Source organism: Bos mutus, chromosome 3, assembly GCF_027580195.1.
Source record: "Bos mutus isolate GX-2022 chromosome 3, NWIPB_WYAK_1.1, whole genome shotgun sequence".
Classification (NCBI taxonomy): Eukaryota; Metazoa; Chordata; class Mammalia; order Artiodactyla; family Bovidae; genus Bos; species Bos mutus.
Window position 1 is genome coordinate 54,375,079 of NC_091619.1, and position 111,526 is coordinate 54,486,604.

At 40.2% G+C, this 111,526-nt stretch overlaps 1 long non-coding RNA gene across 3 annotated transcripts; it reads right to left on the reverse strand.

Annotated features, from left to right (window-relative positions):
- Positions 1-3,959: 3,959 nt before the first annotated feature.
- Positions 3,960-88,034, reverse strand: LOC138985964 (uncharacterized). Of its 3 annotated transcripts, none has more exons than XR_011462893.1 (5): positions 87,856-88,034; positions 83,536-83,621; positions 73,042-73,114; positions 71,445-71,603; positions 3,960-4,272 (listed from the first exon to the last, which is right to left on the reverse strand). It is a non-coding gene; the product is annotated as an uncharacterized lncRNA (long non-coding RNA). The 3 variants fall into 3 exon arrangements; XR_011462892.1 differs by lacking the exon at positions 3,960-4,272 and adding an exon at positions 50,339-50,873; XR_011462890.1 differs by lacking the exon at positions 3,960-4,272 and adding an exon at positions 69,874-71,245.
- Between the last annotated feature and the right edge of the window lie 23,492 nt (positions 88,035-111,526).

The following is a 111,526-nucleotide window of genomic DNA, read 5'->3' on the forward strand; positions in this document are numbered from 1 at the left end:
TTGGGAATGATTTCTCGGATATTATACCAAAAACACACACAAAAAAGAAAAAATAAATAAGTGGGACTACATCAAATGAAAAAGTTTCTACACAGTAAAAGAAACATCAACAAAATGAAAAGGCAACATATAGAATAAAAGAAAATATTTTCAAACCATATATCTGATAAGGGGTTAATATCCAAAATATATAATGAACTCATATGACTCAATAGCAAAACAAGACAAAGTTTTAAAAACCCAGGTAATCTAATTTAAAAATGGGTGGAAGACTTGACATTTTTCCAAAATAGACATACAAATGGCCAACAGGTACCTGAAAAGATGTAGAACATCACTTATAATCAGGGAAATGCAAATCAAAATCACAAGGAGATATAACTCAAATGGTTAGAATCACTATTATCAAAAAGACAAAAGACAACAGGTTTTGGCAAGGATGTGGCAAAAAGGGATCCCTTATACACTGTTGGTGAGAGTGTAAGTTGATATAGCCACTGTGAAAAACAGTATGAAGGTATTCCTCAAAAGATTAAAAATAAAGCTACCATATGACCCAGCAATCTTATTTCTGGGTATATATCTGAAAGAAATGAAATTGTCATCTTGAAGAGATGTCTGTGCTATCGTGTGCATTGCAGCATTATTCACGATAGCCAGGGTATAGCAACAACCTGTCTGTTAAAGGAGGAATAGGTAAAGAAAATGTAGTATTTGCACACAAGGGAATATTATTCAACTATGAAAAGGAAGGCAATCCTGCCATTTGCAACAACACAGATGAACCTTGAGGGTATTATGCTAAACAAAATAAGTTGGGCAGAGAAAGATAAAAAACATATGATCTCACATTTGTGGAAGCTAAAAAAGGCAAACTCATAGATAGAGTAGAAAAATTGTGGTTGTCTGGTGCTGTGGGGAGAGGAAACGAGACTCTGGTCAAAGAGTACAAACTTCTAATGTTTGGAATCTAATGTGCAGCATGGCGACTATAGTTAACAATACTATATTGTACACTTGAAAGTCGCTGAGAGAATAGATCTTAAATGTTCTTACCATACACACACACACACACGTAACTATGTGAGGAGGTGGATGTGCTAAATAACTATATAGTTGTAATCATTTTGCAGTATATATTTGTATCAAATCTTCATGTTGGACACCTTAAACATACACAATATGTTATATGTCAATTATATTTCAGTAAAATTAGGATAAAAAATAAGAGAAAGGAGACTGAGATGGAAAAAGTAATCATACAATGACTCGTTCTCTAGCTTTCAAAGGCTTTAACTGAAGCATTTCTGTCAGTAATGCTGCTTTCACTACTGCATAGCAGTAAAGCATTTGAAGTAACTTTTGACACTCTCAGCATAAAAACTTACACTGAGGTGAGGAGTTTATAGAAAGCAACTCCTTCACTTGCTCTCTGCTCCAATGCTAACTGCTGTTGGAAACAACATAAAAAATGTATTCCTAAAGTTAAGTGGGCAAAGTCTCAGCTGAGAAAGGGTTAAATAAAGAGAAGCAGATTCCAGCCAGTCAGAGTCTGAACACCAATAAGCATTTCTTTAAATGATGTCATGCTTGAATCCTGATATCCTTTTGAAAAGAGCTTGTGGTTGAAGTTTCTATAAACCAGACTGAACTGGAATTTCCTCCCATTCCTCTCTCCCTCCCACACACTTTTCTTAGGTAAGCTTGTTCAAATGTAGTCATGTCCCTTCCTAATGTTTGACAAAAAGCACTTTTTGTCGTTGTGGTTTGCATTTGGAGGTTTTCAGTGATCCTAGTCCAGTGATGTCCACGGGCCCCTTTCATCCTTACTTGGCAATGACACAGGAATAAGTGCTTCATACAAAATTCAGAAAGACACCAGCTCCTCTCGTTCATCCTAAATCTTGACTCTTTCCGTTTAGGTTCTTCACACAGATCTTGGGGTGGGGAGGCCTGTGACAAATGAAAACAGAGACCACCACTTTCAGCTACATAGCAAGACAGAAAGTTGTTGTGGTCTGCGTGGCATTATCCTCTTTTCCAGTAGCCTCTTGTTGACAACCCAATAAGCGGGACATTTCCAGGTGACAGCAGGTCTGGTGAACTCAGGAAACCCGCCCAAAGAAACAGTGAAACTGTTGACTCTCTGAAAGCCTTCACAACTGATCTAGAGACAAACAGCACACGTGAAGAGACAAGGGTCATGTGCTCTGAATTTTGTTTTAGGCATTCCTCTAACTTAAACTGTAGAGCTATCAGGAGAGTTACGTTTATAAAATGACTAGAAGATTGGTAAGGATTCTTAGGGCTGGGCAAAAATTGGCATGGTTGGCTGAGAAACAATGTCCTTTATACAAACCATTTTTTAGATTCAAAGAAACCTTTTTCTGAAAGAATTAATTCATCTTTTTTTTGCTGTTTAGTTGCTAAGTTATGTCAGATTCTTTTGAGACCCCATGGACCGTAGCCCATCAGGCTCCTCTGTCCATGATATTTCTTTCCCAGGCAAGAATACTGCAGTGGGTTGCCATTTCCTTCTCCAGAGTATCTTTCCAACCCAGGGATCAAACCTATGTCTCCTGCATTGGAAGGCAGATTTTTTACCACTGAGCCACCAGGGAAATCCAATTCATCATTTATCACCCCATTAAATCAAACCTTAAAATCATGGTTAACCAATACTGTAACTTATTACATCTGGAATATACTAAAAAATAGCCATTAGAAGGAAACACATGTCAAATGTCATGCATTAAATGAGCTAATATATACATGAGATGAAGAGTCTTTGGAAACAAAAAACTATAAAAATAGAAGGCACTTTTATTTTTAAGATTATTGGCTCTTATCATCATTATTGTCTACCTGTAGTGTGGTCTCCAAGGGAATAGGAACCACATTTCTTTTCATCTTCATTGTATCCCTGTTGCTTAATACAGTGCCTGCAACATCATAAATATTTCCTACACTGAATTTAAGTTTGAATCCACAAATATTTATTAAGTACCAGGTATATAAGGTGCTGTGCAGATAGGTAATTGCAAAATTGAGTACAGAAAGAAGTTTCTAGCTTTTTCAGGAGAGGACTCAGTTTAATCCATCTCCAAGAGCTCTATCACCCCATATTGCAAGGCGATGACTGCAAACACAAATGCCTTCAGAACCAAACAGAAAACACTGCGTGGAAGCAGGCTGCTGATTTTAAGACAATAGAATATTATGAGAGTAGTGAATACTGGAGAGTACAATGCTTGCTTAAAATTATAGTTATTCGACCTCAAATATTTTGTAATCACTCTACTAACAAAAATATCAATAATTTTGTCAACTTTCTGTCAGATTATTCATCCATGGAAAGAAATTAATTTCTGAAATACATTAGAATACAGATGAAACGTGAAAATATGATGCTAAGTGAAATAAGCACAAAATAAGAACAAAAGATAGATATTGTATGATTTCACCTACATAAAATACCAGGAATAAAAGAATTCATAGACACAGGAAGCAGGATATGGAAAGTTTTTGCTTAATGGTTACACTTTCCGTTTGTGATGATGTAAAACTCTTGGAAATCAATGGTGATAGTTTTGCGCAACATTGTGAATGGAATTAATGTCACTGAATTATACATTTAAAAATAGTTAAAATGGCAAATTTTGCATTATTTATATTTTACCACAATAATTTTTGATTATGCATTTATTTATTTTTTATTGTAGTTTAATAGCTTTACAATGTTGTATTAGCTTCTGCTAAACAATAAAGTGATTCTGCTATATGTATACATATATCCCCTCCCTCTTGAGCCTCCCTCCTACCCCAACTCCCATCCCTCCCCTCTAGCTCATCATAGAGCCCTGACATGAGCTTCCTATGCTATACAGCAGCTTCTCACTAGCCATCTCTTTTATACACAATAGTGTGTGTGTATATATGTAGCTGATGGAGAAGGCAATGGCACCCCACTCCAGTACTCTTGCCTGGAAAATCCCATGGACGGAGGAGCCTGGTGGGCTGCAGTTCATCGGGTCTTTAGGAGTCGGACACGACTGAGCGACTTCACTTTCACTTTTCACTTTCATGCATTGGAGAAGGAAATGGCAAGCCACTCCAGTGTTCTTGCCTGGAGAATCCCAGGGACGGCGGAGCCTGGTGGGCTGCTGTCTCTGGGGTCGCACAGAGTCGGACACGACTGAAGCGACTTAGCAGCATGTAGCTGAAAGTGATGGTCTCTGATTTCATTTGTAACAGGCCTCCCCATCTCAAGATCTATGTGAAGAACATAAATGGAAAGAGTCAAGACTTAGAATGAACAAGAGGAGATGGTGTCCAGATGTCCATTCTCTATCTGTGTCTCTACAGTTTTTTTTTTTTTAAATTCAGGCACAATCTACTCAATCTGGCTAGCCAGTTGAGACTCTTGAATCCTGGCACAAGGCTTTGCTCAATATTTATTTGCCAAATAAAGACATAATTTCCCCATGATATTCCAGACTATGGTGGAAAGAACAGAGTATTTCAGTACAAGTGGTTATTGATCTTGCTATTTCCTAGCAGGTAAATTAATCTCCCCATACCCCAGCTTCCCTTTCCCACTAATAATTCAGAGATAATCATGGAACCCACCTCCTAGGATTTTAGTGAAGATTGTCTGGGATAATTTTTGTAAAGCTCTTCTCAAAATGTCTGACTCATTATCATTATTAGCTATTATTAACATTAGATAAACTAATAAGAATTAACCATTATAATTATTAGAAAGACTAGAGAAATAATGACTTGCATTTTTGTTCCTAATCTAATGATTTATTTATTTACCTGACTTTGATTTTCCTCTTAGGAATTACATATACATCAATATAGAGTTCATAATCTGTGTTTAAACATCTCAGTTTTATCTAATGTTACTGACTGGCTGAAAATCATTTAATGATGCCTGTGGTTTTAAGAATCCCCAAATCCTTTAGCACAGGCCTGTCTTCACCTCTTCAGCCTTGTAGTGGACTCTTCATCACCATTTGATGCTTCCCAGCAGTCCCACTTTCTGTCTTAATAATCTCTGTGCTTCCAGAGAAGCTGACTCTTAACACTGGCTCCAGAAAACAAACACCTGACCCAGGCCAAGCTAAGCAGGATTTTCCTGTCTCCTCAACCCTGTGCATGGTCCATGGCTTCCACTGCTCCAATTGGAGGGCATCTAGGCATCTTACTAGGACTTCTGTAACAACTTTTTCTCTCTTCTGGGTGGTATAGAAGGCAGATGTGAGGGCTGGAGCTGCTGCAGTCACTTCACTACCTTAGGATACTCAAGTCAACACACAGGGGAGATTAGAGCCAAGGAAACCCAAGAGGAATAAAGAACTTCAATAATGTTTTGACTGGAGTCATCTATCTCTGAATTTTTCTGTTTACTGAACCAATAAATTTCCTTTATTATTACAACCAAAATGTCTTATCTGATTAAAAAAAAAAGAGTCTCATGTTGCTCCACAGCTCCCCACCTCTTTCCAGTCAACCAGATCTGGTTTTTGTTTCAGAACATATATGAGCTTTTTTATATCAAACTGTTCTCAGCAATACAGTCTCTCCCTTGATTGTTTATTCATCATTCTCCTTCCTATCATTTCCCTACTCTGCTTGCTCTGGTTAATTCTCAGTCACCCTGAATAGTTCAGCTCAAATATTATTTCTCCAAGAAAGCCTTCACAGATCCTTCAGGTTAGATATAGTTCTCCTATCGTGGGTCACCCATAGCATTTTATACTTTTCCTTTGTAAGTCTTGCCACCATGATAATGAAATAATTGTCTAATTCATTGATTGATGCCTATCTCCAACATTTTACTATTTTGTTCACTGCTGCTATATCTCTAGTGCTTAACATAAAGCCTTGTCCATAAAAAAAAAAAAAAAAACAGTAAATAAATATTAGCTGGACAAATGACTAGCTTTTAGTTGTCAAGGCTAATTGTTAAGGCATTGATGTAGACTGCTTGATTTTAAAAAAATAATAGTTGAGAAAAGAAGGGTTAAAATATGAACAAAATTCTCATTTCTGGCTATGGATGAACAACCATATTCAACAAATATTAGTTGGGCATAAAACAGGGACTGAGGTACAGAAGACATTAGCCCTCCCTGTCACAAGCTCTTTGCTGGGTATCAATTAGCTGGACATACAGAACACTGCTGCCATGAAGGATTCCAAGTCACATCTATTACTCATTGCTTTGGTGCTTAGTTCAAACAGGGTCAAGCCTACATTTAGCCTTTTAAAAACTCTGGCTTTGCTAGTGTCCTAAATAGCAGAAAAAGCATAGCTCTTAAGCTCTCTTTTCTTACAGTTTCCTTTGACTTTACCTTTATTCTCTAAGGCTTGGTGACAAAGAGAAGCATGTTGGTTGCCTCCAAGTCTATCCTCCCCAGATATATGAAAACATTTTGGAAATCACAACCCACTGTCCACATTTAAGTTCTACTCTATCATCATCCAGCAGTCAGAGATAGCAAGAGCCTCAGAATGAGATTGGATTCTAGTGGAAAGTTGAGACAAGCCAGAAGCCAGGATCAACTTTAGTTCCAAACATTCAGGACAGTGATGGCTCTGGTGTCTAAGTAAAGCCAGGCATTGATCCTTCCAAACTCGAGTTTTGTCCCTTAACTAACTTTGTGATCTTGTGAATGTGGCTTATGATTTTCGAGCCTCAGTTTTCTCATCTATAAATCAGGGATAAAAATACCTAGCTTCATAGGATGGAATGAGACAAGAGGCATGAAATACTTTGCACAAGGCCTGGCACATAGAAAACCTCCTTTTTACCTCTCTCTCTCTCTTTTTCTTTTTTATTCCACCAGGAGAAAGGTAACAGATCAGAGTGTAAACTTTCCCCAGGCTTTTGTTTTGAGCTCAGGTTGCTTTATTCAGTGATGACCTGTATTGATTCCATAAGCAGATACTTCCTTGGAGATTTTAACTATATTTTTCCCCTGGGCCCACTTTACCCTGAAACAGCAACACGAAAGGTGAGACAGTTCAATGCCATTGCTTTACATCATGATAACAGCGTTGTTGACATGTCAGCCCCCTGTGTCAAAATATTATGACAACCATAATAAGTAAAATAAATTTAAAACATTTATTGGTTTTAAGTGTTATCATTTCCCTCTACTATCAGTGACATATGATGTCAAATGTGATCTATTTGAAGTATATTTTAAGCAAGATAATTAATGAATTGAATTTAGGAGCTGAATATTTAACATATTTTTATGATGCAGTTTGATGAAAAAACCCCATATGTAGAGACAGTTCAATAAAAACTCCTGGCCATAAGTCTAGATTACAGTCCAAAGACATCCTTCCTACTCAGGCCCCACGCCCACACACACAAGGGGAAGGAGACTATCAAAGTATGCTATGTAAATGGCTCACACCATCCTGGTAGACGTGTGTGCATGCATGCTAAGTTGCTTCAGTTGTGTCCAACTCTTTGTGACCCTATGAACTGTGGCCCATCAGGTTCCTCTGTCCAAGGGATTCTCCAGGCAGGAATACTGGAGCGGGTTCCCATGCCCTCCTCCAGGGGATCTTCCCTCCCCAGGTATCGGACCTGGGTTTCATATTTCCTGCATTGGCAGGCAGATTCTTTACCACTAGAGTCACCTGGGAAGCCCCAACCTGGTAGACATCAATAACCAATTCGGACTTGGTTAAAAAAAGAAAAACCTTAGGAGAATTGGGTTAGTGGTCTTTTACTCTTCATTTGACCCCAAGCCCATCATCATGACTTATTTTCTCTCAGCTGATGGTTTTTTGGGCAAGGATAGGGCTAAGCTGGGCCTCATCAGGGGGACATCACAATGTCAGGAGCCAAGGCTCTAACAGTGACAAAACCCAGGTGCTCCGGAGGATGAAAGGCCCAAGCCATTCAGCACCAAAGAGTGGCCTTCGGTTCAACAGTGGAGAAAAGAAGCAGGCAGGAAAAGGGGAACCAAAGTGTCAATGACAATTAGAGATTTCCCGACAGGGCCTGTACTCAACGAGTTATAGAGGCAATTATCCTAAAAATTGTGAAGCGGCCATTTCCTCAGTAACCTAGCCCGACCTGACACCCCAGCAGAGATTGCCATAAGCAGGGAATTTATGTTATTGGAATGCCAGTTTAGCATAAATTACCTCTGGGAACAGATTTAAACCACTTGTGTTTTTAAAAAGTATGCAGCAAAAAAAAACAAAATAACAACAACAAAATGAGTTTATGCAAACTCAGTACCATTTGCAGGATGGAGCCCTCTAAGTCTTTATCTCCAAAGACGAGGCCCTCCTCCTCGCCTGTTTGTTTTCCCTCGTTGGATGAAGATTCACAGCATTACTCCATAATAACTGTATCTCACTCCATTACAGGTAGTTCAAGGCCGCTCCACGTAAACGATATGCATGGCTTTGTGTCTTCATCTTTAAAACCACCAGATATCTTAGTTGCAGACATATGTTTGGTTTAATACATCCCCTGCCATAAAAGTGTTGCTTAAGACTAATGAACAAACGAATGTTTGTTTAAACCTCTTTGTGAAAATCAAACAAGCTTTCAACAGCTATTCACATATTTATTGTCAGATGTGAATCATCACTTAGGTGCTTTGCCCTGAACTATTACCAGCTAATGCTTGTAGTTTCATGGCATTAATTCACTTGCTGTGGTGTGTGTGTGTGTGTGTGTGTGTGTGTGTTTCCTCTTTCTTCTCCCTTTCTGTCAATGCCATCTCCAGAAAGGCTGTGGATGAGGAGTCCCATAAGGTCACTGACAGAAATAACACTTGTGCTTCGCATAACCATGGTGTTCCCTTCTCAAGGGCCACAGCCTCCAGGGACAGCCAGCCGGCACTATGCTTCGCCCAGCACCTGCCTGCCTTGGAAGGTGCCCTGAGACACCCCACCCCAAGCACATGAACACAAGCAGGGCCTGTGTCCTGCCTCTGCCCCCGCCCCTCCTGCCAAAGTAGCTGTTTTTTTCAGACTCAGCAGCACCTGAAAAGCTCCCACAAGATTTCCCCATTATATTAAATAACAGGTTTTAGAAGCTGGGAACTGTTATTCTAGTGTGGCTGGGTGTCATTAAGGTTGCACGTCTATGCTTGTTTAATTTTTCTTCTGCCATTAAGCAAACTAAATGCTAGGAGATTTTTTTTCTGTCTCAGTGGGGTCCACCCAGAATAGAAAAGAGAATAAGTGTTCCAGGGTTGTGTAACTGGGTTTTTTTGTTGCTTTCATTATGAGGAAGGAATTAAAAATCCCTCCTAGTCAGTACTTAAAATATCAAAGTCATTGTTTAATGCCTTTGAGTCACTGTACAACTAATTCAATTGCACAGTGCAGTGCCGTTTCACGGTGTGTGAAACACAGATAGTACATAGAAGTGATTGCAAAGTTGAATAAACACCAGATTAGTTTTAAAAAGTCTGCAACTTCCCGGTGGAGCCTTTCAAACTGAACTGCGCTATTGTCTGACAAAGTCGATGGTGGCCAAAATGCTGCATTACCTTCCACTAGTGTTCACGTGAGAGGGTATCTGACACTGGCTTGAAGAAGAGGTAGTGGTCCTCCGAGGGATGTGTGCTGACAACTCAATATCACCTGCCCACCTGTCACTTGCGGAGACATCCCAACACAGCCCTGTGTGGGAAAGTAAGGGACAAGAAGGACAGTGACAGAAAGACCATGGCCAAAGGAGAGACCTCAAGATAATTTTTAATGCAACGTGATGTCAATGCATATTATGACTTGAGAGTTAAAAAACTAGAGAGAAGGCCCCACTCTGCCGCTTCCTGGCCACGAGACCATGGTCAAGCCACCTCACATTTCCCAGCCTCAGTCTCCTTACCTGAGCCCACAGTCAATAATAGCAATTATTGACTAACTCCTGTGTGTGTTCTAATATCAAATAAAACAAGCAAGCCCACATCCTCAGTGATGCTTATTAGCTGTTATAAACAATTATAGAAATCAAAGAAAACCCAATGCTTATTGATAGGGCTGTGACAAACACTGAGCTGAGGACCAGAGATGCAACTGCACACAAACCACAGCTCTCATTTGCAATCATTCATTCATTCACCCCACAAAGATTTTTGAGGACCTAATAAGCACCAGGCACAGGGATTATAACTGATAAAAAATGAAATTTCTTGCTTTATAAAGCTTTTATTCTGATTGGAGAAGATGAGCAAAAAGCCAATAATTAGCTCACCTCTTTCAAGTCTTTGCTCATATATTCCTTTCTCAACAAAGCCTTTTTAAAATTTCAACCACCATCCAGTATCCCTTCTCTTTTCCCTGCTGTGATGGTTCATTTTATGTGCCATCTTGACTGGGCCTGAGGTGGCCAGATATTTGTTCAAACATTATTCTGGGTGTGATGGTGTTTGGGATGAGATTAACATTGAGTCAGTTGGTGAGTAAAGTAGTAATGTGGGTGGGCCTCATCCAATCAGTTGAAGGCCTGAATGGGGCTAAAAGGTTGACCTTTCCTAGAATAGAAGGGACCTCTTCTGCCTGACCACCTTCAAACTGGGATGTGAACTTTTGCCAGTCTTCAGACTTGAATGGAAACATTGGTTCTTCATGGCTCTTGAGCCTATCAGCTTTCAGAGTGGAACTTATGCCATCAGCTGTTCTGGTTCTCAGACTTCAGACTTGAACTGGAACAACACCATTCTGGGTGTCCCTGTTGCCGACTGCAGATTTCCATAATCACATGAGCCAATTTCTTACAACAAGTATTTATATATCTATTCTATTGGTTCTGTTTCTCTGAAGAAATCTGACTATTATGTCTATTCTTTGTCTTTTCTCCATTACACATCACTTTCCAACACACTTAATAATTCATCTAATATGTTTTTTAGTTTATTATTTATTTTCACCTGTAGAATGAAAATTTCACAAAGAGCTTATTCACTGATACAAGGCTGGCACCAAGTAGGCACTCAATAAATAGTTGTATAAAGATAAAATAAATAAATATATGTCAAAGGGAGATAAGTACTATGAAGAAAAATTAAACCAGGTAAAGAAAATAGAGGGAACCAATGGAAGTTCTTTTTAGAGACAGTGGTCATGTCCTGCTAGGATCATGGATCCTGTTTCTTGGATGATCATACTATTACTTATCTTTCAAGCTCACTTGTTTTCTTCTTCTTCTTTTAGTATAACTTTGTATCTTAAAATCATTGTAAATTCACATGGAGTTGTAAGTAATATGCAGAAAGATCCTGTGTACCCACTATCAAATTTTTCTCAGTCTTGGAAAAATATAGTACAATATCACAAATAAGTTATAGACATTGATGCCATCCACTAATCTTATTCAAACTTACCCAGTTTTACTTCCCTCTCTCAGGCTACAAGTGATCAGTCCTCTATTCCTATGGCTTTTCCCAGCTGGACATTTTTGAAAGCAAATGAGGACTGTTCCTTGCAAAACCTGACAGATGGCCACCTATTTATTTTATTAGTAATATATAGTAATGGGTCTTCTCAGGTGGCACTAGAGATAAAGAACCCACATGCCAATGAAGGAGATGTAAAAGACATAGGTTCAGTCCCTAGGTTGGGAAAATGCTTTGGAGGAGGGCATGGCAACACACTCCCATATTCTTATCTGGAGATTCCCATGGACAGAGGAGCCTGGCGAGCTACAGCCCAAGGGTTGCAATGAGTTGGACATGACTGAAGTGACTTAGCATGTAGCATATAGTAACAACAATAGTAATAACAACTGCTAACAGTCATGGAATGCTTACAGCATGCCAGGCACTGTAGTAAGCCCTGTTCATATTATTACTTTTAAAACTCAGAACAGCTGTATAAGGCCAATACCTTCATTTTACAGATGGGGAAACCGAGGCAGGGAAGCATTAAGACATTTTCCCAGGGTCCCAGGGCATACCACTTTCAGAACCAGAAATCATAACAAGGTCTCTCTGGTTCCAGAATGTGCATTTGAAACTCCCACACATTAAACAAATAATTACAATAACTAAGCTGTTAAATAATGACAAGTGAGCAAAATGTTTTGAAGGTGAAGTCGAAAGTGCTACTATTTATAAAATGGGAATTGGAGAAATACTTACCTCACACAGAATTATCTTAAGTATTAAAAAATACTAGTTGAAATGTTTGTATACAAAATAGAAACTTTAAAAAATGTTCAGCATTGTCAACCTGTATGCCAGAAGAAATGGTCTTAAGTAGTCATTCGTCATCTTGAATTTCCAACATTTTAAGAGCAATCTCCTTAAAAGCACAGTAGCTTCCCATATATTCTCTGAGATGCTGACATCAACACTGGGTTTTAAACTTTAAAAGATCTACAGTTTCCAACAGCAGCTTAAAGAAAGTTCCACTCAGCCTGACACCTTAACTGTGCAGCAGAGTTTACCCCCCAAAGGAATCATCTCTGAGTTTCCTCAACTCACAGGGAGAGGATCCATCACTGAGGGACTGAATCTCTGATTCAGAATCAAGTGGGATGTCCTGGAAGGAAAAAAGTAAATGATGTTCCCCGGTCACAGAGAAATGGATCCAGGAGCAATTCTGTCAAATTTTATCACGTGTTTTTCTCAAAAAGTGGAGCATTGAGGATCAGCTATCTGAGAACACACTTAAAAATACTTACTTGTAAATAAAAATCCTCGATGTCTTAACATAGCAGTGGGAAAGCACAATCAAGAGTACAGCACTAGAATGAAATAATGCCATTTGCAGCAACAGGGATGTACCTAGAGATGATCATACTAATCACAATAAGTCAGGCAAATGCCATATGATACCACTGATTTGTGGAATCTAAAAATGATACAAACAAACTTATTTACAAAGCAGAAATAGATTCACAGACATAGAAAATAAACATGATTGCCAAAGAGGATGGAGGGGAGATGAATTAGGAGTTTAGGATTAACATAGACAACACTGTACATACAATAGGTAAACAGCAAGGTTGCTGTTTATACCTGCTGTAAATACATACTTTTTCAGATTCTTTCCCATTGTAGGTTTTTACAAGATATTGCACATAGATCTCTGTGTTGTATAGTAGGTCCTTGCTGTTCACCTATTTTATGTACAGTGGAAACATGAGTTCAATCCTTGGCTTGGGAAGATCACCTGCAGAAAGGTGTGGCAACCCACTTCAGTATTCTTGTCTGGGAAATTCTAGACTCTGGGGTCACAAAGAGTCAGACACGGCTGAGCAACTAACACTTTCACTTTTCATATATATGTGTGTGTATATATATATATATATATATATTCCTGAAAGTAACACAATGTTGTGAATTAACTACACCTCAATTTTAAAAAGAAAAAGAGTACAGCATTGGGTTAAGTTAGAATACTGAAGACAGAATCTCCTTATAGAGTTGTCTCAGATGTTCCTGTTCTAAACTTCTGGATTTGCTGAGGTCTGATTATTGCAGCCATGAAATTAAAAGACACTTACTCCTTGGAAGGAAAGTTATGACCAACCTAGATAGCACATTCAAAAGCAGAGACATTACTTTGCCAACAAAGGTCCGTCTAGTCAAGGCTATGGTTTTCCCAGTGGTCATGTATGGATGTGAGAGTCGGACTGTGAAGAAGGCTGAGCGCTGAAGAATTGATGCTTTTGAACTGTGGTGTTGGAGAAGACTCTTGAGAGTCCCTTGGGCTGTAAGGAGATCCAACCAGTCCATTCTGAAGGAGATCAGCCCTGGGATTTCTTTGGAAGGAATGATGCTAAAGCTGAAACTCCAGTACTTTGCCACCTCTTGCGAAGAGTTGACTCATTGGAAAAGGCTCTGATGCTGGGAGGGATTGGGGGCAGGAGGAGAAGGGGACGACAGAGGATGAGATGGCTGGATGGCATCACCGACTCGATAGATGTGAGTCGGAGTGAACTCCAGGAGTTGGTGATGGACAGGGAGGCCTGGCGTGCTGCGATTCATGGGGTCGCAAAGAGTCGGACACGACTGAGCGACTGAACTGAACTGAACTGAACTGTTCCTGCAACCACTGATGGAAAATCAGAATGATTGAATCCTCCAGAAAGAAAGAGCATGAGCCCATACAAGTCAGCTGCTATGTGTAGGGATCAGCATGGGGTGAGGGATAGGGGTGAAAATTGGTTAAGAGGGCCATTTCAGCACTGAAACAAATATTGGCTTGGAGCCAAAAGACTGAGTTTGAGTTCCAAGCTCTAATACAACTGGGTGGTCCCAAGCAAGATCCCCAAGTCCCAGTTTCCTCATCTATAAAATAATGATGAAAGTATTTAATGGACAAAGTTGTATGGGAATTAAATGAGAAAAGTATGCTCTGTATACACTCTAAATTTTTATATAAATAAAAGCATTCTTTCTGTTGATATTTGAGAAATTGAAGTGAAGGACACACTGAATAGGAGAAATAGGAGGGAAGATAAAAGCGTGAAGGAGCCCCACAGAAATTCTTAAAGGAGGGGTTTACACAGGAGCTGAGGCCCTTTCAAGCACTCTGCTTGGAAAATTGCACCCTGACAAATCTCTGCACCCCGTTTTTTTTCCTTACCAGCAGGATTTTGATCACTTCCCAGGCTAGAAAGCTTTTTGTTATCTTTTTCTGCTTCTACTTCTGAAGACTATAGGCCGTAGACAAAAGGTGGGTCATTTTCCCTTTAGCAAGGTCTCTGTTCAAATATTACCTTACCAGATGGGCCTTGGTTCATTTTAAATGGATCACACTCTAATATAGCAGCCTCTCTGGCACACAGTTGAACTCTTACCCTGCCTTTTTTGTCTCCAAAGCTCAAATCACTCCGTGACATGATTTTGCATGTTGATTTGTTGTTTATTGCATGTTCCATCACTGGAGTGTAAGGGCCATGGGAGCAGAAAGACCTTGTCTGTTTTGGTTACTAATGCCTAAAGAGTATGTGGGACACACTAGATGTTCCGTGGATATGTTTTGAGTAAAAGAAGGAATGAATTCCATTTTTGGCTTTTTTCTATTGACATTGTCAGCTACCTTGGGCAAATCTGAAGGCTCTTTTGCTACTTTGCACAGTGTTTAATTTATTGTCTTTCTGTGTCATTTGAATCATTTCCTTACTTAATTTTTGTTGTTCAGTCGCTAAGTCATGTCCGACTCTTTGCAACCCCATGGACTGCAGCACGCCAGGCTTCCCTGTCCTTCACCATCTCCCGGAGTTTGCTCAGACTCCTACTTGGTTTAGGTTCCCCCAAAAGTAGAGCCTGAGTCAATGGCTTTGGTGCCAGCTATCAATTTTGAAAGTGATCCCAGGGGTTGGTCGGGGGGCACAGGCAGAGGAATGAGACAGCCATTTCTAGGTCACTGGTATGGGCAATGGTCACTCGGTTCTGCCTGGATTTCCTAAGGGATACACAGAACACCTTCCAAAATACAGAGGATGAAACATTGATCCACAAAAACTGAAGAATCTGAAAAAAAAAAAAATTTAGTCCTTGCCCTTGAGAAAAGTTCGCTCTGAGTGAAAATGAAAACATGAAATACTTATGACCTATTTATTGTACTGAAGGGAATTAAATTTTATTGAGTGCCAAACATGAACTAGGCACTGTGCTAGGTGATTTATATAGATTATCTTATTTCATTTCAGCAACAAGAGCTGCTGTATATTGGCTTCTACCGTTTAGTTAGGTTCTTTGCATACATGATCCCACTAGTTCTCACAATAAGGGTTTTCATCTTCATTTAAGAGAGAAGAAAAGGAAGACCTAGATAAAAGAAATCATTTGCCCTAAGCCACACCATCAATAAATGGCAGGTCTCTCTGACTCTATTGCTTGTCCTATAGAGAAACAATTGTAGAGAAAGTCCAGGGGAGCATACTCTTGAGTGAGTGACTGTGCTGTGCTTAGTGGCTCAGTCATGTCTGACTCTTTGTGACTCCATGGGCTGTAGCCCACCAGGCTCCTCGATCCATGGGGATTCTCCAGGCAAGAATACTGGAGGGGGTTGCCATGCCCTCCTCCAGCAGATCTTCCCAACCCAGGGATTGAACCCAGGTCTCCCAGATTGTAGGCAGAATCTTTACAGTCTGAGCCACCAGGGAACCCTGAGTGACTGTGACACAGACGTAAAAACTGTAAGGATGCAGGCATGGGAAAAAATGTTATGAACTAGACTTCATCTTAGCAAGATTTCATTAAGAAGGTGGATCTTGGTTAAGTTTTTTAAAAGATAATGAGAAGATAGGAGAGAAATGGAGAGGACAAAGGGTTGACTCTAGCCCAAGAAGACAGCTGGAGAGAAAGGCATGAAAACAGGGTAACAGGCTTCATGAAGCCAGAATCCTTGGTCATCAAAGAGTTCACCCTACAGTATCTTTCATAAATAAGTAGTGTGTCATGGAATTATGGAACATGAAATGTGGATTTAAAACATGATCTAGGTCAAATGAGAAAGAAGAAAAAAACTACAACAAAGAACAAAATCCACATTTCAGTGATGATTCTGGGGCCCTTGAACCTTAGGAACTCTTAATTTTCCCAAGCTTATTTGAAAAGACATATATTCTGTTTTGTAGCCTGACAACAGTGGAATGCTAATAACGTTTAATTTCCTTGACTTCTAACCTTCTTAACCTGCTGTGCTGTGGAAATGGCACGGTAAATCAAAATACACTGAATTGTATGGGGAACATGTGTATTGAGCCATTCCAAACTGCCTGGTGATTTTTAAAAACACCACTCACAATGGCATTTATGCTGTTTTTATTTTTCATACATCTTTCTTCTCACTCCTGCCACAACTGGTTAGTATAGGCATCAAAAACAACATAGAATAAAGAAGAAAGCAGAAAAGAAAATCGGAAAATGTTGAGGGAAGCCAAAATGTCCATGACATCCCTCCCCACCTCAATGGTTCTAAATATTCTTCCATTTTCAATGAAAAAAAAAAATTGGAGTATTGCCTTGGGCCTACTAAATCATTAGCAAATTAAGAACCTTTTTTAAATAACATTTAACTTGTAAATAATGCATTAATTGACTAGCCTGAATGTTAGCTTGAACATTCGAAACTCTGCTACTAAATTTGTAGTGAAAGAAATGTGCTGTAACAGTAGACTATATGGTGAATATAACAGATTAAATATGACAGTTGATATTTGTGAAAATGGGGTTATAATTAGAGGACACCTGCAGCTGTTTTCCAACCAAAACAACAGAAATTAAACATGCATAAAGTGTGTGCGTGTGTGTCACATTTTCTGTTGGTGCCTTTCTTTTGTTCTCCTAGAGTCCTGTGTTGGGTTTTTTCCCCTGTCTTTTTGTCAGGCCGTACGTCTAAGCAAGCAACAAGTGGCTGTTTGTGGACACACTTTATTGGATCTCTAAATGATACATCCTGGGGAGTAAAGAAAAACGGCATAAATCTTTTTTTCCTAAGAGTTAGGAGTTACTAAAAAACATGACTGATGACCCAGCATATTTATAATGCTCAGAATTAGAGGAAACCATATGAAAAGGAACCAGCAGCTTCCTCAGTCTAGCCTGCCTTGCCCACAGCTATCTAGTAGGATTTCTGAGATGGGAACATGGAGAAGGTGGCACCCTGCAACTTATATGTGATTAAAAACGTATGTGGCAGGGGGTGGGGTACAGAAGTTGCTGGAAGTGAGGATTAAATTGATTATTGGCAGTGACTAATAATTAATGAAGTGTTGCAATTACATCAGTTCATTCTTTCATTCACTCAACAAACATAGATAAGTACTTTCTGATGCCTACACTATGCTGTGTCCTGAGACACAATGAAGAGAAAAAGAAACCATGAAAGTCAGGGAAAGAGACGAAATATGAAGAAGCAAATCTTGGCCCATCCTGTCACGAGCAACAGGGAAGTTAAGTAAGATAAAGATAAAAAAGCTTCTATTGAATTTGCAATCAAAGGTCATTAGCAACCTTGGCAAAAATAGTTTTGTGGAGTGTTGGGGACAGAAACCAGATTACAGTGTGTTACACATGAGTAAGAGACAGAACATGAAAAAAGTGGGTGTAGACTGCTTTTTTCAGTCTGACTATGAAAGATCAGGGAGGGAGGATAAGAGGGAAAGAGAAAGACAGAGAGAAAATGTATCAATATAAAGAGCCGGTTTTCTAGTAGCACATGCCAAGTAGTGGTCATAGCCATCGCAGAGAATCTTGACGTATTAACATGAATGTGTGAAGCTCAGTTACACTTTTTTCTCCTTTTTTTTTTTTTGCTATCGTGAGTTGAAATTCTCTTCCAAATTAAAATTTTCATTTAATGCACTATTTGACCTTCATTTTAAAAAGGATTGTATTAAAACTTGGATATGCATTCAACTGGATGAATCACAAACTGGAATCAAGGTTGCTGGGAGAAATATCAACAATCTCAGATATGCAGATGATAACACTCTAATGGCAAAAAGCCAAGAGGAACTAAAGAGCCTCTTGAGGAGGGTGAAAGAGGAGAGTGACAAAGCAGGCTTAAAACTTAACAGTCGAAAATCTAAGATCATGACATCCCATCCCATTACTTCATGGCAAATAGATGGGAAAGAAGTGGGAACAGTGGGAGATTTTATTTTCTTGGGCTCCCCCCAGTGATTGCAGCCATGAAATCAAAAGACTTTTGTTCCTTGGAAGAAGAGCCATGACAAACCTAGACTGTGTATTAAAAAGCAGAGTCATCACTTTGCCAACAAAGGTCTGTGTAGTCAAAGCTATGGTTTTTCCCGTAATCATGTATGGACATGAGAAGTGGACCCTAAAGAAGGCTGAGTGTCAAAAAATTGATACTTTCAAACTGATGCTGGAGAATACTCTTGAAAGTCCCTTAGGAAGATCAAGCCAGTCAGTCCTAAAGGAAATCAACCCTGAATATTCACTGGAAGGACTGTTGCTGAAACTGAAGCTCCAATACTTTGGCCACCTGATGCAAAGAGCTGACTCATTGGAAAAGACCCTGATGCTGAGAAAGATTGAGGGCAGGAGGAGAGGAGAGTGACAGAGGATGAGATGGTTGGATGGCATCATTGACTTAATGTACATGAGTCTGGGCAAACTCCAAGAGATAGTGAAGGACAGGGAAGGCTGGAATGCTGCAATCCATGGGACCACAAAGAATCAGACACGACTTAGTGACTGAACAACAATGCATTCACCTCTACTACCTATTATCAATGAATTGCCATTAACTCGATTAATAATCTGCACTTTTTTCTGTATGAGAATTTTCATAATTTGCTATCTAATTCTAAATGATTTAGAGCAAACCATATGAAATTACCACAAATTAACCACACTTGTAGGTCAAAACTAGCTGACCCACCAGCAGTCTCATATGCTTCATCCTAATAGTAGACAGGGAACTACAGAGATCATAGCATTTCAGTATCATTTTGAATGAGACGTAAAATGAGAAAGGAAGGAACAAACGGAAAGCTGGACAAAGAGTATTGAGTGAGCAAAAAAAAAAAAAAACAATAGTAATCTTTTTGTCTGGGTTAGGTGTGTGTTCCCAAGGGAAATAATTTTTGAGCATGTAGCTTGATAGTAATAATAACACTTTTAAGGAGTATGGATGGCTCAAGGGATCAATTGGGATTTAGGGAGTGGGGTTTTTATCTGCAAGCTGTCCAATTTAGTCAGACTAACTTGCAATTTTACACAGTTAAACATCTTATGGATCTGAGACGAACAGACCAAAGAAAAACACTCTTACAATTGGATGTCTGGGTAACTCTGGGCAGATCTTTCATCCTCATGGTGATGTGATTGCCCCATCTTAAAGATGAAGGCATGAGTTACCTGCTCAGTCTCAATCCCATGTGAGAAGTCCAGAATTCTAAGTCAGAGTTAAGACAGTCCCCATACAGTCAGCAAGGAAAAGTAATTTTTCTAAACTGCCTGCACTAAAAATAAACCTAAGACGGTCTCAGGGGACAGCTACCCAGCCCCCTTCATGGACAGTACAGTCACTGTGGTGGGAGGCTGGGATGGACTAGGGAAAAAAACTAAAACCTAAAGAAAGAAAAACACCCTAATGAGGGCACCAGTGGTGAGCTGATGGGAAGTGAACTACCACTGGGAATGTATCACCTGAATGTTTTCTCCAGAGCAGGGTCACTGGACAAATCTTAGAAGAGAAACTCCCAAAGCATGCACTATTTGGGCTCTAGCTAAGTTCTTGGAATGTCCTTTGTCAGCTGTCAGAATCACATATTCATAAACAAAGAGGAAAAGACTCACTAACATAAAATCAGAGAACAAAGAGCTACAGATCCTGGTCCCTTCTGTGTTAACAAAGAAAACATGAAATTGTTTAAACCAACATACCAGGCATCCATGTCAACCTTGACACCTTCATGGATGGTCTCAAGTTTCTCATCTCTGTGAGTCCAAAGCTAGGCAATCCCTCAGAACAACTCACTGCTCTGTGCAGGACACTATACTTGGTACTGGAAGTCCTGAGTCCTAGACCTTGGTTATATAGCATCTTAAAGAGATACCCAGTTCTCATCAAGCTATAAATTCCTCCTTCTACACAAGGAAGGAATATGAAATTGTCTACCACATATGTATTTTTATTTTACTGAGTTACAGGCAGAGCTCTTTCCTTTTTTATATTCAGTTCAGTTCAGTCACTCAGTCATGTCTGACCCTTTGCAACCCCATGGACTGCAGCCCACCAGGCTTCTCTGTCCATCACCAACTCCCAGAGCCTACTCAAACTCATGTTGATTGCGTCAGTGATGCCATCCAACCATCTCATTCTCTTTCGTCCCCTTCTCCTCCTGCCTTCAACCTTTCCCAGCATCAGGGTCTTTTCCAATGAGTCGGTTCTTCGCATCAGGCAGCCAATGTATTGGAGTTTCAGTTTCAGCATCAGTCCTTCCAATGAATATACAGGACTGATTTCCTTTAGGATGTACTGGTTTGATCCCCTTGCAGTCCAAGGGACTCTCAGGAGTCTTCTCCAACACCACAGTTCAAAAGCATCAATTCTTTGGCACTCAGTTTTCTTTCTAGTCCAGCTCTCACACCCATACATGACTACTGGAAAAACCATAGCTTTGACTAGATGGACCTTTGTTGGTAATGTCTCTGCTTTTTAATATACTGTCTAGGTTGGTCACAGCCTTTCTTCCAAGGAGCAAGAGTCTTTTAATTTCACGGCTTCAATCACCATCTGCAGTGATTTTGGAGCCCAAAAAATAAAGTCTGTCACTGTTTCACTGTTTCCCCATCTATTTCCCATGGGGTGATGGGACCTGATGCCATGATCTTAGTTTTCTGAATGTTGAGTTTTAAGCCAACTTTTTCACTCTCCTCTTTCACTTGCATCATGAGGTTCTTTAGTTCCTCTTCACTTTCTGCCATAAGGGTGGTATCATCTGCAATCTGAGGTTATTGATATTTCTCTCGGCAATCTTGAATCCAGCTTGTGCTTCATCCAGCCTGGCATTTCACATGGTGTACTCTGCATAGAAGTTAAGCAGGGTGACAATATACAGCCTTAACATACTCCTTTCTTGATTTGGAACCAGTCTGTTGTTCCATGTCCAGTTCTAACTGTCGCTTCCTGATCTGCATACAGATTTCTCAGGAGGCAGGTCAGGTCGTCTGGTATTCCCATCTCTTTAAGAATTTCCCACAGTTTGTCTATTTATATTATTATAAAATTGGTCATGGAACTTAAGAAGGTCTCAAAAGATAGGTCTGGATGGGATTCTCTCCATTTAAAAAGTGTATTTTGTAACATTTAGCATATTTGCTTTTAATATTATAATATGTTAATGTATGTGATAAAATATCTAACTGACTCCCGAAAGGTATTTCCTAAATTTTAAAGTTAAATAGTATAACCCACAGGGCCAGACATGAAATTACAGCCAGAAATTCCTACCAAGTGTCTAACCACCCTGAGGTTACTCCTGGAGGCTAAATGTCAATTGTGTTTGAAAAGACGTAATGTGACCCATTGTGTTGCCTGAGAAGGCGTTCTGCCACACATGGAAAACGTTGTGGCTAATTATATGATTGTTTCAAATTATTCATTCCTCCCTAAAAGAAGCTTAACTTCCCTTTTCCCACTGACATCAAGCTTGGATATGTGACTTGCTTTGGCCAATGACATTTGAGCAAATATGACAATTACCACTTCCATGCAGAAGCTATGAGAGCCATCATGTGGTTCCACCTTGCTCTTCTTCCTCTGCCTGGAGAACAGCATGACCTAAAATATGGACTTTTTTTTCAGCTTCAATTCCAGAATAAAGATGTGATACACAGCTGTAACTGGATGCAAGTGTAACTGGCCTACAGCCAACACATAACAAGAGAGATAAATAAACCCTGATTGTCGCAAGCCACTGAGAACTGGGCATTATTTGTTACCAGAAAATAACATAGAAAAAACCAACCAATACAAAAGTGAAACAAATCCATCAGGTACAAGAAGTGGTTCTGTTCCCTGAAATCCTCATATGACAATTGTAGCTGTATCTCGATGCAAATAAGGATGGGGATCATGAGGGAGAGGAATGCAAAAGAAAGTTAGGGAAAGAAATCCCAGGGAAGTATTGATGGTGTGCTAGAAGAAGTGGTTATGTTGTCAGCTGCATCTTAGGACATTTATTTGCTTCCAGGCTTTATCTCCTCTTCTCTCAGTTAGTACTCCCTCGAATATATTACTATAAGAACATCACTTTGCCAAGGACCAGCCATATATGACTCCAGGAAACCAAAGGATTCTATATTCACCTCAAATGTGCTCTTAATATCCTCCAGTGATTATACTGTGCTGTGTTTTCATAGTCCAATAATTCTCCCTCTATAGACAACTGTTTTACACCTACTCCTCAAACCTCTAAATACTTTTGTCATCCTCTCTCTGTGCTGATGATTTTGCTTCCTGGTTCACTAAGAAAATGACAGACCTCAAGAGAATTTCACTCGGCTTCCACCATCACATCTGCTTCCCCACCTACATCTGTGTCCGTCTACTCCACCTTCCCTCCCAGCCACATTGTTCTTGTTCAGTCACCAAGTTGTGTTTGATTCTTTGTGACCCCGTGGGCTGCAGCATGCCAGGCTTCCCTGTCTCTCACCATCTCCCAGAATTTGGGCCCAAGTTCATGCCCAAAGTTAAGACCAAACCTTTACCGGATCCGATTCACTCAATAAAAGACATTGATCCAGCAATTTTCCCTTCTGTCTTCTGCATTACCAATTTTTTTCTATTTGATCACTCTCTTCAAAATTGAAACATTGGAATGACATATGTTATTTTCTCATATCTTCTATAAAAACTCTCTTTACTGCAATTCTCCTTCTGCTATTCTCCTTTTCATATTCTTTTTATCAGATCAGATCAGATCAGTCGCTCAGTCGTGTCCAACTCTTTGTGACCCCATGAATCGCAGCATGCCAGGCCTCCCTGTCTATCACCAGCTCCCGGGGTTCACCCAGACTCACATCCATCGAATCAGTGATGCCATCCAGCCATCTCATCCTCTGGCATCCCCTTCTCCTCCCGCCCCCAATCCCTCCCAGCATCAGAGTCTTTTCCAATGAGTCAACTCTTCGCATGAGGTGGCCAAGTACTGGAGTTTCAGCTTTAGCATCATTCCTTCCAAAGAAATCCCAGGGCTGATCTCCTTCAGAATGGACTGGTTGGATCTCCTTGCAGTCCAAGGGACTCTCAAGAGTCTTCTCCAACACCACAGTTCAAAAGCATCAATTCTTCGGTGCTCAGCCTTCTTCACAGTCCAACTCTCACATCCATACATGACTATAGGAAAAACCATAGCCTTGATTAGACGAACCTTTGTTGGCAAAGTAATGTCTCTGCTTTTGAATATGCTATCTGGGTTGGTCATAACTTTCCTTCCAAGGAGTAAGCGTCTTTTAATTTCATGGCTGCAGTCACCATCTGCAGTGATTTTGGAGCCCAGAAAAATAAAGTCTGACACTGTTTCCACTGTTTCCCCATCTATTTCCCATGAAGTGGTGGGACTGGATGCCATGATCTTCGTTTTCTGAATGTTGAGCTTTAAGCCAACTTTTTCACTCTCCTCTTTCACTTTCATCAAGAGGCTTTTGAGTTCCTCTTCACTTTCTGCCATAAGCGTGGTGTCATCTGTGTATCTGAGGTTATTGATATTTCTCCTGGCAATCTTGATTCCAGTTTGTGTTTCTTCCAGTCCAGTGTTTCTCATGATGTACTCTGCATGTAAGTTAAATAAACAGGGTGACAGTATACAGCCTTGAAGAACTCCTTTTCCTATTTGCAACCAGTCTGTTGTTCCATGTCCAGTTCTAACTGTTGCTTCCTGACTTGCATACAAATTTCTCAAGAAGCAGATCAGGTGTTCTGGTATTCCCATCTCTTTCAGAATTTTCCACAGTTTATTATGATCCACACAGTCAAAGGCTTCGGCATAGTCAATAAAGGCAAAACTGAAAGTTTCTGTATCCTCTGTCTCCAATTTTCCTCCTTCTATTCTCTCTTGAACCCACTTCAATCCAAGATTTTACCTACAACTCTCTGAAGACATGGCTCTTATCAAGGTGCTAAAGACTTCCGATTTGCTAAGTCAGAGATCATTTCTCAGTTCTCATCTTGCTCAACCAATGATTAACACTATACACAATCACTGTCTCCTCTTTGAGACAGTGTTTCTTCATTGGGCCTCCAAGACTCTCGGCTTGTTTGATTTTATACCTACTTCTCTGATGACTCCTCTTCATTTATCTTTTATGTTTTTCCTTATCTCTGCATTGGAGTCCCCAGGCTTGGTCCTTGGACCTTGACTGTTTTCTATCTGTGCTTACTCTGTTGAGAAACTCATCCAGTCTCAAGGATCTAAGAGCTTATACTTCCAACCTTTCTCTGTCCCCTGAAATCCACACTCATATCCATGACACATGATACAACTACTAGGCAACTAACAGTTGACATGTTTAAAATTCCTAATAGCCCCACCACCACCATCTAAACTATTGTTCTCACAATCGTTCCCATCTCATCAACAAACAACAGTTCAAACCAAAACTCTGAACTTGACTTCTATTTCCTCATACCCCACATCCTAACCATCCAGCAAGTCCTGTTCATTCTACCTTCAAGATATATCCAGAATCCCATCACTTCCCCAAACTGCTGCCATTCTAGTCTGAGCCACCATCATCTCTTGTCTGAATTAGTTCAGTAACCTTTTAACTGTTCCCAATTTCTCTGCCTTGATCTTTTTCAAATCTGTTCTCAACTTGCCAGATGGTACTTTCTGCTCAACATCTTCCCAGTCTTTCTTCTGATCTCCACTCCTACCTTGCTCATATTCATTTGCTCCATTCCAGCTATCTTACCTTCCTTGCTAATGTTTGAACACATCAGACATGCTTCCATCTCAGCACCTCTGCACTTGCTGTTCCCCCTGTCTTGAATGCTCTTTTGAGTTATTCTCATTATGTTCATGAAATAAGAAGTAAAGTCATCACAGCTCATTTCCTGACTTCCTTCAGATCTTTACTGGGTAAAGCCTCCTGGGCCACCCTCTCTGATGTTGCACACCCCACTCAGCTTGATCAATCTTCCTTCTCTACTTTATTCTTCTTCTAAGCACTTATGATTATCTAACAGACCAAATATTTTACTTACTAATTTATTTATTGCCCATATTCCCCAATAACAGATATAGGCTCCATGAGGGCAAGGATTTTTTAACTACTGTACTCAAAATACTCAGAATAGGTGCCTGGCACATAGGAGGCTCAACAGATATTTGTTGAAAAAATAAATGAAACTTTTTTAAAATTACTTCCTTGATAGCTAGACTGATATTATTTTTTAGTCTTGCCTTCCCTCCTCATCTGCTGATTTGTTTTTCAGTATTTATGGCCATTCTACTACATGTAATTTTCCAGATCAAAATTCCATATATCCTCTTTTTTCCCCTAAACCTATGTTACAGTCTACAACTTCACTTCCTTGATAGAGGAATGTATTTATTTGTATTTAGTGTTTCAGCCCCTTTATTGGAGTGATTAAAAAAATATCAAAGTTGAGGAGAATTTTAGAGTCCCCCTTATCCCACCCTATCATTTGACACAAACGGAAACGTGATCTAGAAAGGGACTAAATCCTTCAAGATTGCACACCTAGTTCCTAGTTAATAGCATAGCAGGGTCACTTCCCTCCCATAGTACCAACCACTTTATCTTCCTTCTGGCTTCTGTAAGTAAAACTAGCTTCTTTTAATTCTTCTGCCTCTTTTATTTTTTCTCCCTCCCCTTAGTTATATCATTTTGATATCTTCATAAATCTGCTTTTATCTCATTTTGCAAGAATATTTGTGCAAAATGAAAAGGGAAGATTTTCATAGAATTTAAACAAAACCCCTACAGACTCTGCTAAACTTTTCATTAGATTCTTTTAAGATGTATTATGTATAAATATGCAAAAGATGTGTTAGAATTTAAACTCCAGAACAAAAATGTTTCAGAAAACGTGATTAAAATGTTAATATAACATCTACCTCAAAAGAGTGTTGCGAAGATTCAATGGGAAAATGTACATTGCCTGGCATACAGGGGAGACAGAAAAAACACATGCCATGGCATGGAGTTAGGTGTTTAAAGTGTGAGTGTTGTGTACTACCAGAGTTCCCATGTGGCCTTACTGTACATAATACCAAGACTCAATTTTCACTCTTAGTAGAAAAATTTGGTGAATTTGTTTTGGTCCAACTAGTTATAATAATTTATTATTTTACTTCCTGAGTAATTCCTCCTTTTACACAGACACAACATATCATTGAGTTAGTGGATGCCAACAGTTATCCTCATCTCCATTTACTCTGTGCTGGAAACTGAAATCCAAAGATGATTTACCTCAGCTCAAATGTAGCTAAGTAGTAAGAGAAATGGAAGCAGAAGCTTGAACATCTAATTCCTAATCCTGAGTTTTCCCATTGAGTCAGTCAGCACTATAAGTATGAGTAAATAATTCAAAATAAATAAACTAAACATTATCTCCTGTAGCACTAAATATTTGGACATTCTTCTCATGGAGAGATTGACTCTATATTGCATGCCCTTGAATCTATGACTGTTTGGCCAATAGAATAGAGAAGTGAAGCTGGGCCAGATTCCAGGCCTAGGCTTTAAGAAACTGGCAACTCTCACTTCCTGTCTCTTAGAATATTCTCTCTGGAAACCCAGGATCAGAATGTAAGAAGTGCTATTGCCTTGGACCCACCATGTTAGAAAGGCAATGCAATCAGCATTCCAGCCAACAGTCCACCTTTCAGGTAAAACTGCCATGGTGATGCTCCTGTGAATGAAGATATCCTGAACCCTCCAGACAGGCCCATTCACCTGCTGAAGGTCACTAAACAACCTTACCTAATTCAGCACAAAGCTGAAGTATCGCTGAACTGAGCCATGCCTGAATTCCTATGCAATAAAATCCTGATATATGAGAAATGGTTGTTATGTTAACTACTGAGTCTTGGAATAATATATTATGCAGCAAGAGATAGTGAATAGAATTTTCTATCTGGAAGTAGAGTGCTATCATAACAATAAGTGAAACCATGTAGTAGTGGTTTGGGAAGCAGACAATGGGCAGAACAGAAAAGACTTTGAGGACTTTGTTAGTGAAAGCCGGGAGGACCTGAAGGAGACTGTTGGTGAATACGTAGAAGATAGTGCAGTGACTGTTATTGGAATAGTGCAGTGACTGTTATCGGAAACTGGAGAAAAGTTGATCCTGGTTATGAAGTAGCAGAAATTTTGGCAGTGTTTTTGCCTATGGTAATATACATGATATAAAATTGACATAATGAACTGGATTGAGCTGGATTTGAATTTCCAAAAGGAATGCCAAATGATTTGTTTTTAGGCACATGATATGATATAGATAAATAAAGGTGAGGTGAAAAAATAGGAACTGCTTAATTATTATAATTAAATAATTATTTATATTATTTTATTATATTCTGCATAATTCCTAGGAAGCAGGACTGAAGCTTAGTTGAAGAATGCCTATATGTGGCCAGTAAGACTTCAGAAATGCTGTAGACTAGAGACTGCTCTGTGCTTTCTAGTCTCTCCATTTTTCATAGGAACGCCTATTGCCTATGTCTTACCTCCATCTCAACATTGTATGTCAGGGGAAATAACCTGTTTCTTTAGTTCTCAGGTTTTCAGACTGAGAGGACCCATACTCCTAGAAACAGATGTCAAGTGTCTCATTCATCCCTGTACCTGATTTGAATGACAAGAACCTGGATCTTAAGTCTGTTGTTGATGATGCCTGGGTCCTGATATTGTTATGAGATGAGAACTGGGGAGTACTTCGGAGAGAGTGAAGGTGTTTTTGCATAGGGAAGGAATGTAAATAATCAATGATCAAAGAATATACTGTGACAGATTAAATGTTGCCACAAATTCTCTGCTCTTCCATGAAGAAGTGGAGTATATATTCCCTCCCCTTGGATCTGGGTGAGCTCGGTGATTTGCTTTGGTCAACAGAATATGGCAGAAGTGAGAGTGAGCCAGTTTTTGGACCCAGACTTAAGGTACTTACAACCTCACCTCACATTCTCTTGGAATGCCATTTCTGGGAGCCCTAAATCCTCGACTACATCATGCTATGTTGAAGAGATTCATATGTTGTCATATGTTGACAAGAAGTACTCCAGAAGCCAAGATCAGGCATCTAGCCTAGGAACTAAATTTGTAAATGAATCTTAGAATCTCCAGACCAGTTCATCTGCCAGCTGAGAATCCCCAGTGATCTCAATTGACTCCACATGAAACAATCATCCAGTTGAGCCCTATTCAAACCATTAACCAAAAATACATGAGATATAATAACATGGTGCTTTAAGCCCCCATGTTTGGGGGTAACTTGTTACATAGCAAGAAATAACCAGAACACTAACTATTCATATAATAAGTAAATACATGTAGGCACATTTTTCACAATAGACTATACACTCTAAAGTTGTGATGAGTTGACTTTTTGTAAAGGTAACCACATTTCAAATTGCTAAGAACGATTTGTATTTTTCTCATCCATAAGACATGCAGTCACTACTGCACTTAGCTCACAGGAACACTGAGAGAAGCAAATGTGATAATATGCATCTCATCTGCAAAGTCTTTCCCAATTTGTAAATATATGACATTACTATTACTTTTCTGGGCTCCAAAATCACTGCAGATGGTGACTGCAGCCATGAAATTAAAAGACGCTTACTCCTTGGAAGGAAAGTTATGACCAATCTAGATAGCATATTCAAAAGCAGAGACATCACTTTGCCAACAAAGGTTCCTCTAGTCAAGGCTATGGTTTTTCCTGTGGTCATGTATGGATGTGAGAGTTGGACTGTGAAGAAGGCTGAGCGCCAAAGAATTGATGCTTTTGATCTGTGGTGTTGGAGAAAACTCTTGAGAGTCCCTTGGACTGCAAGGAGATCCAATCAGTCCATTCTGAAGGAGATCAGCCCTGGGATTTCTTTGGAAGGAATGATGCTAAAGCTGAAACTCCAGTACTTTGGCCACCTCATGTGAAGAGTTGACTCATTGGAAAAGACTGATGCTGGGAGGGATTGGGGGCAGGAGGTAAAGGGGATGCCAGAGGATGAGATGGCTGGATGGCATCACTGACTTGATGGACGTGAGTCTGAATGAACTCCAGGAGTTGGTGATGGACAGGGAAGCCTGGCGTGCTGCGATTCATGGGGTCACAAAGAGTTGGACACGACTGAGCGATTGAACTGATCTGATCTGATCTGACTATTACTTTTTAAAGGCACATTTTAATAAAGTGAAGGGTTCCTTTGCCATTCAAATAATCATACAGTTTTTAATCAATTTTGTAAGTTCAGCTCATCACAGGTCTGGTTTTTCTATATACTCTTTTATAGGCACGTAAAATTTCTGTCCTATCTATGTAGACTTTATTCAGTACTACATTAAAGCCATGGTTATTAATAAAACTATATTTTAGTACAATGTTGACCTGTAGCAGACATACATTACATCAGATAAGTAAAGCCCAACTGGTATTAGCTCATTCAGTCAAGAATACAACTCTTGGTAGAGGTAGAAGAAGCAGGAAAGAAGTAGCTTGAGATAGAAAGTCTACCCCAAGCTGTGGTTCTGCCTCGTGTTGGCTGCTGCTGCTGCTAAGTCGCTTCAGTCGTGTCTGACTCTGTGCGACCCCATAGATGGCCGCCCACCAGGCTCCCCCATCCCTGGGATTCTCCAGGCAAGAACACTGGAGTGGGTTGCCATTTCCTTCTCCAATGCGTGAAAGTGACAAGTGAAAGTGAAGTTGCTCAGTCGTGTCCGACTCTTCGCGAGTCCATGGGATTTTCCAGGCAAGAGCACTGGAGTGGGGTGCCATTGCCTTCTCCAGCCTCGTGTTGGCACTTTTGCTCAATTTATGCACAGTAAGCATGAAGGAGACAGAGAACGGAGCATTCAAATACTTTCTTCCATAACAAAGAATGAAGTCTTATGAAGGCCTAGAAGTAGACCCATGAATTGCTTCTGTTAAGAGAGCTGAGACTATGAGAAATTTGTCAAACTTTGGCTTACTGAACTCAAATATAGTAAGTTATATTTCATGTTTTTAATGACAGTTTTTCCCCTTCAGAAAGATAAAATATATAAAAATGGTCTTTAAAAGGTCATTCCTCAGATTTAGTATCAAAAAAAGAGCTAAAAGCATTTAACACACAAACACACACACACACCTGCATGCACACACACACATGCACACAACTGTTCATTAGTTTAGCTAGCATTATCTGCTTTTATACCTTAAAATCTTTCTTTCAAATAAACAATATACAATGATATACAATACCTCAACAGCATACATTTCCTCAGCTTTCCCATCACATGACATTACATTACCAATGCCTTATTAGCATTGGGCTTTCTTCTGTAGAGCAATTAGGACACCAGAAAACTGAGTGCCTCTCCAAAAGCATGCTAGCCAAGCATATCACAAGAGCCTGATAAGGTACTCTTTAGACACTGGCCCATCTTCTCCTTCAACTTAGGAAATTTCAGAGATTCTGGGAGCTGGAGAACTTGAGAGAGTCTACTTCCTGTTAAAGGAAAGACCAACTTGGGCCGGAAGAACCTTGAAGGCGTAACTAACCTTTGTTTCCATTGCTCTTCACCTTTCCTGCAACAGAACCTTAGATTCAGGCAAAGTACTAAAAAAGAAAAAAACTCTTTCATATAATCTTCTACAACATGGCCAAGATAAGACCTAGCATTCACTCTAACTTGGTACGATAGACTGACTAATGTGTAAAGTGCAAAAATATTGAGGCTTACTTACCAAGTACCCTCACAACAACCCTATAGACTAGACCCTCATTTTACAAATGAGGAAACTAAGGAAAAGAGAGATTAAGGAATTCACTGACATCACATCAATTCAGTCGCTCAGTTGTGTCCAGTTCTTTGCAACCCCATGGACTACAGTACACCAGGCTTCCCTGTCCATCACCAACTCCCAGAGCTTGCTCCAACTCATGTCCATTGAGTTGGTGAGGCCATCCAACCATCTCATCCTCTGTCATCCCCTTCTCCTCTCACCTTCAATCTTTCCCAGCATCAGGGTCTTTTCAAATGAGTCAGTTCTTTGCATGAGGTAGCCAAAGTATTGGAGCTTCAGCCACAGTGTCAGGCCTTCCAATGAATATTCAGAACTGATTTCCTTTAGAATTGACTGGTTTGATCTCCTTGCTGTCCAAGGGACTCTCAAGAGTCTTCTCCAACACCACAGTTATGTAGCTGCCATTTATTGGAAAGAAAGGAATTGGAATAAAACCCGAGTCTGGTTCCTTAACCCTATGCTGAATCACTGTTTATACTGGCTTTCCAGTGAGGATGGGGCAATAATGATAGTTATCATTTATCGAAAGGTGATAGAGGCAGGAAACCTGGGGCTTTTAAGACAGGCTGAATTCCAATCTCAACCTCTTAACACCTCCATGACCCCAGAGAGGTGAGTGAACATCTTTAGTGTAGTGAAATTTGCTCAGTTGTATCCAACTCTTTGTGACCCCATGGACTGTAGCCTGCCAGGCGCCTCTGTCCATGGAATTCTCCAGGCAAGAATACTGGAGTGGGTAGCTGTTCCCTTCACCAGGGGATCTTCCCAAACCAGGGATCAAACCCTGGTCTCCTGCATTGAAGGCAGGTTCTTTATCCTCTGAGCCACCAGCAAAGCCTGAACTTCTTTAAGATAGACATAATTACAATACACTCATAAAGGTTAGTGTGTGTTTTAATGACCTGTTCAGTAGCTAGAATTTAATAAGGACTCAAAAAATGAGAAACAAATTATTAGTAGTTCCTATATGCCAAATACCATTTATATATTATGAACAACCTAATAACAGCCATGAAAGGAAAGTATTTTATCCATTTTATAGACCCAGAAACTGAAGTCTAGAATTGCCCAGAATTACATAGTTGAGTCAAGATTTGATCCTAGGCCTATATGACTACAAAAGCTTTGCTAGTTGCATACTATTCCTCTACTTCTCTCAGCATAGCAGCCTAGGCTGAGATCACCCTGGACCACAAGTAACATTTTGAATAATCAATTAATGTTTGTCAGCAACTAAGGTGGTGAAGCTGCTTTGTTCACCGAACTTGTTGCTTCTCAAATTCCACTTTTACTCTAATGCTCAAGGGAGGAAGATATTTAACTTATCTCTCCCGAGGAAAATACTAAACTTATAAACAGTAGCACTTTACACAAAATATTCAAAGTTAGCTTAATATAGAGAAAACGAGCCTGGACTGAGGATCAAGACATTTGGCTTTTGTTTTGATTTACTTTTATCAACACTCTAATGACAAACTGTGTATACTTAGACATGTAACTTCAGAACCCCTACATTCTCCCCGTGAAATGAAAGATGAGTTCAAAGTGTTCATTATAATTCTAAAGTGCTACTATTTAGTACCTCTTACATAGAAAGCTGAGTGCCGAAGAATTGAAGCTTTTGAACTGTGGTGTTGGAGAAGACTCTTGAGAGTCCCTTGGACTGCAAGGAGATCCAAACAGTCCATTCTGAAGGAGATCAGCCCTGGGATTTCTTTGGAAGGAATGATGCTAAAGCTGAAACTCCAGTACTTTGGCCACCTCATGTGAAGAGTTGACTCATTGGAAAAGACTCTGATGCTGGGAGGGATTTGGGGCAGGAGGAGAAGGGGACGACAGAGGATGAGATGGCTGGATGGCATCACTGACTTGATGGACGTGAGTCTGAGTGAACTCCGGGAGTTGGTGATGGACAGGGAGGCCTGGCGTGCTGCATTCACGGGGTCACAAAGAGTCAGACATGACTGAGCGACTGAACTGGACTGACATACATACATGTATGGGCTTCCCCAGTGGCTCAGCAGTAAATAAAATATGCCTGCAATGAAGGAGATGCAGAAGATGTGGGTTTGATCCCTGTGTCAGGAAAATCCCCTGTAGGAGGGCGTGGGAACCCACTCCAATATTCTTGCCTGGGAAATCCCATGGACAGAGGAGTCTAGCAGGCTACAGTCCATGGGATTGAAAACAGTCAGACATGACTGAAGTGACTGAGCACACATGCACACACATACATGTATGCATACACATGTAGCAGTCAAAAGCCTCTAAACCAATTCTTCTCAGTAGGAACCCAGCAACATTATTATTACTTAAAGAGCTGTTTCAAAACTCAGATATTAGGACCCTTGAGATTATGATTCCATTGATCTGATTGAAGCTTGAGATCAAATCTGTATATATTTTTTAAACACTGCTCAGCTTTTTCAGGTGAGCAATCAGGCTCCAGAAGCAATGCTTTAGAATCCTTTGATAGGTGCAAAATCACTATGCTCTGAGAACATAAGGATGACCAAATCCTGCACCAAGGCCTCAGCCCAGGGGAGCAAACTTACTGTTGAGGTAAAGTTCAGTTCAATTCAGTCTCTCAGTCATGTCCGACTCTTTGCGACCCTGTGGACTGCAGCACGCCAAGCCTCCCTTTCTATCACCAACTCCCGGAGCTTACTCAGACTCATGTCCATCGAGTTGATGATGCCATTCAACCATCTCATCCTCTGTCATCCCCTTCTCCTCTCACCTTCAATCTTTCCCAACATCAGGGTCTTTTCAAATGAGTCAGTTCTTCGCATCAGGTGGCCAAATTATTGGAGTTTCAGCTTCAGCATCAGTCCTTCCAAAGAATATTCAGGACTTGTTTCCATTAGGATTGACTGGTTTGATCTTCTTAAAGTCCAAGGGACTCTCAAGAGTCTTTTCCAACACTACAATTTAAAAGCATCAATTCTTCGGTGCTCAGCTTTCTTTATAGTCCAGCTCTCACATCCATACATGACTACTGGAAAAACCATGGCCTTGACTAGACGGACCTTTGTTGACAAAGTAATGTCTCTGCTTTTTAATATGCTGTCTAGGTTGGTCATAACTTTTCTTCCAAGGAGCAAGTGTCTTTTAATTTCATGGCTGCAGTCCCATCTGCAGTGATTTTTGGAGCCCCCCAAAAATAAAGTCTCTCACTGTTTCCATTTTTTCCCATCTATTTGCCATGAAGTGATGGGACCAGATGCCTTGATCTTAGTTTTCTGAATGTTGAGTTTTAAGCCAACTTTTTCACTCTCCTCTTTCACTTTCACCAAGAGGCTCTTTAGTTCTTCTAAATTTGATGGTATTGTCCATGTATTATCACATGGTGGATAGATGGAGGGAGAAACCTTTACAAATGATTTTCCTATTTAAAAAAATCCATATTGCCATTATAGCATCAATTTTAAATCTGAAGCAAAGATCTAGAAAGCAATAGGATTGACTCACATAGTTGTGGTGTCACATTCAACTTGAGAATCACCCAAAGTCAAGAGAAAGTGTGGTCAATAAAGCCCAAGGATACAGTCAGTACCTGAGCACAAAACCTGTTATCTAGTACCTGGGTTTGCTGAGCTAGGATTATGACATGATACCAAAACCATTAATAAAAATGAATATGACTGAGAAAAGTAGATTGAAGAGAATCCAAAGACAAACACAGTGGCACCCAATATCAAGAAATGAGTCATAGCTCTTTACTATTGTCAAGGCCAGCTGAAGTCATGCTGGAAAGGATGTCACCACCCAGAAAGAAATGGGTCATTTTTTAAAGTATAAATATTAATACTACTCAGACCATCATAGTAAATAAAAATATTTACCCAAGGACCAGTGATACTGTACATAAAAGACTGAAGGTCAGGTTGGCACATATCCACCGTCACCATTTCCAAAACTCAAGGATCATGCAAGCCAGCAGGTAAATACACATAGATCTATTGTCTATTTGGAGAGATATTTTGCATATGACCTTAAGTACTTCTTGTTTGAGTGTTATCTTCAAAATAGAGTTAATAAGACTGTCTAAGAGTATTTGACAATTATTTAATTACAACCTGCAAAGTACACTAAACTCTTTGGCAGAAAAAGATACGTGAAGAAATATGTAAAATGGATAAGAGCAAAATAGTCCTTAAAAACACCCTGACACCCTCCTCTATAAGCTACCTGCTACATCTATCTTCTAGATCTTCTAATCTCAATATTTCATCAGGTATTCATGAATGAAATCATGTATAATCAGTCAAGTAAATCCTTCATCAATAAACTGAGTCCTGTGTAGACAGCCTCTTTGCTCTGCCCAGGGGGGATATATGAAGACATTGGAATCTGAGGCACAATTTGTTATTTAGTCACTAAGTCATGTCTGACTCTTTTGTGACCCCATGGACTATAGCCCTCCAGGCTCCTCTGTCCATAGGATTTCCCAGCAAGAACATTGGAGTGAGCTGTTATTTCCTTCTTCAGGAGATCTTCCAACCCAGGGATCGAACTCAAGTCTATCAAACTCAAATCTACATGAACTCGAATCTACATTGGCAGGTGGATTCTTTACCACTAAGCCACCCAGCATAATACAAAAATATATTTGGTCTTTGCCCACAGTTCCTGGTACAGAGCTTCTAAAACCCTTGGCATTTCCTGAGTGATAGGAGTATCTTTTGTTATTCCAGAGTTTATGCTAGTCATATGACTTAGGGCAAGGGCCCCTAGATAATCTCAGGATGGGGCTGGTCACCAGAGAGACCAAATGATTAGAGTGTCAGCCCCACCCAGCAACCTCCAGGAAGGGAAGGGTGGGGCTGGACCTTGAGCTCTATAGAAAATCATGAACAGTGAAATTCAGAAAGCTCCCAGTTTGGTGAACAACTCTAGGTGCTGCAAGGGTGATGTGCCTAGGAAGGCATGGAAACTCCATTCTCTGGCCCTCCTCTACTCCCCAATACCTTAACCTATGCCTCTCTTCCATGTAGTAAGTAAAAGACTTTCCAGGGTTCTGAGAGCCATTATAGCAAATTATCAAACTTGAGGAGACTGTCATGGAAATCCCCCATTTAGAGTTAGGGAGTCAGAAGTACAGGTAGCCTAGGACTTGAGATTGGCCTCTGAAGTGGGAACAGTCTTGTGGTACTGAACCCTTTAACTCCTGGGATCTGAGGCTAGCTCCAGGTAGGCAGTGTCAGAATTGAATTGAATTGTTGGATACACAGCTGTGTCTGACAAATCTGGAAGTGGTGTTGGAAAAGACATCAGGTATTTGGTATCAGGAAAAAAAAAAAAACATATTTCTTCATATCAGAGCTTTTCTGGACTGATGTCCCAAAAGGTTACATTTCAAGACTAAAAGAAAATTGGCCAGAAACTTCATGTCAACCAACAAATTTTAAAATGAGATGTTGTTTGGTTATAGTTTCGTTAATACCTCTGTTATTTCTAAAATTTTATTCAGAGGAAATAAAGCCCTTTTTACATGTTAAATATCAATCTAAGTCCAAAATATTTTACCAGATGGATTCTTATTAAAATGCAAGAAAAGAATAAAAGGAAAATACAGCGCACAGGAGCAGCAGTTAATCCATAGGTTAAGTCCTCTCCTAATGAAATGACAGAAGCAGTTTCTATTTTTGTTTTATATTTCTTTTAAGTCATAGCAGTATATTTTCTAATCAGACACTCTTATTATCCTGCACCATTCCTTTCTCTAAACTTCAGAGCTCTCTTCCCCTACCCACTTCTTTCCAATCCTAAATAACTTCAGGCGTGTCTCAGTTGCTTATAGTAAAGCATATAATGTACAGTAAAGAGTACAAGCTGTAGATCAAGAGACCTAGTTCAGTTCAGTTCAGTCACTCAGTCGTGTCCGACTCTTTGTGACCACATGGACTGCAGCACGCCAGGCCTCTCTGTCTATCGCCAACTCCCATAGCTTACTTAAACTCATGCCCATCAAGTCAGTGATGCCATCCAGCCATCTCATCCTCTGTCGTCCCCTTCTCCTCCTGACCCGAATCCCTCCCAGCATCAGAGTCTTTTCTAATGAGTCAACTCTTTGCATGAGGTGGCCAAAGTACTGGACTTTCAGCTTTACCATCATTCCTTCCAAAGAACACCCAGGACCGATCTCCTTTAGAATGGACTGGTTGGATCTCCTTGCAGTCCAAGGCACTCTCAAGAGTCTTCTCCAACACCACAGTTCAAAAGCATCAATTCTTCAGTGCTCAGCTTTCTTCACAGTCCAACTCTCACATCCATACATGACCACTAGAAAAACCATAGCCTTGACTAGAAGGACCTTTGTTGGCAAAGTAATGTCTCTGCTTTTCAATATGCTATCTAGGTTGGTCATAACTTTCCTTCCAAGGCGTAAGCGTCTTTTAATTTCATGGCTGCAGTCACCATCTGCAGTGATTTTGGAGCCCAAAAAAATAAAGTCTGACACTGTTTCCACTGTCTCCCCATCTATTTACCATGAAGTGATGGGACTAGATGCCATGATCTTCGTTTTCTGAATGTTGAGCTTTAAGCCAACTTTTTCACTCTCCACTTTCACTTTCATCAAGAGGCTTTTGAGTTCCTCTTCACTTTCTGCCATAAGGGTGGTATCATCTGCATATCTGAGGTTATTGATATTTCTCCCAGAAATCTTGATTCCAGCTTGTGCTTCTTCCAGTCCAGCGTTTCTCATGATGTACTCTGCATATAAGTTAAATAGTCAGGGTGACAATATACAGCCTTGATGTACTCCTTTTCCTATTTGGAACCAGTCTGTTGTTCCATGCCCAGTTCTAACTGTTGCTTCCTGACCTGCATACAGATTTCTAAAGAGGCAGGTCAGGTGGTCTGGTATTCCCATCTCTTTCAGAATTTTCCACAGTTTATTGTGATCCACACAGTCAAAGGCTTTGGCATAGTCAATAAAGCAGAAATAGATGTTTTTCTGGAACTCTCTTGCTTTTTCCATGATCCAGCAGATGTTGGCAATTTGATCTCTGGTTCCTCTGCCTTTTCTAAAACCAGCTGGAATATCTGGAAGTTCACAGTTCATGTATTGCTGAAGCCTGGCATGGAGAATTTTGAGAATTACTTTACTAGCATGGCTTTCTTTATAGTCCAACTCTTACATCCATACATGACTACTGGAAAAACCATAGCTTTGACTAGATGGACCTTTGTTGGCAAAGTAATGTCTCTGCTTTTTTGTATGCTGTCTAGGTTGATCATAACTTTTCTTCCAAGGAGCAAGAGACGTAAGTCTTAGGTTTATAATTGCCTAATACTGCCATGGGCTTCCCTGATAGCTCAGTTAAACAATCTGCCTGCAATGCAGAAGACCCAGGTTCAATCCCTGGGTTGGGAAGATCCACTGGAGAAGGGATAGGCTACCCAGTCCAGTATTCATGGGCTTCTGTTTTGGCTCAGCTGGTAAAGAATCTGCCCTCAATGCAGGAGACCTGGATTTGATCCCTGGGTTGGGAAGATCCCCTGGAGAAAAGAAAAGCTACCCATTCCAGTATTCTGGCCTAGAGAATTCCATGGGGTCACAAAGAGTTGGACACGACTAGGCAACTTTCACTTCACTTTACAATACTGCCATGAACTAGTTTGGGGACTTAAGAATTAACACATAAATGCCCTGAGATTTTAGTGGTTTCATTATTATAATAATACATTTGGACCAGACAATATTGAAGATCTAAGACTCTCTAAGAAAGTTTTCTATTAACATTTTCTATAATGTTAGCAACATTGACTAGCTTTTGAAATTAAGCAAAGGTCTCAGAACTATCCCATGGTCGATACCTGAAAACAAAATTATTTTATCACAATAGGAAAACACCTAGCTTAATCACCTACAAAAAAAGAGGTCAGTACATTGTTTCGTTCTTGGCATGACTGGAGAAATATAGGATTGCACATATTACCTAAAACTTCAGGGAAACACAGGAAAACATTTCTTCTAATCTTAATAGGAAAAAAGAGCAAAGAAAACCTAGTCCAAATACCAAATGAGAGGAAAAAAGGCAGCAAAAAAAGCAGAGAGAGAGAGAAAAGCACAAAACCAAGATGAAAAAAATAAAGCAAAAATATTTTTATGAAAATAAATATAAATAAAGTTCTTTATTAAAAGATTGACTCTAAAATTGGGTTAAAAAGCACGGTCCATCAGATTTTCCAGGTAAGGGTACTGCAGTGGGTTGCTATTTCCTTCCCCAGGAGATCTTCCCAACCCAGGGATTGAACCCAGGTCTCCCGCATTGTAGGCAGACGCTTTACCATCTGAGCCACCAGGGAAGTCTGAATCCAACTATATGCTGGACTGAAAAATATACATCTAAATTAAAAAGATCAGTAAAGATTTACCGGGTTTATATAAAACAAAAGATTAATGACACAAAAAGTACACAAAAGGCACTAGATAAAAAATTTTAATTTAGAATAAAAAAGATAGACTTGACAACAGAAGTATAAGTAGGAGCCATTATATACCTAGTAACTGGTATTAAGCTATATAAAGCGCACAGCTCTTACACAAAGCGAGAGAACTAGCCAGATACACAACGGAGACCTTGAAACAGTTTTCCTTCTTTGATAAATCAGTAGACCTAATAGAAATTATATTTAACCAGTAATTTTTAAATAATATAATGTTTTAGTTTAAAGTTTATGAACCTCTCAGAGTACATAGACTCTTAAAATATGTAGAATATTTTTAGAAGTTGATCATGTACCAAAAAAAATTAAACTTTGATAAATTCTATAAAGGAAAAATATACAGTCTACATCCTGCAACTGTAATGAAATAAACTGGAAAATAGGAGTTGGTAAAAAAGGAAACTTTATTTGTAAATTAGAAAAATACATAAGTAACTCTTGGATCAGAGAAAAAATAAAAATTTTATTATAAACTACATATATATTAGAAAATTGTATATTAGAATATTTCATATTAAAACTAAATAATATATTTAAAACTAGTCAGAAGAAATAGGAGATCTCTATACTTGCTTTATTAGAGCAGAAGTAATTCAAGTAAAAGACTTAAGCTTAATTGAATTTAGGAAGTTAGAAAGTAAAAGTAATTTTTGAAAGCAGATGGAAATAAATAACAAAAATTAAAGCAGATAATAATGAAAGCAAACATAGAAAACGTAATAGTCAAGCATATTCTGGAAAGTTCAGAAAAAAATAAAAATATATAAAAGAACTTAGGACAATTACAAAAGATGAGAAATGAGGTAGAACTAGAGATATGAGAGACACTCTTAAAATTATACAATACCATATACTGTGAAATTTTCAAAATTCACTAATGTTCTGGGGAAATAGAAATGGCTAAAATTAATTCAAAAAGAGCTAGTAAATTGAATAATTCTTTGTCAGTGGAAAAAAAATTAATTCCAATAAGATTTCTAAGTCAAAGCTATTTTACCAGTCTTTGCACATCTTTAAAGAAATCATCTGTTCATCACCTACACATTTTAGCACAGAAAAAGATGGGAACATATTTCATAGTGAACATATTCACAAGAACCTAATGAAGATAACATGGGGAAAAATTACAAACCAATGCTATTTCTGAGTATAGATATAAACTCATAAGGAAACTTCTTGAAATTGGGATCTCTTAATTAAATAAAGAAGACTGTGAGCTTTTATCCTATTTACAAGCTGATAAGTTAGCCTGCCATAGTTTCATGAGGCAGAAGAAACAAGACTTTGGGGTCACAGATGAAGGATTTTATTACTTATAACACGGAAATTAGCCTGAGCATCAGTATGTATGTCAGTGCCCCTTGCCCTCAATTCTCAGAGGGGTGAAGCTACATGGACCCATATAGATGCTGGCACATTCAGTGGGTTGTATTACAGGAGAGGAACCCTGAGCTTAGGAAACTCAAATCTTTAAAAGTGGACAATAAGAATCCTCCCATTGCCCCAGAGGGAGACATTATCTTTTTTATAGTGGACAGTAAGCATGAGTGCTGTTTGCTCCAGAGGGAGACACTATATCTTCAAGGCTATAAGCAAACCTGCCCTTTACTTTGGCGGGAAAGACTATCTCTGTCTTTGAAAAGACATTCTGAAACAAAGAGCAGTCAGTGCCTCTGCTTACACATTACACAGAAATATAAGAGATCCATGGAGAATCACCTCCCAGTACATCATTAGTGGGTAGTTTTCTAAAAATGCAAGGATGGTTTAATATTTAAAAATAAAAATAAAGCAAAGGAAAACAATATAATACAATTCAACATCTAGTCTTGGGGGTTAGAAAGAAAACTTTTTTTATAAATAGAAATATTACTTCTTTAAATGTCTAATTTAAATCTGTTTAAATCTATCTGTTAAAATCTATGCAAATATGTTAAATATTTATCCTAAAGCAACAAGCAACATCCTTACAGTGAAACCCTACAGGCATTCACAATAAAATCAGAAACAAAATAAGGATGGCCATTATAACTGCGATTATCTAACATTATTCTGGAAGTTCCAGTCAAAGAAATGAAAATAAAACATATATAAGAAGCATAAGTAACAAAAGTCATCATTATTTAGGTGACACAGTTATATGTAGACAATGCAAGAAGATCAAAGGAAAACTTTAAAAACACTGAGTTCAATAGAGAAGCCACAGCAAAATAAACATTTAAAAAATGTCCAGTGCAAGCAATAATGAGTTATTTTAAACAATGTTAAACCATAATAACTAGTTACATAAGACTCCATTTCTGGTAGCCTCAACATTTTTTAAAAAATAGAAATAACCTGAAGAAGAAAGAATGCCTCCTATACAAATATAAATTCAGCACTGTTGAGGCTTTCAAAAGAAAGTATTCAAAAAAGTCACATGTTCCTATGTGGTAAAAGGAATTTTGAAAGTTATTAAATATTTCCAAGTTGAGCTGTAAAAATAACTATATCAAATTAAATTCCCAGTAATAATTTTGGGATCCGATTTGATAAAAAAAATAAATGTTAAATGTATATAGAAGAATATCATATGATGATGACAAGCAAGTTTCTAAAAATAGAGAAATGAGAAGGAACTTATCCTTCTAAACATTAAAGCATATCATAAAGTTACAGTAAAAACTTAAGCAAACAAAGAATGAATTATAGAAAAATAAGCCTACCGTGCCATGGAGGAAAACAGAGACCAGAAAAAGTGTATACACATCATAAATCAGTAGAGAAAGGATGGTACTGAGTCAACTGATTTTTTTCTTGAAAAAAAAAAATCTCTCTTACATGAAATAATATCTGGATGCTAAAAGCTATATTTTTCAAATAAAACCATAGGAATCTAGAGTGATAGGTGAAATCTTTGGGGAAGGCAAGGACAAAAGCCAAGATGGAATAAGTCATGAAGAAAAATGAGAATAGGTTTAGCTGAATAGAAATTTTTTCAATAAAAAGTCACTTTAATATAGTATTAAAAGGCATTCTATAACAATAATAAAATATTACAAAAGTAATGATAGATTTATTGTATAATGGAGACAGCATTGGGTAGTTTACAAGTTCAAGCTCCAATTTACATACAAAAAATGTTCATGTGTTATTTATGATATAAAATAAATAAAAGGTGATATAATGAAGTGATTAGGAGCATGGGAGTAAATCCCAGTTCCAGCTATTGCTAGAGATATTACCATGCCTCAGTTTTATTATCCCTAAAATGAGAATAATAATACCAAACCTCACAGGGTGGTTGGGAGAGTTATGAGAAAATGCAGCTTGGGACAGAGAAAACACTGGATAAATGTTAACTAGAGGAGTATTAGTTGCAGTATGAGATATAATCACTTACACTTTCACTCTTGACCCACTCGAATCTCCCATCTGTGTCAGGAAATGAATGAGAGATAAACACAGGAATCTAACTGATGGGCATCTATGCATAATCTAATTGCTGATTAAACCAGATTAGAGAAGTAACTCAATCTGTGGCCCAAAGAAATGAGTCTTATTTGCAGAATAAGAGAAAGAGAAGTTGGCTGCACTCTAGAAACCAGGAGCTCCAAGGAGATGAAGAAGGGGCTGAACCAAGAAGCCTGGGGATTTCACAGGATCATGGTGGTAATGACTGAGTCATTATGACTTCTCCATCGTCACCAACCAAGGAACTCACCCCACCTTGGCATCCAGAGAGGTGACAAGTCAGTGTTCTTCTTACATGTCTCTTTCTCGGTCAGCGGAAAGGACATCCTCTCCACCTTCAGCCATAGAAACATGAGGTGAGAGGGATAAGCATTTGCCATTTCACCCCACCTTATTATTTGGAAATAATTTTAAATGAAGGAATTGCAATGGGATGCTTTACAACTGTTCAGAAGTATTTTGGACATTGGAAAACTATCATAATACAATGTTGAGGGGCAGTGTGGAGCAGAGTCCCATTATTTATTCATATTTGCAGAGGAAAATTCAGTAAGAAAAACAATAAAATGTTTTCAAAAATTGGTTATTTGATGGGTAGTGAGCTTATAGGCGATTTTAATTTCTTATAGTTCACTGTATTTTTGAAACTTTCTTCAGTTTTTATTACATTCTTATTCAGAAATAAAGGAGAGAAATATGACTGGTTACTGGCTTCTTCAGACAATTTCAATTTCTCAAACCAACAATACTCTAATTTAAAAGGATTTAAAGTATATGGTTTACTTCTTGGCACTGAGATTTTAGAAATGGGCCAGGAAAGAGAGACTTTCCCTTTGTTTCTATATGCACATCTGTATTTTCTTTACAAGCACACATTACTTTTGAAATTAAAATATAAGCCATTAAAATTTGCATTTTAAAAAGTGGGCTTTTTTAAATCTTCTACATCAAGAGACAGGAAAAACAAAGCAAAGCCAAATATATATGTGTAAACGTTAAAGTTTATGGTTGGGCTTGGGTAGCCTACCACCTAGAAGCTGGGTATTTATTTCAGGGCTCTGTTTCTGTGAGGTTCAAGGGCACCAAACGGGCATTATAAATATTAATAAAAACTTCAAAAGCTAAGCCACATTTTTATGGAGTTAGGAGCATAAACTGAAAGAATTAATTCGGGAAGGAAAAGGTAGTGGTTTTCTATGGTTGTTTTGTTTTGCTTTTGCTGAGAAATCCAGCAGTTCCAATTGTCACAATAAGGAAAATCATATAGTTTGTTATTTTGAAAATCGGCAATGCTTGAGTGTGTATCAGGCCACAGACAAACACAGAGAGGGTCGAGAATAGTGTTTTCAGAGTAGAATTTATATCTAAATGTCTAGTTACTGATCTAGCCCCCAGGCCCTCCAGGAGTTGGGTCATCTATTAGACGATGCGTGTATGTTTGTATATATATGTTTTCTAAAAGCTGACCCCAAATCTGAAGAATGTGAAGGGCAAAAACATAACTGTGTAACTGGCCTCTTGAAAATAAAAGCCAAATTGAATGAGCAGAAAGGATGGGCACTTCTAAGATGGGGCTGCTGGATGGTGAATACATGTGAGCAATGATGAGAGGGGACAGCCCTGCAGTCCTACCTTCCAGCCAGACTGTGCTCACTTTATGGGCTGGAGAGGGGCTGCATTAAAGTTTAATCATACTAAGACCATTTACAAGGCCATGTTCTATTTACATGGCCACTTTCATCACAAGAATTCCAGGATTTGGTAGACTTCTTCACATTTATTTTCACATCCCGACCGAAAAGTAAGGTGGAGCAGGTGCTATCTTCTTTTCACAGGCTGGGGAACCAGAGCAGGTAAACAGATCTTCTGTGTCCCCTGGTGAGACAGGGAGTTAAAGAAGGGAGGGCTGCACATTTTTTGTTACTCAGAAGGAACCAGGCTAGCACACAGGAAGGACTGAATTTGCCTTCCTGTTCAAGAGGAATCTGGATTAGATAGTGCATTTGGCATCAGTGAGCAGGAAACCAATGGATAGATGAATGAAATAGGGAGTTCAGGAAAAGCCCCATCTCAGGATGCGGAGGGGAGGTCTCCTTGACAGTCAATGCTGAAAATTCCACACAGTCCTTTCTTTACGTGATTGCATTGGAACCTCAAAAGCCCTCTGTAAAGTGTCAATAGCTCTAGAGGCATACTACATTTAGCCACTCTCAGACAATAGCATTGCAATATTAATTAATTTATGAAATTTGTCTCTAATTATATTGTTAGCTGAATCCTGAGTCCCAGTGGAACTAGACGCAGGGCAAAATGGAAGGAAGAGTATCAGTCATGTTCTGCAAACTCAAGTCATTCTTGCAAAGAAGCTATATATTAATTAATGCAATTAGTTAACTAGAAAAAAATGGTCGAGACTATTTCTGATGGAAGCAGAATGACTCAGTGAGAGAATAATAATAATTCTTGTCCAAGTCTTGCCTGGCTATTCACCAGCTACACAGCAGCACACAAGTCAACCTCGCTAAGCCTTCACTTCTCCTTTGTTATGTGAGAATAATCATTCTCGGTTTGGATTCCCCCAAGGGCAAATACGGAGTTAAGGGTGGGGAATAAGTTTGGATGGTAATGCCAGGGATTACTGGAGAAGTGGGATGGGAGGAGGGGAAAATCATTCCAGTGGCTTCAATGAGGGGTTTCCACTGTGGTCACTGCTCTGAAGCTCTGTGAGGACCTAGAAGGAAACTGGGAAACTGCCTTAGAATTGTCCCAGCAAAGTGAGAGGAAGTTGGGAAATTCACACAGGAACTCCCATTCCTCAAATGTTGAGAGTCATTCCTGGGCCAGGGATTCCTGGGCCAGGGATTCCTGGGTATTTCCAGCTTAGCCCCTCACTGGGCTGAGGATCTTCCCTTGAGACCAGAGCACACCTTAGGGAGAGACACTGCTGTCGCACAGGAGACCAGACTGCTGGCAGGAGGCTTCCAAGGGTAGAGCAAGGAGTGGAGATGGGCATCAACTGTGTTACACAAAGAGCCGCTTCATATAGCCGATGCAGAAAGTCACAGAGGATAGTGTGGATACGATGGTTAGCATAACACAAGGCATGTAATAAAGAGCCAGTAAATGGCAATTGTTGTTATTGTCATTATTGCTACATTTTTACATTAAGGTGGGCTTCCCAGGTGGCATAGTAGTAAAGAATTCAGTTGCCAATGCAGAAGATGAAGGAGACAAGGATTCAGTCCCTGAAAGATTCCCTGGAGAAGGAAATTGGAACCAGCTTCAGTATTCTTGCCTGGAAAATCCCATGGATAGAGTATAGTCCATGGAGTCGTTAAGAGTCGGACACAACTGAGCGACTGAGCATACATACATACAGGCTTATAGTCACAGCAGAGGGTTCAGGGAGCCAGGAGACAGCTAAAAGCTCCTGAATAGATCTGAGAAACCCTAAGAACTGAAAAAAGTGAAAATAGTGTGAGGCTGTCAGAAGCAACCTTCATGTCCTTCCAAATTTTGCCTCCTTGATTCTGTGGGCTACTGGTGGGTCAGCTTGGCCAGATCTCTAAAGAGAACCAGAGAAGAAAAAAAGGTTGTGGATCCTCAATACCAGCCTTCCAAGATGGAAGCATACCTGCCAGTGGAAAATCCCAACCTTCTGGCTAGGACAAGAGCTACCTGACTACAGAAGGAAGCTGCAATAAATATTTCTGGTTTAACCTGGTTTACAGGACAGAGAACAGCTTCTCTGAAGTTTTGCTTTGACTTTAGGCCCAATTCAACAGGCATAACGCAAAAGGAAAGTGAGGTCGCTCAGTTGTGTCCAACTCTTTGTGACCCCATGGACTGTAGCCTATGAGGTTCCTCCACCCATGGAATTTTCCAGGCAAGAGTACTGGAGTGGGTTGCCATTTCCTTCTCCTCAACAGGCATGAATCCCACAAATTAACTCTCAGGGAAAACACAAGCATTTGAGGAAAGAACTGACATCTTTTGCAAAAGAGCACGGCCCTCAGTCCAGCACATGCAAGATGACTGCCTTTCGGCTGAGGTGGGAGATAATGGAGCCAGGTGAGCCCCGTGGACAGGTGCAGCAGCCGCACTAGCTGAAACCATCACCATTCCCTTTGTGCAGTGTTGTGCTTCTAACCCCTCGTACACGGAACACGGTTCACAAAAGGAAACTGCTTTGTTTGGCAGGTGGGAAATCATTTCAATGGTGCTATTTTTCTGTTTACTCAAATAAATATAAAGAAGCTTTTCTTTTCCACAAAGAATTGTTGTCACTATTTGAATCTATGTTGCTTCCAAAACAAACACCTTACTTTTAGTATCAGAGCAGAGCATTCTGTTCCACAGAGAAGTGATATTCTGTAGAAGGCTGGTGGGAAACTTGGAGAATATTGAAAGGATAAAAGTAATTTCAGAACAAACAACTTGGAAACTGTGTGTTCTGAACCAGGATTTGTCCTTCCCACAGGATGGACATTAAGTGACTGGAAGATGAAGGATTAGCCTATCGAGCATGGGGTGGTCCAGACTCTCCCTAAACCCACAAGAGATCTTACTAGACTGTTCTCAAAATTGTTTCTCTTTCTCTCTGCCAACTCCGAGCCCCTTCTTCTCCTACAAGTCCGCTTCTCCTTCCAGTTGTGTTTTGTGGAAACCTCACTGCCTCTCTGATGAGCAGGTGCTTACTGAGACCTGGACCAGATCTCAAATTACAATGAGTCTCAAGCAAAAATTTCTAGATTCACTCATGGATTCCTTCTACCATCGCACAATTCAAGTTTCAGTTCCTGCCATATCTACATCTGTGTCATTATTGCCTGGCCAAATTTCACTAGGATTCCTTCTAGTCCAATTTTTTTTTAATTTAATTTTATTTTTAAACTTTACAATATTGTATTAGTTTTGCCAAATATCGAAATGAATCCGCCACAGGTATACCCACGTTCCCCATCCTGAACCCTCCTCCCTCCTCCCTCCCCTACCCTCCCTCTGGGTCGTCCCAGTGCACCAGCCCCAAGCATCCAGTACCGTGCATCGAACCTGGACTGGCGACTCGTTTCATACATGATGTTATACTTGCTTCAATGCTATTCTCCCAAATCTCCCCACCCTCTCCCTCTCCCACAGAGTCCACAAGACTGATCTATACATTGGTGTCTCTTTTGCTGTCTCGTACACAGGGTTATTGTTACCATCTTTCTAAATTCCATATATATGCGTTAGTATACTGTATTGGTGTTTTTCTTTCTGGCTTACTTCACTCTGTATAATAGGTTCCAGTTTCATCCATCTCATTAGAACTGATTCAAATGTATTCTTTTTAATGGCTGAGTAATACTCCATTGTGTATATGTACCATAGCTTTCTTATCCATTCATCTGCTGATGGGCATCTAGGTTGCTTCCATGTCCTGGCTATTATAAACAGTGCTGCAATGAACATTGGGGTACACGTGTCTCTTTCCCTTCTGGTTTCCTCAGTGTGTATGCCCAGCATGGATACTAACTTAACAAAAGAAAAGCAGATAAGCAAATATGCTCTTGTTATCGGTCGACTTCTCTCTTCTATCTTTTTGTATGAGTCAACATCATTATTATCATCCTCCTCAAAACAAGTGACAATCAATGAGTGTTTATATGCATTATCCTGTGCCATTCTCCAAACACAACGAGGGAGACACCATTATCCCCATTCCACATAGGAGGAATCTGTAACCTGGAAAGATTTAGTAACTATTCTACAGCTAGACAGGGCTGCACTGGCAGATATAACCCAAGAATCTGCCTCCTCAGTTTGTGTTCTAAACCACCACATACTTCTGCCTTCCACTGCCTTATCAGGCTGTGGTCTCCTGGGGAACCATCTATAACAGCCATATATAGATCCCCTACTAATAAAGACTGCAGTCTTAATATCTTCCATGTGAGGTGCCCCATACATTGACACAGCCCCTTCCACATGCATCCTCTTGTTGAATTCGAATGGCAACAATTTCAATAGGGATCTGTCAGGTACGAGTCTGCCTTCTCAGCTTAAAAAAGAAAACTAGAAATTCAACATTCCCCATCCACAAGAACAGCCAATAAAGACATCTACTTAGCTTCGTTCTTTTTTCCTCTCCCTTCAGGGTGCAGGCTTCTCTCACACATTGTGCCCCTCTCTCTATTCCGCCTCTATAGAAACAGAATGTTGTTTCCTGTAAGCAAAGTGTTCCCCTGATGGGAGTGACACGCACGTATCAATGAAAGAATAAAACTCCCTCAGTTGAAACCTAGTTAGAACCTGCAGAATTTATAACTCAGCAGCAAGAATTTTCTCTTTGCTGAAAACTGGGGCATAATCAAGGCTTTCAATGAAGAGTAGAAAGGGGAAATCACCGAAAATCAATTCAGTATTTTTGAGGTGTGGAAGAGAAATAAAGGAAATGTTCTCTCAAGTATTTTGTGGTCAGAGAGATACGATAATTGTTTTCCTTTTTGAGGCCAAGACTTCTCCTTGGTTCATGGTGTGACCTTGCTGTGCCATTCCGTGGTCTGATCCTGCTTCCCTCAGCAATTCTAAGAATATAATCACACATCGGTAAAGCGCTCAGTGCAAACACTGAATGACTGGGATCAGTGTCACAATACTGCCTCTCATTAATGGCTTGACCTAAAGCAAGTTCTTCAGCAGACTTTCTAAGTCCATTTCCCCATCTGCAAAATGGGGATAATAAATCTACCTCAAAAGATTGTTATTGGATTAAATAAGAATCCAAAACACTTAATGTGCCTGATAGAAAGTCCTTAGCAAACTAGAGCTAACAATTTATACAATACTCTTTTTTAAAAAATCATTTCAATAGTCCTGGTTTGCTCAGTTTATTTAAATATCCTGCAATCTAGTGATGATAAATATTAATATAGATAGTAAGTTTTAGCAGTCTAGATAAATGATCACTGTGACATAATAAAAGGACACCCAGATCTCAATGTTTTGTGGTGGTGGTGGTTTAGTCACTAAGTAGCGTCTGATTCTTATGACCCCACGGACTGCAGCCCTCCAGGCTCCTCAGTCCGTGGGATTTTCCAGGTAAGGATTCTAGAGTGGGTTGCCATTTCCTTTTCCAGAGGACTTCCTGATCTCCAGAGGATCAAACCCTCATCTTTTGTACTGCAGGCAGGTTCTTTGCTGCTGAGCCACAAGGGAAGATCTCAATGTCTCAGCATAGTCATTTTGCTTTTCACCAATGGCAAGTCCAAAGTGGAGGTTCCTGATCAGACCCACTTCTGGGTTGTCCTTCTTCAGTTGGTGACTCAGGGAACAAGTCATCTACTGCCAACAGACTTCTTCCATTTCCCTGTGTCTTCCAGTTCTTGGTTTTCAGTCACTTGAGGGAGGAGGGAGAGGAGCTAGAAGTCCATGTCCTACGGTCACCAGCATTCTGGTGTCTGGCCCTCGGTCATGTGACTCCCATCTAGACACACGGGGCTGGGAGATGCTGTTAGCTGTGTGTCCAGAAAAGAGGGGAAGAGTAGGTGTGGGTGAACATTGTTAGAAAAGATCAGGGAATTCATTTCACTTTTAATTTTCATACAGGAAGGACTTATTTTTTGGAGGCATGTACAAAGAAGAGAGTATATTGGTCACTTGTACATTAGAAACATGTCAGCAGAAAACAAAACTGCATGGATCAGAGGCCATACTGCAAAGGGGACAGAAGTGTGATTTTCATGTTCCCCTGACAGATCTCTACTCTGTTCTCCCTTCTTAATCAGTGTCTTTCTCTGTCTTCTAGCCTCCCAGACTCCCACCATAGGGCCCCATATAATGTTTCATATTTAAGACAATGATATCTTTTAAAATAGGCCTTATTTCCTCAGAGCCATATTGTCTGGGAGCTGACAACTAATTAATATGATAAGTAATTCACACAGCTAGAACAACGATTTTTTGTGGGAATTGTGTTTCTAGGCCCAAGTAACCTGTACTTTTAATAGGTTCCTTCCAAAGACAATGGCTTTAACCAAATAACGTTGGTCTAATAGCACATGCTCAGTTGCTTCAGTCATGTCCAGCTCTTTGTGACTCTGGGGACTGCAGCCGACCAGGCTCCATGGGATTCTCCAGACAAGAATACTGGAGTGGGTTGCTATGCCCTCCTACAGGGGATCTTCCTAACCCAGGGTTGAGCCTGTGTCTCCTGCATCTCCTACATTGCAGGCAGATTCTTTACCCACTGAGCCACCTGGGAAGTCCCAGTTTAATGGTAAGAACTGCTCAAATGTGAGAATCTCAGTCATGATGGCAGCTCAGAGAGAACACATGTAGCAGGAGCTGCTCTGATAGAAACCTTGGACATCTTAACTTTATTCCTTTTTTTACTCAACATTCGTCTTAACTGGGCTGGTGAATTACGTGTCCATAAAATGTTTTTTAAGTGAATTAAAATTTTTATTTTATACTAGAGTATAGTTGATTTACAATGTTGTATTAGTTTCAGGTATACAGAAAAGTGATTCAGTTATACATATGCATGTATTCATTCTTTTTCAGACTCTTTTCCTATATAGGTTATTATAGTGTATTGAGTAGAGTTTCTTGTGCAATACAGTAGGTCCTTGTTGTTTATCTATTTTATATATGGTAGTATATATAGGCACCCCACTCCAGTACTCTTGCCTGGAAAATCCCATGGACAGAGGAGCCTGGTAGGCTGCAGTCCATATGGTCACAAAGAGTCGGACACGACTGAGCGACTTCCCTTTCACTTTTCACTTTCCTGCATTGGAGAAGGAAATGGCAACCCACTCCAGTGTTCTTGCCTGGAGAGTCCCAGGGACGGGGGAGCCTGGTGGGCTCTATGGGGTCGCACAGAGTCGGACACTACTAAAGCGACTTAGCAGCAGCAGCAGTGTATATATATTTATCCAAAATTCCTAATTTATCCCTCCCCACCCCCATCTTTCCCCTTTGGTAACTATAAGTTTGTGTTCTATATCTGTAAGACTGTTTCTGTTTTGTAAAGAAGTTCATTAGTATTTTTTTTAGATTCCACATATAAGTGATACCATATAAGATCTGCCTTTGTCTGACTTACTTCACTTAATATGATAATCTCTAGGTCTATCCATGTTGCTGAAGATGGCATTATTTCATTCCTTTTGTGGTTGAGTAATATTCCATTGTGTATATATACCAAATCTTTTTTATTTGTTTCTCTGTCAGTGGGCATTTAAGTCATTTTCATGTCCTGGCAATTATAAATAGTGCTGCAATGAATGCATGTGCAATGTATCTTTTCAAATTACAATTTTCTCTGGATATATGACCAGGAGTGGGATTGCTAGATCACACGATAGAATGTTTTGCTATTAGGCTGAATCATTTAGTTCGAAAGGGTTCTTAGAAAAGCACTGCATATTTTGGAAAGAATTTTGTGTTGCTATGTAAGATTCCTTGTATCATGCTTTCCTTCCTAGATATGGAAACCCAGTGCCCTGGAAGAACAGCAAAATGCAATGACTCCATGGAGGTCCCAGTCATCATCATAATTGTGTTCAGAAATTAAAATTCCTCATCAATTCTTTTTTTCTGTTTATTTTTTATTTTTTACATTATGAAAGTATTACAATACATTTACGTGAGACTTGGAAAATACAGAACCAGGTTACATATAGCTTCACTGTGAAAGTGAAAGTGAAAGTCGCTCAGTCATGTCCGACTCTTTGGGACCCCCAATGACTATACAGTCCATGGAATTCTCTAGGCCAGAATAATGGAGTGGGTACCCCACTCCAGCACTCTTGCCTGAAAAATCCCATGGACGGAGGAGACTGGTGGGCTGCAGTCCATACGGTCGCAAAGAGTCGGACACGACTGAGCGACTTCCCTTTCACTTTTCACTTTCCTGCACTGGAGAAGGAAATGGCAACCCACTCCAGTGTTCTTGCCTGGAGAGTCCCATGGACGGGGGAGCCTGGTGGGCTGTATGGGGTCGCACAGAGTCGGACATGACTGAAGCGACTTAGCAGCAGCAGCAGTCTTTCCCTTCTTCAGGGGATCTTCCCAAACCGGAGATCAAACCTAGGTCTCCTGCATTGCAGGTGGATTCTTTACCAGCTGAGCCACAGGGAAGCCCAAGAATACTGGAGTGGGTAGCCTATTCGGTCTCCAGCGGATCTTCCCAATTCAGGAATAGAACTGGGGTCTCCTGCATTTCAGGAGGATTCTTTACCAGCTGAGCTATCAGGGAAACTCCACTATACATTACAATTATTTTTTAAGTAGCTACATCAAGATTTTTAGCTGGAGTTTCAATATCAAACTCCCCAAAATTAATAAAATGAATATACAGAGAAGTAGAAGGATATAGTAGACCTGAAAGGCACTATCTTCATTGACTCTTGATTAGGAAGATATGTCCACTTCTTCCTGAATCCAGGGCACTGTAGGGGGTTGGTTTTGATTTGGTTTTGTTTCTTGGATATGAGTAAATGCAAAGGTTTTTGTGGTAAATGTCAACAAACTAATCCAAGCTCCTTCAGCAAGAATTGTTTCTCTGTGAGTAGGTTCATAAATGCGCAATTTCTGGCTTCCATGCCCTGAATGTGAAGAATAGAACTGCTCTTTCTGATGTCATAAGGTAGGACATGGACCTCTGCAATCTCATTCACAATATGAAGGCCACTATCCAGAGATCTGCTGTCACTCCTTTAAGAAATCAGACACAAGGAATGGGAAGAAAAGCAAGACTCTGCAGCTGGGGTGGCTGCACACAGAATCACCCTCCTCAGGAGTGTCAAAGGATCCCAACTTCTGGTGACTGTCCCTGAGGTCAGCTCTCACAACCAGCACCCTTTCCCTTCCTTGACACTTAGTGAGTGTTGAAGTTTTCAGTAACCTAGAGAATTAAAGATAACCACTCCCATGCTAGAGAGGGAGACTCTGGGATACCAAAAAAGAAACAACTTTGCCAGGACCATACATGTCATGATTGCTCACGGAGACCTGGTCTTGCCTCTAAATTAGCAGTCTTCACCTCCCAGAGCTCTTATGTGTTTGGTTTTCAGCAAACAGCAAGAGGCAACCTCATTCCCACAACAGAATTAATGAAGAAGGGACGCACGCTACAGATAAAGCTGAGTTCAGATCCAGCCTGGCCACGCACTAGCTGTGTGACTTTGCAAAGTCCCCAGGCCTTGGTCTCTTCCTCTTAGATTGGGGATCCAAGGGTAATTGTAAGGACGTGTAAGCTGTTGTGTGTGAATGCCTAACATCTGGAAAGCATTGGCATGCAGAACTATTAATAGCTGATGATGATACTTTAATTTTTTTTAAGCTTATTAGACCCCACTTGGATATAGTGCCCTGGGCTGGGGCTGGCATACAAGAAATAGGATACATATGTGCTCCTGACAGGCTTAAAAATCTAGTTGGAAAGCTAGGTTACATGAAATAGCAAAAGAGTATATTTTCAGTGCTAAGTGAATAGAACACAAAATAGTACAGAAGTAGGAAACAACAGTAATAAGTAGAAGTGTCAGGGAAATTAAGGTGGTTTTGGGAAAGAGTTTGAGACAGACACTAGAGGAGACATATTTTGCCCACTCCAGAGTAAGTGGTTTGAGCAGCAATGGTGAGGCTTATATATTTAACAAGAAACTCTCCATTTACCCACCTGATTGGATCTTTGATGGTAGATTCCAGACTCAATTAATGAGACACGTGGATTGCATTTTGAGAGTCGCTTCCTGATGTCTTGCAAATTCTGCTTTGCAACAATCTACCTGCCTGTCTCAAAGTCTGACTGTGCCAGAAAAGACCAGTTAATGTCACAAAGAACACTTCAGGGTGTCAGTCAGTTCAGTCACTCAGTTGTGTCTGACTCTTTGTGACCCCATGGACTGCAGCACGGCAGGCTTCCCTGTCCATCTCCAATTCCCAGAGCTTACTCAAACTCATGTCCATTGAGTCAGTGATGTCATCCACCCATCTCGTCCTCTGTCGTCCCCTTCTCCTCGTGCCTTCAATCTTTCCCAGCATCAGGGTCTTTTCCAATGAGTCAGCTCTTCTCATCAGGTGACCAAAGTATTGTAGTTTCAGCTTTAGCCATCAGTCTTTTCAATGAATATTCAGGACTGATTTCTTTTAGGAATGACTGGTTGGATCTCCTTGCAGTTCAAGAGACTCTCAAGAGTCTTCTCCAACACCACAGTTCAAAAGCATCAATTTTCCAGCACTCAGCTTTATTTATAGTTCAAATCTCACATCCATACATGACCACTGCAAAAACCATAGCTTTGGCTGGACAGACCTTTGTTGTTAAGCAATGTCTCTGCTTTTTAATATGCTATCTAGACTGGTCATAGCTTTTCTTCCAAGGAGCAAGCATCTTTTAATTTCATGGCTGCAGTCACCATCTGAGTAATTTTGGAGCCCAAAAAAATAAAGTCTCTCATTGTTTCCATTGTTTCCCCATCTATTTTCCATGAAGTGATGGGAATGAATGTCATGATCTTAGTTTTCTAAATGTTGAGTTTTAAGCCAACTTTTTCACTCTCCTCTTTAACTTTCATCAAGAAGCTCTGTAGTTCTTCTTTGCTTTCTGCCATAAGGGTGGTGTGATCTGCATATCTGAGGTAATTGATATTTCTCCCGGCAATCTTGATTCCAGCTTGTGCTTCATCCAGCCTGGCATTTCTCATGATGTACTCTGCATAAAAGTTAAATAAGCAGGGTGACAATATACAGACTTGATGTACTCCTTTCCTAATTTGGAACCAGTCTTTTGTTCCATGTCCAATTCTAACTGTTGCTTATAGACCCGCATACAGATTTCTCAGGAGGCAGGTCAGGTGGTCTGGTATTCCCATCTCTTTCAGAATTTTCCACAGTTTATTGTGATCCACACAGTCAAAGGCTTTGCCGTGGTCAATAAAGCAGAAGTAGATGTTCTTCTGGAATTCTCTTGCTTTGTTGATGATCCAATGGATGTTGGCAATTTGATTTCTGGCTCCTCTGCCTTTTCTAAATTCAGTTTGAACATCTGGAAGTTCATGGTTCATGTACTGTTGAAGCCTGGCTTGAAGAATTTTGAGCATTATTTTGCTAGTGTGTGAGATGAGTGCAATTGTGCGGTAGTTTGAACACTCTTTGGCATTGCCTTTCCATGGGATTGGAATGAAAATTGACCTTTTCCAGTCCTGTGGATACTGCTGAGTTTTCCAAATTTGCTGGCATATTGAGTGCAGCACTTTCACAGCATCATCTTTTAGGGTTTGAAGTAGCTCAACTGGAATTCCATCACCTCCACTAGTTTGTTTGTAGTATTGCTTCCTAAGGTCCACTTGACTTCGCATTCCAGGATGTCTGGCTCTAGGTGAGTGATCCCACCATAGTGGTTATCTTCAGGGTGAGATGGTGTGAGGGGTCAAATGACCTGATTTGATCTGCTAATGGCCCGTATCATCCAGGTAAAGCTCACTGAGATAAACATCCACAACCAGTGCACAGTGTCTAACTCTTGAGCCTTTCATAGGTGTTGGCAAGACAAATTAGAACTCTCTATAATGGTCATTCCCATCCTTTTCTTCTGCAGGCTATGCCGTACTCTTATCACTCAGCAGAGATTTCCCAGAGGAGAGTTGGCCTCTGTGTGTGTCCACATGTGTGCACACACTTACTCATGCAGACATATGTCTTGAGCAAGCAGAGCACCTTAGAATTTTATAGGCACACATCACATTTTGTTAACACACAGATTCTAGTTCAAAAAGTCTGAGGTGAGGCCTGAAATTCTGCCTTTCTGACAGGCTCCCGGGCATTCCCACTTTTCCCGAGCTGCCTCTTCACAGACCAGATTGAAAGCATGTGGACCCCTTCCAGGTGGTTTGGGAAGGCAGGCTTGTAGAGACTGATTGAGAACCAGTGCTCTCCAGTGACCAGGGGACGCCCTGGATTCCCCTAGGTATCCTTGAGCAATAGTCCTGCTCAGATGAACTGGTGTGTGGGTGCTCGACGCTGCATGCCCCTGGCAGGATCACCATGGCCAGGAAATATCACTTGGGAGTCTGGTAGTCTTTGACTACCAATCTTAAAGGTAGTCAGCCCTGAATATTCATTGGAAGGACTGATGCTGAAGCTGAAGCTTCAATACTTTGGCCACCTGATGCAAACAGCCGGATCATTGGAAAAGACTTTAATATTGGGAAAAATTGAAGGCAGAAGGCGAAGAGGATGACAGAGATTGAGACAGTTGGATGGTATCACTGATTCAATGGACATGAACTTGGGCAAACTCTGGGAGATAGTAAGGGACAGGGAAGCCTGGGGTGCTGCAGTCCGTGGGGTCACAGAGTTGGACATGACTTGGTGACTGAACAGCAACAAAAAGCTTATGACTAGGACAGCTGAGACCAAGTGGACACCTATCCCTAGACCACTGTGAAGTCATGGAAACCTCTGCTGCGCTCACAGGACACCTTCTCTGTAGAGGTCAGGAGATTTTTCTCCTACATGTCATAAACTCACAAACCAGGCCTGGCTCTGTCTGTGGAAACTTTCTCTGAAAGACTAAGAGGTTCCACACAGAGTGAGAGAAGGCAAGAGGGGCAGCAGGGGTTTGGCATGCCTTCCCCTGGGGGTCTTTAAATGCAGTTCTGAGCGGTGCTGTTGGGAGGTCGGGGGCAGGTCATCTTAAGGCCTGCATGTAGTCAGAACATAGCTTTGGACGTGAAATGTTCCCTGGCTTTAAAGGCTGTGAGAGAGACGTGGTTGGTTTTCCCCACAGACACAGTGACACAGTGTGATCCAACAGCTGCCCGCTGCCCGCCCAGCCACCCCACGGCATGGGTCACCGTCACCGAAGTCCCCCAGGTAGCACGGCTTTTGTGCAGTACCCCCCTTCTATGCCCATAACTCTGAAACTACATGACATCTTAACCTTTATAAGAATTTCTTCTAGACAGCATTTAAAAACACCCAAATCTTTCTTGACCTTTACATTTCAGCAGAGTTTTTTTTCCTTAAATTGATGTTACAATAATTTTTTTTAAGCTGTGGCATTTTTAAAGCTACTTCAAGAGGAACTTCACTTTCCCTTACCCATCCTATTTGAGACCAATCATTAATCATGAAGGGAAGGCACCAGGACTCAAAGCCAGCTTTATTATGTTTTCGTGTTTGTGACATTTTCTTTCTATCAGCCAGTGGGAAGTTCTTACCCTTTTCGTTTATTATCTACAAGTTGTAGAATTTGTTTTCCAGGTTCCAGCCCTCTTCCATCACCTTCCACACCCTCCTCTGTCATGGCCCCAGCTTCTGAGAGCTCCTTCAGACTGGGGTCTGCAGAGAATGACTAATGAATATCATCTCAACTTTGCAAAAATGCAAGTCCACTTTGTCTCAGGCAAAACAGACCTTTCTGCCTGTCAAGAGACAACTCAGTTGTCATATTCCAATCTTTTTTTTTTTTCCTTCATAAGGACAACTCTTATAGAGGGACTATGAAATGATGGATCCATAATTGCATAAGGGTTTAGGTCAGAGATCATAAAAAAACTGAAGCCCTTAAGGCCACTATTGTGTCTGGGTAGAGTCCGATACACTTGATAGCAGTGGCACCTTCTAAACCAGGGGTTCTTAACTTGGACTTCATAGATGCAGCTGTGTGTATGGAACTCAGATAGCTATAAACTTGGTTGGGGAAAAAAACATTGTATCTTTATTTTTATTAATTTCTAACTGAAATTTAGCATTTTATTCAAGTATGTATAAAGGCAAAAAACTACTGTGGTGTTGGCAGGTATGCCTTCACTGCATCACCAATGGAAATCACAGATGTTTTCATATATATCACAGTTGTTATAGATATCTTGAAAAACTGCTTATAGTCACCACTACTTAAAATATGCTAGTTATTAGTTTGGCTGTTAGATCTTGTTATTTAATGCATTAATAAAGAAGCACATATATTACTATCTCACACATTTGTGTATTTTTAATACTTTGATAATTATATTTCCATGTAATTTGTTTCCTTTGTAATTCTATATATCTTAATGTTATATATTTAAAGCATTATTTTGAGAGGGGTCCATAAGTTTCAACCAGATTTCAAAGGGGTTCATGGCACACACAGAAATGTAAGTAAGAAGCCCCTTTCAGACTTCGAGTTTGCCAGTGTCAAAGTGGCCTAGTCATTTATTTTTTAACATTCCTAATGCTTGTAGGAATTTGAGTTGGATTCCTTAAGTTTAAGGATCTTTTTGAAAAGTTTTTCTTTGCATTAGGAGGTATGTCCTTAATCACAGATGATATTAAAGTCATTCATTCATTTTATTATTAATTTTTTAAATATCCCTAATGAACTTTATTAAGCTTTCTGCCAAATATTGTGAATGATTCACTAAGACATTGTCCCTGCCTCTAACATCTTGTGCTCCAATAAGAAGTTTATCACTCCTATAAACTCCTTATTAAATTATAAGTGTTCTGTGCTGTTATTCCTACCACTAGCAATATCTAACCCTGAGTAGCAAAGAATAGTGATCCAGCCCTATACCAGGTGTTATCAATGGACAGAAATGTTTTCTTTCTCATCTTCTTCTAGAAAGTTTGAGGACTTTCATCCAATAGCCATTTATTAAGTGTCAATTGGATGTGTGGGCAAGGAAGATAGGCAACTCTAAATGACTCTCAAGTTTCTATCTTGAGTGTCCCAGTAGAGAATGCTACTTTTCAACCCAAAACAGAGTGTGTGAGAGGAGGGAGGAGATCATTCTTCCTGGAGAAAGATTGTTGGGTTTTGATCTTGGTGAATTTGAGGTTGTATGATTATAGGTGGATATGTGGATCCAAGCTTAGAAAAAGTTTGAATTCAAAATCTAAATATGGGTGTCATCAGCTATACAGGTGGTTAGTAAAACCACTGGCCTAGATGAGATTGCTCTTTTAACATGCAAATGTGCATCCTATAAGGACTTTTATGCAACTGAAGACAATGATAGGTATATTGTAAATAACCTCCCAACATCCATCCCTCCATGGAACAGAACACAATAACTTAAGAACCCTGAAATCTCTCTACAAAATCATATTCTCAATATTACTTTAAAAGAATGCTAAGAATGCTAAATATATATAGTGAGTAAAAAGAGAAAAAGAAACAAATTCTATGCCTTTCTGTCCCTTTCATCCCCCACCACAGAGCTTTGCTGTAAGCAAAGACAGGTCAATAAAAACTGTTAGGAATACAGAAGAGGGAACAGACAAGGGGACCTTAAGAAAAGTTAAAAAGACCACCAGAAAGATTAAACAGAGCAGAATATCCTAAAGGAGACTTCAAAGTTGTGCCTTTGAAAGGGTGTAGGCATCTCCTTAAAGGGCTAGGCACACAATTTAAAGGGAAAAGGATAGTTTAAAATGAGCAAGTATGATTTAAAGGAATTGTCTTTCAAACAATAGTTTCTGGAAGAGAAAATAAAAGAGAAAGAAATAAGAACAAGAGTCCTTTAGCAATTAGGTAGTAAAGCAGAAATGAAGAAAAATGTAGAGTTCAGCAAGAAAAAAATAGATCAACAAAATTAGTGGACTCACAATCCCTCTTCCACACCAAAACAAACAAAACCTGCTAAAGTATTTGAATTTTAATACACAACAGTGAAGAGTGCCTTTCAGTTAGAACTGTGTAAAATATTCCAGTATCACAAAAAGGAAACTCAGAACAATAAAATCCAAAAAGGACTACAGCAGAATGAATTTACACAGAAATCAACACAGGAAAATCCAACCACCCTCCTCCAAAAAAAAAAAAAAAAAAAAAAAACAAAACAAAAATAAAACATGAAGCAGAAGGAAACTTTATGCTTATACTCCAAATCAAATTAAATATATCATAACAAAGATTTAAAGATATGAAAAAATACACTTTAAATTATGAATTCAAACACTGAGAACAGAAATGGTCAAAAAGGGGGAGAATGAAAAATTGTTGACTGAACTCAGGAAAGAAATGAAAGAAAAAAGATGATATTATAAATAAAGAAGAAATTGTAGTGCCCAAGAGAAAACAGACTCAAAGGAAAATAATAAGGGACATTGAAGAAATGCAGGAAAACAACAAAGAGAATGAAATGACACAAAGGAAAATATAAAGTGGATCAGAGAAAAGTAGTGGAAATAGAAGACAGGCAAAAAGGAATAATATTTTATTACTGGAGTCATAGAGAAGAAAAAGAAAAAAATGATGTGCAATTAGTCTTTAAAATTATAATCCAAAAAAATTTTTCCAGAAATAGAAAAAGACATGAATCTAGGTTGGAAAGGCTTACTGGGTATCTGAGGAAAGTAAATAATAACTGAGACATATGCTTATAAACTCTTAGATTTCAAATGCAAAAATAAAATCTTCAAGACCTCCAGACAAAAAGAACAAACAATTTTTTCAAAACTTTTTTTTGGCAAAACTAATGATGTCAAGAAAATTCAACCGGCATCAGAGTTTTAACAAATCAATGTACAAAAAAGGTGACAATGAAGTAGCATTTTTTTAAAGTTTAGTGAAAGAAATTGTGAACAAAAGATTTTGTACACAGTCAAGCTATCCTTCAAATATCAAATAACAATTTTTAATATACAAGAACTTAGGGAATTCTGTACCTATACATTGTTCATAAAGAATCTACCAAAGAAGGAGCTTCATCCAACTAAATCACATCAGTGTCTTATCTGGTGACTACATCACTCTAATCTCTGCCTCCATCTGCTCACCACCTTCTCCCCTACATAGGTGTCTAATCTCACTTTACTTCTATTTTACAAGCACATTTGTGATAGCATGTAGGGTCCACTTAGATAATCCATGATAATTTCCTCATCTGAAGTTCCTTAATTTAATCATATCTACAACAGTTTTATTGTAAAAGGTAGCATTTATAGCTTTTGGAAATTAGGACCTGATGGCCATTATTCAGCCTACTACAAATAATAAGTCTAAAGGAAAAAAATGATATGACAATTTCCATAGACACTGAGAAAGCATTTGACTAAATTCAACACAATCATGATAAAATTACTCCAGTATATAAGAACTGAAAGATACTTCTTGAAATAATGAATAGTTCTAAAGTCAATATCTTATTTAATGAAGAAACACTACTGCCATCTCCACTAAGATCAGGAACACAAATGCCCATGATCTCTACTACTATTAGTACTACCGGACAATACAATTAGACAAAAGAAATCAACTAGAGGCATAAGAATGACTAAAGAAGAAAGAAACTATATTTGCAGATGATATAATAAACCTGGAAAATTCAAAGAATCAATAGTAAAACTAACTCAAATGATGAAAGTATTTACCAAAGTAGTAGGATATGAAATTAGCTCATTAAAATCAAATCCCTTCATATAAAGAAATAATAAACAGAAGAAATCATGGTAAATAAAAACCCATTTACAACAACATCAAAATGCAGTACTTACAAGTAAATTTAACAAAAAGTATACAAACATCCAAAAGGAAAAATTTTTAAACACTCTTGAATGACACTAATTAAGGTTAGAACAAATGGAAAGACATCCTTTATTCTTAATAGGATTGTAGTTATTATTAAGGAAAAAAAACCTATTCTCCCAAAGTTAATAATAAATTGAATTTAATAAAAATAAAATAACAGCAAGCTATTTTCTGAAGTTAGACAATTTGATACTAAAATTCAAATGAAAAAAAAAAAGCATGCAAAGATAGGTAGAAAAACACTAAGAAAGAAAAACTGTGTGTGGTGACTAGTTCTTCTCAGAAATTAAAATATTCTATAAAGCCTTGATAATTAAAGCAATGTGGAACATGAGTAGAGAAACAGACAAATAGACTAGAATAAAGTAGTCCAGATATAGCCTCCAAATTGCATGGAAATTTAGTATATGGAAAAAGTGGCATCTCAAATCACTGGGGTAAAGATGAACTTTTAAATAAATAGTCTGAAACAAGTATGTAATCATTTGGAAAAGTTAAAATACATCTATACCTCACATCATATAGTAAATGAACTCCAAGTGGATTAGATATCTAAATATAAAAATTGAAATCAAATCATATAAAGGAAAACATAGCTAAATTATTCTATTCTTTAACCTTGGTAAGAAAAAGACTTCCTACCTATGGTTTAAAATCAGAGACCAGAAAAGTTAATAAATTTGACTGCATTTGAATGAAAAAAATTTTGCATGACAAAAAGCACCATAAACAAGATCACAGGACAACTGATGAATGGCAAGAAAATATTTGTAATATATACCAGAGAACTTTTATTCTTTATATACAAAGAAATATTAATTATTAATGGACAAAGGACATAAATCCTGATAGAAAAATGAAGGGAAATTCACACATACATCCCAAAGATTTTTTTTAAAAAGCCTTCAAACATGCAAAAAACTGCTCAAACTCATTCATACTCCAACAAATCCATTTTTCACCTATCAGACTGGCAAAACATGTAAAATATGAGAACAAATTCTATTACTTAAGCTTATTGTTGAAACTATGGAGAAACAGGCACTTACCTACATTTCTAGTAAGAATGCAAATTACTGCAACCATTCTAGAGGAACATTTGGCAATGTCTAACAAAACTGCATATGCATTTTCTTTTTAACCTAGCAATCTCAGTTCTAGGGGACATATCTCCAACAATGTAGGTAGACATATGCACAAATTTATACATTGCCTCATTGTTTGCAATTGCAAAACACTAGAAACAACTTAAATGCCCATATGTGGAACAGTGCTTGAATAAACTGGTATTGCCATGTAATAGAATACTACGCAACTGTATAAAAGAATGAACAAAACCTCTAGAACTGATGTTTCACATATATTAAGTGAAAAGAAGCAAATGATCAAAGAGTGTATCTCCTTTTCTTCAATTCGGTTAAGTTGCTTAGTCATGTCTGACTTTTTGCAACACCATGGACTACATACAGCATGCCAGGCTTCCCTGTCCATCACCAGCTCCCAGAGCTTGCTCAAATTCATGTCCATCAAGTCAGTGATGCCAGCCAACTGTCTCATCCTCTGTCATCCCCTTCCCTCCCGCCTTCAATCTTTCCCAGCATCCGGTTCTTTTTCAGTGAATCAGTACTTCATATCAAGTGGCCAAAGTATTAGAGCTTCAGCTTCAGCCTCAGTCCTTCCAATGAATATTCAGGACTGATTTCCTTTAGGATTGACTGGTTTGATCTCCTTGCAGTCCAGGGGACTCTCAAGAGTCTTCTCCAACACCACAATTCAAAAGCACCAATTCTTCAGTGCTCAGCTTTCTTTATGGTCCAACTCTCACATCCATACATGGCTACTGGAAGAACAATAGCTTTGACTCAATGGACCTTTGTCAGCAAAGTAATGTCTCTGATTTTTAATATGTTGTCTAGGTTTGTTATGGCTTTTCCTTTTCTTAACTGCTTAATATTTCATGCAGAAAAAATTCAAGAATGATAGAAAATTTGAATAAACTCAAAGTACCTGCCTCAAAGTACTTATCAATACAAAGGGAAAGATAGTAACTTCATTGTGGAGAAACAAGCAGGTACCAACTTAACCAAGTGATCAAAGTAAATATCACTAGTAATAAGACACACCAGTAATAAGACATCCTGCTTATTTAACTTACATGCAGAGTACATCATGTGAAATGCCAGGCTGGAGGAAGCACAAGCTGGAATCAAGATTGCCGGGAGAAATATCAACAACCTCAGACATGCAGATGACACCACCCTTATGGCAGAAAGTGAAGAAGAACTAAAGAGCCTCTTGATGAAAATGAAAGAGGAGAGTGAAAAAGTTGGCTTAAAACTCAACATTCAGAAAACTAAGATCATGGCATCCAGTCTCGTCACTTCATGGCAAATAGATGGGGAAACAATGGAAACAGTGAGAGACTTTATTTTGGGGAGGCTTCAAAATCACTGCAGATGGTGATTGCAGCCATGAAATTGCTCCTTGGAAAAAAAAAGCTATGACAAACCTAGACAGCATATTAAAAGGCAGAGATATTACTTTACCAACAAACGTCCATCTAGTCAAAGCTATGGTTTTTGCAGTAGTCATGTATGAATGTGAGATTTGGACTATAAAGAAAGCTGAGCACTGAAGAATTGGTGCTTTTGAACTGTGGTGTTGGAGAAGACTCTTGAGAGTCTCTTGGACTACAAGGAGATCAAACCAGTCAATCCTAAAGGAAATTAGTCCTGAATATTCATTGGAAGGACTGATGCTTAAGCTGAAACTCCAATAGTTCGGCCACCTGATGCAAAGAACTGACTCATTAGTAAAGACCCTGATGCTGGGAAAGATTGAAGGCAGGAGGAGAAGGGGATGACAGAGGATGAGATTGTTGGATGGCATCACCACGTGATGGACATGAGTTTAAATAGGCTCCAGGAGTTGGTGATGGACAGGGAATCCTGTCATGCTGCAGTCCATGGGGTCACAAAGAGTCAGACACAACTGAGTGAGTGAACTGAACTGAACTGAATAAGACATATTGGCATATTGGTATATGATATGATGTGCTGAACCTTTTCATTTCTGTGGTATTTTTGCAAAACCTGCATAACCTTATCCCAATCATGAGAAAACATTAGACAGAGCTAAGTTAAAGAATATTTTACAAAATTACTGATCACTACTCTTCTAAAAGAGCCAGTCGTAAGGAACAAGGAAAGACTGAGAAACTGTGACAGATTGGAGGCAAAATGCAATGTGAGGTTCTGGATACGATCCTGGAGCTGGAAAACGATATTTGTAGGAAACTTTGTGAATTTCTAATGAAGTCTGTAGTTTCGTTACTAACACTGTACTAATGTTCATCTCCTGTTCTTGATAATTATAACGGTGATGAGAGACTTTAACATAAGTAGAAGCAGAGTGAGGGATATAAAGAAATACTTTATAGTATTTTTTTTCAACATTTTCAAGCCTAAAATTAGTTTAAACTGAAATGTTGTTTTAAAATCTAAATAAATAAATAAATGGATCTCTGAACTTCTGTTATAGGTTTTCTGGAAACCTCCACCTTTTCACAACTCTTCTATAAAAGTTTTGAAACATTTCTGAAACCACATACCACTAATTGTAAACTCACGATCAGAAGGGCAGCTTCGCAGGCTGCCAAATTTGTGAAGAAGAGAAAGCTAGAAGGGGCACCAGACGAAATGGGGCATCTGAAAGGAGAGATTTTTAAATGACCTCTTTTGTGTTGCTAAATTTATTCCTACCCTGCAATAGGCTACAACCATCACAAGGACACAAAACTCATCAGGTAAATTCAAGGACTTTTTAAAAATGCATCTAAACCACCTCCTGTCCAAAACATTCAAGCTTAACCTTTCTCCTGAAAATGCAATCTGCTCTTTCCACCCCGCCTGCATACCAGACTCTGAGACCTAGATTGTCACACGAGCAGAACCATTCCCTTGTCCTGATTCAATAGGTTCTCGTTGTTACATTATCAGCTTGAGATCCTAGGGGTATGTGGAGACGTGCCTATTCATTGCTGAGAGAGTCCACACACAATTTCTGTCCTTCACATAACTTTGTCCTTAAAAGCTATCTTTGGAATTCATTTCAGTTATGTTTTCCCAAAGACCGTGTAAAGGGATGACTGCTGTTTCTTCATATTAGAAGTAAAAGAAATGAGCCAAAACTCTCAAAACAATTGATTGAGGTGCTCACAGTAAAAAAAAAAAAAAAAAAGTCTTGATAACCATAAGGACAGATTTAAAGTCTCCAGTCTATGCTTCCTCTTTTTGGTTTAGAAAACTGTGCTGCTCTGGCAAATGTGTACATTAACCTACTGACCACAAGCCACCCAGCTGACAGCGCTCTGCCACTCCATTCATGATATAGTGATGTGCAAAGCCTTTTGCACATATTTCATTTAATTTGATCCTCAAACCAACTATATTGTAATAGAGGTAGGATAGAAATTTCCTTTTAATAAAGATGCTATATTCTGAATGTTTGGTGTCCCCCCAAAACTCACATGTTGAACTTCTAACCCCTAAGCTGATGTATCAGGGAGCTAGCCATGGGAGGTGATTAGGTCAGGGGGACAGAGCTCTTGCAATGAGATCAATGCCCTCAGAGAACATACTTGCGGACACAGGGAAGGAGAGGCTGGGACAAACTGAGAGAGTAGCACTGAAACATACACATTACCATATGTAAACTAGATCAGTTCAGTCACTCAGTCATGTCCGACTCTTTGTGACCCCATGAATCGCAGCACGCCAGGCCTCCCTGTCTATCACCAACTCCCGGAGTTCACTGAGACTCACGTCCATCGAGTCAGTGATGCCATCCAGCCATCTCATCCTCTGTCGTCCCCTTGTCCTCCTGCCCCCAATCCCTCCCAGCATCAGAGTCTTTTCCAAGGAGTCAACTCTTCGCGTGAGGTGGCCAAAGTACTAGAGTTTCAGCCTTAACATCATTCCTTCCAAAGAAATCCCAGGACTGATCTCCTTCAGAATGGACTGGTTGGATCCCTTTGCAGTCCAAGGGACTCTCAAGAGTCTTCTCCAACACCACAGTTCAAAAGCATCAATTCTTCGGCACTCAGCCTTCTTCACAGTCCAACTCTCACATCCATACATGACCACAGGAAAAACCATAGCCTTGACTAGACGGACCTTTGTTGGCAAAGTAATGTTTCTGCTTTTGAATATGCTATCTAGGTTGGTCATAACTTTTCTTCCAAGGAGTAAGTATCTTTTAATTTCATGGCTGCAGTCACCATCTGCAGTGATTTGGAGCCCCCCAAAATAGAGTCTGACACTGTTTCCACTGTTTCCCCATCTATTTCCCATGAAGTGATGGGACCGGATGCCATGATCTTCATTTTCTGAATGTTGAGCTTTAAGCCAAATTTTTCACTCTCCACTTTCACTTTCATCAACTAGATAGCCAGTGGAAATGTGCTGTATGACACAGGAAGCTCAAATCCAGTGCTCTGTGACAACCTAGAAGGCTGGGATGGGGTGGGAGGCAGGGGAGAGGTTCAAGGAGGGGACATATGTATACCTATGGCTGATCCATGTTGATATATGGCAGAAACTAAAAGTACTGTAAAGCAATCATCTTCCAATTAAAAATAAGTAAATTTAAATTTGAAAAGGCTCTAGAAAGATCCTCCCTTCTACTCCAGCATGCATAGACACAGTCAGAAGCTGAGAAGTCTACAACCAGAAAAGAGCCTTCACACAACCACGCTGGCTCCCAGATTTCAGACTTCCAGCCTCCAGAACTTAAAGAAATGAATTTTTTTGCTGACAAGCTACTCAGTGTGGTGTATTTCGTTATGGTAGCCTGAACAAAGACAAATAACCCCATACCCTTCAATAACATATAACGCTCTAAACCATTCAATAACAGCACATAAACAGCCCTTTTATGTGCGTGACCTTATTTAGGTCACATTGAAGTGAAAAGTGTGAGGTAATACTATCCCCATTTCCAATAATAAGTGAGGCTCCAAGGTGGATGAATCCAAAGTCACTCAGGTAGATTCAAGAAGACATCAGAACAATCTTCTGACTCATAACCTAGTAATTTCCCCCACTAGCTGCATACCTGAACAAGGAGAAATTACATGTTTTTGAATGTGACTCCAAAGATGAGTCCATGAGTGACTTCTTACCAGAAGGGAATCTAATGGGGTCATTCTGCTTAGTGGCTTAGCCACCTCCAATGGGTGAGGCAGAAATAGAACATGGTCACAAGTCATGAGAGTGGAGCAGCACCTGACCAGGCTTCAGGCTAGAAATCAGACAGTTATCTTTGTGGATATCTGTGGTTCACTGAGGAACCATTCCAAGGACTCCAAGAGAGCCAGATAGGATGTACGTTAACTCATTAATTAAAAGCTCAGAAGGAATCACAAGGTATTTGAGGTAGGAGCCGATTAGGCTTAGGGTGTCTCCTGTTACATAAAAGGTTGTAATGAGCCAGCTTCCTCCGCTTTACCTCCCTCCCTAGCATCTCTTAAAGATATGAGGGTTCAGCTTGCATGACTCAGAAGAACTGGGTTTCATAAACAACAGGACACCAGAGTCATGCTTAACCCTTGAGCATGCCACTGGGTCTCATGATGTTCCAGAGTCTGACTATGGGTTTATGATAGAAAAAAAAAGAACCAAGAAACTGGAGAGGGAAGAGCTGCAGGGGTGAGTGAGTGTGCAGAGAATCAGGCTCCCCTTGGATCCTGGCTATGCTGAGGATAGTGCCCGGTGGAAAATTCTGGCCCCCCGTGTAATGGCCCCATAGCTCAGCTGGACAAACTCGCTAATCTGGCAACTGTCACTTTATTTAGTGATCCAGACAACATGATTGAGTTTATTGACAGTGGCCTGGACTCCAGGAGTCACATGGGTGACGTAGGCCTGGGCAGGAAGCACGCCTCCTACCCTCCCCACGGGCACTGCAATGCAAGTTTCAAGGCCCTTTCCCCAGAGCTGAGGGGATTTGTATTCACTTCTGTTAACATATTTACAGAAAGGTATTTGGGGAAAACTTTCACATGTGCAAAGCAGCATTCTGATAAGGCGTGCAGAGGCCCACAGAGTCCCGGGGCTGAAGGTCACAGGAAGAAAGCAAAACCAGTAAATTCGGGGATGTTTTGTCCTGAACTTGTAAATCCAAACAATCTCCCAGTTATGAAATGGAAAGTTTGTGGGGAAAAACAAATGCTTTGGTTATTACAGTGTTACTACATTCATAAAATATATTTCATTGAGGGGGGAGTTTACACAGGGGGTAATGAGATTTTTGCTTTATAAATTATTTATAACCACTTAATCCAGGTACTGTGGGTTATTTTTTTATTCCTTCGTTTTCACAGCTACACAACACTTCAGTATTTCTAATTTATTTCTGCTTACAATACAGATGTTCTCAATTGTGTTTCTAACTACATTTCAACCGTTATGATCGCATTTATTTGTTTGTGTCAGCACACAAGCAAGGGTTGAATGTGCACTACACAATAGTGAGGCTTCGAGAAGCCTGTAAGAGGCCTCTTGTGCTTTAGTTATCAACAAATTAAAGCAGCTTGGCAGCACTATCTTTATCATCGGTGGTTTTAATCTCCAGATAATTCCCCCGCAGTTGGGTAAGCAGGACGACAGCCCTCTCTTAGTGCAGAAAGGTTGCACGCCTTAAAACAGCACTTTTCACGATGACCATTTGGGAGGAACATTTGGAGAACATTTGGGTTATGTCCTCTAACTGAATTTCCAAGCTGTTGGTAACAGGCTAAAGAAAACGCAGTCTGTACTGAATCCTAAGAAAGCAAGAGTGTAAGAGCCTTGAAGGTCATGTGTAAATATTGACATTTTAATTTTTTTTAGCATACCCAAGTGGAGCCCTCCAGTTGCTTATCTTGCCGTAAAAACCCACCCATCTGCACTGCCCTACAGAGTGTGGGGAGAAAATCTGATCTGAGCAGCCATGGGTACTCCTCCTGCCTTTGCTAACAAGGATGAGTTTTGTTTGTGCAAAACCTGAGTCAGAGGGGCGTTCCTCCCTTCTCGTCTCCACCACAGACCGATGCACCTGATTAGATAACAGAAATCTGTGGGCTGAATGTTCGTGTAGTGACAGGAAAGCCAAGAGGCAAAAGTACGCAGGGAAGAGAACCTCTCACTTACTCACAGAGGCAAGTCAGGGGTCCAAAACCGAAGTTATTCGGGGAACCGATAACTGGTTAATTTGGCCAGAACACTCTCCTGTGTGTCCTCAGGAGCAGTGGGAGGAATAAATGCCAGCATGTCTTCAGGGTCTCTATCCTTCTCACAATCCAGGACACTGCCTGCAGAGCTTAATTCAAGCAGAGGAGAATTCTGAAGGTGAAGTACAAGTGACAGCCTGATCTTCCCACCAAAAACGGTGGTTAGTAACCCCACGCACTTAGCGAGTTCACCAAGATGCTTCAGTGTTACCTGATGAAGGCATTTCTTTCCTAATCCAGAGCCAAGAGCCCACTTACATAGAACAGCCTGGCAGTTTGATGACTCACCAGAAACTCCTGTCTCCCCACAGTGAGGTCACTAGAATCATTTCCCTCCTGAGAAATGGTGAATGCAAATACAGGTCCAACAGATTCCAGGAGCCAGGAGCCAGTGAGTGAAACACGGAGGAATCAGGGACATCTCAAGTGGTCGTTGGCCTAAAAGGTCTTTTGTAAGTGAAAAGAAGAAAATCGAATGCAGGAACAAAATGATCTTTGATGCTTCATAACTCAAGCTCAAACTTACAAAACGGGGAATGTGATATTAAAGCCCAACTCTCTTTTCTGTCCTCTGTGTTTGAGCTTTGAAGGGAACTCCTCAAATATTCTAGCCTCTGTGCCCAAATCAATGTCATGATTTACAAGTCATGCTAGAGCTGAAATGTTAACCACCCTTCCTAAGTCTAGTCTTGCTGAGTCCTGGCCAGTACAATTACTGAAATAGTGCAATAAAGTGCTCTCAAAGATATGTTGCTTGTTTTGTTTGTAAGCAGTACTTAGTGGGCACTTTCATATGTGCTAAGTTGCTCCATTTGTGTCCAACTCTGTGTGACTATGTACTGTAGCTGCCATGGAATTCTCCAGGTAAGAATATGGGAGTGGGCTGCCATGCCCTTCTCCAGGGGATCTTCCCAACCCAGGGACTGAACTCGTGTCTCTTACAGCTCCTGCACTGGCAAGGATCTTCACCACTAGCACCACCTGGGAAGCTCGAGTGGGCAGTTGGCCCCGTTCAAAGTTTCCAAGTGGGCAAAAAAATGTCAGCTGGCCCCTTCTTCTTCTCTCTGTGCTTTCCCTTCACCTACTTAGCAAACCTTTCCTTCTTTCCCAATGATGAAATTGCAAGTTTCTTCTAGCTCAACTAGTTCCTTTTAGTCACTGGAAAGCAAAACTAATCACTACCTTAATGTATTTGCTTGCATATGGTAGTTTTGTATTTTGCACAAACCAAAACAATTTTCAATTTGAGTGAAGCAAAGAAAAACAAAGGAATGACTCTTTGGAGGTGGAGTGTCAGAGACATGGATAAAATATAACTTGGGGCAGCAAAGTATACTTTCAGCATCCTTAAATCAGAGGAACCAGTCAAGTCAGTATCCACAATGCAGACCTGACAAATTTCAGGACAGGCTCCCCTCTACAGTCCCACTGTGATGTTTTAAGCGTCCTTTATAGACAGCTCTACCAACCTACCTTGCAATCCCTGGTAGCTCAGACGGTAAAGCGTCTGCCTACAATGCCGGAGACCCAGGTTCGATCCCTGGGTCAGGAAGATCCACTGGAGAAGGAAATGGCAACCCACTCCAGTATTCTTGCCTGGAAAATCCCATGGACTGAGGAGCCTGTTAGGCTACAGTCCATGAGTTCACAAAGAGTCAGACACTACTGAGGGACTTCACTTTCACTTTCACCAACCTACTCAGAACTTAATATTCCTAAATACCTGAACTAAAGTAACAGAGTCTAGCTATTCTGGTTATTTTCAAGACCCTACTGGACACTGGTTTGAAACAATCCAGAAATGAATAAAGAGCACATTGGAGTTTCTTTGAAACAGCTAAGTCAGAGTAGCACAATTCATTGTTTTTATACAGAAGTTGATTACCTGGTTAGCCCTGATTTGTTTCAGTCTAAAGTGATGCCTTCTTTCCGATTTGGTCTATTCTGCATACTTGAACCTGCAGAGGTGGGAGGGGAGACAAAGAAGACATGTTTCATTTGAGCTTGTGAAAATAATGGCTCTTATCAAGTTCAATGTCATAAGTTTTCTTCCACAAGAAGGAAGAGTATACTTCCCGGTGATCGATAGTTCTTTATTACATAGAAATGGTTCCTAATTCTCAGCAGATAGAGCACTTGAGGTAACAGGAGTATTCTCCCAAGTCACAAAGAATAATGTAATGGTCAATATGATTGACTGTTGAAAGCTTTCATAGCTTGTTTCAAACTGAGATCCTGAAATATGGAAAAAGAACAGTGCCGGCTGGCCAAGGGAACCCATTGCTGGGAAAAGGAACATAAACATCCCCAAAGGCCATCAGACAATGATCATTTCCAACATTAGTCTGAAAGTGATAAGCTAATAAGAATAGGAAACTTAGGCTATATATACTGGATTCATAAAACATCCTTCCAAAAAAGGGGAAGTTTTTAATTTTCCATGAAGTTTGAAATCTACAATGGTCTGGCATTATTTCCACTTATGTTCAGGAAATTCATTTTTACTTTCATCTGGATTAGTGTATGTCAATCCATGGGCACATCAGAAGCACATGGGAGTTATGTGGGGCTTGGGGTTTTGTTTATTTGTTTGTCTTCATAAAATATTTTAGTATCTCACTATGAAACGACACTGAAATTGAATTTCATAGGCTGTGTCAAAGAAACGTGTACTTTGAAAAATTCCTCAAGTAGCTTCTGAGAATGAACCCCTAATTCAATGACTTTGAATGTTGTGATGAAAATCATTCCGATTTAAAAACCACACCTTCTTAATCTGGTGCTTGGGGGCAAGGAAAGAAGAGAGTCTTTAAACACTAAAGACAATTTTGACAAAAGTGGGCACAAGGTTAAGGAATTTAGAACCCAATATAAAAGAAGCAAAGGACCCTTTCTTCCCTTGTCTTCTCTCACTGTCCTCTCACAATTCTTCTCTCAGTAACTACTCTGCAGGGTTTTACCCCATGGTTCTCTTACACTCTCTCCTTACACATTTCTCTAGATGATCTAACCTATCTCCTTGGCTCCAGCTCCATATATATTTAACTCCTGTCTTAGTCTGCTCAGGTTGCCACAAGATACCATAGACTGGGTGACTTAAAAAACATTTATTTTCTCACAGTCCTGGAGGTTAGAAGTCTTAGCCAAGATGCTGGCAGGTTTCTTCTGGGGCCCATCTCCTTGGCTTATACATGGCCATCTTCTCCCTGGACCTTCACCTGGTCTCTTTTCTGTGTCTTTCTAGGTCTTGCTATCCTAATTTTTTCTATCAAGACATCAGCTATATTGGAATAGGTTCTATCCTAATCACCTCCTTTTAATTTATTACCTCTTTCAAGACGTCATCTAAAAGTGCAGTCACATTCCGAAGTGTTAGGCTGTTCAGTCGCTAAGTCGTGTCCGACTCTTTGCATCCCCAAGGACTGCAGCACGCCAGGCTTCTCCATCCATCACCATCTCTCGGGTCAGGACATCAGTGTGTGAACTTTAGGGACACGCAATTCAGCCCTAACAACTCTGAATCATCTGACTCTGGACCTACATGATGACTGGCTCCTGTGTTTGAAAAACTCTCATATGAAAACAAGGGACAAGACGTCTCTACTAAGAGATCCAAACAAGGACCAGAGTGCGGAAGTTAAAGTGTGAAAGTCTCAGCCCAACATAAAGAATTGTGTGACAATGAGAGGAATCTAGTTCTTAGGGGCTGCAGGCCCTAACAGTGTGTCTCCATTACCAGAAGGTCACGGCAGAAGCTGGCTGGACTCCCTACTGCTTCTGTCTTCAGGGATATCTAGCAGGAGCCTAGAAGATATCTTTTCCTTCTTTAATTTGATGACTTTAATGAAGGAATTAAATCAAGATGATCAAAATAAAGCAATGTGCATGCTAAGTCACAAAGTCGTGTCTTTGTGATCCTACGGACTGTAGCCCACCAGACTCCTGTGTCCATGGGATTTTCCAGGAAAGAATACTGGAGTGGGTTGCCATGCCCCCCTCCAAGGGATCTTCCAAACCCAGGGATTGAACCCTTGTCTCTTACGTCTTCTGCACTGGCAGGCAAGTTCTTTACCACTAGCGCCACCTCAAAGTGAAAGTCAAAGTCAAAGTGAAATCGCTCAGTCGTGTCCAACTCTTTGCGACTCCCTGGACTGTAGCCCACCAGGCTTTTCCATCCATGGGATTCTCCGGGCAAGAATACGGGAGTGGGTTGTCATTTCCTTCTCCAGGGGATCTTCCCGACCCAGGGATCAAACCCAGGTCTCCCACATTGCAGGCAGACGCTTTAACCTCTGAACCACCAGGGAAGCCCCAAATAAAGCCATGGAAACGTCTAAAAAACCTGTGACTAGATGTGTCTGTAAGTACAGCATAATCAGATACGAGGAGAAAGGTTTTTGGAATTGTTAATTCATGACTTCCCTGGGGTAATATAATGGCAAATTATGTAAGGGTGAGAGCTGTTTCAAACATAGTGAGGCCTCAGGTGACACTGACGGGGAAGGCTAGACCAACTCAGAAACGTCTTTCCCAAGACAAAATGATCATTCAACAAGTGGATGTCCATGGCAATTAAATGCAGCTTTCCCCCACCAAAATTACAAACGTCAGAAACTGAGTGGTCTGACACAACCTCTTTGTTCTCAGCATCAGCTTACAATGTATGCGCACCAAAGCCACTCAGGAGGCCATCGTATGGCATGTGTCAGCATCCAAGGGCCAGTTGTGGGAAGACCCTGACTCCAGGTCCCATTCTTCCATAGACGAGTCTGCTGACCTATGGTAGGGCCTTGTCTTCTCAATTTATTTTTTTTCTTTTATTATGATTTTTTTAATTGGAGGATAATTGCCTTACAATGCTGTGTTAGTTTCTGTAGTACAGCAATGTTAATCAGCTGTGTGTATACATATATCCCCTCCCTCCTGAGCCTCCCTGCCACTAGCACCATTCCACCACACTAGATCATCACAGAGCACCAAGCTGAGCATCCTGTGCTTTACAGCGGGTTCCCGCAAGCTATCTCTTTTACACATGGTAGTGCATATATGGGAGAAGGCAATGGCAATCCACTCCAGTACTCTTGCCTGGAAAATCCCATGGATGCAGGAGCCTGGTAGGCTGCAGTCCATGGGATCGCTAAGAGTCGGACACGACTGAGCGACTTTACTTTCACTTTACACTTTCATGCATTGGAAAAGGAAATGGCAACCCACTCCAGTGTTCTTGCCTGGAGAATTCCAGGGACAGGGGAACCTGGTGGTCTGCCATCTCTAGGGTAGCACAGGGTCGGACACGACTTAGCAGCAGCAGTGTATATCAGATCAGATCAGTCGCTCAGTCATGTCCGACTCTTTGCGACCCCATGAATCGCAGCACGCCAGGCCTCCCTGTCCATCACCAACTCCTGGAGTTCACTCAGACTCATGTCCATCAAGTCAGTGATGCCATCCAGCCATCTCATCAGCTGGCATCCCCTTCTCCTCCTGCCCTCAATCCCTCCCAGCATCAGAGTCTTCCAATGAGTCAACTCTTCGCATGAGGTGGCCAAAGTACTGGAGTTTCAGCTTTAGCATCATTCCTTCCAAAGAAATCCCAGGACTGATCTCCTTCAGAATGGACTGGTTGGATCTCCTTGCAGTCCAAGGGACTCTCAAGAGTCTTCTCCAACACCACAGTTCAAAAGCATCAATTCTTCGGCGCTCAGCCTTCTTCACAGTCCAACTCTCACATCCATACATGGCCACAGGAAAAACCATAGCCTTGACTAGACGGACCTTTGTTGGCAAAGTAATGTCTCTGCTTTTCAATATGCTATCTAGGTTGGTCATAACTTTCCTTCCAAGGAGTGAGCGTCTTTTAATTTCATGACTGCAGTCACCATCTGCAGTGATTTTGGAGCCCAGAAAAATAAAATCTGACACTGTTTCCACTGTCTCCCCATCTATTTCCCATGAAGTGGTGGGACCGGATGCCATGATCTTCGTTTTCTGAATGTTGAGCTTTAAGCCAACTTTTTCACTCTCCACTTTCACTTTCATCAAGAGGCTTTTGAGTTCCTCTTCACTTTCTGCCATAAGGGTGGTGTCATCTGCATATCTGAGGTTATTGATATTTCTCCCGGGAATCTTGATTCCAGCTTGTGCTTCTTCCAGTCCAGCATTTCTCATGATGTACTCTGCATGTAAGTTAAATAAACAGGGTGACAATATACAGCCTTGATGAACTCCTTTTCCTATTTGGAACCAGTCTGTTGTTCCATGTCCAGTTCTAACTGTTGCTTCGTGACCTGCATACAAATTTCTCAAGAGGCAGATCAGGTGTTCTGGTATTCCCATCTCTTTCAGAATTTTCCACAGTTTATTGTGATCCACACAGTCAAAGGCTTTGGCATAGTCAATAAAGCAGAAATAGATGTTTTTCTGGAACTCTCTTGCTTTTTCCATGATCCAGCGGATATTGGCAATTTGATCTCTGGTTCCTCTGCCTTTTCAAAAACCAGCTTGAACATCAGGAAGTTCACGGTTCAGATATTGCTGAAGCCTGGCTTGGAGAATTTTGAGCATTACTTTACTAGCGTGTGAGATGAGTACAATTGTGTGGCAGTTTGAGCATTCTTTGGCATTGCCTTTCTTTGGGATTGGAATGAAAACTGACCTTTTCCAGTGCTGTGGCCACTGCTGAGTTTTCCAAATTTGCTGGCATATTGAGTGCAGCACTTTCACAGCATCATCTTTCAGGATTTGGAATAGCTCAACTGGAATTCCGTCACCTCCACTAGCTTTGTTTGTAGTGATGCTTTCTAAGGCCCACTTGACTTCACATTCCAGGATGTTTGGCTCTAGGTGAGTGATCACACCATCATGATTATCTGGGTCGTGAAGATCTTTTTTGTACAGTTCTTCTGTGTATTCTTGCCATCTCTTCTTAATATCTTCTGCTTCTGTTCAGATCAGATTAAATCAGTCGCTCAGTCGTGTCCGACTCTTTGTGACCCCATGAATCGCAGCATGCCAGGCCTCTCTGTCCATCACCAACTCCTGGAGTTCACTCAGACTCATGTCCATCGAGTCAGTGATACCATCCAGCCATCTCATCCTCTGGCATCCCCTTCTCCTCCTGCCCTCAATCCCTCCCAGCATCAGAGTCTTTTCCAATGAGTCAACTCTTCACATGAGGTGGCCAAAGTACTGGAGTTTCAGCTTTAGCATCATTCCTTCCAAAGAAATCCCAGGACTGATCTCCTTCAGAATGGACTGGTTGGATCTCCTTGCAGTCCAAGGGACTCTCAAGAGTCTTCTCCAACACCACAGTTCAAAAGCATCAATTCTTCAGTGCTCAGCCTTCTTCACAGTCCAACTCTCACATCCATACATGACCACAGGAAAAACCATAACCTTGACTAGAGGAACCTTTGTTGGCAAAGTAATGTCTCTGCTTTTCAATATGCTATCTAGGTTGGTCATAACTTTCCTTCCAAGGAGTAAGCGTCTTTTAATTTCATGGCTGCAGTCACCATCTGCAGTGATTTTGGAGCCCAAGAAAATAAAGTCTGACACTGTTTCCACTGTCTCCCCATCTATTTACCATGAAGTGATGGGACTAGATGCCATGATCTTCGTTTTCTGAATGTTGAGCTTTAAGCCAACTTTTTCACTCTCCACTTTCACTTTCATCAAGAGGCTTTTGAGTTCCTCTTCACTTTCTGCCATAAGGGTGGTATCATCTGGATATCTGAGGTTATTGATATTTCTCCCGGCAATCTTGATTTTGGCTTGTGCTTCTTCCACTCCAGCGTTTCTCATGATGTACTCTGCATATAAGTTAAATAAACAGGGTGACAATATACAGCCTTGATGAACTCCTTTTCCTATTGGAACCAGTCTGTTGTTTCATGCCCAGTTCTAACTGTTGCTTCTGTTAGGTCCATACCATTTCTGTCCTTTATTGAGCTCATCTTTGCATGAAATGTTCCTTTGGTATCTCTGATTTTCTTGAAGAGATCCCTAGTCTTTCCCATTCTGTTGTTTTCCTCTATTTCTTTGCATTGATCGCTGAGGAAGGCTTTCTTATCTCTTCTTGCTATTCTTTGGAACTCTGCATTCAGATGTTTATATCTTTCCTTTTCTCCTTTGCATTTCACTTCTCTTCTTTTCACAGCTATTTGTAAGGCCTCCCCAGACAGCCATTTTGCTTTTTTGCATTTCTTTTCCATGGGGATGGTCTTGATCCCTGTCTCCTGAACAATGTCACAAACCTCATTCCATAGTTCATCAGGCACTCTATCTATCAGATCTAGGCCCTTAAATCTATCTCTCACTTCCACTGTATAATCAAAAGGGATTTGATTTAGGTCATACCTGAATGGTCTAGTGGTTTTCCCTACTTTCTTCAATTTAAGTCTGAATTTGGCAATAAGGAGTTCATGGTCTGAGCCACAGTCAGCTCCTGGTCTTGTTTTTGCTGACTGTATAGATCTTCTCCATCTTTGGCTGCAAAGAATATAATCAATCTGATTTCGGTGTTGACCATCTGGTGATGTCCATGTATAGACTCTTCTCTTGTGTTGTTGGAAAAGGGTGTTTGCTATTACCAGTGCATTTTCTTGGCAAAACTCTATTAGTCTTTGCCCTGCTTCATTCCGTATTCCAAGGCCAAATTTGCCTGTTACTCCAGGTGTTTCTTGACTTCCTACTTTTGCATTCCAGTCCCCTATAATGAAAAGGACATCTTTTTTGGGTGTTAGTTCTAAAAGGTCTTGTAGGTCTTCATAGAACTGTTCAACTTCAGCTTCTTCAGCGTTACTGGGTGGGGCATAGACTAGGATTACTGTGATATTGAATGGTTTGCCTTGGAAACGAACAGAGATCATTCTGTCGTTTTTGAGATTGCATCCAAGTACTGCATTTTGGATTCTTTTGTTGACCATGATGGCTACTCCATTTCTTCTGAGGGATTCCTGCCCGCAGTAGTAGATATAATGGTCATCTGAGTTAAATTCACCCATTCCAGTCCATTTTAGTTCGCTGATTCCTGGAATGTAGACGTTTACTCTTGCCATCTCTTGTTTGACCACTTCCAATTTGCCTTGATTCATGGACCTGACATTCCAGGTTCCTATGCAATATTGCTCTTTACAGCATCAGACCTTGCTTCTATCACCAGTCACATCCACAGCTGGGTATCCTTTTTGCTTTGGCTCCATCCCTTCATTCTTTCTGGAGTTATTTCTCCACTGATCTCCAGTAGCATATTGGGCACCTACTGACCTGGGGAGTTTCTCTTTCAGTATCCTATCATTTTGCCTTTTCATACTGTTCATGGGGTTCTCAAGGCAAGAATACTGAAGTGGTTTGCCATTCCCTTCTCCAGTGGACCACATTCTGTCAAATCTCTCCACCATGACCCGCCCGTCTTGGGTTGCCCCATGGGCATGGCTTAGTTTCATTGAGTTAGACAAGGCTGTGGTCCTAGTGTGATTAGATTGACTAGTTTTCTGTGAGTATGGTTTCAGTGTGTTTGCCCTCTGATGCCCTCTTGCAACACCTACCGTCTTACTTGGGTTTCTCTTACCTTGGGCGTGGGGTATCTCTTCACGGCTGCTCCAGCAAAGGGCAGCCATTGCTCCTTACCTTGGATGACGGGTATCTCCTCACGGCCGCCCTTCCTGACCTTCAAAGTGGGATAGCTCCTCTAGGCCATCCTGCGCCCACACAGCCGCAGCTCCTTGGACATGGGATTGGTCCTCCCGGCCACCACCCCTGGCTTCGGTCGTGGGGTTGCTCCTCCCCACTGCCGCCCTTGGCCTCGGGTTTAGGGGCGTGGGGTAGCTCGTCCTGGCCACCGCCCCTGACCTCAGATGCGGGGTAACTCCTCAGTGTATATATGTCAATCCTATTCCCTCAATTCATCCCATCTTTTCCTTTCCCCTACCCCATGTCCACAAGTCTCTTCTCTAGAAAAATGATACAGATGAACCTATTTGCAGGATAGGAGTAGAGAGCCATCCTCAATTTCTTAATCTGTAAAACAGGAGTAACAGTACCTAGCTTCACATCAAGTTGTGAGAATTGATGAGATTATGTAACTTATGAATTCATGCAATTTAATTGAACTTAACTGTGAATTGTAGATTATTCAACTATATAGTATTAGAGCTATTTCCCTCCCAAAATATTATTGACATTATGCTTTTCTTGTTGCCCAAGATCACTGCCTATGCGTGTGTGCATGTGAAGTCACTTCAGTCATGTCCAAATCTTTGCAATCCTATAGACTATAGCCCACCAGCCTCCTCTGTCCAAGGGATTCTCCAGGCAAGAATAGCGGAGTGGGTTGCCACTGCCTCCTCCAGGCGATCTTCCCAACTCAGGGATCAAACCAATATCTCTTTATGTCTCCTGCATTGGCAGGTGTGTTCTTTACCACTACCGCCACCTGGAAATCCCATCACTGCCTATACTGTGTGCTATAAATGCAGGTCATCTCCTTCTTAGATGGACCATGAAAGGTTTCTAGGGACTCTGACAGTACAACTCATTCAGAAAGATGCAGAAGATGTCCTAGACCCAGTGAGGAAAATAATCCAGGAGAGGCATTCCTATCCCAAGAAACTATAAAGAGATAATCAAAACCAAAAGCTGAAAAATGTGCAAAAATGAAGAAATTCCATACATCAGAGCAACAAGAGATCTTGTGAATCTTTTCATAGATGATAATTCCAAACCTTACTCAGGATTAAGCTCTAAGATGCTTATTAAAAATGCAGACTCTCCCTTCCTGGAAATCCTCCCTACTACCACCATCACTACCAACACTGACATTCTAGTGCAATAGGACAACACTTTGAAAACCACTTACCTGGAGTGAATTCAGACTTTCAAAAAAAAAAAACCCTCATGCTTCTTACAACACTATGAAGGCGTGAAGGCTTTGTAGTATTTACTAAATCTGGGTTCCATGAGAAGAATCTAGGGGTGACCTGGGGTTTCCTTAGCATTCCTCTTTAGTATCTCTACCTGCCCACCTCTAAAATATGCCACAGTAAGCATTCAAGTTAAGTAAAGATTTTGCGCTTGCCGGGCAAAGCAGTCTCAAAACAAGGCCCCTTTCCTTCTTTAAGATTGGCATCCTAAACACCTAAATCTAGAAATTCTCAATTTGCCAGCTGCACAGAAGGATGAGAGCTACGTGTATGACAGTGTCAAGTCCCATTGAGCTGTGCAAAGCTGTCATGTGTAAAGCAAAAAAATATATATAAGCAAAGCTGACTTGGCTTATAAGGGGCTCTTCCTGGCACATGTAGCTCAGGTGGAATGAAGGACCTGAGGAGATTCATCCAGTCTGCCCAACCCACCACCCATTTTCATTAGTTTACACATGAATAGGTGAAACAGCCAAAAAACAACTCTGGAATGTATCTGTGATGCAAAAGTCTACAAGCAATAAATGCTGGAGAAGATGTGGAGAAAAGGGAACCCTCTTACACTGTTGGTGGGAATGCAAACTAGTACAGCCACTATGGAGAACAGTGTGGAGATTCCTTAAAAAACTGGAAATAGAACTGCCATACAACCCAGCAATCCCACTGCTGGGCACACACACCGAGGAAACCAGAATTGAAAGAGACACGTGTACCCCAATGTTCATTGCAGCACTGTTTATAATAGCCAGGACATGGAAGCAACCTAGATGTCCATCAGCAGATGAATGGATAAGAAAGCTGTGGTACATATACACAATGGAATATTACTCAGCCATTAAAAAGAATACATTTGAATCAGTTCTAATGAGGTGGATGAAACTGGAGCCTATTATACAGGGTGAAGTAAGCCAGAAAGAAAAACACCAATACAGTATACTAACGCATATATATGGAATTTAGAAAGAGGGTAATGATAACCCTCTATGCGAGACAGCAAAAGAGACACAGATGTATAGAACAGTCTTTTGGACTCTGTGGGAGAGGGAGGAGGGGGGATGATCTGGGAGAATGGCATTAAAACATGTATAATATCATATAAGAAACGAATCGCCAGTCCAAGTTCAATGCAGGATACGGAAGCTTGGGGCTGGTGCACTGGGATGACCCAGAGGGATGGTACGGGGATGGAGGTGAGGGGGGTTCAGAATGGGGAACATGTGTACGCCTGTGGCAGATTCATGTTGATGTATGGCAAAACCAATACAATATTGTAAAGTAAAAATATATATATATAATAATAATAATAAAAATTATAAAAAAAAAAAAAGATCCTGAGGCTCTGAGTAAGAAACTGAGACACTTACAGGAGCTTTTGGAATTGTTTTTATACCCTGGTAATCATGATCACTGAGAAAGTAGTAGGGCCATTTTTTCTGCTCTTGACATACTGAACTCACCTGCTGTATCTCCAGATCATGCCCACTCAATTCTGTATCCACAGCCACATGCAGCCTTGGGGTTCCACCTTGACAGCCTGACCCAACTGAATCCAGGAAAATACTTGAATCAGTGAGGGATAACTAATAGTAGGTGACACGCTAAGACAAACTCTTGTATCTGGCACTATTTCTTTCTTTGCTAAGTATACTTATAATTTGATCAGTAGAATATGTGTAGCACTCTCTTTTATAATATTTTTATAGAAATCAATACAGTGTAACCAAATTGGTGTCAATAGGTTAGATTCCTTATTTGTCATTATTGAGAATTTTCATTTCTCCATTGAAAAACTGTTGGTTACGTCATGCCATTTGACTTCTGGTTCAAGTGCTTTCAAAGAAACTGATTTATAAAAATGCATCTTTGAAATCCTGCCAGTCTAAGAACTGGAAAGTCTAAGTCAAATCAGAATAGCAGACTGAAGTTGGTTAAGATGGGAAAGTAACAGGGTAACTAGAACAACGATATTAAGTACACATATATATGTTTACCAACAAAAGGCAGAAGGTCAAATGAAGCAGGCAGTAATAAAAAATGGGCAAGCACATTTTGATTTATCTTTTAAAAAGTATTCAGTGTCCCAATACTTTTCCCATTGAAACAAATACATTATTCAAAGGGAAAATGTGTATGTGGAACATTAAGACAAGACTCCTATTTCAATTTCTGAGCCTAGTAAGCCATCATTTGCATCATCTGTCCATTTATGAAAGGTTTCACAGTGTAAGGTGCACTTTCACAAGCACTATTTATTCATCTAACCAACATTTTTTTTTTAGTTGCTCCTCTCTTGCATGTTAAAAAATCACTTTCCCCTTCTGATCTGGGGAAATTATTTTTTAACATGCAATTTTCCCCCTAGAATTCCCAAATCCTAGTAATGACAAAAAATAAAAATGACCACCAAGTTCCCCATATTTAGAGGATGCCATTTCACTACTTCTCACTCATTGTACTCGGTTGCTAGTCATTTGACAGTTTCATAGGATGTAAGGAGCACGTCTCCTAAGCCTCTAAAAGTTTCTAGGAATGCCCTAGGACCTATAGAACTCTTCTTTGTTTGCCATGTCCTGTAATTGGCTGGGCATTAGGTTTACAAATAAACCTTGAGTATATTGATTTTAAAAGAATTAAGGATCACCTATGTTGTGTCACAGAGAAGGCAATAGCACCCCACTCCAGTACTCTTGCCTGGAAAATCCCATGGATGGAGGAGCCTGGTAGGCTGCAGACCATGGGGTGGCTAAGAGTCGGACACGACTGAGTGACTTCACTTTCACTTTTCACTTTCATACATTGGAGAAGGAAATGGCAACCCACTCCAGTGTTCTTGCCTGGAGAATCCCAGGGATGGGGGAGCCTGGAGAGCTGCCGTCTATGGGGTCACACAGAGTCGGACACGACTGAAGTGACTTAGCATGGCATAGCATATGTTCTGTCATACACTGTAATAGAAATTACAAGAGAGAAGTAAAAGCAGGGCCCTGACCATAAGAGCTCAAAAGGGGAGAAATACATATAAAAAACTTAGTAAATATAAAGCAAGTGCTCTACAACCAAGGTAAGGGCAGTATCTGAGGGTGGATTTTTTTTAACCTAGTTTATCTGCCCAATTCTCTCACTGACATCCTCGACTTTCTATGCTGGTGAGAATGAGCATCTGAAACAGATAGCTGTCATATGTTTTAGGTACTATGATCTATTTTATTTAAATTCTTCAAAATGTTAGAATGTGTTGTGAAAATATGTCCTCTGAGCCCTTTTTGAATACAAGCCAGACTAATTTCACTTGGAAATCACATCAGATTAATCTTTTTATCTTGATAAGAGTATTGAATTAGTCTACTAGGTGGGTCTAGTGAATCTGGACTTGAGCAAGAATTCTGAGAGGGTCTCGAGATTTCCTGCTGGTCAAGTTGAAATGTAATTTGTACCAAATGATACCACAGTAAGATGGATTCATAATGGTTAAACTACAGCACCCTAACAGCATCCGTCAGCCTGAGGAGAGTTTCTAAGACATACCTTAGGCCTGTGCCCTAGCACTTAGCCAAACATGTTATGCAACAGTTTGCCTGAAGACATAAAAACTGTGCTCTACTAAAACTCCAATGAATTTAAAAATAACAGAGTAGGGAAAAAAACTGGTACTGAGCCCGGTCCATGATAAATATATTTTTTAAAGTTTCAATAATAAATGAATGAATAAACAAATGGATTGCATAGATTTAAAAGAAGAACTAACATATAATAGATCACATGTAATGAAATAAATGTGAGGTCCTGCACCAGGGTCTAAAGCTACCAAAGTACAACAGCAAAGGAGAGGGTTTACTAGGCAGTTTGACTGGGGTAGCCATCCTCTCTCTCCACAAAAAAGATAAAACATAAACAAAAACATTTAATACTCTAATGGGTTATAACCAATTATAATTCAACAGAAGTAAGGAACCTAAGATGAAGAAGGTGGTCATCTGGTTTGTACTCTTGATATAAGCCCATATCTGGAGCATTTTGTTCAATTCTGAATGCTACACACTGAATAAGTTAAAGAAAAATTGAATGGTGAGTAAGCTAAATAGGATATCATATGAGAAATAATAATATGGGTTTATCATCATAATCATAAAAGGAACTAGGTGACAAGCACTTCACATGAATTTTCTTGTTAGATCCTCACAACATTTTGCCTGTGAAGCAAATATCAGTATTATCCCCCTTACAAATAAGAAAAGGCTGAGAGAGGCCAGGCAGTTTGCCCAAACTCAGGTAATAGATGAAGGCAGCCTTGAGTCTCAACAAGGTTTCTCTGATTCTAGAGTCTACATACTTAAGAAGAGGAGACAAAAATGGGAAAGACTATTGCGTGGACACAAAATTAGAGCCTATTCATACTAGCTTCAAGAAAGAGCACTGGAACCAAAGCATGGAAACTACTAGGAAAACTGGCCTCAATGTATGAAAAAATGTATAATAGTTCTTTTAGGTGTCTCTACAGATTCCCTCCCATGGTTTTCCACACCATTTCAGGTCAAATTGACCATTTCCTTGAACGAGGGCAATTATATTAATTGCAAAGAGTTTTCTGTTTTCTGTGTAAGACTCATAGTTCAGATTTTTAAGGTGGTATATTACTGTTGGCCACTTTTCTATATGTGTCTATATTTCTGTTCCTCTTAACTACTGCACAGATCTGAGTAATGCGAGGATCCAAGATGTGTTGTTTTGACTTTATAAAATATACTAGTTATAGTTGCCCTTGAAAGCTGAGAATTGTGCTCTCCTTCAGTGCTACCTTGAAGCCACCGTGGGAGATATACAAGTCACCCTTGGTTTTGAAAAGAAGCAATCCATTTCCAAGTTGCAATCTACTTGAAATAATCTCCCCAATTACATGGAAGTAATTTACTCTATATTTACTTTCTGCTTTGGACTATCAAATATCTCCTCCTCTCACCCCCAGGGGCAGCAGCTGGGATTAAAAGTTCCACTACCCTCCCTGCTGGGGCTTTATTATTTAACTCTTTCATGCCCATTTAAGAGCAGACAAGGTTTGCACCAGATGATGACTGAAGTCCCCTTTAGCCTAAGACATAATATTGCAATATTAACCTAACTTATTTTAGATCCAACCTATTTCCAAAGCTGTTTATTGTTTTTAGTACAAATTCTTTCTCCAGCACAAAGGCTGACCTATATAAAGCTAAGCAGTTGAAAACTAAAACATTTAATCAAGTGTCAAACCCACCTATGCAATACCAAACAGATAAATGCATATATTGTTTGCTCCAAGGTCAGGCAAAACTCAAGTGACACTAAGCCCAGTCACCCCTCTCAGCCGGGTAAAGTCTCACTTTCCATCCTACCCATGGAGGCCTCCAAAACTCAGAGGAGAGGGCATTTTTTATTGCTAATTCTCTGTCCTGGGTGTAGCCCTGCGAATCTCTGGGCTTCTTCCTGTTCTAGCACCTATGGTGAGGAAGAAAAATCCTTTTCAAATCGATCTTGGCCTCTCACAGCCCAGAACCACGGGTGAGCCTGACTCCTGGTTTGTTTTTAATAGTGGACTTAATTTCATAGAGCTGGTTCAGGTTTACAGAAAACCTGAGCAGAAAGAACAAACGGTTCCCATGTCTCTATCCCACACCTTCCCCAGTTATGACCCCTGGCCTTGACTATGACTTATGATGAACAGTCCAGGTTTGGAGTTCTGGCTCCCTGCCCTTCAGATGATAGAGCATGTGCTCAAGCCCACCCCTGTTTTAAATTGAACTCACTTGCTCTGGAGGCTTCCATCAGCTGCTAGGACCATCCTGAACTGAGTTCTTCAAGAACACAAACCCGGCCCAGAGGCAACCACTGCTAAAAACAAGCCAGACAGCAGGCAGGAGGCAGGAATGGGCTCTGGCAAGAGCCCAAGGACAGCAAGTTTCAACAGGGTATTTTTTGAAGAGATTGTTGGCGACATTATCTTATTAAGTTACAGGAAGATCATCCTTCCATGAGTAAAGTCTATATGAAAAACAATCCAGCAAACATCACGGTGCCGTTATCTGTGAGAGTTGCCCCTGCAAATCTCTGACCAGGGCTGCTGTGCTAGGATGAACCTCTCCCCAGGTCTGGCCCTCTTTCTGCACTAGCTTTTAATTGTTAATGAATTAAACTTTCTGAGGAGATAAGAATAATGTTGTTTTGTTTGCACACAGGCTGCATGACTAACAAGGACAATATAAATAAACCCATTCCCAGCTTGGTCTGCAGGTGTACGCATAGCGCCTGTGTTCAAGTGAAGCCTGGGATGGCTCCCACACAAGATTAGGTGGTTATTGCGGAAGCCAAGGCTTGCACACTGTTAAAAGCCCAAGCTAATATGTTCACTTAAGACATTATGCCTAATTATGCTATTTGTCAGTAGGGAAACCTGTTCTCCAAACCTGAAACCTTCCTGATGCACCGATGTGGGTCTGAGTCCTATAAATATGCCAAGATGACTCTGTAGGATTCAGAGCCAACGATGCTCCATGATGTTTATGAAAATGAGCAAAATCAAATCCTTGTGCATTCTGTCCCCCCAGGATGGTATGAGTTTCTTTTTGGTCCTGTAGCTATCATAACAAATAAGTGTAAGGGGAACTGTTTGTTCTTTTATTTTTGGAAACTTACTGCAATCTCTGCAGGCATCTCCTATGAAATACAGAACTCTCTGTCCACCACATTGTTTCGAGGTGTTGGTAGGGAGGGGGTTCTTATTTATGAGTTTGTTTCAAATTCGAAGAAGGGCTGCCCTGGGGCATGTAAAGTACAGCATGCTGACTGTGGTTAATAGCACTGCATTAAATATTTGAAAGTTGCTAAAAGAGTAGGTCTTAAAAGTTCTCATCCCAGAAAACAAAATTTTTATAACTAAATATGGTGACAGATGTTAACTAGACTTATTGTAGTGATCATTTCACAATATATACAACTGTCAAAGCATCATGTTGTACACACCTGAAACTAATATCACTTTATGTCAATCATCCCTCAAAAAAAAAAAAAAAGGAATGCCTTCATGACCAGGAGAAGTTACTAAAGTCTCAGGTTCTGAGTCATGGTTTGGGCTTGGCTCCTGATGTTAGTAGAGTCAAGTGTCTTGTGGTTTGTATTCCTTGTCTGTAGACAGGTGTGATGTGGTATGATAAGAACACTAACCAATGTCTGGGCCGTGTGCTGAGTACACAGAATCCTCTGGTGATGTGTGAACGTTGTGTGTGTGTGTGTGTGTGTGTGTACCTTCCTCTGCCCCACCCCATTGATATACAGGAAGCAGGTCCCACCAACCAGGATAGGAATCGATGCACTGGGAGCCGATCAGAATGTCTGCAGATCACTAACCACCAGTTCAAAAGGCTTCAAAAAAAATGAATTTAATTTGATTAATCGGAGATTGAAATCACACATCAAAGCCTTAGGAGATCTCATGGTGAACTAAATCAAGTGGATCGCTTCATTCCTCAAATCCTGCCTGTGGCTCCCAGGCAGAAACTGTAATCTCTGGGAGCTTACGAGGCAATCATTCACCCCCAGACATACTTGGACTCTGCCTCCAACAGGTAGAGGCTTGAACCTATGCATCCATCCTCATCCATACCCCTACAGTCTTTTCATATATACTAACATGTCCAAATACCCAAAATCACCCTAAATTCAATATAGTTATTTATGTTTAAAATCTGCAATATAGCGAGTCTAAAAGTAGCTCACTATTACCTAAAACAAGATCATTCCCCTGCGTCCCACATTTCCTCCTGTAGGATCCCTGCCTTCCCTTCTCTCTTCATCAGACTTCTAACCAAAGCCCATTGTTGCTCACTGCTCCTTGACTTCTAATTCTTCATTTTCCCCTTTCTCAATTTTACTGCTCCAGACTCTAATTGCTTTGGTTTTTCTTGTTTCTCACCATTCTAACCCCTTCAGAAATACAATTATTTCTGAAAAAATAATTATCTGAATAATTTCTGAAAAAATGCAATTATCTCATTAACTTAATCAAGATCTTTTTTACATTTTTTTTTCCCTCTGTGCCAATCTGGCTCTAGCTTTTACCTACTATCATTCCACCTTTCATCCAGCAACCACTTTCCATCCATCCATTTCACAAGTGTTTATTGAGCATCTGTGGGCACCATGCACTGCTTTAAGCATTGGGGAAAAGAAGATAGATAATAAATATCCCTATTCTCAAGAAGCTCATGTGAAAATGTGGATGGATATGTACGCAGTGTGTGTGGTCAATAACTTCAGTGTGGTACAAGTATTATGAGAGGAGCCCCAGTGCTCTGGAGGTCCAGAGAGGGAGAGGAAAGTGATCAGACCTTCTCCTCCTCCGCCAGGCTCATGTCCCCTCTGCAACATGAATACCAAGCCTGGGCTCACATCATTGACACTTCACACCTGAAGTCCTTTTTATCCAAATCTTGGCTACATTATGAGATCATAGGCCCTTGGGTTCCAGTAATCATCAGCACACCATACTTATCTCAATCTTGGTGAACTTTGAGACTTAATCATTGTGTGTGCGCTCAGTCACTTAGTCATGTCCGACTCTTTGGAGCCCATGGGCTGTAACCCACCAGGGTCCTCTGTCCATGGAATTCTCCAGGCAAGAACACTAGAGTGGGTTGCCATTTCCTTCTTCAGGGGATCTTCCTAAGGCAGAGATTGAACTGTCATTCATAGGACCCAATTTAAAAGTTGTTTTATATGTGTTGCTTTGCCTTCTCAAATCAAGTTTGACTTCCAACTGGAGGGTCTGTAACTGTGTCTGCATACATCTCTTGTATTCTTCATAGTGTTCTGCCAGGAACACAGTAAAAACACAATTAAAAAGACATCAGGTGAATCACTGATACTTAGATTTTCCTGACCATTTCCGCTCCTCCCTCCCCTTGCTTTCTTAACAGAAGTAATATCACATCTACACATAGTAAGCACTCAATGAAAGGAAGACAGTGAGATATAAGACAGTACAGGAACTTTGAAATTAAACAGATCCAAGTTCAAATTCCAATTCAACTACTCCGTGTTTGATCTTAAGCTAGTTTAACTTTTCTGAGCCTTACATTCCTGAATTGCAAAATGAGAACTAATAATACAAACTTGTTTCCGTTTCCAGGATGGTTAAATAAGTCTGTGAATGTACTTTGGCATGTAATAAGGGACCAAAACCTGCTAGATCCTGTCTTCCCCACTATTCTTCCTCCTCTATCACCACTCTTTCTCAGCAAGCAAAATTTGCCAAAAACCAATAGAGACATTTAAAACTTCTCCACCTGTGTGATTTTGATTGCCGAACAGAGCTATAAACTTTTCTCAAGCAGCCAACCTAAAGCCTGGTAATTAACTACATCATGTCCTTCACACCTAGCATATCACAGGGAAATTGTTGGCTTATGTACTTTTTTTTCACTGTTATTATGCGGACATAAATGTATAAGAATTCTGTGATCTTTGAGTCCTACGGCTCTCAAAAACGTGAAGCTGTACATTTTTTGACTGCCCTTCATTCAGTCCACAGGAATGCGAGATCCTGTACATTCTGCTACCCACAGAAAGGGTTAAACATTCCCACTACAAAAAGACTTAGTGTTCTAACTATAAATGTCATGGGAACATGGCCTGGAAAAGCTGAAGGCCATTGCATTATACAATTACCTATTTACTGGAGACAGTATATTTAATAACTAATCATCTAATCTAATAATACAGAAGAATATCAGACTGAAAGGTCAAGTGTTTAGGATTAGGGAGAAAGCAGCCTTAAAAGTACATTTAAAAGAGCCTCACAGATCAACAAGTCAGCTTGAGATTCTGCCATGTTACTGCTGCTCCCAGGCCTTTAGGGGTCTAAGAAATGTCACTATCTTTCAAACTCAGAATATTTATTACAGACTCTGCTCATAGGGGTTTTATTGCATGAAGTCTCTTCATTAGCACTTGAAGATGATTATTTCACCTTGTGTAATGGCATATTAGCTCTATGAAGAAAAATGTTATACTAGGAGATTTTCAATATACTTTTAATGAGAGCTCTTGCCCTAAATGTTATTCTTCCCTTGGGCCCCGCTTGTCACAAGTTCTGTTTGCCTCCATTTGTGGTTCTTTCTTCTGAATGTCTTTCTCAGAGACCTAAGTGGTCATTATTCCTAGAAATTTTCATGGTACAAACTCTTCATTTTGTAAAATCTTAAAAACCTCATATGGAAAAGCACCTCACTTTTAAAAAATCCCTCACTTTTAAAAGCCTGAATGGACACCTTCACCATTCTTTAAAAAGGAAAATTCTTGTCACAATTCAAATTCCATGGATAAATCTCTTGAAGAACCACCATGCGGTTCTGATGATACAAACTTGGTCACGACATTTATCTTTATTCCGGATATTTAAGTCCTTTTCCATGATGTTTTAGTAAGTCACTCTCACTTCAGTCACCTGATGTCTTCAAATCTTGGTACTTTTTTTACAGTTTCTCAGAGTAGAACATCTTTGGAGAAAGATCCAAGTATCCCCTCTTCTTCCAAAAACTCCCCCAAACCTAAAACCCTATAACTGTCAGGATAGAATAGGTTATTCTGAGGTAACAAAATTAGCCCTGAACTCCCAGTGGATTATCAAGACTAACTTTTATCTTTTTGTTCCATTTCATATTCATCACAAGTTAGTGGGAAACTCTACTCATATGGTTACTCAGGGACCACGTTGAAGGAGGTTACACCAACCTAGCCAGGCATCCACAGCAGAAGGAAGAAGAGACAAGGGGTGTCTCACTGGCACCTTTCTATGCCTTGACTCAAAACTGACACCATCCTGCTTCAGTTTACAATGCATTAGCTAGAACTTGTCACAGATCCCCCTAAGTTGCAGGAAATGTGGTCTTCTCTATGTGCAAAACATAAGAGGAGAACCTGATATTGGTGAAACTAGAAATATCTAAACCAAGCATGGTGGTTGGTGGTAGTTTAGTCACTCAGTCATGTCCAACTCTTTGGGACCCCATGGACTGTAGCCCTCCAGGCTCCTCTGACTATGGTATTTCCCAGGCAAAAATACTGGAGTGGTTTGCCATTTCCTTCTCCAGAGAAGCTCCCTGATCCAGGGATCGAACCCAGGTCTCCTGCATTGCAGGCCTGTTCTTTACCAACTGAGCCACCAGGGAAGCCCCAACACAAGCATATACACACTAAATATTACCACTGTCTACACTGAGACAAGAAGAATGAAGCCAACAAAAAAGTTTGAACACAAAGCAAATCTCTAAGCCTGGCTACCCAGTGAATCCAGAATAACCCAAACAGAATTAAAAATACTTCCTGTGTGCTCTTGTCAATTGGAAGGTGAATCCAAATTCATGTTCTGCTTTTAGATCCCTGATTTTTTTTCAATACTTTGTTGTAAGATTTTTTTTTCAAAGTTTTACACTCTAGGCAATAAAAGAATTTCCAAAGAGAAAGACTGATGCTCACTAATTTAAGTTCAGTTACCATGTGTTTCATATCAAATTCCCAGCAAGTCCCAAGTTCCTGAGTGGGAATTTGGGCTCTTTAGTATTTATTTCCATCAGATCCTATGATTTGCTTCTCTTTGTTCAAAAGACAAATTCATACCCAAAATAATGCCTGGCACAGTACCTGACTTAGAGCGGATGCTCAATATATGTAACAATGCTTAGGAATAACAAAAGAATGAGTGTGAAAATAGAAAAAAATATACAAAGAATATACTTATACAAATTTCTAGACTTACACTCAATGCCAAAACAATAAATTTCAAAATCAGTGTGTCTTACCAATTGTATATGATAAATAATGTCAAGGACAGTGCTGATTATAGTAAAAGGATAATTAGGGAAAAGACAGGGACTTTTCTGTTTTCTTCCAATTTTGAATCTCCCCCCTCCCCATTCTCTTTCCCATTTGGACAGATCCTTATGATATAGTTTTCATTTATCAAGGAGGTAATATCATGCCAGCTTCACACCAGAGAAAGCAACTGTGCTGTCTTCAGTACCCATCTGAAGGGGAGAAGTCACCAATCTTTCTTGGAAATAAGGTGTTGTTAAAAATAACTGTGTAATTCTTCTCTTAGTAGAAGAAAATATTGGCCAGGATTGTGCAAAAAGATTCTTCTATGTTGGAAGAGCTTTGACTTACAACTCAGCCATTCTCTGCTACATACATAAAATGGTAGTCATGTCAGAAAAAGAAGCCAATATGAGGTTGAAAATTCTTCATTTCAGTTGGACTTTACCTTAGGCATGAAAATAAATCATACACTGGGACGACCCAGAGGGAGGGTAGGGGAGGGAGGATGGAGGAGGGTTCAGGATGGGGAACGGTATATGCAGATTCATTTAGATATTTGGCAAAACTAATACAATTTGTAAAGTTTAAAAATAAAATTAAATTAAAAAAAAAAAAAAAGAAAGAGAAATAAATAAATAAATAAATCATACATAGTATATAGTGAGTTTTGCTTCATGTAAGGCAGTGTTCTAAAGTTACCAAACCAAACTTGGGTCCACTCACCTGCCACACAGCAAAGCCAATCTACTGACATCAGTTGTGGTGAAGTAAAGTACAGCGTTTATTTTCAGGGCACAAGACAAGGAGAGTAGGAAGCTCACGCTCAAAAAGACCCGAACTCCCCAATGGCTGTCAGGGAACAGTTTATAGAGGCAAATGTGGGGGTGAGGGGACAGAGTTCATGACTTTCCTCTGATCCTTTGGTGGTGAGGTAACAGGGTGTTCAGGAAACTTAATCACCAACTTTCTGGTTCCAACCAGTCTGGGATTTACATGCTTGTGTTCAGTGTGTTGTTACCATCTTCCACCTGGGTGGGAGTTTCATTTCTGTAGAACAGCTCAAAGATATATGCATCAGATATTTATGTATATTCCTTGAGGAGGAAGTAGGACTCTCTTTTTTTGCTGAACTATTATTCAACCTACCTTGTTTAACTTTCTTTCCTTTGTTTCCACATTCTCTCACTTCCCTAATTGGTAACTCCTTAAGTCTGCTGTTTGGAACTCAGAGAAAGTCTAGGATACTAAAGCCTTCTCTACAAAGAAATGGGAGACATGGAGGGCTTTTGTTTCTGGGAGGATGCTGCAGTTTCCTGATTTGTTTCAATCCCTGCTTTTCTTTGTCACTCCTCCTCCTGAGGGAAACAGAGGAGGAATAAGAAAGAGAATAAAGCTTTGGATAGAGAGGATAATCATAAAGTAGGCAAGGAAACTTGGTTTAAGGGGGATTCAGCTTCACTAAGCATGTTATATGTATTTTACTTCTCCAAAGTGGGGTCATGTACCCCACGAGTTGTGCAAGATGACAAGAAGGTATTAAAATACTTCTTTCTGTTTATTTTGTAATTTCATTATTTAATTTCCTTGTTTGTGTATTTCATACTTTACATAACATATGATGTAATGGTACTTGTGTAAAAAAGAAGTATGTATGAATGTATACATATGTTAAAGGTACATGAATGATCGTTTGCTTATTTTTTTTTTTAAGTGATGAGATAGGATGATGATGATGATGATGATTCTGTTTACAGAAGAGGACACTGAGGCATAACAACATTAAAATGACTCCTCCAAAATGTCAAAGCTGGTAAATGACAGAACTGGAAACAAAGTGTCTGATTCCCACCTCTATGTTGTCTGGCATGATCATTAAAGGAATTCTTGGTGTTCAGACACTGGTGCCTGAAAACCAATCTCATTTGTGCCTGCAGAAATGCCAGTCTCTGGGGTAGAAGAAATTCCACACTTTGATCATCTTCCACAGTGCATTAGAAGGAAAAGAAATTGAAGGAACCAAAGCCAGACAAACCCTAGGTAGTAAATGCAAAAGAATTCACAGAAAGTAAAAAGCAAAGGGAAATGTCACAACATTTGGTCCAACATCCTATTCTTCACCCATCCCCTTCATGTCCTTCTATGGAAATCAGATTCCTGGCACACGCAATCCATTGTTTGAACATGCCGTAGTGGACCCAACCAGATTCCTAACACCAGGGAGTTGAGAGGCAATCAACATGAATTGAGACACTCAACACGAATTGAGTCTCATCTTCTGCTGATTGAGCACTGAAGGGTGTGAATCCCCATGTGGTCCCTAAAAGCTACACCCACGGGAGAAACATTTTACGTTGTTCAAAATACTCAGAGCTATGTCAGTTTTTGTGGTTGTTGTCTTCAATTTTCTTAACTAGTAATGAGTGATGCTCGTAAATGTTAAGCCAAAAAGCACTAGACTCTCTGTAGGACAGTCATTATAGAAGACTTTGAGCTTAGGAAGAAGTTTGAAGCTTAAAAATTAAAAAAAAATTTAAAACTCTATATTGTACACATTAAAAAAATAAGTGCAATGGAGTACTTTATAGGTAACCAAGTTTCTCAGGCAGTGATAAAGATTTAATTTTTTTAAATCACTATCAAACCCTTTTGCACATTATTTGCATAAGTTCTCAAACAATGGGACTGTTTTCATGTAAATTTCTTTTCTGGGAGATTCTTGCTTTCTGAAAGCAGTGTAACTGTAGCTGAGTTATATAAAGTAACATTTTATTGCCTCCTGCGGAAGATGCTTTGTACTAATGATCTGAAAACTGGTGTTTCGTGCTTGGTATTAGTCGATGATCTGTGGTTCAAAACGTGAAGAAAAAGAGGGGCCTTTATTTTTTAGTTAATTACTTCTGACTAAGGTGGTGAGAGCGCTTCCCAGAACTTCCTGGATCACTGGAATCCAGAAACCCACTACAAAACCTAAATGAAGCCATTGACCCCATCACAGGAGGGACAGAAGGGAAAAAAAAAAGAAAAGCGATTCACGAATATTGTACATGCCTGATTTCAGTGAGAAATCTTTCTGTGTTTCAGAAATCTCTTTTCTCTAACTGCCCTTGTCACCTTACTAGCTGAGAAAAGGGAGATCAAAAAGCAACATGAATATGTAAAAAGGTGAGTTCTGTTGGAACTACAGAAATAGAATTGACTGCCCCATCACAAACAAAGCTCCCCTCCCCCGTCTCCCGAGACTTCACAATGAAAAAAAAAAAACAGAAACAAAACAGAAAAACCAACTTACTCGGTTTAAGGTTTTTGGCTCAGATATACTTCTATCTGAAAATTATAGCAAATCAATCAATCAATCTTTTCTTTCACTCTCTGTCTGTCCCCTTATTTCTCAGGGAACTCCTGAGTTCTCTAATTCCTGAACACTCCTAGGGTAGTTCAGCTTATACAATAGAATGTTCTGTGATTGTTTTCTGAATTCCACATTAACTCCTGTCTACATTTGCAGAGAACATGAGTCCTTGATGGCATTTGACTTTCAAAGAGTAAAGGCTCAACCCAGTTTAGATAACCCAAGTCCTCAATGCACAACACACAAAAAATGTCGGTCCTGATTGCAAAGTTCAGGATAGAGCTGTGTCAGCTAATTTAATCATTGACCATGAAATACCAGTTATCTTAATCCTAAATGGCTGCATATTTTTGTGCAATTGAATACTGACCCTACTAGGAAGAATTCAAGGATTTCGCTTTTTAGTAAATACTGTTAGAAATCAGATGTCTCAATTGAACACAAAATAGTAACGTTTTTTAGGCACTGAGTCTTCTCCCCAATTCTCACGTGCTACTACCTTTCCTGTAGTCTCTGGCTTAGGCTAGTGGCTCTCCTTCCCGCCACCACCCCCAGCAGAACCACACACCCCTTTGGTTCCACCTCTATTCTTGTTTTGTTTTGTTTTTTTCGGTCACCAGTTGAAGCATTCTGTGTCCGAGGATTCCATTTGGACACTTAGGAAGGAGAAGAGCACTCTGGCAGAACTGGGCCACGGGAAGCAGTGAGCTAGCTTGGCATCTCTCTGACATATTCTGTCTCTTAGTCTCCTTTTCCTTTCTGGATATCCGACATGCTTGCTACTGGCGTGACAAACACAACAAGGTCGAGATGTCTTCATTTTCTGCCAAAGCGAGGCCTCTGCTACACTGTGATGGAGGTCCTGGATTTTCAAGGCCAGCTCGGCATCTGCAGCTGCTGTGAGCCAGGCAGGAGATGGAGGCTAGGAGGCTGTTGAGGCCCAGCCTATGGCCCTGTGTGGGACCTCAGCAGAGAGGCCGGGGGCCTGAGGAAACCCCAGCAGCAAGGGAAAAACAGATTGACTCTCAGTGACTCATTTAGCTCCTGGATTGGACAGATCTCTCCCCTGCTGGCAATTTGGCTCAGCATCAATAGTTTGGATACCAGGCTGAATAGCTTAAAATAATTAGGGGGAAAAAATCTGCAAAACTGCTAGCCATCCAACTCTTTACTCTGTGCTGAAAGACACGGGACAAATGACATCTAGGTTATTAAAAATGAAGTCACTGGATTTGCTGCCCATTTGGTCCAAAAAGCGGAAAACTGGATAAAACTCAAATTTATAATTCAGCGTAGATGGCCTGTTTGTCCTTGAGGCGATCCATGAATTTTGGCCAGGCAGGCACTATGACATGTGGAAGTAATAGGGCGGGGGGAGGTGGGGGCAGGGATGAACAATGTTCGATTTCACCCCCACTCGCTTCCACCCCCTGGGTTGGGGGGGAAAAATGAAAATGTCAATAAAGAGTGCGAATGCAAAGAGAAATGGAATGGGAGCCCAGAGTTTAGTAGCTGGCAGTTTCAACTTTATATACTTTAGCCGACAGGCGGCTGGATTTCCTGTACTTTATATCCAGTGTACAAAAACAGAAGCAACAGGCTCATTTGGTATCAGTAAAGGTCAGTTAAAATTATAGAGACATCCTTTGGAGCAAATCCCCAGTCTTGTATTTGCATATTTATGAACTAGAGATTATGACAGGCCATTCCATTTATTAGAGCAGTGCTGCTATAGTTAATAGTCTGTCAGCATTTCCATTATAAACCCCGTTTTTCAGTGTTTTAATATCTCAGCTGTTAGAAATCACATCAGGCTGAAGAGTGGTCTTCAGCCTCTCCAGGCCACAGCAGGGTGAGCCGCTGGTGGCAGTGGTGATGGGGCTTTGAACCCAGCAAAGGCACTTAAATCAAGTCGATTTTTACACTGGTCATTGGCAGTAAATAGAAAATCAAGGATTCTGACAAGGGTTGTTGAATTCCTTTCTTTCCCCACCACCTCGAGTTCCCAAATCATCTTTCCCTTGTCATGGTATCCTTGTCAGTATTAGGGCTTTCACTGTCTATTTAGAGGAAAGACTAGGATTTTAGGACAAAGATTGGGTGTTTTAACTTGTCAAAGTAGTCTCTCCCCACTGGAATTGAAGGGGAAAAGAGCCCCAGAGTCAAGCAAAGATGTGGGAGGCCTTCATTCACTCATTTAGAATTAGCTCACAAAATCATGGAGACTGGCAAATTCAAGTTCTGCAGGATCTGTTGGCAGGCTGGACACCCAGGGAGGAACTGATGTTGCAGTTGAAGTCTGAAGGCCATCTACTGGCAGAATTCTCCCTTTCTCAAGGGAGGTCCATCTTCCTCTCAAGGCTTTCAACTGATTGAATGATGCCTACTCACACTAAAGCCCATCCAATTAAGCAGTAATCTACTTTACTCAAAGTTTACAGCCATAAGTGTTAATATCCTTTTAAAAATACTTCCGCAGCAGCATCCAGACATATCTGACCAAGTATCTGGGTACACTGGCCTAAACAAGTTGCCCCCTAAAATTAACTATAAAAGGCATGAATAACATCATATCTTAAGCATCTCCTGTATATCAAGTTCTGGGTTTGACCCTGGCAACACAAAATTACTGACACAGTCCTTGTCTTCAAGGATCTTATGGTCTACCATCTCACTGCTACCAAGATTTCACAACAAGTTACAGGGCCCAACAGAATCAGCAGTTAGTTCCATCCTTTGCTTTCTCTTTTCAATGACTCAGGATACCCTCTGTTAGAAGCATTTTGGTGGGTATGATTTCAGCTGCATTCTCAAGAGAAGGCACTGGTATCTAGGGACTCCTTATCATCCAGGAAGACAGCTTGATCTTTCCAAACCAAATTCTTGTCATTTTGACCTGACATGAAGCTGCAGAGTAACTCAGTGATATTCAAAGCTCCCTTGGGATTTGAGAAGCTATTGGAATAAGAGGAAAAAGGAAGCAGGTTGCCTTCTCATTAATAAGTCATTACAAAAAATGACTAGTCACTCCTGTTACATAGCTCCTGACGTATCTCAGGAGAAACCCCACATCCTCAGTTGGAGAGTCTCCATGGGGCAGGTTGAAAATTCCCACACTGCTAAGCAGAACTTCCAGGATTCTCCCTCCACAGCACTGCATACCAGACCCAAAACCCTGCATCAGAAGACCCTTCAATCTCCAGGATGGTCTGACCGTAGCAAGACCATTTGTATAACCAAAGTCTCTAGCTCTATTTTGAGAGCTGCTTTACCTAATAGAAGCAATTCTTCTTGCCCTTTTGTTTCTTTTTAGAGTCAGAGGCCCTTTTTCTTTACTTCCTTAAGATGTGTCACAGACTTCCCTGGTGATGCAGTGGATAAGAATCTGCCTGCAATTGCACGGGCACGGGTTCAACCCCTGGCCCAGGAGGATTCCACATGCCGCAGGTCAACTAAGCCTGTGTGACACACTAATGAGTCTGTGGTCTAGAGACTACGAGCTGCAACTACGGAACCCCTGAGCCCTAGAGCCCATGGTCCGAAACAAGGAAAGCCCCCACAATGAGAAGCCCATGCACCACAACGAACTGTAGTCCCTGCTCTCTGCAACGAGAGAAAGCCCTCAAGCAGTAAGGAAGACCCAATGCATCAAAAAATAAATTAATTAAATAAGTGAATGTTAAAAAAAAAAGATGTGTCACACGTCTAGATACACAGAACAGGCTTTTGAAGTCATGAGGCAGAGAATGTCAGCACTATATCACTCAATTTCACTGTTAAGAAAAAAATTTTAAATAAAACTAAATGCACAAATTACAGATGCTGCTATTGCTTGCTGTCTGGGGCGGGGGGGCAGGGGGGAACCTGAAGGCAATTGGAATAAGAAGACCAAAGAGTGCTGATTCAGTCTCCTGAGAGTGTAGCTCAATATTCCATCAAGAGATGCAGCATTCAGTCTAAGAAACAGCTGTCTCCATGTCTATGAATTTGGCTTTTATTTACTTCCATCTTTTAGGTTCCCCACAAAATAAATACGACTTATGTAACTGCTTTCAGCAGCATCTCTGAATGAGAAGAACAATTACGTAATAAAACATACACCAGGATGTGCATAACTGTGTAATAACGCATGCCTCACCGTGCCAGGCTGGTCGCCAAGAACCACCTAGGCATGTTATTTTATTACAAGAACATATTCCCTCCAGGCATGTTGAAATTATTTTTAATTAAAAAAAAAAAAGTTTACTAATCAAAAGAGAACATCAACTTAAAAAACAACAAGACAATTTTTAAAAGTCTGATCATGATCCTTAAAGGTAACAGAAAAATTACACCTTACCTAACAAAACTTACAGTATAAAATTAAAACTTGGTGTTATGATTCACTCCTGTCACCACAGGACTTAAGATGACAGAATGTCAATAAGGAAAAAAACAGAAGCTGGACTTCAGAGTGACATGTTACTCTCACGGTTGGCCAGAGTTCTGACCAAAGTGGAGCCATTTCACAACCAAGAAAGTTTCAGCTTTTTAGAGCCTGCTCTGACCCAACAAAGAGACACACCAAAGGCCTTTTAGACTGGCCACACTCTGAAATTCTTTCCTGTGGTTCTGATAGTCATAGAACCAAAAATTAATCTCAGAAATTTGACAGTTGAGATTTTTTTTTCTGGCAGCTCAACCTCTTCAATGATGTCTTCCTTCAAGTGAAACTATGTGCTAGGTTAAAGTCCTCACACCTTATATTTATAGTATACCTATCTATCAGTCTATACCCTCACACAAACATATACAATATATGCATTATAAAGTTCCAATCTTATTTTTCTAAATATCCAAGCTAATTACATTTCTATCTCTCCTGTTCTTCTAACTCACTCCGCAGAAACTAAAGCTTATGTGCCAAGGATAAGTATGAGACAAGGGGAGGGGTGGGAGGGCTATTTCTGCAATTTGTAAGATTAATTTGTAATTTCTCAGATGAGATTGTATCCACTTTACAATCAACACAAGTTATATCAAAGCAAGTATAGAGGCATATGTATGATAGACTTCAAATCTACAAGTTTTTTTTTGGGGGGGGTTGATTTTTTTTTTATTGAGCTGATAGATCCTTAAGATATAGAAGGTTTGATTACAATCCTTATAGACTGAATTGTATCCCCTCAAATTCACATGCTGAAGACCTAGTACCTCAGAATGTAATTGTATTTGGGGATAAGGTTTTCGAAGAAGGAAAGTTAAATGAAACTATTGGGGTGGATTTTAATTCAATGTAACTGGTGTCCCTATAGAAGAGAGGGTTTGGACATACAGAGACGTGTCAGAGGAACAATCACGAGAAGACACAGATAGAAGCTAGCCCTCTGCCAGCCAAGGAGAGAACCCTCAGAAGAGGACAAAACCTGCCAATACTTGACCTTGGACGTCCATCCATTCTGCAGAACTGTGAGAAAACAGTATCTGTTGTTTAACCCAACCACTCTATGATACTTCCTTATGTCAGCCTTGCTGCTGCTAAGTTGCTTCAGTCGTGTCTGATTCTGTGCGACCCCATAGACGGCGGCCCACCAGGCTCCCCCGTCCCTGGGATTCTCCAGGCGAGAACACTGGAGTGGGTTGCCATTTCCTTCTCCAATGCATGAAAGTGAAAAGTGAAAATGAAGTCGCTCAGTCGTGTCCGACTCTTCGAGATCCCATGGTCTGCAGCCTACCAGGCTCCTCTGTCCATGGGATTTTCCAGGCAAGAGTACTGGAGTGGGGTGCCATTGCCTTCTCCATGTCAGCCTTAATAAACTACTATAGTTATTAACACTAATTTATTAATTCAACAAATATTTTGGGAGCAGTTATTTTTTATCTTATTTATTTTTATTGAAGTATAGGTGATTTATAATGTTGTTCAATTCAGTTCGTCTCAGTTCAGTCACTCAGTCATGTCTGACTCTTAGCGACCCTATGAACCGCAGCATGCCAGGCCTCCCTGTCCATCACCAACTCCCGGAGTCCACCCAAACCCATGTCCATCAAGTTGGTGATGCCATCCAACCATCTCATCCTCTATCATCCCCTTCTCCTCCTGCCCTCAATCTTTTCCAGCATCAGGGTCTTTTCAAATGAGTCAGCTCTTCACATCAGGTGGCCAAAGTATTGGAGTTTCAGCTTCAGCATCAGACCCTCCAATGAACACCCAGGACTGATCTCCTTTAAAATGGACTGGTTGGATCTCCTTACAGTCCAAGGGACTCTCAAGAGTCTTCTCCAACACCACAGTTCAAAAGCATCAATTCTTCGGCACTCAGCTTTCCTTATAGTCCAACTCTCACATCCATACATGACCACTGGAAAAACCACAGCCTTGACAAGATGGACCTTTGTTGGCAAAGTAATGTCTCTGCTTTTGAATATGCTATCTAGGTTCGTCATAACTTTCCTTCCAAGGAGCAAGCGTCTTTTAATCTCATGGCTGCAATCACCATCTGCAGTGATTTTGGAGCTCAGAAAAATAAAGTCAGCCACTGTTTCCACTGTTTCCCCATCTATTTTCCATGAAGTGATGGGACCGGAAGCCATGATCTTTGTTTTCTGAATGTTGAGCTTTAAGCCAACTTTTTCACTCTCCTCTTTCACTTTCATCAAGAGGCTTTTTAGTTCCTCTTCACTTTCTGCCATAAGCGTGGTGTCATCTGCATATCTGAGGTGATTGATATTTCTCCCAGAAATCTTGATTCCAGCTTGTGCTTCCTCCAGCCCAGCATTTCTCATGATGTACTCGGCATATAAGTTAAATAAGCAGAGTGACAATATACAGGGTATATATTAAATATATTTAATATACAGGCTTATATTAAATATACAGGCTTATATTAAATAATCAGGGTATACAATATACCCCCACGTCCAAGGTAAGAGAAACCCAAGTAAGACAGTAGGTGTTGCAAGAGGGCATCAGAGGGCAAACACACTGAAACCATACTCACAGAAAACTAGTCAATCTAATCACACTAGGACCACAGCCTTGTCTAACTCAATGAAACTAAGCCATGCCCGTGGGGCCACCCAAATCGGGCAGGTCATATTGGAGAGGTCTGACAGAATGTGGTCCACTGGAGAAGGGAATGGCAAACCACTTCAGTATTCTTGCCTTGAGAACCCCATGAACAGTATGAAAAGGCAAAATGATAGGATACTGAAAGAGAAACTCCCCAGGTCAGTAGGTGCCTAATATGCTACTGGAGATCAGTGGAGAAATAACTCCAGAAAGAATGAAGGGATGGAGCCAAAGCAAAAAGAATACCCAGTTGTGGATGTGACTGGTGATAGAAACCAGGTCCGATGCTGTAAAGAGCAATATTGCATAGGAACCTGGAATGTCAGGTCCATGAATCAAGGCAAATTGGAAGTGGTCAAACAAGAGATGGCAAGAGTGAACGTCGACATTCTAGGAATCAGCGAACTAAAATGGACTGGAATGGGTGAATTTAACTCAGATGACCATTATATCTACTACTGCGGGCAGGAATCCCTCAGAAGAAATGGAGTAGCCATCATGGTCAACAAAAGAGTCCGAAATGCAGTACTTGGATGCAATCTCAAAAACAACAAAATGATCTCTGTTCGTTTCCAAGGCAAACCATTCAATATCACAGTAATCCAAGTCTATGCCCCACCCAGTAACGCTGAAGAAGCTGAAGTTGAACAGTTCTATGAAAACCTACAAGACCTTTTAGAACTAACACCCAAAAAAGATGTCCTTTTCATTATAGGGGACTGGAATGCAAAAGTAGGAAGTCAAGAAACACCTGGAGTAACAGGCAAATTTGGCCTTGGAATACGGAATGAAGCAGGGCAAAGACTAATAGAGTTTTGCCAAGAAAATGCACTGGTAATAGCAAACACCCTTCCCAACAACACAAGAGAAGATTCTACACATGGACATCACCAGATGGTCAATGCCGAAATCAGATTGATTATATTCTTTGCAGCCAAAGATGGAGAAGATCTATACAGTCAGCAAAAACAAGACCAGGAGCTGACTGTGGCTCAGATCATGAACTCCTTATTGCCAAATTCAGACTGAAATTGAAGAAAGTAGGGAAAACCACTAGACCATTCAGGTATGACCTAAATCAAATCCGTTATGATTATACAGTGGAAGTGAGAGATAGATTTAAGGGCCTAGATCTGATAGATAGAGTGCCTGATGAACTATGGACTGAGGTTTGTGACATTGTACAGGAGACAGGGATCAAGACCATCCCCATGGAAAAGAAATGCAAAAAAGCAAAATGGCTGTCTGGGCAGGCCTTACAAATAGCTGTGAAAAGAAGAGAAGCGAAAAGCAAAGGAGAAAAGGAAAAATATAAGCATCCAAATGCAGAGTTCCAAAGAATAGCCAGAAGAGATAAGAAAGCCTTCCTCAGCGATCAATGAAAAGAAATAGAGGAAAACAACAAAATGGGAAAGACTAGAGATCTCTTCAAGAAAATTAGAGATACCAAGGGAACATTTCATGCAAAGATGGGCTCGATAAAGGACAGAAATGGTATGGACCTAAGAGAAGCAGAAGATATTAAGAAGAGGTGGCAAGAATACACAGAAGAACTGTACAAAAAAGATCCTCACGACCCAGATAATGACAATGGTGTGATCACTCACCTAGAGCCAGACATCCTGGAATGTAAAGTCAAGTGGGCCTTAGAAAGCATCACTATGCACAAAGCTAGTGGAGGTGATGGAATTCCAGTCTTTTAGAATTTGAAATAGCTCAACTGGAATTCTATTGCCTCCACTAGCTTTGTTTGTAGTGATGCTTCCTAAGGCCCACCTGACTTCACATTCCAGGATGTCCAGATCTAGGTGAGTGTGAGTGATCACACCTTCGTGATTATCTGGGTCATGAAAACCTTTTTTGTAGAGTTCTTCTCTGTATTCTTGCCACCTCCTCTTAATATCTTCTGCTTCTGTTAGGTCCATACCATTTCTGTCCTTTATGAGCCCATCTTTGCATGAAATGTTCCCTTGGTATCTCTAATTTTCTTGAAGAGATCTCTAGTCTTTCCCATTCTATTGTTTTCCTCTGTTAATTCCTATTAAATAGCAATGTGATTTGGTTATACATATTTATACATTCTTTCTTTAATATTCTTTTCCATTATGGTTTATCATATTCTTTTTTAATTGGAGGATAATTGCTTTACAATGTTGTGTTAGTTTCTCCTGCACAGCAATGTGAATTAGCTATAAGTATACATACAACTTTGGGAGATAGTGAAGGACAAGGAAACCCAGCGTGCTGCAATCCATGGAGGCCCAAAGAGTTGGATGTGATTTAGCAACTGAACAACTCCCTCTTCAGCCTCCTTCCCACCCATCCCCAATCCCTCCCCTCTAGGTCATCGCAGAGAACCAGGCTGAGCTTCCTGTGCTGTACGGCAGCTTCCCACTAGCTCTCTGTTTGACACATGGTAGTGTACATACATCATAGCTACTCTTCAATTTGTCCTTCCTTCTCCTTCACCATTTGTGTTCACAAGTCCATTCTCTACGTCTGCATCTCTATTCCTGCTTCGGGGCAGTTCTGAGTGTAAGTATTAAAGACAGAATGGTGAACAAAACAACAAACTGCATGTTTTTTGAGGGCTTACCATCTACCAAAGAAGTAATTTGATGGGGCATGCAAAGAAAAGCATCAAATATAGGCATGGTTTTGAATCTATTATGTGTGTAACATCTGCAAAAATGCCAGTTGCAAGCTGATCTTGAATATTTCCAGTGATCTGAAAGGATATCAACTGGATATTTCCGTTGCCTTAATGATCAAAAGTATTTAATGATTCAACAAATGGCCTGCAAATAATGACTCCAATTTTGCATGTAAACCCAATCTGAGTTCCCAGTGAGTTAAATTCAAGCCAATACCTACAGGATTATTGGTTCCTCACCACAGGGTGTTAAGGCTGCTCACACCCACTCTGGAGAGCAATTATGCACATCTCTTCTCAACTCCGTTTGCAGTAAGATCATGTGAGTAGCTTGCATTTAACCATGGTTGGAGTATTTACACCACAGAAACCATGAAAGGCTACACAACAAGGCCGCCTTCTCCTGGGACTATCTTTAAGCCTTGGCCAGCACACCACTCATCAGGGTGAGCCCCAGCCACAGGATGATGCAAAGACATTTAGAAAGAGAATCCAAGATTGAGAAAATATTACAGGGGTAAAAAGGGATATAGAAATATGGAATAAAAAAAGGAAAGAAAGTGGAAGATTCTGACATATTAGGTGAGACCAGTGATCTCAAACTCCCAGATCTCCAGGAGACAGAGGGTGAGGCAAAGGATTTGCATTTTTAACAAGCTCCAGGTAATACTGACTCTGCAGTATATTGCCAGCATGACCATTCCTCCTGCTGCTGGCCACCTGGATGAGGAGAGGGTGGAATTGCTTGACAGGTAGAGCTAATTCCATTGGATTGGCAGCTCTTGGTAAAGAAAATCAATGGCCATGTATAAACAACATTTAAGTTGAAGCCTTGTGAAATGCTCCCTGGGGACCTACAGGCTGCTCACAGCCAGAGGCAGCACTGGCCAACATCGTCCCCAGAATGTGAAAATAATACGTGCCAAACTCCTTCATCTACTCCTGAATGTATTTTTAATACACCTGTGGCTCACTGGTAAAGAATCCACCTGCAATGCAGGAGACACAGGTTAAAGCCCTGGGTCAGGAAGATCCCCAGGAGGAGGAAATGGCAACCCACTCCAGTATTCTTGCCTGGAAAATCCCATAAAGAGAGGAGCCTGGTGGGCTGCAGTCCGCGGGGTTGCAGAGTCAGACACAACTGAGCTCACATGGCACTGCGGTATTCTTGCCTGGGAGAAATCCCATAGCCAGAGGAGCCTGGTGAGCTATAGTCTATGGGGGCACAAGAGAGCTGGACATGACATAGCAACTAAATAACAATGACAAGGTGGTTTGACCAAAGCAATTTGAGTCATCACCTATGGAAAGATGCAATCTGGGAACTACAATGAGTTATTTGTCTGAGAGGCAGGACCCCATGATGACACTGGGGGTTGTCACTCATATTTGGATTACCACAGGCAAACCACGTCCCCAGAAACAGAAAATGACATACCACAAAGAGAGGGAGAAAGCTAAATGGCATGACTGGTAAGGTGAGTGTGTGTGTGCTCTCACAAAATAAGGATGATAGAAGAATTTCATCCTATTCACTTTTCTTCTGTAATGCTAAAGATCTGAAATTTGGTTATAAATCGATTGTTTGTTTGGTTTTTTTCAAATTGCATTCTCAAGACACAAAGATTAAAACTGAATGCAGGTTGAAGTTTGGCTCTTTTATAAACATGCAGCCGATGATAACACTGTCAGAAGTGAAAAATCATAGATGATTAACAAGAAATCGTTCAAAGAAATGATTCTTGCCAAACAAAACATCAATGAGTTTGAAAATAATTTTCATTGACAAAGCATGTGCCTGTTGGGCATTCCAGAGGAATGTGATGGGAATAAACTTGATTGAACCTTTAAAAAGAGTTTCTACTTGTTGGGTCAGATTTTCCGGCTAAATCCCTCACTGTTAAAATGCTGTTTTGCTTTTCCTAACTGCTCTGGGCACACCCTCTTACAAACTATGTGATGTGATTCTGAGGATCACATTGTAAATAAGTTCCTGGATTGCTCAAGAAATAGTTCAAGCTATACTTTAAAAAAAGCCTTTGCTCACCCAGGTCCTCTGGGAAAAGTTTATTCACAAGAAAAAAGAAAGTAACCTCAAAAGCAAACTTTGGAACCTCTACAAACATGGAAACCATGTGCACACCAGGCTGTCAGCATTTCCTGAAGAAGCTGTGTGTGGGCTTCACTGCTCTTGAATGATAGTCTGGAAATGATGAAGTATTCTTTTATGTATTTTATTAAAGGACTCATAAAAGTTGAGATTTGTGAATGTTATTATTGTACTAGTTGTAAATTAAAACAATAATATGATACTATTTTTTCAACCATAAATTGCCCCCCAAATTTTAACCTTTCATTTTATATTGGAGGATAGCCAATTAACAATGTTGTGATGGTTTCCAGTGTAAGCAAAGCAACTCAGCCATATACATACATGTATCTGTTGTCCCCCACAAATCTTTAAAGTATATAGCTTTGGTAAGGAAATGAGGAAATGGGTGAATTCTCAAATTCAGTTGGTGGAAGTATAAGGCAATATAAACTTTTTGGAGGACAACTTGGCAGTGTCTATCAAAATTCCAAATATACCTATCCCATGGGGCAGGAAAGCATAGAAATTAAGCACAGGCTCTGAATTCAGAGAGCCTGTATTCCACTCCCTGGCTGTAACGCTTAGTGCTATGAGGCTGCAAGCAAGTTACTTAACCTCTCTGAGCCTAATTTTATCTTCTGCAAAATGGAGATAGTAATAGTATCTATACTATTATAGGTGGAGAAGGAAATGGCAACTCACTCCAGTACTCTTGCCTGGACAATTCCATGGATGGAGGAGCCTGGTAAGCTACAGTCCATGGTGTCGCAAAGAGTTGGACACGACTGAGCGACTTCACTTTCTTTCTTTTTTTCTTTCTTTCTATAGTTTCTTTTGGAGAAGGAAATGGCAACCCACTCCGGTGCTCTTGCCTGGAGAATCCCATGGTCAGAGGGGCCTGATGGGCTGCGGTCTATGGGGTTGCAAAGAGTCGGACACGACTCAGAAACTAACACACACATACTATTATAAGAATGAAATAGGTTAATATTTTAAAGTGGTTACAATGGTGCCTAGCATGTAGGAAGCTCTATGTAATCTAAAACCTCAATTTAAAAAAAAAGTATTCTATAAACATCTAGCCAAATGGCTAAGTTCAATGAACACTGCCTCTCACAGCATATAAATAGAAGCTAACTCTACATACCTATTACTAAGATAATATGTAAATAAATCATGGCACATCTGTGTGACTCAATATAGTACAGCTCTTTAAAGGATGAGACAGAGCAACGTGTACAATATTTTGCTGTGCACAAAAGCAAATTATAAAACAGTATGTTCAATATAATCCCATTGGTGTAAAAACAATGTGTGGGGTATGTGTATGTCTATGTGTGTGTAAAAATACGTGCCATACTAAAAATGTTTACCTCTAAGGAGTGGGATTGAAGCAATACAGAGGAAACCAATTCTTATTTCTTTATTGTTTGAACTTTTGCAAATAAACTTGAATTACTTTTTATAAAGATTTTAAGTTATTAGTCTGAGCATAGTTTTGATTTAAATTACTGTTTTTTTTTTTTGGAGAATCAGAGTTATAACCATGGAGTGGATGCTACAGTTATCATCGATACAGATGACCAGCCAGGAAATGAGATTGTATGAATAGTCCATTTAATTAAATGTTTTGGCCACTTAGATCTATGTGAGCATAAAACGTTAAAAACACAAAATAAGCTTTCATTGTACAGTAAATAGAGAGTAATAAGATTTGGTCCATCTCTGAGAGACTTAAGTCTACTCAGTCTCAAAGAAAAACAGGCCTAAAATATTTCAAATGTAAAGTTATATTAAAAATCTCAGTTTCAAACTGTGAATCCAAACAAACAATTATTTTAACGTATTATCTTAAGGAAAGCACAGTTTCATACTTGAAGGAGAACCAAAGGGAAGGTTAACACTCTAAGCAACCAATACTTTCATCTAATACTAACACTTTCATTTGCCAACTTATCTTCAAAGACACTGCCTGACTGAAATACCTCTGCAATAAGAGTTTCTCCATGAGGATAGATGAAACTGGGGAGTGTTAAAGTTTAAAGAGGCCTTGGAGATTATTTAGGTCAGTGTCTTCAGTTCATAGAAGACACTGAGTTCTGGAAGGGTCATGAGACTTTGTCAGAACAAAACCAGAATACAGTGTCAGGCAGGTGGGGGTTGAGGGCAATTGATCACCAATACGATGTGGCTTCAAACACGATTTTCCTAGCACTTTTCAGGTCTTTTTAATGTAATGGTTAAAAACATGCATATAGTAAAAATAAATGACAGGATAGAATAGAATGAACACAAAAATACCCAATGAAAAGTTTCTTTCTTATCCTTGACTTGAAGCCCCAGTTCTTCTCCTCAGATATAACCACTATTAGGAACCCCATGTAGAGCCTTCCAGAGACACTCTATAAATTTCTAAGTATGGTGTGTATGTGTGGCATATTGTATAAACTCTCAAGGTTCTT